Raw genomic sequence first — 144,179 nt, forward strand, 5'->3', positions numbered from 1 at the left:
ATCGCGGATTGTCGATCAGCCATATCCTCCTCCTTCAACTCTCACTTCCTAAAACTCAATGCAGACAAAACCGAACTCATCATCATTCCCCCATTTCGCATATCCCCCTACCTGATCTATCTATTATAGTAAACGGCATCACGCTCTCTCCTGCACCTGAAATCCGCTGCCTCGGTGTAACTCTCGACTCTGCCCTGTCCTTGAAACTGCACGTCCAAACTCTTGCCACCTCTGTCACCTCCAACTCAAAAATATTGCCAGAATTCATCCCTTCCTCAGCTCACAATCTACTTAAACTCTTGTGCATGCCCTCATCATCTCCCGCCTCGATTACTGCAACACCCTCCTCTGTGGCCTCCCCACTAACTCTCTTGCACCACTCCAGTCTGTCCTCAACTCTGCTGCCTGGCTAATCCACTTCTCTCCTCGCTACTCCCCTGTTTCTCCCCTCTGCAAATCGCTCCACTGACTCCCAATTCCCCAACGAATCCAGTTCAAACTACTAACACTGATCTACAAAGCCACTAATATCCCACTATCTTCCCCCACGTAATCTTCGATCCTCCCAAGACCTCGTACTCTCCTCCACACTTATTCGTTCCTCACACAACTGCCTCCAAGATTTTTCCCAAATATCCCCCATCCTCTGGAATTTCACGCCTCAACACGTCCGATTAGCCACCACCCTCACATCCTTCAGATGGATCCTGAAAACCCATCTCTTCAGGAAAGTCTACAGCCTGCAATAACCATTCTGCTGCCTCACCCACCACCCGAGCTGTCGCCTCACCAACCACCCGAGCTGCCACCTCACACCACTCGACCTGCCGCCTCACCACCACCCGAGCTGCCGCCTCACCATCACCAGAGCTGCCGCACCCCCGACCTTCTGTCTCTTCCCCATTATCCCGTAGAATGTAAGTCCACAAGGACAGGGTCCTCTCCCCTTTGTACCAGTCTGTCATTGTAAATTTGTTTACTGTAAACGATTTCTATAACCCTGTACGTAACCCCTTTTCTCATGTACAGCACCATGGAATTAATGGTGCTATACTGGAGGAGGCAGTCAGGCAGTTGTCTGATGTAAACACCTATGTCAGGTTAAAAAAGGATCCCACCTATAAATTTGGTGTTGAGCTTAGATCTTTGTTGAGGAAGTATGTAGATTTGAATGTCATTTCACAGAAAAAAGGGGAGAAGTTCCTGCTGGAGTTCCCCACCAGATCCCACTGGTACCACGTTCCTAAGATACACAAATCTCAGGTCTCCTGGACCTCCTGGACGACCCATCATGTCCGGGATAGGGTCGCTCACTGAGCCCCTATCTCGGTACATGGATTGGTTGTTACGTCTATTGTTGAGGGGAATGCCATCTTATTTGAAGGATACAAATGCATTTTTGGATAGTATACACAGTTTCACATGGCAACCTGGTTTTTCGTTAGTGTCAATTGATGTGGAAAATCTTTATACGAAAATTCCCCAGCCAATGGGGGTGGAGGTAATGGGAGAAGTTCTGAATACCACTGATAACAATAAGGATTTTGTCGATTTTGTTTGTGATAGTATGCATTTCATTCTTACACATAATGCGTTTATGTTTATGGATACATGGTATATGCAAAAGGTGGAGACCGCGATGGGGACTCCGGCAGCATGCACAATGGGATCAAACAGCAGTAAACCTCAAGCCTGGCCTGGTAGTGTGCACTAATCGGCAAAACCTTGTAGCAGCTGTGAGACTAGCCTGTTTGACGCATATCCCTTGCCAAGCGCATTTGCTGAGTTTGGTGGTGCAGAGCTGCCTTAAAAACTACCCACATGTCAGCTGCTGCTGGAAGTGTGTGTGCACTTTCAGCACTCTCACCCTGCTGCTTGCCTGTCTGCTCTGCAACATCACTTCTGCCTTCGCACTCACCACCTCATATGTGACGCACAATCAAGTATATGCTGGATAGACTGTGTGAGCAACAGTAGGCAATAGTGAATTTTCAGCTGCAGAGTCGCTCTGTAGAACACCACTTTACCACCAATGAGTGGGACTCCATGTGGGATGTGTGTGCCGTGTTGCGTTGCTTCAAATATTCTATTATACCACTTACATGCCTGCTGGAAAAAACAATTCAGGTAATGGTGGATGAGGTGGTAGCACAGGAGGAAGAGGAGCAGGGCCAATTCACACTGCAATCAGGCCTGTCGTCCACACATGGCTCGGAGGGTGGGTTACTGTACCAATACCGGCCAGGTACCCAACTTCACATCCAGGGGAGAGTTTGGGAGGATGAGGAGGAGAAGGAAAATGAACAATCATGTTTGCAGCAGAGTGCCACTCAAATCAGCTCAGGGGCATCATTGGAGAGTGCCTGGGGCATACAGAGAACCTTGACCATAGACCTACTACCAAGGACAGCGCTTTGTTGCCTCTGGGCAGCTTGTAATAATAACGTATTCAATTTTCACAAAGGAAAAAAAATCCCAAAATTATTTCAATACCACAGAATACATATAGTATTTTAAGCAGAAATAAGGATTTTAAAACTTAACATTTAATATATCATTAAAAAATAAAATTCAAAATACTACAAAAAAAGACACACAAATAAAGAACAAAACAGACTTGGCTAGCAACACAGGGTAAATTTTTGTTGCAGAAAAGAGTTGTATGAGGAAATATATATAAACCTAATTCTACTGTCACTCAACATAAACCCAATTGGGTTTAACAAGACCAACATTTATGAAAACCATGTATAGGCCAATAAAGCCAGACAAGTAATTGGAATGGTCTCACCCAAATGCAGGCAAAAGAATATCCACAGACATCTGTCCTCAGACTTCAAACAGGATGAGAGCATATGAAATGCCAGTCTTTATAGGATAGCAGAAGTTGTGACTAGGGTTGAGCGACTTTTACTTTTTTGGGGTCGAGTCGGGTTTTGCGAAACCCGACTTTGTCAAATGCCGAGTCGAGTGAAGTCGGCCGATTATCGCGAAAAGTCGGGGATCGACTGAAACATGAAACCCAATGCAAGTCAATGGGGAAGCATAGTCGGCAGTGAGTGGAGGCCAGGAAAACACCTACAGTGCCCATTTTAATGGCAAAAACATCCATTCTTGTTACTGAAGCTTGTCAATATTAATTTACTTTATAATAATAATTAGGCATTGGAAATTGGGGGTCATTTGGCTAAAGTTGTGGGGGGTAGGGCTGGTTAAAGTTTTTAGTGGGCCCAGGAAACATGGACTACATCACGGCGGTGGAGCAGGGAGAGGTAAGTATTTCAACGTTGCAAGTGCTGTGATCCTGAGCAAGCAGGGGGGGCCCACTCGTTCGCATTGGCACTGGCACAGGGCCCCTCACATTACGGCGATGTGTTTGCATGGCGGGGGCGCCTCCCACCGGCAGAGACACTTTTGCGTACTATGAGGGGCCCTGTGCCAGTGACGTCGCCAACGAGTATGCCCCCCCCACCTGATGAAGGAACCTGCTCTCTCACCTGCACTTCCTCTTTGTCCTCGTGTAAGGTGGTATAGTAAGTGGGAAGAGGAACCTGACTTTCAGCAGGGTCAGATTCTGGCTGTGTAGAGTGCAAGGGGAATGTAGTGGTCTGGGTCAATGTACCAGCGGACTCATCTAGCAGTGGCTGGGCAATGGGCAGGATGAGGAGGAAACACAGATCTAGGCCCAAATAATAAAGTGGTCTAAATGCAGTTCAAAATTGGTAACAGGACTAACCAGGCGGCATTGCTTTGTTCAGTGGAGGACAACTGTAATGAGAGGCTGACACAGTGAGTAGGGCCAAATAAGTAACTAGACTAAATGCAGTTCTAAATTGGTAACAGTAGGAAACAGGCGGCACTGCTTTGTTCAGTGGAGGAGAACACCAAGCAGCGGCAGACACCGTTACTAGGCCCCAACCAAACTAGTAGGCCAACTGAAGTGTTACAGTAACAACTACCTAATGAGAGCCTGAAGGTTGAAGCTCAAGAAAAACAAACAGGAGGAAACCCAGGAGCGGCAGACACCGTTAGAAGGCCCCAACCAAACTAGTAGGCCTGATGCAGTGTTATCTAAACAACTACTGAGAGCCTGAAGGTTGAAGCTCAGACAAGGAAACCTGGAGGAGAACACCAAGGAGCAGCAGACACCGTTACTAGGCCCCAACCAAAGTAGTAGGGCAACTGCAGTGTTACATTAAAAACTACTTAATGAGAGCCTGAAGGTTGAAGCTCAGACAAGGAAACCTGGAGGAGAACACCAAGGAGGAGGAGAACACCAAGGAGCGGCAGACACCGTTACTGGGCCCCAACCAAAGTAGTAGGGCAACTGCAGTGTTACATTAAAAACTACTTAATGAGAGCCTGAAGGTTGAAGCTCAGACAAGGAAACCTGGAGGAGAACACCAAGGAGGAGGAGAACACCAAGGAGCGGCAGACACCGTTACTAGGCCCCAACCAAAGTAGTAGGGCAACTGCAGTGTTACATTAAAAACTACTTAATGAGAGCCTGAAGGTTGAAGCTCAGACAAGGAAACCTGGAGGAGAACACCAAGGAGCAGCAGACACCGTTACTAGGCCCCAACCAAAGTAGTAGGGCAACTGCAGTGTTACATTAAAAACTACTTAATGAGAGCCTGAAGGTTGAAGCTCAGACAAGGAAACCTGGAGGAGAACACCAAGGAGGAGGAGAACACCAAGGAGCGGCAGACACCGTTACTAGGCCCCAACCAAAGTAGTAGGGCAACTGCAGTGTTACATTAAAAACTACTTAATGAGAGCCTGAAGGTTGAAGCTCAGACAAGGAAACCTGGAGGAGAACACCAAGGAGCAGGAGAACACCAAGGAGCGGCAGACACCGTTACTAGGCCCCAACCAAAGTAGTAGGGCAACTGCTGTCTTATATAAACAACTACCTAATGAGAGCCTGAAGGTTGAAGCTCAGACAAGGAAACCTGGAGGAGAACACCAAGGAGCGGCAGACACCGTTACTAGGCCCCAACCAAAGTAGTAGGGCAACAGCAGTGTTACATTAAAAACTACTTAATGAGAGCCTGAAGGTTGAAGCTCAGACAAGAAAACCTGGAGAACACCAAGGAGCAGCAGACACCATTACTAGGCCCCAACCAAAGTAGTAGGGCAACAGCAGTGTTACATTAAAAACTACTTAGTGAGAGCCTGAAGGTTGAAGATCAGACAAGGAAACCTGGAGGAGAGCACCAAGGAGCGGCAAACACTGTTACTAGGCCCCAACAAAAGTAGTAGGGCAACAGCAGTGTTACATTAAAAACTACTTAATGAGAGCCTGAAGGTAGAAGCTCAGACAAGGAAACCTGGAGGAGAACACCAAGGAGCGGCAGACACCGTTACTAGGCCCCAACCAAAGTAGTAGGGCAACAGCAGTGTTACATTAAAAACTACTTAATGAGAGCCTGAAGGTTGAAGCTCAGACAAGGAAACCTGGAGGAGAACACCAAGGAGGAGGAGAACACCAAGGAGCGGCAGACACCGTTACTAGGCCCCAACCAAAGTAGTAGGGCAACTGCAGTGTTAAATTAAAAACTACTTAATGAGAGCCTGAAGGTTGAAGCTCAGACAAGGAAACCTGGAGGAGAACACCAAGGAGGAGGAGAACACCAAGGAGCGGCAGACACCGTTACTAGGCCCCAACCAAAGTAGTAGGGCAACTGCAGTGTTAAATTAAAAACTACTTAATGAGAGCCTGAAGGTTGAAGCTCAGACAAGGAAACCTGGAGGAAAGCACCAAGGAGGAGGAGAACACCAAGGAGCGGCAGACACCGTTACTAGGCCCCAACCAAAGTAGTAGGGCAACTGCAGTGTTACATTAAAAACTACTTAATGAGAGCCTGAAGGTTGAAGCTCAGACAAGGAAACCTGGAGGAGAACACCAAGAAGGAGGAGAACACCAAGGAGCAGCAGACACCGTTACTAGGCCCCAACCAAAGTAGTAGGGCAACTGCAGTCTTACATTAAAAACTACTTAATGAGAGCCTGAAGGTTGAAGCTCAGACAAGGAAACCTGGAGGAGAACACCAAGGAGCGGCAGACACCATTACTAGGCCCCAACCAAAGTAGTAGGGCAACTGCAGTGTTACATTAAAAACTACTTAATGAGAGCCTGACGGTTGAAGCTCAGACAAGGAAACCTGGAGGCGAACACAAGGAGGAGGAGAACACCAAGGAGCGGCAGACACCGTTACTAGGCCCCAACCAAAGTAGTAGGGCAACTGCAGTGTTACATTAAAAACTACTTAATGAGAGCCTGAAGGTTGAAGCTCAGACAAGGAAACCTGGAGGAGAACACCAAGGAGGAGGAGAACACCAAGGAGCGGCAGACACTGTTACTAGGCCCCAACCAAAGCAGTAGGGCAACAGCAGTGTTACATTAAAAACTACTTAATGAGAGCCTGAAGGTTGAAGCTCAGACAAGGAAACCTGGAGGAGAACACCAAGGAGCGGCAGACACCGTTACTAGGCCCCAACCAAAGTAGTTGGGCAACTGCAATGTTACATTGAAAACTACTTAATGAGAGCCTGAAGGTTGAAGCTCAGCAAGGAAACCTGGAGGAGAACACCAAGGAGCGGCAGACACCGTTACTAGGCCCCAACCAAAGTAGTAGGGCAACTGCAGTGTTACATTAAAAACTACTTAATGAGAGCCTGAAGGTTGAAGCTCAGCTTTATCAGTGGAGGCGTGATTGAGTGGACAGACAAAGGTAGTATGTGGTAACTCAAAAAGTTGGCTCTATGCAGTTTTAAATTGGTTACAGGGGTACACAGGCAACATTGGTGTGGTCAGCGGAGGACAATTGGATGGAGGGACCGCAGACAGACTTCCTAGGCCTAAAATAATAAAATAGGCTCTATGCAGCTTCCATTATGTGGCAGGGGTACACAGGCAGCATTGGTGTGGTCAGCGGAGGACAATTGGAAGGAGGGACCGCAGACAGACTTCATAGGCCTAAAATAATAAAATAGGCTCTATGCAGCTTAAATTTGGCTACAGGGGTACACAGGCAGCATTGGTGTGGTCAGCGGAGGAAAATTGGAAGGAGGGACCGCAGACAGACTTCCTAGGCCTATAATAAAATATAATAAAATAGGCTCTATGCAGCTTAAATTTGGCTACAGGGGTACACAGGCAGCATTGGTGTGGTCAGCGGAGGAAAATTGGAAGGAGGGACCGCAGACAGACTTCCTAGGCCTATAATAAAATATAATTAAATAGGCTCTATGCAGCTTAAATTTGGCTACAGGGGTTCACAGGCAGCATTGGTGTGGTCAGCGGAGGACAATTGGAAGGAGGGACCGCAGACAGACTTCCTAGGCCTAAAATAATAAAATAGGCTCTATGCAGCTTCCATTATGTGGCAGGGGTACACAGGCAGCATTGGTGTGGTCAGCGGAGGACAATTGGAAGGAGGGACCGCAGACAGACTTCATAGGCCTAAAATAATAAAATAGGCTCTATGCAGCTTCCATTATAATAACAAAATTAGGCAACATCCTAGATACTGGGAGAGGTAAGATAGTGCTGGATAGTGCAAAACTACCCCTCACCATAAGAACCCAACTCCATATGAGCCATGGAAGAAAAAGGAGAGACTAAGGAGCATATGGGTAATAGATACTTTATTAAATACAAATACAAAACAATTTATCCATACAAAAATCCGTATAAAATACACAACCAGGATGGTTAAAAGGAGTGAGTGGGGATCACCAGGTGTGTACCACCTTATGGAGCCAGCATGCAAACCGTACAGGGTAAGAAGCCTATAGCTATAGTAGCACATAAGTCTGGGCCAAAAACTGGCATGAAGATAACGAGTAATGAAGGTAATTCTTACCGCTGCTGAGCCCCACAGTGGCACACACCCGGACAGATCCTAGGCACGGTCCCCGACGCGCGTTTCGCCCACGATATTAGGTAGCTTTATCAAGGGGAGATGCCCCTGAGCGTGTCCGCCATCATTTAAATGTGGCCAGCAGAGCCTAATGTGACCGGTCACGTGTGGCACAATGGCCAATGGAATCTGGAAATGTCGGCGCGTGCGCACGCCGCACGCCGAGCCCCCATACCGCAGAAGGCGTCATACATCGCGGGTGTGCCTGGGAGGGAACCCAGAGCGCACGCGCGAGGCACTGGAGACGCCACCACGGGAGAGAGCAGGGAGAGAGGCGGCGCACACGCACTCCAGCGTATAACACCTCAGATGGTAAGCTTATAGGGTAAAACCCCGTACAGGCTGAAAAAGAGCCGAAGAGTCTATGTGACAGGTAAATGTGGTACATGAAAAACAATTAATGGCATAAATAGAAAAAATTACGCATAATTGACCAATGTATATACCGCAAAGAGGAATAAATAACAACAATAAGAGACATCATAACTAAATAAAGCCAAAGCAATCTGGTCCATTTTGTTGTAAGGCGGTATAGCTGGCATTATGATGATTTCATTCAACTGCGGCCAAAGATGATATGAATCTAAGATGATGCAAGACACGCACAGACATCACTGGGTTAAAACTGCAAAAGATAATTATACAAATATAGAAGAGACACATTAATAAAATAAAAACCAAATAAAATCATAGTAGGATCCTACATGGATACCCACCCACAGAGGAAGATGGTAGAAAGGACACAAAATGGTGAAAACAGCAAGAGCATAATCAAACAATTTACACAATACCTCTTGGTATGTACTTGAGCAGGATATGTAACAAATATCACACAAATGTGGTACAAAGTACCACAAATCAGGGCCTTCACAAAAAAGAGGAAAAACTTAGGGACTCGTTAAGTCCTTTAGGTGTCATCGTATCCACTCGGACAATCCAGCTAGCCTCCCGCTGGGCAAGAACCCTCTTGTAGTTACCACCTCTCAATCCCAGATGGATATTCTCGATGCCTCTGACCTGAAGAGTCCTCGCATCACAATCGTGAAACTGTTTGAAATGTCGGGGAATAGTCTTCAGGTCAGAGGCATCCTTAACGGTTCTGGCCGCCTGTATGTCCCTGACGTGTTCGCGGACGCGTATTCGTAACTCCCTGGATGTCAGTCCGATATAAATCAGCGAACATCCACATGTGGCGTAATACACCACATTGGATGTACCGCACGAGATACGCTGCCGAATAGAAAACTCCTTACTGCCATCAGAAGATTTAAAGGTGGTGGCCCGAATGATGTTTTCACACGCCAGGCAATGGCCGCACTGGAAAGAGCCCAGACTCGGGCCCCTAGTACTGAAAGGGTTAGCATAAGGGGCAATGTAGTGGCTACGGACAAGAAGGTTACTTAGGTTTGGGGATCTCCTTGCAGTCATTAGAGGGAAGTCACCCAGTGCCTGTGCAAGGGAAGGTTCAGTCTTTAACACCGGCCAATGTTTTTTTAAAATCTCTCTCATATGAGACCATTCGTGGTTATAAGTTGATATAAACCTAACCTTATCATGATTTAACTCTCCTACACGTTTCTTGTTTTTGGCGTATAGTAGGTCTCTACGGGGTGTCCGCCTGGCCCTATCAAAGCCCCTCCTAATGCTTCTTCGACTATATCCTCGATCCCTGAACCGACCCTCCAAGTCAACCGCCTGTGCCAAAAACCTATCCTCTGTAGAGCAAATCCGCCTCATTCTAAGGAACTGTCCGACCGGGACAGCCCCAATGGTGGGGGGATTATGTGCGGAATCCGCACTTAATAGCGCATTGACAGATGTCGACTTCCTGAATACGTCAGTTTGGATATGACGAGTAGTGTCGATCTCCAACGTAATATCCAGGAAGTCGATGCGCTGTGAGTCAAAGCTATGCGTAAGCCTGATGTTAAAGGGATTAGCATCAAGCTCCCTCATGAAATCCTCGAGCTGCCGCGCCGTCCCCGCCCACAAAAAGAGGACATCATCAATATATCTGAGCCAGCACAGCACATGGGCAGCGGCCTGCAACCCCCCATCGCCAAAAATGTGCCTCTCCCATGAACCCAGGAAGAGATTGGCGTATGAAGGGGCACAGGCCGCGCCCATGGCCGTGCCACGCTTCTGCAGATAAAAGGCGTCCTTAAAGGTAAAAAAATTATGGGTCAGGGCAAAGCGCAGCAGCTCGAGGATTAATTCACACATGGGGCTGCCCAAGTCGGAGGCCCCCAAGAAGAGGCGGACTGCTGCTAAACCATGTTCATGGTCAATGCACGTATACAGCGTCTGTACATCGGCGGTGACCAAGAGGACGCCAGGCTCCACAAAGATGCCGTCAACCCGTGTAAGGACGTCCGTCGTGTCCCTAACATACGATGGCAATGTTTCTACGAAGGGTTTCAAAAAGAAATCTATGAATTTGCAAATTGGGTCACATAGACCCTCAATACCTGACACGATCGGACGCCCCGGTGGGTTGACGGGATCCTTGTGGACCTTCGGAAGCAGATAAAAGGTGGGTATCTTTGGACACCTCACTGTTAAGCCATCCAGCACCTTCCTGTCAATGATACCATCCTCAAAAGCCCTACCCAGAATAGTCTGGAGCTGAGAGGAGAAGGAGGACAAAGGGCTATGTGTCAATTTAACATATGTAGAGGCATCCCGCAGCTGGCGGAATGCCTCTTTCTCGTATTTATCGCATGGCCAGATGACTATGTTCCCCCCCTTGTCAGCTGGTTTAATAATAATGTCCTTGAAGGACTGTAGTTCTTTTATAGCGTCCCTCTGCTTAAGTGTAAGGTTATCAAATCTCCGTCTGGAGGATAATAGTTTAAAATCTTCAGTAACCAGACGGGTAAAAATATCTACAGCTGGACACAGTGACAACGGGGGGAACCTAGTCGATCTGGGCATGCATGTAGGTGGAAGCCTACCTTGAGGGTCACTTGACTGTTCCTCCAGAAGATCTTCCAAAGCCTGTAAGGCCTCCCTCTCCATCTCAGATGAAAGCCCCTGGTCAGAGTTATTCCTATAGTACAGTTTTTTAAATATCAGCTTCCGAGAAAACAGATGGAGGTCCTTCAGGGCTGCAAAAAAATCAAACGAGTTAGTTGGTGAGAAACTCAAACCCCTACTCAAGACCTCGACCTGAGCGACAGAAAGGGACCGAGTGGACAAATTAAGTACCTGAAGGCCCCCACTGTTATTTGTCCCCGGTTGTTTATTTGCCGCAGTCACGGCCTTCGACGCCTGTCTAGTCGTCATCTTTTTTGTGTATGACTGCGGCCCAGGTTGTTCTCCCCTTCCATCCATCCGTGGGGTATACCCATCCTCGGAGGGGGCATTGGATCGGTTAGATCTTGAGCGGGACCTAGAGCTTGAGATGTTTCTAAAGCGGGAGCGTGACCGGTCGCCTGTACCGCGCCATCTATAAACATTCGAAGTTTGTTTATCTTGTACATCCCTCTTGAATTTTTTTGATTTCTGGCCTTGAATCTCATTAACCCATTTCTGCATTTCAATATCTATGTCCTCATTTAGTTTTTTCAGTGCTTCTCCCAACATGTCTTTTTTAAGTTTTATTTGGATCTCCTCAATCTTGGTCTCAATTACATCGAGTTTAGAGGAGTCCAATCCTTTCAATAGTGTCATATACCCGATAGAGCATGTATTGGAGAGCTCTTCCCATCTATTTTTAAAAACCTCATCTGTAATCGGGAAAGATGGAAAAACCTGGACTCTGAGTCCACGGGGGATCAGCCCCCCCTCCAGATACTTCTCGAGAAAGGCATGGTTCCACCATACTCTAGTTCTCCTCTTTAGAAGGTCCTTAAAACCTTTTATGGTCTCTTGTAGATCACCACTGGCGCCCTCTGGTCCCCCATAAAAACCATCCTTGAACGTATCGTTTATTTGAGCACGCCATGTGGAGTCTCGTGCTCGGAAGTCCATAGTGGGCCTGCAAAAAACTGTGACAGACACAGAAATGATAATAATAACAAAATTAGGCAACATCCTAGATACTGGGAGAGGTAAGATAGTGCTGGATAGTGCAAAACTACCCCTCACCATAAGAACCCAACTCCATATGAGCCATGGAAGAAAAAGGAGAGACTAAGGAGCATATGGGTAATAGATACTTTATTAAATACAAATACAAAACAATTTATCCATACAAAAATCCGTATAAAATACACAACCAGGATGGTTAAAAGGAGTGAGTGGGGATCACCAGGTGTGTACCACCTTATGGAGCCAGCATGCAAACCGTACAGGGTAAGAAGCCTATAGCTATAGTAGCACATAAGTCTGGGCCAAAAACTGGCATGAAGATAACGAGTAATGAAGGTAATTCTTACCGCTGCTGAGCCCCACAGTGGCACACACCCGGACAGATCCTAGGCACGGTCCCCGACGCGCGTTTCGCCCACGATATTAGGTAGCTTTATCAAGGGGAGATGCCCCTGAGCGTGTCCGCCATCATTTAAATGTGGCCAGCAGAGCCTAATGTGACCGGTCACGTGTGGCACAATGGCCAATGGAATCTGGAAATGTCGGCGCGTGCGCACGCCGCACGCTGAGCCCCCATACCGCAGAAGGCGTCATACATCGCGGGTGTGCCTGGGAGGGAACCCAGAGCGCACGCGCGAGGCACTGGAGACGCCACCACGGGAGAGAGCAGGGAGAGAGGCGGCGCACGCGCACTCCAGCGTATAACACCTCAGATGGTAAGCTTATAGGGTAAAACCCCGTACAGGCTGAAAAAGAGCCGAAGAGTCTATGTGACAGGTAAATGTGGTACATGAAAAACAATTAATGGCATAAATAGAAAAAATTACGCATAATTGACCAATGTATATACCGCAAAGAGGAATAAATAACAACAATAAGAGACATCATAACTAAATAAAGCCAAAGCAATCTGGTCCATTTTGTTGTAAGGCGGTATAGCTGGCATTATGATGATTTCATTCAACTGCGGCCAAAGATGATATGAATCTAAGATGATGCAAGACACGCGCAGACATCACTGGGTTAAAACTGCAAAAGATAATTATACAAATATAGAAGAGACACATCTCGCAGCTTCCATTATGTGGCAGGGGTACACAGGAAGCATTGGTGTGGTCAGCAGAGGACAATTGGAAGGAGGGACCGCAGACAGACTTCCTAGGCCTAAAATAATAAAATAGGCTCTATGCAGCTTCCATTATGAGTCAGGGGTACACATGCAGCATTGGTGTGGTCAGCGGAGAACAATTGGAAGGAGGGACCGCAGACAGACTTCCTAGGCCTAAAATAATAAAATAGGCTCTATGCAGCTTAAATTTGGCTACAGGGGTACACAGGCAGCATTGGTGTGGTCAGCGGAGGACAATTGGAAGGAGGGACCGCAGACAGACTTCCTAGGCCTAAAATAATAAAATAGGCTCTATGCAGCTTCCATTACGTGGCAGGGGTACACAGGCAGCATTGGTGTGGTCAGCGGATGACAATTGGAAGGAGGGACCGCAGACAGACTTCCTAGGCCTAAAATAATAAAATAGGCTCTATGCAGCTTCCATTATGTGGCAGGGGTACACAGGCAGCATTGGTGTGGTCAGCGGAGGACAATTGGAAGGAGGGACCGCAGACAGACTTCATAGGCCTAAAATAATAAAATAGGCTCTATGCAGCTTCCATTATGTGGCAGGGGTACACAGGCAGCATTGGTGTGGTCAGCGGATGACAATTGGAAGGAGGGACCGCAGACAGACTTCCTAGGCCTAAAATAATAAAATAGGCTCTATGCAGCTTCCATTATGTGGCAGGGGTACACAGGCAGCATTGGTGTGGTCAGCGGAGGACAATTGGAAGGAGGGACCGCAGACAGACTTCCTAGGCCTAAAATAATAAAATAGGCTCTATGCAGCTTCCATTATGTGGCAGGGGTACACAGGCAGCATTGGTGTGGTCAGCGGAGGACAATTGGAAGGAGTGTCTGACACAGTAAGTACTCCCAAAAACTAAATTGATGTTAATGAATCCCAAAAAATAACAAAACCCCCCCCAAAAAAAAAGGTGGCATACTTAGGTACAGGGGTGTGCTCCTATGCTGACTTTCAGACATTGTAATTTTGCGCAAAGTATTTACTGGTGTAAATGTAGGACAGGGCCCCTGACTATTTTAACTAGCATCATACATGTCAACAAATTGTTATTGTCTGTGCCAGCCATTGAAGGATTTCAGTGCATAGACTAAACAGTGGTGGAGCAGCGACAGATAATTTTGCAAGTGGTAGAGCACTGTTTGACCTGGGGGAGGGGACACTCTCTTCTGGCCGGCGGTACAAGCCCAGGGCCCCTCATGTTACAACGGTGTGTCTGACGTTGGGTGCACGCCACCACCGCCAGAGACACTTCATTGTACTATGAGGGACCCAGTGCCAGTGCCGTCGACCAAAAGTGGGCACACCCACCTCTTCAGACAAACGGCACTCTGACGGGTGCTTGCGCCAAGTGGCGAGACCACGGCCCCGTGGGGGGAGTTAGGCCATTTTGGGAGGTGTAAACATGTCGTATGCAGGACAAACAGCAGCTGCAAATTAAGAGATTGGAACAGTCAGTAACACCAGTCCCAAAGCAAGACCTTTTTACAGGAAAGCTAGGTGTCAGCCGGGAAAGGTGGGGCAAAATAATTTGAAATCCATGAGTGATTCATTTTAATGAAGGTTAGATCATCAACATTTTGGGTAGCCAGAGGAGTCCTTTTTTTCGGTCAGTATTGAACCAGCAGCACAGAATACTCTTTCTGATAGCACACTAGCTGCTGGGCAAGCAAGCTCCTGCAATGCATATTCGGCCAATTCAGGCCAGGTGTCTATTTTGGATGCCCAGTAATCAAAGGATAATGACGGTTGAGGGAGAACATCGGTAATGGAGGAAAAATAGTTAGTAACCATACTGGACAAATGTTGTCTCCTGTCACTTTGAATTGATGCTGCTGTACCTGTTGTGTCTGCGGTCATTGCGAAATCACTCCACAACCTGGTCAGAAAACCCCTCTGTCCTACGCCACTTCTGATTTGTGCACCTCTAACACCTCTGCCCTGTTGCCCCCTGCAGCTCGTGTGAGAACCATCACCGGCGCTGTGTGCTGGGAATGCCTGAATCAAACGGTCTACAAGAGTAGCTTGTTTGGTTGCCAATATTTGTTCGAGGTTCTCATGTGGCATTATATTTTGCAATTTGCCTTTATAGCGAGGATCAAGGAGGCAGGCCAACCAGTAATCGTCATCAATCATCATTTTTATAATGCGTGGGTCCCTTTTGATGATACGCAAGGCATAATCCGCCATGTGGGCCAATGTTCCAGTTGTCAAGTCAGTGCATATGCTGGGTTGAGGAGCAGTTTCTGGCAAATCAACGTCACTTGTCTCCCTCAAAAAACCTGAACCCGGCCTTGCACCGCCAGCAGTTTCCATTGCCCCTTGAGAAGCTTCCTCATCCAAAAAATACTCATCCCCATCATCCTCCTCGTCCTCCTCCTCTTCGCCCGCCACCTCGTCCTGTAGACTTCCCTGAGCAGACAATGGCTGACTGTCATCAAGGCTTCCCTCGTCCTCGGTTGCAGACGCCTGCTTCTTTATGTGCGTCAAGCTTTGCATCAGCAGACGCATTAGGGGGATGCTCATGCTTATTACGGCGTTGTCTGCACTAACCAGCCATGTGCATTCCTCAAAACACTGAAGGACTTGACACAGGTCTTGGAGCTTCGACCACTGCACAGCTGACAACTCCATGTCTGCCATCCAACTGCCTGCCCATGTATGTGTATCCTCCCACAAATACATAACAGCATGCCTCTGTTCGCACAGTCTATGAAGCATGTGCAGTGTGGAGTTCGACCTTGTTGCAACGTCGATGATTAGGCGATGCTGGGGAAGGTTCAAAGACCGCTGATGGTTCTGCATACGGTTGGAGTGTACGGGCGAACGGCGGATGTGAGAGCAAAGTCTGCGCACTTTTAGCAGCAGGTCGGGTAACCCCGGATAACTTTTCAGGAAGCACTGCACCACCAGGTTTAAGGTGTGAGCCAGGCAAGGAATGTGTTTCAGTTGTGAAAGGGCTATGGCAGCCATAAAATTCCTTCCGTTATCACTCACTACCTTGCCTGCCTCAAGATGTACAGTGCCCAGCCATGACTGAGTTTCTTGCTGCAAGAACTCGGACAGAACTTCCGCGGTGTGTCTGTTGTCGCCCAAACACTTCAATGCCAATACAGCCTGCTGATGCTTGCCACTAGCTGTTCCATTATTGGACACCTCGTGTGCAACAGTGGCAGCTGCGGATGGAGTGGTCGTGCGACTGCAGTCTGTGGACGAGCTCTCGCTTCTGCTGGAGGACGAGGAGGAGGAGGGGTGACGAATGCCTACAGCCAACTGTTTCCTAGACCGTGGTCTAGGCAGAACTGTCCCAAGATTACTGTCCCCTGTGGACCCTGCATCCACCACATTAGCCCAGTGTGCCGTGATGGAGATGTAACGCCGCTGGCCATGCCTACTGGTCCATGCATCTGTTGTCAGGTGCACCTTTCTACTCACAGATTGCCTGAGCGCATGGACAATGCGGTCTTTTACATGCTGATGGAGGGCTGGGATGGCTTTTCTGGAAAAAAAGGGTCGACTGGGTAGCTCGTAGAGTGGTGCAGCGTAGCCCATCAGGGCTTTGAAAGCTTCGCTTTCAACTAAGCGGTAGGGCATCATCTCTAACGAGATTAGTCTAGCAATGTGGGCGTTCAAACCCTGTGTACGCGGATGCGAGGATGAGTACTTCCTTTTCCTAACGAGAGTCTCATGTAGGGTGAGCTGGACTGGAGAGCTGCATAGGGTGGAACTAGCGGGGGTGCCGGTGAACATGGGTGACTGAGAGAGGGTTGGTGATGGTATACTTGCTGTTGCCCTACATACAGTTTTTCCTACCACGAACCTGGTGATTCCCTGACTGCTTTGGCCTTGCGACGAAACCGCCACATTACCTGCAGGTGGTGTGGTAAACGGTGGGCTTACAGTGAGGGAAGGGATGTCGCGTTGCTGACTAGCTTCATTGTGAGAGGGTGCTACAACGTTAAGGGACGTTTGGTAGTTTGTCCAGGCTTGCAAGTGCATGGTGGTTAAATGTCTACGCATGCAACTTGTATTTAGATTTTTAACATTCTGACCTCTGCTGAAGGTCCTTGAGCATTTCTTACAGATGACTTTGCACTGATCATTGGGATCTTGGTTAAAAAAATTCCAGACTGCACTCTTCCTACTATCGGATATATTTTCAGGCATTGCACACTGAGCTACTTTAACTGGATGGCCACGCTGTCCTGCAACTGGTTTTGGTTTTGCCACACGATTTTGGCCAGATACGGGCCTGCCAGATGGAACCTGTTGCGATGTTGACGCCTGCTGCGGCTCCTGTTATGATCTGGTGAACTTGGAGCCGCATGAGAGACTTTCTCAGGAGTAGGTGGTATCTGTAGTGACCGCAAACCCTAAACTAACACCGCAACTAGAAGTAGCCGTGGGATGTACCTAACATGTCCTAGACATCTCGACACAGCAGGAGGACTAGATACCCCTATAGATGGAAATGGGAATTCTATCTTGCCTCAGAGCAGAACCCCAAAGGATAGGCAGCCCCCCACAAATATTGACTGTGAGTATAAGAGGAAAGACACACACAGGCAGAAAAACAGGATTTAGCAAAAGAGGCACTTCTAGCTAAATAGAAAAGGATAGGACAGAATTCTAAGCGGTCAGTATTAAAATCCTAAAAATATCCACAGCAGATAATACAAATATTCTACATCTAACTAAAGACATAGGAAGTATATCTGCATCTCCTGAGAATCCAGCATGACTGAAAAATCCAAACAAAGTGTAAGCTGGACAAAAACACAATAAATTGCACTGAATTGCAAAGCACACTGCATGTGTGCACAGAGACAAAAAACCAGACACTTATCTTAGCCGAATTGGCAGCAGGGCATGAGGAGCCAGAGAGAGATGCAATCCCTCCAAGTACAATGGACAACTGGCACAGACTCATGGATCCTGCACACCTAAATACCTAATAGAGCTGCAATCAGCAGAAACACCTGCCCGGATTACAACCCCAAGACAACTGCACTACCACCAACAACCACCGGAGGGAGCCCAAGAGCAGAATTCACAACAGGCTCCTCCTCCTCCGCTTCAGAGCTACTGCCGCCTGCACCCTGTTCCCCCAATGGCTGCCAATCGGGGTCAACAACTGGGTCATCTATGACCTCCTCTTCTATGTCCTGTGCACCTTCCTCTGGGTCACTGTGTAAGCCGGTGCTATAGCGTTGGTGACGGGGCTCCATAGTCTCATCGGGGTCAGATTCTGGATCAGTACACTGCGAGGGCAATGTTCTGATCTGATTCAAAGGAACAGCATAATAATCTGGCTGTGGCTGTGCATCTGTGCACTCCATGTCCGATTCATCTTGTAATGGGCATGGCCTGTTAACAATTTCCCTTTCTAACCCAGGCATGGTATGTGTAAAGAGCTCCATGGAGTAACCTGTTGTGTCGCCTGACGCATCCTTCACTGTTGTTCTGGGTGAAGGACACAAGAAAGCGATTGTTCCTGACCGGGAGCATCCACTGATGACGCACTGCTCTGACATTTGGCACTTTCCGAGGAGGAGGCGAAAGAGCTAGAGGCAGAGTCAGCAATGAAAGCCAATACTTGTTCCTGCTGCTCCGGCTTCAAAAGCGGTTTTCCTACTCCCAGAAAAGGGAGCCTTCGAGGACTTGTGTAGCCAGACGATGACGCTAGCTCAACAACTCGAGACTTAGGGGCTATATTGCTTTACCCATGACCACCTGATGCTCCACGACCACCACCAATAACATCATTACCAGCTGGCAATGAACGCCCACGGCCATTACCTCTTCCACCAGACTTCCTCATTCTTGGAAAATTGTAATCAAACTAACAACCGTTATGTGGTCCTGTAAAACCAGGTAGAAGGTGTACGTGAACTTGTTGTGAATTTAAATCTCCCTTTTTTATGTGTGGGAGAATGCAGGAAAAAATCAGGCCCACTGTATTACACTACACAGTTTGATTGGCAGAAAGAGGCTGGCAGATATGACACTAACAGGACTGACGCAGATGCACACACTGGCAATAGAAATGTCCCTCTTTATGTGTGGGAGAATGCAGGGAAAAATCAGGCCCACTGTATTACACTACACAGTTTGATTGGCAGAAAGAGGCTGGCAGATATGACACTAACAGGACTGACGCAGATGCACACACTGGCAATAGAAATGTCCCTCTTTATGTGTGGGAGAATGCAGGGAAAAATCAGGCCCACTGTATTACACTACACAGTTTGATTGGCAGAAAGAGGCTGGCAGATATGGCACTAACAGGACTGACGCAGATGCACACACTGGCAATAGAAATGTCCCTCTTTATGTGTGGGAGAATGCAGGGAAAAATCAGGCCCACTGTATTACACTACACTGTTTGAATGGCAGAAAGAAGCTGGCAGATATGGCACTAACAGGACTGACGCAGATGCACACACTGGCAATAGAAATGTCCCTCTTTATGTGTGGGAGAATGCAGGGAAAAATCAGGCCCACTGTATTACACTACACAGTTTGATTGGCAGAAAGAGGCTGGCAGATATGGCACTAACAGGACTGACGCAGATGCACACACTGGAAATAGAAATGTCCCTCTTTATGTATGGGAGAATGCAGGGAAAAATCAGGCCCACTGTATTACACTACACAGTTTGATTGGCAGAAAGAGGCTGGCAGATATGACACTAACAGGACTGATGCAGATGCACACACTGGCAATAGAAATGTCCCTCTTTATGTGTGGGAGAATGCAGGGAAAAATCAGGCCCACTGTATTACACTACACAGTTTGATTGGCAGAAAGAGGCTGGCAGATATGGCACTAACAGGACTGACGCAGATGTACACACTGGCAATAGAAATGTGCCTCTTTATGTGTGGGAGAATGCAGGGAAAAATCAGGCCCACTGTATTACACTACACAGTTTGATTGGCAGAAAGAGGCTGGCAGATATGACACTAACAGGACTGATGCAGATGCACACACTGGCAATAGAAATGTCCCTCTTTATGTGTGGGAGAATGCAGGGAAAAATCAGGCCCACTGTATTACACTACACAGTTTGATTGGCAGAAAGAGGCTGGCAGATATGGCACTAACAGGACTGACGCAGATGCACACACTGGCAATAGAAATGTGCCTCTTTATGTGTGGGAGAATGCAGGGAAAAATCAGGCCCACTGTATTACACTACACAGTTTGATTGGCAGAAAGAGGCTGGCAGATATGACACTAACAGGGCTGATGCAGATGCACACACTGGCAATAGAAATGTCCCTCTTTATGTGTGGGAGAATGCAGGGAAAAATCAGGCCCACTGTATTACACTACACAGTTTGATTGGCAGAAAGAGGCTGGCAGATATGGCACTAACAGGACTGACGCAGATGCACACACTGGCAATAGAAATGTGCCTCTTTATGTGTGGGAGAATGCAGGGAAAAATCAGGCCCACTGTATTACACTACACTGTTTGAATGGCAGAAAGAGGCTGGCAGATATGGCACTAACAGGACTGACGCAGATGCACACAATGGCAATAGAAATGTCCCTCTTTATGTATGGGAGAATGCAGGGAAAAATCAGGCCCACTGTATTACACTACACAGTTTGATTGGCAGAAAGAGGCTGGCAGATATGACACTAACAGGACTGACGCAGATGCACACACTGGCAATAGAAATGTCCCTCTTTATGTGTGGGAGAATGCAGGGAAAAATCAGGCCCACTGTATTACACTACACAGTTTGATTGGCAGAAAGAGGCGGGCAGATATGGCACTAACAGGACTGACGCAGATGCACACACTGGAAATAGAAATGTCCCTCTTTATGTGTGGGAGAATGCAGGGAAAAATCAGGCCCACTGTATTACACTACACAGTTTGATTGGCAGAAAGAGGCGGGCAGATATGGCACTAACAGGACTGACGCAGATGCACACACTGGAAATAGAAATGTCCCTCTTTATGTATGGGAGAATGCAGGGAAAAATCAGGCCCACTGTATTACACTACACAGTTTGATTGGCAGAAAGAGGTTGGCAGATATGACACTAACAGGACTGATGCAGATGCACACACTGGCAATAGAAATGTCCCTCTTTATGTGTGGGAGAATGCAGGGAAAAATCAGGCCCACTGTATTACACTACACAGTTTGATTGGCAGAAAGAGGCTGGCAGATATGGCACTAACAGGACTGACGCAGATGTACACACTGGCAATAGAAATGTGCCTCTTTATGTGTGGGAGAATGCAGGGAAAAATCAGGCCCACTGTATTACACTACACAGTTTGATTGGCAGAAAGAGGCTGGCAGATATGACACTAACAGGACTGATGCAGATGCACACACTGGCAATAGAAATGTCCCTCTTTATGTGTGGGAGAATGCAGGGAAAAATCAGGCCCACTGTATTACACTACACAGTTTGATTGGCAGAAAGAGGCTGGCAGATATGGCACTAACAGGACTGACGCAGATGCACACACTGGCAATAGAAATGTGCCTCTTTATGTGTGGGAGAATGCAGGGAAAAATCAGGCCCACTGTATTACACTACACTGTTTGATTAGCAGAAAGAGGCTGGCAGATATGGCACTAACAGGACTGACGCAGATGCCCTTATTGGCAATAGAAATGTCCCTCTTTGTGTGTGGGAGAATGCAGGGAAAAATCAGGCCCACTGTATTACACTACACTGTTTGATTGGCAGAAAGAGGCTGGCAGATATGACACTAACAGGACTGATGCAGATGCACACACTGGCAATAGAAATGTCCCTCTTTATGTGTGGGAGAATGCAGGGAAAAATCAGGCCCACTGTATAACACTACACAGTTTGATTGGCAGAAAGAGGCTGGCAGATATGGCACTAACAGGACTGACGCAGATGCACACAATGGCAATAGAAATGTCCCTCTTTATGTATGGGAGAATGCAGGGAAAAATCAGGCCCACTGTATTACACTACACAGTTTGATTGACAGAAAGAGGCTGGCAGATATGACACTAACAGGACTGACGCAGATGCACACACTGGCAATAGAAATGTCCCTCTTTATGTGTGGGAGAATGCAGGGAAAAATCAGGCCCACTGTATTACACTACACAGTTTGATTGGCAGAAAGAGGCTGGCAGATTTGGCACTAACAGGACTGACACAGATGCACACACTGGCAATAGAAATGTGCCTTTTTATGTGTGGGAGAATGCAGGGAAAAATCAGGCCCACTGTATTACACTACACTGAATGGCAGAAAGAGGATGGCAGATATGGCACTAACAGGACTGACGCAGATGCACACAATGGCAATAGAAATGTCCCTCTTTATGTGTGGGAGAATGCAGGGAAAAATCAGGCCCACTGTATTACACTACACAGTTTGATTGGCAGAAAGAGGCTGGCAGATATGGCACTAACAGGACTGACGCAGATGCACACAATGGCAATAGAAATGTCCCTCTTTATGTGTGGGAGAATGCTGGGAAAAATCAGGCCCACTGTATTACACTACACAGTTTGATTGGCAGAAAGAGGCTGGCAGATATGACACTAACAGGACTGACGCAGATGCACACACTGGCAATAGAAATGTCCCTCTTTTTTTGATATGGGAGACAAGGGATTTAATCAGGCCCACTATATCACGGTATAGTTCCTGTGGCACAAAATGACTGACAGATACCACAGACAGCACTTGCACAGATGCACAGATTTGGCAATATTATTCTCCCTTTATTTTAATTTTTTTTTTGGATATGGGAGACAAGTGATTTAATCAGGCCCACTGTTATACTGTAGGTTTTCTGTGGCAGAAAAAGAAAGACAGATGCCACACACAGGACTGGCACTGATGCAGATTTGCCAATCTTAATCTCCCACTTTTTTATTTTTTTCTGGGAGAATTGTGAAGAAATCAGGCCCACTGTTATACAGTAGGTTTTCGGTGGCAGACAAACAAAGACAGATGCCACACACAGGAATGGCACTGATGCAGATTTGCCAATCTTAATCTCCCACTTGTTTTATTTTTTCTGGGAGAATTGTGAAGAAATCAGGCCCACTGTTATACAGTAGGTTTTCTGTGGCAGAAAAAGAAAGACAGATGCCACACACAGGACTGGCACTGATGCAGATTTGCCAATCTTAATCTCCCACTTGTTTTTTGTTCTGTGAGAATTGTGAAGAAATCAGGCCCACTGTTATACAGTAGGTTTTCTGTGGTAGAAAAACAAAGACAGATGCCACACACAGGACTGGCACTGATGCAGATTTGCCAATCTTAATCTCCCACTTGTTTTATTTTTTTCTGGGAGAATTGTGAAGAAATCAGGCCCGCTGTTATACAGTAGGTTTTCTGTGGCAGAAAAAGAAAGACAGATGCCACACACAGGACTGGCACTGATGCAGATTTGCCAATCTTAATCTCCCACTTTTTTATTTTTTCTGGGAGAATTGTGAAGAAATCAGGCCCTCTGTTATACAGTAGGTTTTCTGTGGCAGAAAAACAAAGACAGATGCCACACACAGGACTGGCACTGATGCAGATTTGCCAATCTTAATCTCCCACTTGTTTTATTTTTTCTGGGAGAATTGTGAAGAAATCAGGCCCACTGTTATACAGTAGGTTTTCTGTGGCAGAAAAACAAAGACAGATGCCACACACAGGACTGGCACTGATGCAGATTTGCCAATTTTAATCTGCCCCCTTTTTTTTTTTTCAGGGAGACTAGTGAATAAATCTGGGCCACTGTATTAGAGTATATTTTCTGTGGCAGAAAGTGGCTTGAAGGGATATAACAAAAAAAAAAAAAAAAAAAGGGACTGTACTACAATTACTATCTCCCTACAGTAATCTCAGAAAAGTATGGCAGGCAGCAATAAAAAGGACTGCTGCACACAAAAGCCAAAAGTGTGGACAAACACACAAGATAGCTGTGCAGAAAGGAAGGAGCAACAGGATTTGTGCTTTGAAAAAAGCAGTTGGTTTGTACAGCGGCGTACACACAGCAACGCAGCTATCATGGAGCCTTATAACTAGTGTTGAGCGATACCGTCCGATACTTGAAAGTATCGGTATCGGATAGTATCGGCCAATACCCGAAAAGTATCGGATATCACCGATACCGATACCCGATACCAATACAAGTCAATGGGACACCAAGTATCGGAAGGTATCCTGTATGGTTCCCAGGGTCTGAAGGAGAGGAAACTCTCCTTCAGGCCCTGGGATCCATATTAATGTGTAAAATAAAGAATAAAAATAAAAAATATTGATATACTCACCTCTCCGACGCAGCCTGGATCTTAAAGATGTAACCGGCAGCTTCCGTTCCTAAGAATGAGCGCTTGAAAGACCTTAGATGACGTCACGGCTTGTGATTGGTCACGTGTCGGTCACATGACCGCTCACGCGACCAATCACAAGCCGCGACGTCATCTAAGGTCTTTCAAGCGCTCATTCTTAGGAACGGAAGCTGCCGGTTACATCGGTAAGGTCCAGGCTGCGTCGGAGAGGTGAGTATATCAATATTTTTTATTTTTATTCTTTATATTACACATTAATATCGATCCCGATACCGATTCCTGATATCACAAAAGTATCGGATCTCGGTATCGGAATTCCGATACCGCAAATATCGGCCAATACCCGATACTTGCGGTATCGGAATGCTCAACACTACTTATAACCTACAGAGCTGTTGCACAGAAATCTAGCCTCCACTGTCCCTGCAAAGAAAAGGTGGTGTTGGACAGTGGAAATGGCTACAGCACAAGCGGTTTTGGGGTTAATTTACCCTGCCTAACGCTATCCCTGCTTCTGACGAAGTGGCAGCATCCTCTCCCTATGCTCAGATCAGCAGCAGTAAGATGGCGGTCGGCGGGAACACCCCTTTATAGCCCCTGTGATGCCACAGAAAGCAAGCCAATCGCTGCCATGCCCTTCTCTAAGATGGTGGGGACCAGGACCTATGTCATCACGCTGCCCACACTCTGCATGCACCTTTATTGGCTGAGAAATGGCGCTTTAAGCATCATAGGAAACGCGACTTTGGCGCGAAGATCGTGTACCGCATGGCTGATCCCACGCTGGGATCGGATCGGGTTTCATGAAACCCGACTTTGCCAAAAGTCGGCGACTTTTGAAAATGACCGATCCGTTTCGCTCAACCCTAGTTGTGACAGTGCTGTCATAATAAAGTGACCACCTTCCGACACATTTCATCCTTTTGTGTGACTCATCAGGAGATACAGCCACAGTTGAGGACTCAATCGTATTGTGCGGTAATTAAAGACTCCTGTCGGGTAATTGCCTGCAGCCCAGTCATATTTAAATAGTTCAGAGATTCCCGGACAAACCCTTCACTTCCGTTCTCCTGACCAACATCACTTCCTCTCAGTGGAACGCATGGCTCCGGAATGAACTGCACATGTGATCGCATCAATGTAATTTCCAGCATCATTTTTTACTGCAGTTAAGGGCAGTCCAATCAGTTTGGGGGGTAAATAGCCTCACCCAAAATCTGGGTACCTACCTTGACAGAATGCGCAAGCATTTTGTTGTATCACAACTCTTATACTTGAGATTCAACCAACCTCTTAAGTAAAATCGAAGGACTGCTCTTGGAACAGGATGCTAACCTGGCTAGTATTGATGTGGAAGCATTGCATTCCTTCATGACACACTCCAAAGGCCTTGAAGTGGTTGAATACTTCTTAAAGGGGGCAGTAATACAGCCTGGTGCAGTGTGACTGTAATACAGCCTGGTGCAGTGCGACTATAATACAGGCTGGTGTAGCCTTCATAAGGGGCACTGCGATGATGTATGCTAATCTGCTCCTGGGCTGGTGGAAGGAAACAATGATTTTTGGTGAGGACCGTGTAATGATTAGTGAAAATATCATAATCTGGTTAAGATATATTGACGATGCATTTGTCATTTGGAGGGGCACAAATTAGAGTATTTCAAGGTTTGTTGAAGCTATTATTATCAATCTGGGACTAACTTTCACTTCTGAATCAAATAATACAAAACTTTCCTTTCTTGATGTGTAGATTGAAAAGACATCTGATGGTTTCTAGGGCGCCAGAACCTGCAGAAAGCCTACTGCAGCCAATTCCCTATTCAGATGGTAAAGCAGTCACCCTGTTCCCCCCCAAAAAAGGTGTCCCCAAGGGACAGTCTTTTAGTATGTGATAGCAGCAAAACATAAAAAAACAGATATAAATCTGGCATTGCTGTAATCGCATGAACCTGAAGAATAAAGTTGTCTAATCACATATACTACATGAGAAAAGGCACAAAAAATAAAAACAATTTTCACCTGCTGTTCAATTGTTCATTCTGTCTCCCAAATATTGTACTAAGGCTCAGCTTACACTTATCTTGCACTATACACTTAGCACTTACACTGGGGTTTCCTTCTAAAACTCTGAAATATGTGATTCAGACAGAAACCTCAGGCAGAAGGTTCCTTATAATGAGGTAGATGGAGGCACTGTGGACTCTGTCAGTCCTATGATTTGGCGGTGTCCTTTTTAAGCTTACATAAAAGCGACGTTGACCAGTTTTGTGCATCTCTCAAAAATGGACCCTGCTAAACAGAAATCAGGTAGAGTCCACAGTAACTCAGCTGCCTCATTATAGTGAATGGGTCCCTTGAGGCTTTCACCTGAATCACCTCATTTGGAGATTTAAATGGGAACCTCAATGTAAGTGCTCAGTCTAGAGCATAACATAAATATGACCCAAAATGTTATCTAAAATGTTCCTAATAAAAGCTTCAACTCAATCGACAAAAAGGCAAGTGTCCACTTAGGTCCAGCATCCATCAATGGAAATATAGGGTGCTTTCCACATTACTAGTAGCACAAACACTCTGGAAAAGCTCTATGGCTCATCTCCCCCCAAAAGAAATCCAATGAATTCTGTGCTCCCAAATCCAAGTGCCCCCTCCCTTCTGAATCCCACAGTGTACCTAAACTGCAGTTAGTATCCACTATTAGCATTTCTGTAGCGAAGAGAGTCCCCTTAATTGGCTTCTTTCACATTTCCGTCGGTCGTCCTGCGTCACAGTGCAGTGAACCGACGTATTGACGGATGTTGCAAAAATAGTTGAAAACGTGTGCAACGCATCCAGTGTTATGATGGATGCGTTGCATGAATCCAGGGCTGAATTTTCAGGTATAAATGTCTGGGGAGAGGAGAGAGAGCGTTTTCTCTCCACGATGGACTGCTATTTTCTGACGGATCCAGTGCACGACGGATGAAACGGATGGCCATCCGGCACAATCCGTCGCTAATACAAGTCTATGGGAAAATGCGGGATCCTGCAAATTTTTTTGCAGGATCCTGCATTTTCAAAAATCGACGGATTTCGACGTGAGACAAAAGACGGAAGTGTGAAAGAGGCCTTATTTGACGGGGTCCATGTCTCCAGACGCACAAGCAGGGCACAATGTATTAGTACTACAATGTAGGGGCACTACAATAACAGATTTGCAATTTTCACTCAGCATCATTCATTGTTGGTAGTTTCTGGAAAACACCCATGGAGTCAAAATCATCACTGCAAATATAGATAACACCCTTCTGATAATTTTCCAAAATGGATTCACTCGAGAGCAGATTCTGCTCTCCTGGCACTTAGAGGCTCTGTATGGAGTCAGCAAACTATTCTTTGGCATTTGCTCTCCAAGAGTCAAATAGTGCTCCTCCTGTTCCCAGTGACTCTGGCTAAGCAGTACTATACAGCCACATATGGGATATTGCCACATTCAGCAGAAATTGTGTGACAAATGTTGGTGCAATTTTTATCCTTGTTACCATGTAAAATCAGGGGCTAAAACAAAATTTTTGTGCTAAGCATTTTTTTCACATCTAAATGGTATAAAATTCTGTGACACACATGTGGTGTCAATATGATCATTGCACCCCTAGATGAATTTTATTGAGAGGTGTATTTAAAATGGGGTGGTGGGTTCTGCTGTTCCAGCCATTGTGACATGGCACCTCCAACCATTCCAACAAAATGTTCACTACAATACAGTTCTCTATCACTAATTATATTTGAATTATGCTTCAAAAATAGTTTTCAACCACATATGAGGTATTGGCGTACTCAAGAAAAATTGCATAACATTTTGTGGGTCCATTTTACCCTATTAAGAACAAGAAAAAAGGCTCTGTGCGGGCCTGCCGGGGATCTGTGCGGGCTGCCGGGGGTCTGTGCGTGCCTGCCGGGGGTCTGTGCGGGCTGCCGGGGGTCTGTGCGGGCCTGCCAGGGGTCTGTACGGGCCTGCCGGGGGTCTGTGCGGGCCTGCCGGGGGTCTGTGCGGGCCTGCCGAGGGTCTGTGCGGGCCTGCTGAGGGTCTGTGCGGGCTGCGCGGGGCTCTGTGCGGGCTGCCGGAGCACTGTGCGGGCTGCCGGGGCTCTGTGCATGTGTGCAGGCATCGTCCTATGGGACTGCAAGTCCCATCGGACGATGCCTGCTACAGTGACAGTGATTGACACATTAGCCAATGATGGGACAGTAGTAGTCCCATCATCCGCTAATGTGCTGAAAGTAAAAAAAACAACAAACAAAACATACATACTACATACATATTACATACAGTACATTCATACATTACGTACAATACATACATATAGACATACAGTACATTAAAGAGTACATACTCACCATTACTTGTCATTTTGATCCCCGAAGCCAGTGTCACCTGTAAAAAATATTAAAATAACAAACAACCAAGATACTCCCTGATCCGCAGAAATCCACAAGTGTCCCACGACGATCTCCCATGGAGAATGGCAGCATCAGCTGATGCGACCGCTCTCCAGGGGCTCCAGGAACACAATGACGGGAGGAAGGTATCCTTCCGCACTGTATTCCTCCACCGCTGTAAAAAAAAATAGTCCCTAGTCTCACTTTTGGCATTGCTGTGTGAGAAATTTTCCCACGCAGCAATAGCTATAAAGTGAGACTTTGAACTATAGCAACCTCAGTGATGCACTGCAGGAGCCATTGTCTCCTGTCAGTGTGTCACTGAGGGTCCTATAGAGCAGTGACATCACCCTATGTCACTGTTCTATAGGGGAGATCGTTGTGGGACACTCGTTATTAATTGGACTACAGCGGACAGGTAGTATACGGTTTATTATTTTATGTTTGTTGCAGGCACTGAAGTATGGTAAGTATGGTGAAATGAAGAATATTAAAATACTTTTTCCTAATGTGTGTGTTTTATTAACCCTTTATTACTATTGGATTAATAATGGATAGGCATCTTATTGTCGCCTCTCCGTTATTAACCCAGCTTAATGTCACCTTACAATAGCAAGGTGACATTAACCCCATATCCCACCGCTACACGGGAGTGGGAAGAGAGGGGCTAAGTGCCGGTATTGGCGCATCTTACAGATGCGTCATTTCTGGGACGGCTGCAGACTGGTATTTGTAGCCAGGGGGGCCAATATCCGTGGCCCCTCTCTAGGCTATGAATATCAGCCCGCAGCTGTCTCCATAGCCTTTCTGGCTATAAAATATAGGGGGACCCCACGTCATTTTTTTTTGCGTCCCCCTATTTTAATAGCCAGTAAAGGCTACACAGACAGCTGCGGGCTGATATTCATAGTAGGCTACAAATATTGGCCCCCGGCCGTCGGCTTTCCCCCTCTGGCGCAGAAAATTGCGCAGGAGCCCATGCCGTTTTTTTCCATTTTTTTTTAATTAAACGCTTATTAAGGCCTCTTTCACACTTGCGTCTGTACGGGTCCGTCGCTATGCGTCGGGCCGACGTACCGACACACGTTGAGAAATTTGTGCCCTGACGTGGGCAGTGGATGCAGTTTTTCAACGCATCCGCTGCCCATTCATTTGTGTGGCCATCCGTCACGATCCATCGCTAATGCAAGTCTATGGGTAAAAAACGCATCCTGCGAGCACATTTTCAGGATCCGTTTTTTTCCCAAAACTATGGATTACGACGGATTGCTAAAAACGCAAGTGTGAAAGTAGCCTTAGAATCATCGGCCTTTCTATTATATATCTATGGATATATCTATCTATAGATATATTTATAGATAGATACAGTGCCTACAAGTAGTATTCAACCCCCTGCAGATTTAGCAGGTTTACACATTTGGAATTAACTTGGCATTGTGACATTTGGACTGTAGATCAGCCTGGAAGTGTGAAATGCACTGCAGCAAAAAAGAATGTTATTCCTTTGTTTATTTTTTTTTTAAATTGTGAAAACTTTTTTCAGAGGGTCATTTATTATTCAACCCCTCAACCCCCCAGAATTCTGTTTGGTTCCCCTAAAGTATTAAGAAGTAGTTCAGGCACAAAGAACAATGAGCTTCACATGTTTGGATTAATTATCTCTTTTTCCAGCCTTTTCTGACTATTTAAGACCCTCCCCAAACTTGTGAACAGCACTCAAACATGGTCAACATGGGAAAGACAAAGGAGCATTCCAAGGCCATCAGAGACAAGATCGTGGAGGGTCACAAGGCTGGCAAGGGGTACAAAACCCTTTCCAAGGAGTTGGGCCTACCTGTCTCCACTGTTGGGAGCATCATCCGGAAGTGGAAGGCTTATGGAACTACTGTTAGCCTTCCACGGCCTGGACAGCCTTTGAAAGTTTCCTCCCGTGCCGAGGCCAGGCTTGTCCGAAGAGTCAAGGCTAACCCAAGGACAACAAGGAAGGAGCTCCGGGAAGATCTCATGGCAGTGGGGACATTGGTTTCAGTCAATACCATAAGTAACGTACTCCACCGCAATGGTCTCCGTTCCAGACGAGCCCGTAAGGTACCTTTACTTTCAAAGCGTCATGTCAAGGCTCGTCTACAGTTTGCTCATGATCACTTGGAGGACTCTGAGACTGACTGGTTCAAGGTTCTCTGGTCTGATGAGACCAAGATCGAGATCTTTGGTGCCAACCACACACGTGACGTCTGGAGACTGGATGGCACTGCATACGACCCCAAGAATACCATCCCTACAGTCAAGCATGGTTGTGGCAGCATCATGCTGTGGGGCTGTGTCTCAGCCAAGGGGCCTGGCCATCTGGTCCGCATCCATGGGAAGATGGATAGCACGGCCTACCTGGAGATTTTGGCCAAGAACCTCCGCTCCTCCATGAAGGATCTTAAGATGGGTCGTCATTTCATCTTCCAACAAGACAACGACCCAAAGCACACAGCCAAGAAAACCAAGGCCTGGTTCAAGAGGCAAAAAATCAAGGTGTTGCAGTGGCCTAGTCAGTCTCCTGACCTTAACCCAATTGAAAACTTGTGGAAGGAGCTCAAGATTAAAGTCCACATGAGACACCCAAAGAACCTAGGTAACTTGGAGAAGATCTGCATGGAGGAGTGGGCCAAGATAACTCCAGAGACCTGTGCCGGCCTGATCAGGTCTTAGGAAAGACGATTATTAGCTGTAATTGCAAACAAAGGTTATTCCACAAAATATTAAACCTAGGGGTTGAATAATAATTGACCCACACTTTTATGTTTAAAATTTATAAAAATTTAACTGAGCAACAAAACTTTTTGATTTGTAAGATTTATGCATCTGTTAATAAATCCTGCTCTTGTTTGAAGTTTGAAGGCTCTAACTTATTTGCATCTTATTAAACCTGCTAAATCTGCAGGGGGTTGAATACTACTTGTAGACACTGTATATCTATAGATACATAGATGTATCTATCCATATATCTGGCTGCTTTCACACATCAGGTTTTTGCCGTTAGGCACAATCTGGCGAGTTTTGAAAAAAACGGATCCGGCGGAAAAATACGGATCTGGCAAAAAAAAAAAAAAAAGGATCCCGCGGAAATAACGGATCCGGCGGGAAAAAAACGGATTCGGCGGAAAAAAACGGATCCGGTGGGAAAAAACGGATGACTTTTTTCAAAAGTCTTGATGGCAAAAACCTGATGTGTGAAAGCAGCCAGATATATGGATAGATACTTCTATGTATCTATAGATATATCTATCTATAAATATATCTATAGATAGACATATCCATAGATATATAATAGAAAGGCCGATGTTTCTAAGACTACTTTCACACTTATAATAATAATAATAATAATTTTTATTTATATAGCGCCAACATATTCCGCAGCGCTTTACAAATTATAGAGGGGACTTGTACAGACAATAGACATAACAGCATAACAGAAATCACAGTTCAAAACAGATACCAGGAGGAATGAGGGCCCTGCTCGCAAGCTTACAAACTATGAGGAAAAGGGGAGACACGAGAGGTGGATGGTAACAATTGCTTTAGTTATTTGGACCAGCCATAGTGTAAGGCTCGGGTGTTCATGTAAAGCTGCATGAACCAGTTAACTGCCTAAGTATGTAGCAGTACAGACGCCTAAGTATGTAGCAGTACAGACACAGAGTGCTATTAACAGCATAAAGTGTATGAGAACATGATGCGAGGAACCTGATTATGTTTTTTTTTTTTTTTTGAATTGGCCACACAGGGATAGTTAGGTTAATGCATTGAGGCGGTAGGCCAGTCTGAACAAATGAGTTTTTAGGGCACGCTTAAAACTGTGGGGATTGGGGATTAATCGTATTAACCTAGGTAGTGCATTCCAAAGAATTGGCGCAGCACGTGTAAAGTCTTGGAGACGGGAGTGGGAGGTTCTGATTATTGAGGATGCTAACCTGAGGTCATTAGTGGAGCGGATGGCACGGGTAGGGTGGTAGACTGAGACCAGAGAGGAGATGTAGGGTGGTGCTGAGCCATGGAGTGGATGAGGGTAGTAGTTTTGTACTGGATTCTGTAGTGGATGGGTAGCCAGTGTAATGACTGGCACAAGGTAGAGGCATCGGTGTAACGATTGGTGAGGAATATGATCCTGGCAGCAGCATTCAGGACAGATTGGAGCGGGGAGAGTTTGGTAAGAGGGAGGCCGATTAGTAGAGAGTTACAATAGTCCAGACGAGAATGAATAAGTGAGACAGTAAGAGTTTTTGCAGAGTCGAAAGTAAGAAAAGGGCGAATTCTAGAAATGTTTTTGAGATGCAGATAAGAAGAGCGAGCCAGTGATCGGATGTGGGGGGTGAATGAAAGCTCGGAATCAAGGATGACCCCAAGGCAGCGGGCATGTTGCTTTGGAGTAATGATGGAACCGCACACGGAGATGGCAATGTCAGGCAAAGGTAGGTTAGTAGAGGGAGAGAATACGAGGAGTTCAATTTTTGACAGGTTCAGTTTCAGATAGAGGCAGGACATGATGTTAGAGACAGCGGTAAGACAATCACTGGTGTTTTATAAAAAGTTCGGTGTGATAACAGGAGAAGAGGTGTATAATTGGGTGTCGTCAGCATAGAGATGGTACTGGAAACCAAATCTACTGATTGTATACTGCCCCTATTGGACAAACAAAGAGAAGAGGAGGGGGCCTAGGACTGATCCTTGAGGAACCCCAACAGTAAGGGGAAGGTGAGAGGAGGAGCAACCAGCAAAACATACAGTGAAGGATCGGTCAGAGAGATAGGAGGAGAACCAAGAGAGAACGGTGTCCTTGAGGCCGATGGAGCGGAGCATAGTGAGGAGGAGCTGATGATCCACAGTGTCGAATGCTGCGGAGAGATCCAAGAGAATTAGCATGGAGTAGTGACCATTAGATTTAGCTGTTAGTAGGTCATTAGAGACTTTAGTGAGGGCAGTTTCAGTAGAGTGTAAAGAGCGGAAGCCAGATTGAAGAGGGTTGAGAAGATAGTTATCTGAGAGATAGCGGGTAAGACGGGAGTGGACCAGGCGTTCGAGGAGTTTAGAGATGAAGGGAAGATTAGAGACAGGTCTATAATTAGCGGCACAATTTTGGTCGAGGGAGGGTTTTTTAAGTAATGGATGTATGATGGCATACTTAAATGAGGAGGGAAAAATACCGGAAGTGAGGGAAAGGTTGAGTATTTTTGTTAGGTGAGAGGTGACAGCCGGGGAAAGGGACTGGAGGAGATGTGACGGAATGGGGTCACTGGTGCAAGTGGTCGGGTGAGAAGATGCAAGGAGCCTGATTACTTCTTCTTCTGTAACTGGTTCAAAGTCAGAGAGTGAACTAGATGCAGTGGGGGAGGAAGGACAGTGCATGGTATGAAGAGATTGGGAGATGATTTCCTGTCGAATGTGGTCAATTCTTTCTTTGAAGTAATTGGCCAGATCGTCAGCGCAGAGATCTGTGGTTGGGGCCTGCTCTCTTGGGTTGAGTAGGGACTGGAAAGTGTCAAAGAGACGTTTAGGGTTATTTGACAGTGAGGTGATGAGGGTGTTGAAATAGGTTTGTTTGGAGAGGTGAAGTGCAGAGTTGTATGTTTTTAGCATGAACTTATAATGGAGGAAATCTTCGGGTAGATTAGATTTTCTCCACAGACGTTCGGCGCACCTGGAGCACCGCTGCAGGAAATGTGTTTGCTGCGTGTGCCACGGTTGTCGCCATCTGTGCCGAGTTGTTCTATGTATAGGAGGTGCAGCTTCATCCAGGGCACTTTGCAGGGTTTCATTGTAATGCTTCAGAGCAGAATCATGACATGAGATGGAGAAGATTGGGGCCAATGAGGACTGCAAGTTCTTCATAAGTTTCTGGGTGTTAATGGCCTGTATGTTTCTATAAGTGTGGAAAGTGGGGGTGACCTGAGCGGGATGGCAGTTCTTGATAGAGAATGAAAGAAGGTTGTGGTCAGAGAGCGGGAGAGGGGAGTTTGTGAAATCATCCACTGAGCAAAACCGGGAGAAGACCAAGTCAAGGGAGTTTCCATCTTCATGCATTGGAGAGTTACTATGCTGTGAGAGGCCGAAAGAGGAGGTTAGAGATAAAAGGTGAGAAGCAGATGGGGAGAGGGGAGAAGCAATGGGAATGTTAAAATCACCCATGATAAGGGTGGGGGTGTCACAGGAGAGAAAGTGTGGAAGCCAGGTGGCAAAATGATCCAGGAACTGATGAGAGGGGCCGGGAGGACGATACACCACCGCTACTCACATGGAGAAGGGGACGTAGAGTCTGACAGCATGGACCTCAAAGGAAGGGAAGACAAGTGAGGGTACTTGGGGGATAACTTGGAAGGTACATTTGGGTGAAAGGAGCAGACCATCGCCTCCACCTGCTCTGTTGTGTTTTTAGCAATCCACCGTTTTGGGAAAAAAACGGATCCTGCAAATGCAGGATGTGTTTTTTACCCATAGACTTGTATTAGCGATGGATCGCGATGGATGGCCACTCGTCGCGTCCGTCGTCCAACGGATCCGTCATGTTTTGGTGGACCGTCGGCACGAAAAAACGTTCAAGTGAAAGTTTTTTTGTTCGGCGAGTCCACCATTTTCTACCACGCATGCGCAGCCGAAACTCCGCCCCCTCCTCCCCGGACTTCAGAATGGGCAGCGGATGCGTTGAAAAACTGCATCCGCTACCCACGTCATGCACAAATTTCACAACATGCATCGGTACGTCGTGAAAGAGGCCTTAATGAGCGTTGATTTTTTTAAAAAAAGGAAAAAAATGGCGTGGGCTCCTGCGCAATTTTCTGTGCCAGAGGGGGAAAGCCGATGGCCGGGGGCCAATATTTGTAGCCTGCTATGAATATCAGCCCACAGCTGTCTGTGTAGCCTTTACTGGCTATTAAAATAGGGGGACTCCCCAAAAAATGACGTGGGGTCCACCTATATTTTATAGCCAGAAAGGCTACGCAGACAGCTGTGGGCTGATATTCGTAGCCTAGAGAGGAGCCATGGATATTGCCCCCCCCCCCGGCTACAAATACCATTTTGCCGCCGCCCCAAAAATGGCACATCTGTAAGATGTGCCAATTCCGGCACTTAGCCCCTCTCTTCCCACTCCCATGTAGCGGTGGGATATGGGGTAATAAGGGGTTAATATCACCTTGCTATTGTAAGGTGACATTAAGCCGGGTTAACAACGGAGAGGCGTCAATAAGACGCCTATCCATTATTAATCCAATGGTAATAAAGGGTTAATAAAACACACACGCATTAGGAAAAAAGTATTTTAATATTCTTCATTTAACCATACTTACCATACTTCAGCGCCTGAAAAAAACGTAAAATAATAAACCGTATATTACCTGTCCGCAGTAGTCCAATTAATAACGATTGTCCCACGACGATCTCCCCTATAGAACAGTGACATCTGGTGATGTCACTGCTCTATAGGACCTCCAGTGACACACTGACAGGAGACAATGTCTTCTGGAGTGCATCACTGAGGTTACTATAGTTCAAAGTCTCACTTTATGGCAATTGCTGCGTGGGAAAATTTCTCACACAGCAATGCCAAAAGTGAGACTAGGGACTATTTTTTTACAGCGGCGGAGGAATACAGTGCGGTAGGATACCTTCCTCCCATCATTGTGTGCTTGGAGCCCCTGGAGAGCGGTCGCATCAGCTGATGCTGCTGTTCTCCACGGGAGATCGTCGTGGGACACTCGTGGTTTTCTGCGGATCAGGGAGTATATTGGTTGTTTGCTATTTTAATATTTTTTACAGATGACACTGGCTTCGGGGATCAAAATGACAAGTAATGGTGAGTATGTAGTCTATGTTTAATGTACTGCATGTCTACATGTATGTATGGTATGTAATATGTATGTAGTATGTATGTATGTAGTATCTATGTATGTAGTATGTATGTAGTATGTATGTAGCATGTATGTAGTATGTATGTATGTAGTATGTATGTAGTATCTCTGTATGTAGCATGTATGTAGTATGTATGTATGTATGTAGTATGTATGTAGTATATAGTATGTATGTAGTATGTAAATAGTATGTAGTATGTATGTAGCATGTATGTAGTATGTATGTATGTATGTAGCATGTATGTAGTATGTATGTATGTATGTAGCATGTATGTAGTGTGTATGTATGTATGTAGCATGTATGTATGTATGTAGTATGTATGTAGTATGAATGTAGTATGTATGTAGTATTAATGTAGTATTTTTTTATTTTTTATTTTTTTCACACATTAGCCGGATGATGGGACTACTACTGTAGCAGGCATTGTCCGATGGGACTTGTAGTAGCGATACGCGTGGGACTCTCCCACACCCTTCCCCTCATATTCTGTCTCCCTGATATTTTGAAGTTTTCTGCATACCTGAGTTTCATCGGTGCACATTTTCAGGCTTTGCCTGGTTTCTAGTCTGACTGCTCTTTGCCAGGCTATACGTGGGGTAAGCTTGGGATTATTCGTGCCCTTTACAGGAACTATGATATGGCAATTGTTCAGCTGTTGCCCCACATCTAAACTCTTCCCTGTATCTATATTTATGCTTACTAGTGTTGAGCGATACCGTCCGATACTTGAAAGTATCGGTATCGGAAAGTATTGGCCGATACCGGCAAAGTATCGGATCTCGCCGATACCGATACCCGATACCAATACAAGTCAATGGGACTCAAGTATTGGAAGGTATCCTGATGGTTCCCAGGGTCTGAAGGAGAGGAAACTCTCCTTCAGGCCCTGGGATCCATATGAATGTGTAAAATAAAGAATTAAAATAAAAAATATTGATATACTCACCTCTCCGACGCAGCCTGGACCTTACCGCTGTGAACCGGCAGCCTTCTTTGCTTAAAATGAGCGCGTTCAGTACCTTCCATGACGTCACGGCTTCTGATTGGTCGCGTACCGCTCATGTGACCGCCACGCGACCAATCAGAAGCCGTGACGTCATCCCTCAGGTCCTAAATTCCTAGAAGGGAATTTAGGACCTGAGGGATGACGTCGCGGCTTGTGATTGGTCGCGTGGCGGTCACATGAGCGGCACGCGACCAATCAGAAGCCGTGACGTCATGGAAGGTGCTGAACGCGCTCATTTTAAGCAAAGCAGGCTGCCGGTTACTACCAGGGCGCGTCAGAGGGTGAGTATATCCCTATTTTTTATTTTAATTCTTTATTTTTTACATGGATATGGATCCCAGGGCCTGAAGGAGAGTTTCCTCTCCTTCAGACCCTGGGAACCATACACTGGGAACTTCCGATTCCGATTCCCGATACCACAAAAGTATCGGATCTCGGTATCGGAATTCCGATACCGCAAGTATCGGCCGATACCCGATACTTGCGGTATCGGAATGCTCAACACTAATGCTTACCTTTATTTCCATTCTCATGTGCACTATCAGGTTACATTATTTATACTCCAATGGGGGCCTAACTTATCTGCCTATTACCTTGCAATATATGCTGTCTTTGGCTTCGCTTCCTATGACAATTTTGGGGATGCGCATCTTTGTCCTATTGCTTTGATATTAGGATGATGACTTATAGATATACTTGTATGCCATAGATTTGGATAATATTGAATACCATTTATGCATGTTGGTGGCTTTGTTGTTATATGTGTCCTCTGTGACAATTATTCTTGCTATATATGATCTCATCTAGGCTTTCAGCATTGCATAGGGTACTGTATTTTGCTTGGCACCTCTATATGGGGAAGGGTGTTTTTTTACCATGTTTTTAATTGGTTTTAAATCTGTTTATGTGTATGGATTATTATAATAAAGGCTATATACTTTCTTTTTTGATATCTAATAGATGTGCGCAAATTTATTCATTGGCTTTTTTTCTTGTTCTTGTCATGCACTCTCCATGCATTTTGGAGCACCCTTAATTATATGACAATATTTATATATATATATTTTTTTTGTCATAATCGTGCACCTGAAATCTTACTATCTGTTCATTTTACCCTATTATCCCTTTTGAAACTTGAAAACTTGGAGCTAAAGAAACATTTTAGTGCAAAAAAAGGTAACTTTCCACTGACTTAGCTTAATACTATACAATTCTGTAAATCCACTGAGGGTTAAAAATGTTCACTATGACACTATATGAATTCTATAAGATGTGGTTTCCAAAATGCAGTCACTTGTTGGGGGTTTCTGCTCTTTTGGCATATCAGGGGCTCGGCTCTTCAAATGTGACATGGCATCTGCAATCTGTTGCAGCTAAAATTACGCTTCAGAATTCAATTGGGGCTCCTCCTGTTCCAAGCCCTGCCATGTGCCCACAGAAATTGCACAACAAATTGTATGGTCAATTTTCTACTGTTAGCCTTGTGAAAATGAAATATTTGGGGCTAAAGCAACATGTGTGTGGGAAAATTTTTTTTTTTTTCATTTTTACATCTCAATGTTAGAGTATTCTGTGAAGCATCTGTAGGTTCAAGATGCTCACCACACCTCTAGATAAATGCCTTGAGTAGTGTAGTTTCCAAATTTGAGTCACTTATGGGGGATTTCCAAATTTTAGAAACATCAGAGGATTTGCAAATGTGACATGAACAAATTAACCCCTTTACCCCCAAGGGTGGTTTGCACGTTAATGACCAGGCCAATTTTTACCATTCTGACCACTGTCCCTTTATGAGGTTATAACTCTGGAACGCTTCAACGGATCTTGGCGATTCTGACATTGTTTTCTCGTGACATATTGTACTTCATTTTAGTGGTAAAATTTATTCGATATAACTAGCGTTTTTTTTGTGAAAAAAATGGAAATTTGGCGAAAATTTAGAAAATTTCGCAATTTTCCAACTTTTAATTTTTATGCCCTTAAATCACAGATATGTCATGCAAAATACTTAATAAGTAACATTTCCCACATTTCTACTTTACATCAGCACAATTTTGGAACCAAATTTTTTTTTTGTTAGGGAGTTATAAGGGTTAAAAGTTGACCAGAAATTTCTCATTTTTACAACACCATTTTTTTTTAGGGACCACATCTCATTTGAAATCATTTTGAGGGGTCTATATGATAGAAAATAACCAAGTGTGACACCATTCTAAAAATTGCACCCCTCAAGGTGCTCAAAACCACATTCAAGAAGTTTATTAACCCTTCAGGTGTTTCACAGGAATTTTTGGAATGTTTAAATAAAAATGAACATTTAACTTTTTCACACAAAATTTATTTCAGCTCCAATTTGTTTCATTTTACCAAGGGTAACAGGAGAAAATAGACCCCAAAAGTTCTTGTACAATTTGTCCTGAGTATGCTGATACCCAATATGTGGGGGTAAACCACTGTTTGGGCGCATGGCAGAGCTCGGAAGGGAAGGTGTGCCATTTGACTTTTCAATGCAAAATTGACTGGAATTGAGATGGGACGCCATGTTGCGTTTGGAGAGCCCCTCATGTGCCTAAACATTGAAACCCCCCACAAGTGACACCATTTTGGAAAGTAGACCCCTTAAGGAACTTATCTAGATGTGTGGTGAGCACTTTGACCCAACAAGTGCTTCACAGAAGTTTATAATGCAGAGCCGTAAAAATAAAAAATCATATTTTTTCACAAAAATGATCTTTTCGCCCCCAATTTTTTATTTTCCCAAGGGTAAGAGAAGAAATTGGACACTAAAAGTTGTTGTGCAATTTGTCCTGAATACGATGATACCCCATATGTGGGGGTAAATGACTGTTTGGATGCATGACAGAGCTCGGAAGGGAAGGAGCGCCGTTTGACTTTTCAATGCAAAATTGACTGGAATTGAGATGGGACACCATGTCGCGATTTGAGAGCCCCTGATGTGCCTAAACATTAAAACCCCCCACAAGTGACACCATTTTGGAAAGTAGACCCCCTAAGGAACTTATCTAGATGTGATTTGAGAGCTTTGAACCCCCAAGTGTTTCACTACAGTTTATAATGCAGAGCCATGAAAATATATTTTTTTTTTCACAAAAATGATTTTTTAGCCCCCAGTTTTGTATTTTTACAAGGGTAACAGGATAAATTGGACCCTAAAAGTTGTTGTCCAATTTGTCCTGAGTACGCTGATACCCCATATGTGAGGGGAACCACCGTTTGGGCGCATGGCAGAGCTCGGAAGGGAAGGAGCGCCATTTGGAATGCAGACTTACACTGTGTTCCAAATTATTATGCAAATTGGATTTAAGTGTCTTAAATATTTAATTGTTTTGTTTTTCAAATAAACTCATGGATGGTATGGTGTCTCAGGGCTCAATGAATCACTGAAATCAATCTTAAACACATGTGATAATTAGTTTTCCAGGTGATTCTAAAAGGAAAACTACTCAAAAATGATGTTCCACATTATTATGCAGGTCACAGGTTTCAAGCAATATGGGAAATAAAAAGGATCTCTCTGCTGCTGAAAAGCGTTAAATAGTGCAATGCCTTGGACAAGGTATGAAAAAATTAGATATTTCACGAAAACTTAAGAGTTATCATCATACTCTGATGAGATTTGTGACTGAAACAGAGCACCGACAGAGTTCATGCAAATAAAGGCATAATGAGGAAGTTTTCTGGCAGACAAATTCATTGGATTAAGAGAGCAGCTGCCAAAATACCATTACAAAGCAGCAAACAGTTATTTGAAGCTGCTGGTGCGTCTGGAGTCCCTCGAACCTCAAGGTGTAGGATCCTTCAAAAGCTTGCTGTGGTGCATAAACCTACTATTCGGCCACCCTTAAACAGTGTTCACAAGCAGAAATGGTTGCAGTGGGCCCAGACATACATGAAGACTAATTTTCAAACAGTCTTGTTTACTGATGAGTGTCAAGCAACTCTGGACGGTCCAGATGGATGGAGTAGTGGATGGTTGGTGGATGGCCACCATGTCCCAACAAGGCTGCGACATCAGCAAGGAGGTGGAGGAGTCATGTTTTGGGCTGGAATCATGGGGAACCAGCTGGTAGGGCCCTTTAAGGTTCCTGAAGGTGTGAAAATGACCTCAGCAAAGTAAATAGTTTCTGACTGACAACTTTCTTCCATGGTCTAAAAAGCAGAAACGTGCCTTCAGGAACAAAATCATCTTCATGCATGACAATAAATACCTCTGAGTAATTGGCTGCTATGGGCATAAAAGGAGATAAACTCATGGTGTGGCCACCATCTTCCCCTGATCTCAACCCTATAGAGAACCTTTGGAGTATCATGAAACAAAAGATCTATGAGGGTGGGAGGCAGTTCACATCAAAACAGCAGCTCTGGGAGGCTATTCTGACTTCATGCAAAGAAATACAAGCAGAAACTCTCCATAAACTCACAAGTTCAATGGATGCAAGAATTGTGAAGGTGATATCAATGAAGGGCTCCTATGTTAACATGTAACTTGGCCTGTTAGGATGTTTTGGAGTTAAATAGGTTTTTTGTTCAGTGAATGTGACCTCCTAATGCTGCAAATTCCACAAATGAGCATTTTCAGTTCTTTAAAACATATCAAATGTTTAGAAATACTACTGTGCCTAATAATTTGGAACAGTGCATTTTGAGTTTTTATTCATTTTGGAGATTATACTGTTATCATTGGGAGGTTTCTTCAATAAAATTCGATGTATACTCTAACGGGTGATGACTTTTATTAGACAGACTGTCATTTGCACTGACCATTTAGGAAAATCCGAGAAAAATGTCATTTGCATAATAATTTGGAACATAGTGTAGATGGATTGGTCTGCAGGCGTCACGTTGCATTTGCAGAGCCCCTGATGTACCTAAACAGTACAAACCCCCCACAAGTGACCCCATATTGGAAACTAGACCTCCCAAGGAACTTATCTAGATGTGTTGTGAGAACTTTGAACCCCCAAGTGTTTCACTACAGTTTATAACGCAGAGCCGTGAAAATAAAATTTTTTTTTTTTTCACAAAAATAATTTTTTTAGCCCCCAGTTTTGTATTTTCACAAGGGTAACAGGATAAATTGGACCCCAAAAGTTGTTGTCCAATTTGTCCTGAGTATGCTGATACCCCATATGTGAGGGGGAACCACTGTTTGGGCGCATGGTAGAGCTCGGAAGGGAAGGAGTGCCATTTGGAATGCAGACTTAGATGGATTGGTCTGCAGGCGTCACGTTGCATTTGCAGAGCCCCTGATGTACCCAAACAGTACAAACCACCCACAAGTGACCCCATATTGGAAACTAGACCTCCCAAGGAACTTATCTAGATGTGTTGTGAGAACTTTGAACCCCCAAGTGTTTCACTACAGTTTACAACGCAGAGCCGTGAAAATAAAAAATCTTTTTTTTTCCCACAAAAATGATTTTTAGCCCCCCCAAAATTTTTATTTTCCCAAGGATAACAAGAGAACTTCGACCCCAAAGTTGTTGTCCAATTTGTCCAAAGTACGCTGATACCCCATATGTTGGGGTAAACCCCTATTTGGGCGCACGGGAGAGCTCGGAAGGGAAGGAGCACTGTTTTACTTTTTCAACGCAGAATTGGCTGGAATTGAGATCGGACGTCTTGTCGCGCCCCTGATGTGCCTGAACAGTGGAAACTCCCCAATTCTACCTGAAACCCTAATCCAAACACACCCCTAACCCTAATCCCAATGGTAACCCTAACCGCACCCCTAACCCTGACACACCCCTAACTTTAGCCCCAACCCTAACCCTAACTTTAGCCCCAACCCTAACTTTAGCCCCAACCCTAACCCTTACTTTAGCCCCAACCCTAGCCCTAACCCTAGCCCTAACCCTTACCCGAACCCTAATGGGAAAATGGAAATAAATAAATTTTTTTAATTTTTTTATTTTTCGCTAACTAAAGGGGTGATGAAGGGGGGTTTGATTTACTTTTAAAGCGGGTTTTTTAGCGGATTTTTATGACTGGCAGCCGTCACACACTGAAAGACGCTTTTTATTGCAAAAAAATTTTTTTGCATTACCACATTTTGAGAGCTATCATTTTTCCATATTTTGGTCCACAGAGTCATATGAGGTCTTGTTTTTTGCGGGACGAGTTGACGTTTTTATTGGTAACATTTTCGGACACGTGACAGTTTTTGATCACTTTTTATTCCGATTTTTGTGAGGCAGAATGACCAAAAAACCAGCTATTCATGAATTTCTTTTGGGGGAGGCGTTTATACCGTTCCACGTTTGGTAAAATTGATAAAGCAGTTTTATTCTTCGGGTCAGTACGATTACAGCGATACCTCATTTATATCTTTTTTTATGTTTTGGCGCTTTTATACAATAAAAACTATTTTATAGAAAAAATAGTTATTTTGGCATCGCTTTATTCTGAGGACTATAACTTTTTTATTTTTTCTTTGGTGATGCTGTATGGCGGCTCGTTTTTTGCGTGACAAGATGATGTTTTCAGCGGTACCATGTTTATTTATATCCGTCTTTTTTATCACGTGTTATTCCACTTCTTGTTCGGCGGTATGATAATAAAGCGTTGTTTTTTTGCCTTTTTTTTTCTTACGGTGTTCACTGAAGGGGTTAACTAGTGGGACAGTTTTATAGGATGGGTCGTTACGGACGCGGCGATACTAAATATGTGTAATTTTATTGTTTTTTGGGGGTTTTTTTAGATAAAGAAATGTATTTATGGGAATAATATATATATTTTTTTCTTTATTTAGGAATTTTTTTTTTTTTTTTTACACATGTGGTTTTTTTTTTTTTTTACTTTTTTACTTTGTCCCAGGGGGGGACATCAAGGATCTTACTTTCATCGGAGCAGGCTGCTCCGGACCCGGAAGTACTCCCTGCAGGACCCGGATGCAGCCCCGTGGCCATTTTGGATCCGGGGACTGCAGGGAGGAGACGCTTGGTACAAGGCGAGTACATCGCCTTGTACCGATCGTCTCAGGGAAGCAAGCAGGGAGCCCCCTCCCTGCGCGATAGTTCCCTGTACCGCCGGTACACCGCTATCATGTTTGATCGTGGTGTGCCGGGGGTTAATGTGCCGGGGACGGTCCGTGACCGCTCCTGGCACATAGTGCCAGATGTCAGCTGCGATCGGCCACGCTCCCCCCGAGAGCGCGGCCAATCCCATATGACGTACTATAACGTCGGTGGTCATACGGGCCCACCCCACCTCAACGGGATAGTACGTCAGATGTCAGAAAGGGGTTAAAATGTCCCTTTTTTCCTTCCATTTTGCTTTTACTCCTTTCTGAAATCGTGCGTAATCGTACGCCGATGTCGGAGACCCTCCTTTTGATGTAGGCTCCGGCGCAGAGCCCACATCTTTTCCAGCACATCGGCTGTTTTGAACAGCTGTCATGTGCCTCTAAGCGTATGTGTCCACGTTCAGGATTGCATCAGGATTTGGTCAGGATTTTTCATCAGTATTTGTAAGCCAAAACCAGGAGTGGGTGATAAATGCAAAAGTGGAGCATATGTTTCTATTATACTTTTCCTCTAATTGCTCCACTCCTGGTTTTGGCTTACAAATACTGATGAAAAATCCTGACCAAATCCTGATGCAATCCTGAACGTGGACACATACCCTAACAGCTATATCAGATATTGTGGTGTCCTGATGAAGAAGTCTTGTACTTTGAAACGCGTTGAATAAATCCACGATCTAATGGCTACATATTTGGACCTTGAATCATTCAGCAGCACAGTTTAAATCCACATTTTACCCCCTTTTTTTTACCTCTGTTGGTCACGTGTGGACTGGTGGATCTGCTACAGCAGGATATATCTATGAGCCTTTCCTTCAGCTGAAATTGGTGAGTAGAACCTGATCTATCTAATCAATTGTATCTCGGATAAGACCCTATTGCGCTCTTTTCTCCAGCAGCATATTTTTATTGAGACTATTGAAGCATGCGAAAAATAAAAAAAAAATTTAAATAAAAATTAAAAAAATATATAAAAGTTCAAATCATCCCTTTTGCCCCATTCAAAATAAAACAATTAAAAAAAAATCAAACATACACATATTTGGTATCACCGCATTCAGAATTGCCCAATCAATATAAAAAAGAATTAACCCGATCGCTAAACAGCGAGAAAAAAAGTAAAATCGATGTAATGCTAGTTGGGGTTGATCACAGCGATGAATTGTCAAAAATGATAGCTAACATCAAGAACTCGTGTTAGTAATGGAGAGGCATCTATCAGAACCCACCACTACTAACATAGTAATGAAAAAAAATTAAATAAAATAAATTTTATTTAAAAAAAAAAACACTCCCGACACTTTCTCTGGTTCACCAATTTATTTTGGGAAAAAAAACTGATATTCCCCGAATCCGATGTCTAAAGGCTATGGATCCTTGTTCAGAGAACGATGCTCCAAAGGCTGTAGACCCGGTGGCTGTGATGAGTGGTGACGTCAGTACACTGATCATCAGAGTGGCCATATCATGCTGCCCTCTGTATAGTGGCCCCATATTGCGCTCAATACAGTATGTGCCCCATATAGTACTCCATAGTAGAATAAACCCATATAGTGCCCCACAGTATAATGGCAACATATAGTGCACCACACTATAATGCACGGCACATAGTGCTTCACAGCATAATGGCCCCATATAGTGCACTACAGTACAATGGCCTCACATAGTGCTCCACAGTATAATGGCCCCATATAGTGCCCAACAATATAATGGCCCCATATTTTCCCCTACAGCATATTGGCTACATAAAGTGCCCCAGAGTATTTCTACTTATAGTGCCCCACAGTATAATGGCCCCCTATAGTGCCCCAGAGAATAATGACCCCATATAGTACCCCTACAATATAATTGCCTCACATAGTGCTCCACAGTTCAATGGCTCCACATGGTGCCCTAAAATAAAATGGTCCCTTACAGTGCCCTACAGTAAAATGGTCCCATATAATGCTCCACAGTATAATAGCCTCATAAAGTGCAGCACAGTATGTCCTCAGATAGTGCCCCACAGTATAATGTGCATCACAGTATAATGTGCCCCATATAGTGCATACTGATATGTGGTCCCCATCCATACAAAGCATAGAAAACAAATCGCTTGTACTTACCTTCCATGCGGCGTCCTATTGAGTATGTTCAGAGCACAGCCTATGGATGATCTCCATGTGTAGCCTGCAAAATACACGGCAGGTTTCACAAAGGTGGTCGCAATATCCTCCCACAGCTGTGACCTGGACAGCCCAGGGGGCATGCCCAGGTCATAGCTAGATGCAGGAGGAGCAGTCAATACAAGAAATGCAGTCGGATGGTGACTGCACTCTCATATACCCAGGGGCTGCCGTATTTGAGGTGTGCAAGTGTTGTGCTCAGACACTTACTCCCCCCCCCCAATGCAAATGGCAGCCTCTTGTGGCTGAAGTAAAAATTAATAAAAACTATTCAAGTTGTACATTTTTTTTCATTAAAAATAATTACTATCTAATCAATAATTAATACAAGATAAAAAGGATATATCAAGGATATAAAAATTGAAAGTATGAAAATTGCTATATTTTCAAAATGTTAGTCAAAATTCTGATATTTTCACAAATAAACAAAAAAATTCAACAGAAATTTACCGCTATCATAAAGTACAATGTGTCATGTAAAAACATCCTCAGAATCACTGGGATTCATTGAAGCGTTCCAGAGTTATTACCACATCAAGTGACACTAATCAGAATTGTAAAATTTGGCTTGGTTAGGAAGGTGAAAACAGGCTTTGGGGAGATTTTCTTTTCAATACATGGCATTCTCACAAGGGGTCTTGAGCAAGCAATCTTTTCATTGCATTGATAATACAGTGCAATACTTATATAGTATTTATATAGTCAATGTTTGACTGACAATTAGCTTATTAACACTGCGTTTGGTGGGATCTAATAAGGTGAAGTATACAGGAGACATGGAAGTCATTGTCAGTTGCAAAAGAAACCGACTGGCACTCTTTGATCACGCTGCAAGGGTGTCAATGGCCTGACAGAGGGAGCAATCTCCCTCTGTCAAAATCCTCATTTAGCACTGTCACTATTGAAGCGGTTATAGTAAATGGGAACTAAGCTGCAATACCCAAGAACGGTAACTACGATATGTGCAGAACTTAATATTCCAGATCTATACATTGTTTATTAAAGAAATAGACATCAATACTGTAGGAGATGGACAGCCCCTTTAACAGTTGTTGGTATGCCATGGTAAACAACACTGTATAAGAGCTGACAACTATTAAGTCCTGCGTAACCTACATGAGAAGATGCAGTAAGCATCCAATATACTGGGTGTAATGCAATGACAAATATGTGAAAAAAAAGTAGTGATTAAATTAAGTTATTCATTATTCCCTTTATTTACACTTGCTGATGAACATAAACACCATCTTGCAACAGAATTTAGTAAAGTGTCTATTGGAGTCGGATGTTTATACATTTTGGTCCTTTGATATTAATTTATGCGTGTAATCTTTTGAGGCTTTTAAAAAGAGCTAAATCTGATTGGGTAGGAAGATGTTCAAAATGTTTGTTGATCAAGCTCGTTAGTCCTTTTAACATGCTGCATACTAATTTCAAGTCAAACATTTGCAAAGAAATGTGCTTAATTTATAAGAATGCTGTTCACTTTATAAAAAATAAATAAATAAATAAATCAGAATTAGGGCGCGCTCCCACTTGCGATGTAATTGGACAAGTGCAATCCGATAAAAAAAATCGGATTGCACTTGGCCGAATGTTAACCTATGGGGCAGCTCACATCTGAGATTATTTTCTCTGGACGATTTGGTATGTGAACATATTCGCGGAATGCTGCAATTGCATGCAGCCATATAAAAGTCTATGGGTGCATGTGAAACATTGCACTGCACTCGGATATCACACGAGAGCCGTGTGATTCCCGCCGGCAATGGAGGAGATAAATTAATTTCTCCGTCTCCTCAACAGCTGTGCTCAGATTCTCTCATGTGAGAGGATCGGGGCACAAATCACTGACACTCGGCTCCTGCCCGCAGCAGAGCTGGAGCCGAGTGTAGTTAGCATATCGCATCCGATGTGATACGTTAGTACGTCTCCGGCCTTGGCCTTCATTACTGTTTATCCTGCTTTTGTTTTTCATAAAGTACCTATCAAAAGGTATTGAAGAGTCAACCAACATTGAAGAGACTTAGAGCTCTGTGATTACTGAAGAGGTGAAAGTGAACCTTTACCTAGCATGAAGTATGTGGTGATCTAACAGTATCGGAGCTACATTCACTACTGTATAAGTCTTAGCGGATGCATGTGTAGTTAACAAATACCTATACATGTCTAACATGATCTTCCTTGCGTCTGTCGGTGACAAACAGATAAAGTATGGCTTCTACACTGTACTAACAAGTATCTAATAGTGAGTTCGGATACAAAGTCTTGAAAATGTGCAGACTCACTAATTGCCTCCATAATTGCACACATGCCAACACTATTTGACATACCATTTTTTATTTCTGACTTGAGAGCATAAATCTTAGTAGGTCACTGGTTTGAGTTTTCTTTAGTCCATATCTATAAATACTTTCATGTCACCCAACCTCCCAGGGAAATCACAATTTTGAATAAATCACCTTATTCCTCTCTTCAGGTTAGTAAATCAGTTCTAACACAAACTTGCAGATATTTTATGCTTTTCAGAAAAAGTCAAGCAATTCTGAATGGATTGAGGCAGCGGCTTTTAATGTAAATTCAATAGAAAAAGTCTCAAACTGACAGCAATTTAAAAGTTGGAAAATAATAAAAGCACAATCAGGAAAATCCATGGAGCAACAAGAAATTCAACAGCTGAGCTTTCCAGATTAAGTTTTTTTTTTCTCCGCTTGCAGAATTAAGTCATTAGATCATATTAGCACTGTGCCTAGAAAATGGATTTGTATTTCAGTGGGTTGGAGGCGTATGGAAAAGTGTGCTGTATTCTAAGACTAGTGTGATATTACACATCTAGGCAGAAAAGCTATTGATGGATGAATTACTGGGTTACTTGGTTTGTCTTCTCCATGTGGCCTTTCTGATAGGGAGCATTATCTTATGTTTGCAGTTTAATATTGGATTAGAATATAATGCAGGAATTGTTGTAGACATGACATTTCTGAAGTATCTGACAACATTACCAGGGCATTATATCATCATCAATGCTTTTAACATCCTTTAGATTGTAAACTCGTATGAACCCTTCTTTCCATATGTTGCAGTCATGGCAGATTTGCACCCATATTTCACATTATTTTTAGGAGGCGCTGACTTTGTGCACGGTTTGTTGGTTGGTTACCCTGCATGTACACAGCTTTCCGGTACTATAAAGTGCTGTAGAATATGTTGTAGCAGAATAAGCAAAGATTGTTATAACAAAAGCTGAAGTTTAACTGATGGAAACACTGGAAATAATTTCCCAAATTGTAAACTATTCTCCAATATATTCTAATTATCTATACTTCAATGTTTTTTTTTCAAACAACAATCCAACATTACAGTCACTCTAATGTAGTCCAACTTGAATATCTAGATAACTTTTCTAAAAATTTTATTTATTATATATATCCAAATATTACCATACACTTTAGAGAAAAGTTGGCTGAATCCACTGGTTTTGGCTGACCATCTAATATGTATAGGAACCTGTCGATTTTTCCCTAATAGATGAACTGGTGGGGGAGAAAGATTGGGCAATTGGAATTTCAAGACCTGATTCTTTTCTTCTCCCATGAGATAAGCTGCCGCCTGTAGTATCTAGCGGTGCCTTCCTCTCCTCTCCCCATTGAAAATGCATACTCGGCCAAACCAGTTGGGCATATGTATTGGAGAGTTGGGCGATATAGCTGCCAGCTTTACAAGTGTCTGTCGGACAGTTATGGCTGACTCTGGAAGAGATCATGGGGTGAATCTTTCATCACTCACATAATAGGCCAGTCAACAATGTCCCATGCAGGACCTAAAGTTAAAAATATCTTTCAGCCAAATGCTTGTTCAACTGATAGCCATTTCTCTAAATTTCTTCATAAATATAGTCTCAGCTAATGTGAGCGTGCAGAGAAAAAGGATGTGGTCAAGTATCCATGAAGAAGAAAGCATAGAAGATGTTAAAACCCAACAAGCCTGATCCTTTTTTTGCCCAGACATTTGTAATAAAGGGAGAGTAATAAAACGCCCATACATAAATTCGAACAATGCTCCCTAAATCGTTGCACATAGTTGACAGTTGTCATGTGTATACCTACCATAAGACTGCTAGATACACTATGATAGCATTCCCATCGACATCCACGCATATAGCAGAAAGAGACTTAAAAAAAAGTTTGCTGTGATTTGTCATACCTCAGTCTGAATACTACAAATACAGATATAATGTAACAATGAAACATTTTAAAAACAGATACGCCTTTTGAAACAGTAAAAGGTGTCATAAAAGTGAACTTATACATTTCATATAAAATTCCAGTGTACAACATTGATTTTTCAGCAGGCTCAATTTAATCTCAAACTGATAAAAGTGAAGTTGCTTGGCGTACTGTATGTGAAACTCGCACAGCCATCAAACGAGCCATTGTTCTCTCTCTTTCATATACTTTTCTGACCACTTTCGAGTGAGCTCCAGGTAAATGTTAGGCTTATGAGGCAAATAGTCTTCATACTTCATCTCAGCATTTTTCTTAGGCACAGCAGCTTCAATCTGAGTTCCTTCATGCCACTCATTGAACGATGTGATGGAGATAATGCTGGGACGCACCAACAATGCAGCATTTAGTGCAGTCTCATAATACTTTCCATTTATTCTATTCCTGGTATTTTTGAAGTTCCAAGGACGTATGCTAGTGTCTATGTACCCTGGCCCAACGCTTGGTATGAATATCAAATTGTTGGAATCGCAAAAATCTTTCAAACTTTGCCAGTGTTGATGTGAGGAACCGTATGTGAAACCATTTGCGGCAAAATAAGTGTACATTCCATCAAAACCACTTTTTTGAATATCAAACTTTTGTTTTTCTTCTACAAGCAAGGCCACAAATATCCCATCATACTTGGTATTTCGAAGGCTGTGGGAGCCAGAAGATGTTAAGAGTTTAGCCCATGAATCAGATGATGTTAAATAGGAATCATAAATGTAAAACATTGGTAGACTTCTTCCAGTTCTCGTCTTGTATTTGTAAAATGCAGGGTGCTCTCCATATCTACAATACAGACAAATAACAAAAACGTATGATGTAAATGTAAAGGCAAGTCATATTGTTTTCATTCTACTTTGCATTCATTTCTGGGAAGCACAAGAAAAGTTAAAAAAAAAATTGAGAGTTTTTAACCCCTTAATCCCATATGACGTACTATCCCGACGAGGTGGGGTGGGCCTTAATTCCCACCGACGGGATAGTACGTCATAGCCGATCGCGGCCGGGTGTCAGCTGCCTATCGCCGTCACGGACCGCCCCCGGCACATTAACCCCCGGCACACCACGATCAAACATGATTGCGGTGTACCGGCGGTACAGGGAAGCATCGCGCAGGGAGGGGGCTCCCTGCGTGCTTCCCTGAGACGATCGGTACAAGGCGATGTACTCACCTTGTACCGAGCGTCTTCTCCATGCAGGCCCCGGATCCAAAATGGCCGCGGGGCTGCATCCGGGTCCTGCAGGGAGTACTTCCGGGTCGGAGCAGGCTGCAGAGCAGCCTGCTCCGATGAAAGTATGATCACCGATCTGATAGAGTGCTATGCAAACTATCAGATCGGCTATCTGTGATGTCCCCCCCTGGGACAAAGTAAAAAAAAAAATTTTCACATGTGTAAAAAAAAAAATAAAAAAAAAATTCCTAAATAAAGAAGAAAAAAATAAATAATATTCCCATAAATACATTTCTTTATCTAAAAAAAAACAACAAAACAATAAAAGTACACATATTTAGTATCGCCGCTTCCGTAACGACCCAACCTATAAAACTGTCCCACTAGTTAACCCCTTCAGTGAACACCGTAAGAAAAAAAAAAAAAAACTAGCCAAAAAAACAACGCTTTCTTATCATACCGCCGAACAAAAAGTGGAATAACACGCGATCAAAAAGACGGATATAAATAACCATGGTACCGCTGAAAACGGCATCTTGTCCCGCAAAAAACGAGCCGCCATAAAGCATCATAACCAAAAAGATAAAAAAGTTATAGTCCTCAGAATAAAGCGATGCCAAAATAATTATTTTTTCTATAAAATAGCTTTTATCGTATAAAAGCGCCAAAACATAAAAAATTGATATAAATGAGATATCGCTGTAATCGTACTGACCCGATGAATAAAACTGCTTTATCAATTTTACCAAACATGGAACGGTATAAATGCCTCCCCCAAAAGAAATTCATGAATAGCTGGTTTTTGGTCATTCTGCCTCACAAAAATCGGAATAAAAAGCGATCAAAAACTGTCACATGTCCGAAAATGTTACCAATAAAAACGTCAACTCGTCCCGCAAAAAACAAGACCTCACATGACTCTGTGGACCAAAATACGGAAAAATTAGAGGTCTCAAAATGTGGAGACGCAAAAACTTTTTTGCTATAAAAAGCGTCTTTTAGTGTGTGACAGCTGCCAATCATAAAAATCCGATATAAAAAACGCTATAAAAGTAAATCAAACCCCCTTCATCACCCGCTTAGTTAGGGAAAAATAATAAAATTAAAAAAATGTATTTATTTCCATTTTCCCATTAGGGCTAGGGTTAGGGCTAGGGTTAGGGCTAGGGTTATGGCTAGGGTTATGGCTAGGGTTAGGGTTGGAGCTAGGGTTGGAGCTAAAGTTAGGGTTGGGGCTAAAGTTAGGGTTAGGGTTGGGGCTAAAGTTAGGGTTAGGATTACATTTACGGTTGGGAGTAGGGTTGGGATTAGAATTAGGGGTATGTCAGGGTTAGGGGTGTGGTTAGGGTTACAGATGGGATTAGGGTTAGGGGTGTGTTTGGATTAGAGTTTCAGGTAGAATTGGGGAGTTTCCACTGTTCAGGCACATCAGGGGCTCTCCAAACGCGACATGGCGTCCGATCTCAATTCCAGACAATTCTGCGTTGAAAAAGTAAAACAGTGCTCCTTCCCTTCCGAGCTTTCCTGTGCGCCCAAACAGGGGTTTACCCCAACATATGGGGCATCAGCGTACTCAGGACAAATTGGACAACAAAATTTGCGGTCCAAGTTCCCTTGTTATCCTTGGGAAAATAAAAATTTGGGGGGCTAAAAATCAATTTTGTGAAAAAAAAAAGAATTTTTATTTTCACGGCTCTGCGTTACAAACTGTAGTGAAACACTTTGGGGTTCAAAGTTCTCACAACACATCTAGATAAGTTCCTTGGGAGGTCTAGTTTCCAATATGTGGTCACTTGTGGGGGGTTTGTACTGCTTGGGTACATCAGGGGCTCTGCAAATGCAACGTGATGCCTGCAGACCAATCAATCTAAGTCTGCATTCCAAATGGCGCTCCTTCCCTTCCGAGCTCTGCCATGCGCCCAAACAGTGGTTCCCCCCCACATATGGGGTATCAGCGTACTCAGGACAAATTGGACAACAACTTTTGGGGTCCAATTTATCCTGTTACCCTTGTGAAAATACAAAACTGGGGGCTAAAAAAATCATTTTTCTGAAAAAAAAAAAAAAGAGAATTTTTATTTTCACGGCTCTGCGTTATAAACTGTAGTGAAACACTTGGGGGTTCAAAGCTCTCAAAACCCATCTAGATAAGTTCCTTAAGGGGTCTACTTTCCAAAATGGTGTCACTTGTGGGGGTTTTTAATGTTTAGGCACATCAGGGGCTCTCCAAACGCGACATGGCGTCCCATATAAATTCCAGTCAGTTTTGCATTGAAAAGTCAAATGGCGCTCCTTCACTTCCGAGCTCTGGCATGCACCCAAACAATGGTTTACTCCCACATATGGGGTATCAGCGTACTCAGGACAAATTGCACAACAATTTTTGGGGTCCAATTTCTTCTCTTACCCTTGGGAAAATAAAAAATTGGGGGTGAAAAGATCATTTTTGTGAAAAAATATGATTTTTTATTTTTACGGCTCTGCATTATAAACTTCTGTGAAGCACTTGGTGGGTTAAAGTGCTCACCACACATCTAGATAAGTTCCTTAGGGGGTCCACTTTCCAAAATGGTCTCACTTGTGGGGGGTTTCATTGTTTAGGCACATCAGGGGCTCTCCAAACGCAACATGGCGTCCCATATAAATTCCAGTCAATTTTGCATTGAAAAGTCAAATGGCGCTCCTTCCCTTCCGAGCTCTGCCATGCACCCAAACAATGGTTTACCCCCACATATGGGGTATCGGCATACTCAGGACAAATTGTACAACAACTTTTGTGGTCCATTTTCTCCTGTTACCCTTGGTAAAATAAAACAAATTGGAGCTGAAATACATTTTGTGTGAAAAAAAGTTAAATGTTCATTTTTATTTAAACATTCCAAAAATTCCTGTGAAACACCTGAAGGGTTAATAAACTTCTTGAAAGTGGTTTTGAGCACCTTGAGGGGTGCAGTTTTTAGAATGGTGTCACACTTGGGTATTTTCTATCATATAGACCCCTCAAAATGACTTCAAATGAGATGTGGTCCCTAAAAAAAATGGTGTTGTAAAAATGAGAAATTTCTGGTCAACTTTTAACCCTTATAACTCCCTAACAAAAAAAAATTTTGGTTCCAAAATTGTGCTGATGTAAAGTAGACATGTGGGAAATGTTATTTATTAAGTATTTTGCGTGACATATCTCTGTAATTTAAGGCCATAAAAATTCAAAGTTGGAAAATTGTGAAATTTTCTAAATTTTCGCCAAATATCCATTTTTTTCACAAATAAACTCAAGTTATATCGAATAAATTTTACCAATAACATGAAGTAGAATATCTCACGAGAAAACAATGTCAGAATCGCCAAGATCCGTTGAAGCGTTCCAGAGTTATAACCTCATAAAGAGACAGTGGTCAGAATTGTAAAAATTGGCCCGGTCATTAACGTGCAAACCACCCTCGGGGCTTAAGGGGTTAAAGTGGGCTCTTATTTGGGGGGTTTTCTAACATAAGGGCCCCACAAAGTCACTTCAAAACTAAAAAAAACAAGTTTCGTAAATTTCCTTGAAAAAAATAAAAAGGGAAAAAAATTACTGCTAAACTTTAAAGCTATGACCCTAACAAAAAAGACAATTCAAAAATAAAGTAGACGTAAAGAACATATGGTTAATGTTTCCTTAGTAACTATAGTGTGTGGTATGACTGTTTTATGGGAATAAAAATGTAAAGGTTGAAAATATTTCTAATTATTTAATATTTTTATTAATGAATGCAAGTTTTATTGACTTAAATGTACCCGTATTTTTCGGACTATAAGACGCACTGGACTATAAGGCGCACCCAGGTTTTAGAGGTGGAAAATAGGGAAAAAAATATTTGAAGCAAAAAAATGTGGTAAAATATTTAATAACATACTATTATATGTGGTGTTATTATATATAATAGTATGTTATTATGTTGGAAGCTGCGGGACCAGTGTGGTGTCTGTGAAGTACTATATGAAGACGCTGGAGGGTGAGTATAAGAATGGGGGCACAGGGCTTATATTGAAAGCACCACTCCAGCACTGAAAAATAACACTGGAGTGCTGCTTTAAAATCCCATGGGAGAACTATGACTCCCAGCATGTCCTGCAGATCCTATGACATGCTGGGAGTTATAGTTCACTAAAGGAGGGGCAGAGTGCTTTATTGTGTTTTGGAAAGACTAACCTCTTAATTGTGGCAGCCAGCCACTGTGGTGAGGTAAAAGCATCCCATGACTGCACCCACAGAGCCCTCCCTCTTGTTGCCTTTCCACAACACAGGTAATGGAAGCTTGCAGATTCTAGTGTTGGAGTCTGAAGGACCTGTGATGGTGTCAAGAAGAGGGAGGGCTCTGTGCCGCCATGTGATGCTCCAGCCTGCCCACTTCTGACATCATCACAGGTCCTCCTTGTGCACACTGCACAGCACTCAGCTCCAGCCCAGGAAGGTACCAGCGATCTCCTCTCCCCTGGCCCCTGCTGCTGCCTCCTCCTCCCCCGGACACACGGATCTCCCCAGCTGCTGCAGCAATCAGCGCTGAGGAAACCATGTGTGTCCCTGCTTAAGTGCAGTATTCATTTGCTGCTCCCGGCTCACCGCTCAGCTGATAGGTGGGCGGGGAGTAGCTAATGAATATTCACTGCACTTAATCATCGGGACCACATGGTTTCCCCAGCACTGATTCCCGGCAGTAGGGACATTTTTCTGCCTCCTGAAGTGGGATAACAGTGCGAGAACACTCGCTCCTGCCCCCCTCCCCACATGCTACATCCCTACCATAAGACATCAAAGAATAAAAGTTGCAGCACTCACCCGTCAGTCTTCAATTCTTTATTTGCAAGAACAATCCAACATAGGAAGTGGCACAGAGACGGCTAGGGCTAATGAGGGGAGCAGGGATGTGCAGAGACGAGACAGACGACGGCCGTTTCGCGCGATTGCGCTTCTACGGGTCCATCTTCATGATAAAGAATTGAAGACTGACGGGTGAGTGCTGCAACTTTTATTCTTTGATGTTTACCTTCTGGGATTATTGCAAGTGCATGCATAGCACCACCCAGGTCCTTTTAGTGTGGCGATACTCCCTTCAAGCTGAAAGGATCCCCCTATGTGAATAATGAAAGAAAGCTATATTATTCTTCAGTGCCAGTGTATTTTCTCTTTATAGACTCCTACCATAAGACACACTCACACTTTTCTCCCAAATTTGGAGGAAAAAAAGTGCGTCTTATGGTCAGAAAAATACGGTACTACCATCATAAAGTACAATATGCCATGAAAAAACAAACTCAGAATCACTGGGATATGTAGAATCGTTTCAATGTTGTTACCTCAAAAAGTGACACATCAGATTCTAAAAATTTGGTTTGGTCATGAAGGTGAAAAATGGATTTGATGGGAAAGGGTTTAGCCTTACAGAACAGTACTTTAAAGGGAACATGTCACCAGGTATTTGCTACTTCGTCTAAGAGCAACATGATGTAAGGGCCGAGACCCTGATTCCAGCAATGTATCACTTACTGGCATATGTGTTGTAGTTTTGATAAAAATCACTTATATTTGCTGCGGATCTACCAGTTCTATGAATACTGAGCTCTATAACCCCACCCTAACCACTGATTGGCAGCTTTCTGTGTACACTGTGCATAGGCAGAAGGCTGCTGATCAGTGGTGGGGGTGTGATTGGACTATATGGCAGCAAATTTACTAGTCCTTGATAATTTCCTTCAGATAAGAGAGTAATTTCATCAAAACTACAGTAAATGACGCATCACAAATTTCTGTCTCTACACTATGCTGCACTTAGATTACATAGCATAACTTACTGACAGATTCCCTTTAATATACACAGCAAAGGCATAAAAAAACAATCACTGATGTTATTAGACTTTTCTGTCATCAGCTAGCTGGAAGTTCTGTCGGGCTTAAGGAACTCATTTTGTTGCTGCATAAACTTATGAAATCTGTCAGCTTTGCTTAAACTCCTTGCTTAAACAATTCATCCACATCACTGCTCATCTTCTCGCTAGTCTCACACCTCACTACCTTCAATAAACACTTTATGTCACAGCTATCATTATCACATCACAAATTTAAATAATTTGGCTCCCATAATCCTTTTCCTACACTTTATAAACTTACACTTGAGACTAAAATATATTTCTATTGCATTTGTTCCACTAAAGCCCTTTAGTTTCAATATGGAGTATTAAAAATGTGTAAATACTGATGAAATGGGCAATACGGTGGCTCAGTGGTTAGCCCTGTTGTTTTGCAGCGCTGAGGTCCTGGGCACAAATGTCACCAAGGACAATATCTGCAAGTAGTTTGTGTGTTCTCCCTGTGTTTGCGTGGGTTTCCTCCGGGTTCTCCGGTTTCCTCCCACACACTGACATAATGATGGGGAATGTAGATTATAAGCTCCAATGGGGACAGTGATGATGATGACTGTAAAGTATTGTTGAATTAATCGCCCCATATAAGTAATATGAATAAATAGAATTGTAACCACAAGGAAGGAAAGACCTAAATAAAAATATACAAAGAAGGAAATATGCAAGAAGAAAGAAAGAAAAGTGATAGTACAGTTATAAATACCAATAATATAAATCTTTATTAAGAAACATGATTAAAAGCAGGGAATAGGGAAAAAATATCCAACATGGGAAAATACAGATAATGGGTGTGGGTGAGCCCAAAAGGGGGAAGAGTGTAAAAATTACCCCCAAATGTTAGATTCTGTAAAAAAAAGTGCATAGGTAAAAAATGTATGTCAAGATAACCAAATAATCAAATACATGCAAATAAATGCAGGGTAGAAATAACAAGGTAGGTGTAAGAACTTCATAAAGGGAATGCATAAATAAATAAAGAATAGTAGATACCATAATTATAATGGTGCCAACATTTATACAAATTGTCCCATTAGAAATGTAAACACGTAATATACAAGGGTATGCAAATAACAGGACCAATAGTCAAACGAATATAAACATACAGGCTCAACCAACCAAGCTGATGAAAGCTTCTTAGACTATGCTCAGAACACGGTCTAAGAAGCTTCTGTACAAGTATATGAATTGCAGTGCTGGTGAACTGCAATGCATCATACCGGAGATCAAAGTGAAAAAAAGTAACTAAAAGGGACTAAGTAAGAAAAAAATTGTAAATAGATTACAAAAAAATAATTACAAAATAATAAGAATTAAACAATATATTTACACTAATAAATACACACTTATGTAAAAATATTTTAAAAAATTCACACACATTGCCTTGCGAAAGTATTCGGCCCTCTGGAACTTTTCAACCTTTTCCCACATATGCTTCAAAGATAAAAAGATACCAACTGTAAATTTTTGGTGAAGAATCAACAACAAGTGGAACACAATTGTGAAGTTGAATGAAATGTATTGGTTATTTTAAATTTTTGTGGAAATTCAAAAACTGAAAAGTGGGGCGTGCAATATTATTCGGCCCCTTTACTTTCAGTGCAGCAAACTCACTCCAGAAGTTCATTGTGGATCTCTGAATGATCCAATGTTGTCCTAAATGCTTAATGATGATAAATATAATCCACCTGTGTGTAATCAAGTCTCCGTATAAATGCACCTGCTCTGTGATAGTCTCAGGGTTCTGTTTGAAGCACAGAGAGCATCATGAAGACCAAGGAACACAAGAGGCAGGTCCGTGATACTGTTGTGGAGAAGTTTAAAGCCAGATTTGGATACAAAATGATTTCCAAAAGTTTAAACATCCCAAGGAGCACTGTGCAAGCGATCATATTGAAATGGAAGGAGTGTCATACCACTGCAAATCTACCAAGTCCAGGCCGTCCCTCTAAACTTTCATCTCAAACAAGGAGAAGACTGATCAGAGATGCAGCCAAGAGCCCATGATCACTCTGGATGAACTGCAGAGATCTACAGCTGAGGTGGGACAGTCTGTCCATAGGACAACAATCAGTTGTACACTGCACAAATCTGGCCTTTATAAAAAAGAGTGGCAAGAAGAAAGCCATTTCTCAAAGATATCCATAAAAAGTGTTGTTTAAAGTTTGCAAAAAGCCACCTGGGAGACACACCAAACATGTGGAAGAAGGTGCACTGGTCAGATGAAACCAAAATCGAACTTTTTGGCAATAATGCCAAAGGATATATTTGGCGTAAAGGCAACACAGCTCATCACCCTGAACACACCATCCCCACTGTCAAACATGGTGGTGGCAGCATCATGGTTTGGGCCTGCTTTTCTTCAGCAGGGACAGGGAAGATGGTTAAAATTGATGGGAAATGGGTGGAGCCAAATTCAGGACCATTCTTGAAGAAAACCTGATGGAGTCTGCATAAGACCTGAGACTGGGATGGAGATTTGTCTTCCAACAAGACAATGATCCTAAACATAAAGCAAAATCTACAATGGAATGGTTCACAAATAAACGTATCCATGTGTTAGAATGGCAAAGTCAAAGTCCAGACCTCAATTCAGTTGAGAATCTGTGGAAAGAGCTGAAAACTGCTGTTCACAAACGATCTCCATCAAACCTCACTGAGCTCGAGCTGTTTGCCAAGGAAGAATGGTCAATAACCAATAAAACTTAACCTTTAGTTAATATAGATAAAATTCCAACACCAATCACGACCTAAAAACATGTATGGCTGCAAACAAAGATACTGGGTGCTCTATCTCCCTAGAGGGCTTAACTATCTAGTCCCTACCTCACAGCAGAGGTTGGCACCCTAATAATCCTTCGCAATGGCGCCCCTGCTCAACGTAGGCTGCCCTATCTGTCCCTAGTAGGCCCTATCGTGCAGAAGATAGTAACAACAACATACAGCAGTCCATACACTACAGACAGCACAACAAATGAAACTGAGCAAAAAAAGGGTGTAGTATGGTGTACCTATGAATAGTACAATCAATAGGTCAAATGCCACTTTTTTATATATGTACACCATACAAAAAACAGGGACCTGTGCTGATCGTGTCCAAATTTCAACACTCCAAAAAAATTGCACATTAAATCCGGCCCGTTCTGCAGCTGAATAACTTATACCCCTGCACTGTACCTAGAAATGAACAGCCTATCTGCGGGGGTTGGCGCCCTAAATACCTGCGCAGATGGCGCCCCCGCTCCAGTCGACTGTCCCTAAACCAACCTCTACCATATACCAAGGTACAAAGCTAAATGATCAGCTCAATAGTACAACAAAGTAAAGTGCAGAAATACAGCAGGATAAAGTGCAGAAAATAGTGCTATATAAATACACAAAAATGCCCAGTAACAATTCTCATATGTAGATAATTCACATTAACAAGCATGTTCAGCCCATAAGTATGTTTAGCTCGACGCGTTTCCCCCATATAGGTTCATCAGGAGACATACTCATGTTATATTATGGTCAAAAAACTTATCTGTATGCTATCAGGGGATGATCTGTTAGAGCAATCCTCCCTCAGGTGCAGTGGGGAACAATGTCCATCCAAAGTCTGCGGGACTGTATCAGCCTTGTAGTAAGTGCGCTTACCATACTCTTTATATCTCCATGTGGCCATTGACCCACGCTGTCTATCTTTTCCAATGTAGTTGCCCCATGGATTGTGTGGGAAAAACTAAACGAGAGTTGCGTAGAAGAATGGGGGAACACATTGGGGATATTCTTAATGAAAGAGACACCCCAATCTCGAACCATGTAAGGAGGGTGCATGGGGGGGATTTGAGTTGTTGTAGTTTCTCTGTGATTGAGGTTATTAAACCATCAGTGAGAGGAGGTGACTGGGATAGGTGTATTCTTCAGAAGGAAGCAAAATGGATTTATAGAATGAAGAGTAGTAAACCAAGGGGTCTTAATGACCAGTTGCAGTTTGGTTGTTTTGTTTAATAGCCTTTTTCTCTACATAAAAATTCTGGATAGAACTAAAAAAAAACGTTGACCCATTGGTCCAAAATAGGAGGTGGTCATAATTTAATTAATTTATTATATCTTATTAAATAATTCTTAGTTATCAACACGACTTACTTTAGGATGTGATAACATATATTGTAGTAAGTGGCTAATTATTTTTAGTGAGGTAAAATACATACATAAAATTTGTATATATATCGATCCATAGTTCACATAAAATGTGCCTTAATGTTATCATTTATATATATTTTTTATAAGTATGAACGTATAAATCGCTAAGGTTTGGAGCGCATTTGCGTTCTTCTTCTGAATCTCACGCAGGCGCATAGATCAACAGATGGTGAATCTCACGCATGCGCATAGTATAATGTTCCACGTAGGCGCATAGTACAACAGATAATCTTAAGTGCGCACGCGCTGAGTAATTTCTACTGCGCATGCGATAATTGGAACGCATATGCGTTCCACTCGAGTGATTGGTGCACATTCGCTTACCCGGAAGTTCTTCTGAATAGCGTGGGTCAATGGCCACATGGAGATATAAAGAGTATGGTAAGCGCACTTACTACAAGGCTGATACAGTCCCGCAGACTTTGGATGGACATTGTTCCCCACTGCACCTGAGGGAGGATTGCTCTAACAGATCATCCCCTGATAGCATACAGATAAGTTTTTTGACCATAATATAACATGAGTATGTCTCCTGATGAACCTATATGGGGGAAACGCGTCGAGCTAAACATACTTATGGGCTGAACATGCTTGTTAATGTGAATTATCTACATATGAGAATTGTTACTGGGCATTTTTGTGTATTTATATAGCACTATTTTCTGCACTTTATCCTGCTGTATTTCTGCACTTTACTTTGTTGTACTATTGAGCTGATCATTTAGCTTTGTACCTTGGTATATGGTAGAGGTTGGTTTAGGGACAGTCGACTGGAGCGGGGGCGCCATCTGCGCAGGTATTTAGGGCTCCAACCCCCGCAGATAGGCTGTTCATTTCTAGGTACAGTGCAGGGGTATAGGTTATTCAGCTGCAGAACGGGCCGGATTTAATGTGCAATTTTTTTGAAGTGTTGAAATTTGGACACGATCAGCACAGGTCCCTGTTTTTTGTATGGTGTACATATATAAAAAAGTGGCATTTGACCTATTGATTGTACTATTCATAGGTACACCATACTACACCCTTTTTTTGCTCAGTTTCATTTGTTGTGCTGTCTGTAGTGTATGGACTGCTGTATGTTGTTGTTACTATCTTCTGCACGATAGGGCCTACTAGGGACAGATAGGGCAGCCTACGTTGAGCAGGGGCGCCATTGCGAAGGATTATTAGGGTGCCAACCTCTGCTGTGAGGTAGGGACTAGATAGTTAAGCCCTCTAGGGAGATAGAGCACCCAGTATCTTTGTTTGCAGCCATACATGTTTTTAGGTCGTGATTGGTGTTGGAATTTTATCTATATTAATTAAAGGTTAAGTTTTATTGGCTATTGATTATCTGAAAATATAGTGTCTCTTTTCGGTGAATAATTTAATGTAAGACGCTGGTATCTGATTTTTTCGGTGATATATTTTTTTCAAGGAAGAATGGGCAAGAATTTCAGTCTCTCGAAGTACAAAACTGATAGAGACATACCCCAAGCGATTTACAGCTGTAATCGCAGCAAAAGGTGGTGCAACAAAGTATTAAGTTAAAGGGGCCGAATAATATTGCACGCCCCACTTTTCAGTTTTTTAATTTCCACAAAAATGTTAAAAAAGCAATAAATTTCGTTCAGCTTCACAATTGTCTTCTGCTTGTTGTTGATAATTCACCAAAAATGTATTTACATTTGGTATCTTTATGTCTGAAGCATGATTTGTGGGAAAAGGATGAAAAGTTCCAGGGGGCCGAATACTTTTGCAAGGCACTGTATTTGATATTGCTGAGTCCGGAATGATCCGGTCCATAAAACTGCCACACTAGTTAACCCCTTCAGTGAGCGCCATGAAAAAAAAGAAGCAATCATAGCTATAAAATCTGAAATATAATATGGCGCTCCTTCCCTTCTGAGCTTCGCACTGTGCCTGAAAAGTATTTCCTGATTACATGTAGGGTATTGGTGCAATCAAGAGAAATTGCAAAACAAGCTGTGAGGTCATGGCTACTATTATTGTTTTTAACTCTCCTTCTTCCAATAATCAGCTGACATCAATCCCAAACCTACTACCCCACTTGCCACCGCACCAGAGCAAGTGGGAAGAGCAGGGCAAAACGCCAGAATTGGTGCATCTAATAGATGCACCTTTTCTGGGGCAGATGCAGGCTGCTATTTTTAGGCTGTGGAGAGTCAACAGCCATGGCCTCTTCCCAGTCTGAAAATACCAGCCTCGAGTCTGCTTTAGCTTGGCTGGTTGCCAAAAATAGGGCGGGGGAATCCCAGGCTTTTTTTTAAATTATTTATTTAAATAATTTAAAAAATACGGTGTGGGGACCCCTCTATCTTTGATTACTAGCCAATATAAAGATGACAGATGGCGATTGCAGCCAACAGCTGTCAACTTTACCTATCCTGATTATCAAAAATAGAGGGGAACCCACTCCATTTTTTTTTTAATTGTTTATTGCACAAGCTGAAGAATACTCATCAATGTATGCTTGCTTTCGCTGCTATCAGTGAGAGCAGGTAAATACCTACTTATACTTATACCTACTTATAGTATTGAACTGCATGGTACGTAAATCCTAATAGCTAGTAAGTACCAAACACACGTTGTATTTGGCAATTTGTTTTAATTCTGTTTTTAACCGTTACATTTCTTTCCTAGTGTCGATTTGTGTCTTACCCCGATTGTTGTGATGCTATATAAGCTGCCCACCCGATGGTGTATCCTGTCATGGCTGGTGGAAGAATATCAGGTTTACTACCATGGATTCCAGCTCCTCCTCGGTTGAAATTGAATAACTTATGGACTGCCTCTCTGATATTGAGATATAGCAAGATTATGAGTGCGGACTGTCGATATTATGTTTCCATGTTTCAGTCCTTATATGTTTTTTGGCGTCTGTTATGTATAATATTGTATCCCTATATTAACAGACAGTGAGGATATCTGTTTGTTAGTTTCCACTGTATATCTTGTTATTTCTTATGATTTTGGGAATGGTTGTTATGTATTTATGGGATATTGAGGGTTATTATTAACAATTTGTATAGGTGGGATTCCGTTACGCGGCCCATATGGAGTGTGTGGCTGTGAGTGATGCTGCCATGGCTGGTGCACTATGCGATGCCCCTTATTCCTTGGTATTCTATGGGAGATAGTAGCAGATTTGTGTTTGTGATTGCCTCTGGTAGGATTTAGGATCATTGCGGCTGTGGACATCACTCACTAGCTTAGATTTGGTAGCTATGCATCATGAATGGTTAACAGGTTACATTTTTTCACCAGTATACTCACTTGTTTCATTGGTAGTGCTTGCCAGCCACACTGCGCGTGCGCGCTTTCCGATCTCGGATGGGTGTTGGGGATCACGTGGGGCCCCCGTGGTTTCCTCCCCTCACCGTGGTATCGGTGCGCGCTAAGCGTTGTTGTTGGCATGGCAGCGCTCCTTCACTTCCGGGTCATGTGTATCTGATACTTCCGGGGTTATTTCTTCTTTTTAAGACACGCGTCTGCAGGTATTCAGTGCCCCCTGACGAAGGTTGTTTACCGAAACGCGCGTTGGGGCGGAGGCGTGTGCCAGGAGTGTCTCCCTTGATTGCGGTGGGTAATTATTTGTTATATGCTCTGCTCTATTTACCAACTGTGTGGCGCTGTTGCTTTTTGAATTTGAGCATTAGCTCTTATATGATTATGTATGGCCGCAGCACTCACTATGTTTATTTGAGCATGTCAGAATTTCAGTGTGTGCCCGGCACTGAGCGTGTGTAATGTTGAGGGGCACACATTCTATCCAGCCCACCACTGCATTTAGTATTTGACCACCTGTCACATCCCTCCTGCCATTGCCTATGCAGCATTGTTTTAGACTTGTTTTTGTATGTTCACCTCTTCATGCCTGGTGCAATGTTTTAAATAATAAAGTATTGGATGTTTTCTACTATTAGACTCAATATCATCCTTTTTTCGATATATCCAGTGAGAGCAGGTGTAGGATGATGTGAGTAGTACTATCATTAGCCGACGCCTGAGCGGTAACCTTTTTACCGCTGGTCAGAGCTGCTGACTCACATGCTGTCATCTGACAGCATGGGAACAATGCTCTGACAGGCAGCAACGTAATTACCGCGATCGGAGCTGCCAGTGTTTCTCACGCTGTCACACAGATGGTAGAGTGGAAAACAGATGATGTTTGGGCTGCCGAACCTGAGCAGTAACACAGACTTTCTGGAGAAACTCATATTCAGGGTCCGTGCACGGACACTAGGTGTTTGGTACGGACCCCATACTTTACTGTTCGGGTTCACCCATCACTAGTAATAAGCGTCTCCGTGTCTCTCGTCACAAATCTTATGTCACGCTCCAGAGAACGGAGTAAGATTTGTGGGTAAACTATACCACAACTTATCATACCGTATATACTCGAGTATAAGCCGACCCCCCTAATTTTGCCACAAAAAACTGGGAAAACGTATTGACTCGAGTATAAGCCTAGGGTGGAAAATGCAGCAGCTACCGGTGAATTTCAAAATTAAAAATAGATACTCCATACCGTTCATTATGGCCCCATAGATGCTCCACATAAAGCTGTGCCACATATAATGCTCTGCACCGTTCATTATGGCCCCATAGATGCTCCACATAAAGCTGTGCCACATATAATGCTCTGCACCGTTCATTATGGCCCCATAGATGCTCCACATAAAGCTGTGCCATATATAATGCTCTGCACCGTTCATTATGGCCCCATAGATGCTCCACATAAAGCTGTGCCATATATACAATGCTCTGCACCGTTGCCCCATAGATACTCCACATAAAGCTGTGCCATATATACAATGCTCTGCACCGTTGCCCCATAGATAGCTGTGCCATATATATAATGCTCTGCACCGTTGCCCCATAGATAGCTGTGCCATATAGTGCTCTGCACCGTTGCCCCATAGCTGTGCCATATAGTGCTCTGCACCGTTGCCCCATAGCTGTGCCATATAGCGCTCTGCACCGTTGCCCCATAGCTGTGCCATATATATAGTGCTCTGCACCGTTGCCCCATAGCTGTGCCATATATATAATGCTCTGCACCGTTGCCCCATAGCTGTGCCATATATATAATGCTCTGCACCGTTGCCCCATAGCTATGCCATATATATAATGCTCTGCACCGTTGCCCCATAGCTATGCCATATATATAATGCTCTGCACCTTTCCCCCATAGCTGTGCCATATAGTGCTCTGCACCGTTGTCCCATAGCTGTGCCATATAGTGCTCTGCACCGTTGCCCCATAGATGCTCCACATAAATCTGTGCCATTGCTGCTGCTGCAATAAAAAAAAACCAACACATACTCACCTCTCTTGCTTGCAGCTCCTCACGTCCCGTCCCGGCGTCTCTCTGCACTGACTGATCAGGCAGAGGGCGGCGCGCACACGATATGCGTCATCGCGCCCTCTGACCTGCACAGTCAGTGCGGAGAGACGCCGGGAAGATGGTGCGACGCCCGGCGTGTGGAACGAGGACAGGTGAATATGACATACTTACCTGCTCCCGGCGTCCCGCTCCTTACACCGGACAGCTGGTCTTCGGTGCCGCAGCCTCTTCCTCTATCAGCGGTCACCGGCACCGCTTCATTAGAGAAATGAATAGGCGGCTCCGCCCCTATGGGAGGTGGAGCAGCCTATTCATTTCTCTAATGAGCGGTCCCACGTGACCGCTCAGGGGAAGAGGCTGCGGCACCCGGAGACCGTGGGACGGGCAGGGGGAGCGACAGGAACGCCGGAACTAGGTGAGTATATGACAGTCCTCACCCGCCGACCCCACCACCGATCATGACTCGAGTATAAGCCGAGAGGGGCACTTTCAGCCCAAAAATTTGGGCTGGAAATCTCGGCTTATACTCGAGTATATATGGTAAATTAGATGACCAGGCATTGCCATGCCTTGTCCTATCCCAGCTCATTTTAACAGACTTTCCAAAAGAGGTGTGAAAACCTTAAAGGGGTTGTCCACTACTTTCAATTAACCCCCCAATGTATCCCCCCGGGGCCCCTGATGAATTGTGCAAATACCTTTTGTTGCCGCTTTTGCCTGTGAGCGGCGCTGTAGCGGCGGCGGAGTCCGGGTCGCGTGACCCCCAGGCTGCAGCCGCCGCTTATTTCCGACGTCACGTCAATTTCCAGGCTCTGGAAATTGACGTGACGTCAGCAGCAGGCGTGTCCCAGCCGCACAGTCAGAGCAGTCACTCATCAAGAGTGACTGGGCTGTGGGCGGGGCTGGTGGCTGCCTGCGGGGCTGTGCTGGGGGCGGGCGGGGCTAGGCAGGGATGATGAAGGTGCGGGCGCTGGGGTCTGTATGTTCGTGCCGGCGCCGGTGCTCTGCGTGCCAGCACCGGTATGCGGGTACAGCGCCGGGGCTCTGCGCCGGCATGTGGGGGTGGGTGCCGGTGCCCTGCGTGCCAACGCCGGTATGTGGGTACAGCGCCGGGGCTCTGCGCCGGTATGTGGGGGTGGGGGCCGGCGCCGGTGCTCTGCGTGCCAGCGCCGGTATGTAGGTACGGCGCCGGGGCTCTGCGTCAGTATGTGCTGGGTCTGCTGCGGGGGGTGGGGTGGTCTTTGGTGTGTGTGTGTGTGTGTGTGTGTCTCTGTGTGCAGGCATTGTCCGATGGGACTACAAGTCCCATCGGGCTCTGCCTGCTACAGTGACAGTCAGTGACACATTAGCCAATGATGGGACAGTAGTAGTCCCATCATCCGGCTAATGTGTTGAATGTAAAAAAAAAAAAACCACACACATATACAGTACATACACACATACAGAACATGCGCCGCCATGCAACATGCACCATGCGACGACATGATGCATGCGACGGCATGCGCCATGCGACGACATGATGCATGCGACGGCATGCGCCATGCGACGACATGCGCCATGCGACTGCATGCGCCATGCGACGGCATGCGCCATGCGACGACATGCGCCATGCGACTGCATGCGCCATGCGACGACATGCGCCATGCGACTGCATGCGCCAAGCAACGGCATACGACGACATGCGCCATGTGACGACATGCGCCATGCGACATGCGACGACATGCGCCACACGACGGCATGCGCCATGCGACGACATGCGCATACATACATACAGACATACAGTACATACATACAGACATACAGTACATATAACATAGATTACATACTCACCATCACTTGTCACTTTGATCCCCGAAGCCAGTGTCATAAAAAATATTAAAATAATAAACAACCAATATACTCCCTGATCCGCAGAAATCCAATTAAAACGAGTGTCCCACGACGATCTCCCGTGGAGAACAGGAGCATCTGCTGATGCAACCACTCTCCAGGGGCTCCAGGAAGACAATGAGGGGAGGAAGGTATCCTTCCACAATGTATTCCCCACAATGTATTCCTACGTCCCTGTGAGAAAATAGTCCCTAGTCTCACTTTATGGCATGCTGTATGAGAAAGTTCCGACGCAGCTTTTTGCCATAAAGTGAGACCAGTGAACTATAGTAACCTCAGTGATGCACTGCAGGAGCCATTGTCCTTAAATACGTGGCACTTACATATGTGGCACTTATATACGTGGCACTTACATACGTGGCACGTGGCACTTACATACGTGGCACTTACATACGTGGCACTTACATACGTGGCACTTACATACGTGGCACTTACATACGTGACACTTAAATATCGTGGCACTATGTCATAAAATGTTCATTACACGGTTAGGGGTGAGGTTATAGGGGTAGGGTTAGGGTTTGGATCCCTTTATCACCCTGATGGTGGTGGGTGGTTTTTCAGTGTTTTTTCTGTTTTTTTTCTATAAAAACACATGCGTTTTTAACGCAAACAAACGCACGCGTTCAAAAACGCATGCGTTGCCGAAAACGCGTCAAAACGCATGTGAAAAAACGCATGCGTTTTTAATGTTAAGTATAGGAAAAAAACGCATGCGTTTTTTAGCGCTAAAACGCAGCGTCCAAAAACGCAAGTGTGAAACCAGCCTCAGTGCCGGAATTGGCGCATCTAAGGCTACATTCACATTTGCGTTGTGCGCCGCAGCGTCGGAGACGCAACGCACAACGCAAACAAAAACGCAACAAAACGCACGCCAAAACGACGCATGCGTCCTTTTTGGCCGAAAGTTGGACGCAAAAAAAAATGCAACTTGCTGCGTCCTCTGCGCCCAACGCTTGCGGCCAAAAAAACCCATGCGTCGCAAAACGCAGCACAATGCATGTCCATGCGCCCCCATGTTAAATATAGGGGCGCATGACGCATGCGGCGACGCTGCGGCGCCGAACGCTAATGTGAACGTAGACTTACAGATGCGCCATTTCTGGGGTGGCTGCGGACTGGTATTTGTAGCCGGGGGGGGGGGGACCAATATCCATGGCCCCTCTCTAGGCTATTAATATCAGCCCGCAGCTGTCTGCGTAGCCTTTCTGGCTATAAAATATAGGGGGACCCCACGTCATTTTTTTGGGGGGGTCCCTCTATTTTAATAGCCAGTAAAGGCTACGCAGACAGCTGCGGGCTGATATTCATAGCAGGCTACAAATATTGGCCTCGGCCGTCGGCTTTCCCCCTCTGGCACAGAAAATTGCGCGGGAGCCCACGCCATTTTTTTCAGTTTTTTATTAAATTAAACGCTCATTAAGCCCTGTTTCACACTTGCGTCGGCACGGGTCCATCGCTATGCGTTGGGCCGACGTACCGACGCACGTTGTGAAATTTGTGCACGTCGTGGGCAGCGGATGCAGTTTTTCAACGCATCCGCTGCCCATTCTGAAGTCCGGGGAGGAGGGGGCGGAGTTTTGGCCGCGCATGCGCGGTAGAAAATGGCAGACGTGACGGATGTGCCAACGGTCTGCCAAAACACGACGCATCCGTTGCACGATGGACGCGACGTGTGGCCATCCGTCGCGATCCTTCACTAATACACGTCTATGGGTAAAAAACGCATCCTGCGAGCACATTTGCAGGATCCGTTTTTTTCCCAAAAAGACGGATTGCGAAAAACGCAAGTGTGAAAGTAGCCTTATAGAAACATCGGCCTTTCTATTATATATCTATGGATATATCTATCTATAGATATATTTATCTATAGATATATCTATAGATACATAGATGTATCTATCCATATATTTGGCTGCTTTCACACATCAGGTTTTTGCCGTGAGGCACAATCCGGCGAGTTTTGAAAAAAACGGATCAATTTTTTTCCGACGGATCCGTCTTTTTCTCATAGAGTTTCATCCGTTTTTCGCCGGATCCGTCAAAAAAGCTGTTTCCGCCGGATGGAAAACACATACAGAGGAACGTTTTTTCTGTCCGGCGAAAAAACGCACAGCGACGGATCCGGCAAAAAAAGTATGAAACTGTGCTGTGAAATAATGAATCCGACCTTGGAATCCGTTTTTTCATGCATGTTTCCATTCAAATCATGCACATTTTCCGTTTATTTACTTATTTCCAAAAACGGCATTAAAACCGCGCATAAACTGCACCCAAAAAAGCATAAAAACTGCACCAAAAACTGCATCAAAACTGCACCAAAAACTGCATCAAAACCTGGTGCAGTTTTGGTGCGGTTTTGATACAGTTTTTGGTGCGGTTTTGATGCAGTTCTTGGTGCGGTTTCGGTGCGGCTTTTTCCGCAGCATGTGCACAAGTCTGCGGCTCCCATAGACTTACATTGGTTGTGCACTACACTGCGGATTTGATGCAATTCAGTGCAGCAAAAAACGCTGCGGATCTGCAATCAGATCCGCAACGTGTGCACACAGCCTTAGCATTTAGTGAACCTAGCCAAAAAGCCAAGCAAAAAACAAGTGTGGGATTGCACTTTTTTTGCCATTTCATTGCACTTTGAATTTTTTTTCACATTTCCTGCTACACGACATGGTAAAACCAATGGTGTCGTTCAAAAGTAGAACTTGTTCTGCAAAAGATAAGCCCTCACATGGCCATATTGACGGAAAAATTATGGCTCTAGAAAGAAGGGGAGCGATAAACGAAAACAAAAAAGCTCCAGGGGGTGAAGGGGTTTAGAAACATGGATATGGACATATCTATGGAAATAGACATAGATATATCTGTATGTATCTATCTATCTATCTATCTATCTATCTATCTATCTATCTACCTATCTATCTATCTATCCCTCTATCTGTGTGTAATGGAGTGTGGGTTGGACAAATGTAAAAGAGGAGGTCGGACAGAAATGACATCACAAATCTTTTTGAAGCTAGAGGAGGGAGAGGAGGGAGGGGTTGGGGTGTGTTTTGGAGTGGGTGTGCTAGGTTCAGGCTTAGTAGCAGTGCAATGCATCATGGAACTTGTAGTATTAGAGCACAATGACTCAGGAGAAAGGAAGTTGTCGATTAACCCCATGAGAGCTGAATCCAGCACTAAAGTGGGCTGCTACAGCATGATAAAAGGTAATATTGCTAAAATAAACACAGTAGATGTTTTCAGTGGCCCATAATAGCAAGATTTATGAAAAAAAAAAAAAAAGGTTATAGTAGTGGACAACTTCTTTAACAGTTGCAAAATGTTTGGGCAACCTCAAAGTGTGCAAAATATTTTCAACCCTTCAAAGTGTTTAACGCCAGATTTTGGCATAAACATTTTAGCGAATAGGAGCCTATATTTCGAAAATGAATAATTTGCATAGAATGCATTGTAGTTTGTGGTCTTTTTGCATTACTGTCAGTACAACATACTCTTGGGAAGTTGTGTTTAAGGGTATGTGTAAACGGTGTGTAAAAGGCAGCGCTTTGGACGCAGCAATGTCCGCTGCGTTTAAAGCGCTGCTGGCTTTTGAATGCAGATGATTCCGCATGTGTTTATTGAACCATGCGGAATCATCGAGTCCAATACATTGTACAGGTGAAATGTATCTTGCGAGTCTCCACAAGATAAATTGACATGCTGCGGTCTGGAAGGACAGGCCGCATGTCTGTCTCTGCAGGTAAGTCGTAGGCATCGGTGCACGCATAGTGAACATGTGATTTCTAGAAATACCATCCACTATGCTGTAACATCTGGCAGCTGCAGGTTGGATGCTATGGATGTTACTCACCGTTTGAACATACTCGAATATTCTTGAAAAAGCAATGTACAAAATGTTTCAAAAGAAAAAGTGTAAAGATGAAAAAAAAAAAAAATCTAACAGGTGCTAAAGTGACTGCGAAATAAATATAAAACAACTAAAAACAAATGTTAGGAGCTTAATCCCAAATAAAAAAAAATAACTTACTTGTCAACAATATATTTTACATCGTCGTGTAAACTGCGGTCATCTCGATTGATGTAGGGTTCAATGTGAAATGTAATCTAAAACGTAAACACAAGTAACCGTAAAAGAAGAGGAAAAAAAAATCAAATCTGGAAGCAGAGTTATCACTTCACGGCCAGTCGAGTCTGAAAATACATCTAATTATAGTAATCAATACAATGCATACATTAGCTGTCCTATAAAATTCAATCACACACTCTGAAAAGGAATGAATAAAACATCAGTATTTACGGTAGTAAGAAGAAAATACAATATAGGTGTAAATACGGAAAATGTGCATTCATTCATTGGAGTAATTTGGTATGCGGTTTGGCTCGTGACCGAACCTCACATAGCGCTATTAAAATTTACTCCCTCCTCCCTCAGGGAAATATCCCCCACAGACAGAATAACAGAACCTCCAATTTTTTTCCACTTACCTTCAGACTGTATTTATGAGCAATATCTAAAATATTTGGTACTAAATCCTCAGCTGGGATACCATTGTCATCACTCATTTCTGCTGGATACCACGATAAGGATATCACTCCTGGGAAAAAAGCAAAAAAGCACCATGTACAGTGTATCGATTACATTGTATGCAAAAGGAGCCTGCATAAAATACTATTATTGCTGCTATTAATATTAACAGAACAGCATGTATTGGACCCTCTCCTGCATTAAAAGCAGCATGTTTTACTTTGAAATGCTGCAGCGCTTCAGACACAGATATACCGTAATTAAAAGCGAGGCTGGGGACAAGGTGACTGAATTCAATAGGCATGCCTCCTGCACTCTTCTCCCTGCCAGATCAAGTCTCTCCCTATGTGGTGACCTCCAGTCTAGCAGGCAGATGTTCTACACTATCATATTACTTCGCTTTTAAGGCTGCAAGAAATTCAACCTTCCCACTTGAAAGTGAGTGAGCCATTCATTGACACCACACAACTGTTCAGAGCTATGCCGCTTCACGTGCACTGAGACCTGTTGATCAGTACTGGTGCCAGGAGTCTGACGCACAATGATCTGATGTTAATGACTTATCCAATTAATAGGACAACATCATTAAAGGGAATATGTCAGAAGGTTTTTTTCTATGTTATCTGAGAAGAGCATGATGTAGGGAAGAGACACCAATTCCAGAGATGTGCCACTTACTAGGCTGTTTCAATAAAATCAGTATTTAAAAGCAAGAGAGCACTAGAGGATTAGGTGTCTTGTGCCTCCAGGCCTAACCACATCCCCACCACTGAGTAGCAGCTTCTGTCAATATACAGTGTACACAAAAAGTGGTATAAGTGGGGATATACAGTGCTCAGCATTCGGAGCTTTGCTAAATCTGCAGCAGAGAAAACTGTTGCCCTAACTGCTACACCAAGTAAACTAAGTGATACATCGCTGGAATCAGGGGCTGTGCACCAACATCCTGGTGCGATCACATTACAAAGCAAAAACCTGCTAGAACAATCCCTTTAATGTCCTGAAAAAATATTTTTAAAGGCAACTGCATGTAGACAAAGGAACATTTATCTTTCAAGCATGCTTCAGAGGTCATTTGTTATATGTAATTAACACTAATTTTTCCCAATATCAGTCATTTTCATTTACTTAATGGGATGGTGCCGCATTTTATTTTTTGTATTAAAAATGATTGTTTATATAAACAAATTATTTTTAATACAAATTTACATTTTTTAACTTTATTTTTTTTAAAAAAAAATTTTCAGCCACTGGGCGCCGCCATTTTGCTTTGCAAGAGTGTAAGTGTAGCTGCACGACACTTACACTCTGCAAATACGGCTGCCCTGGGCATAGACATCTGCAGTCGGCATCCGACCCTATACTTTGCATGAGCTGCTCCCTGCTGTGATCTGGCCATGCCCCTTGAGCCGTCCACATCACAGCAGAGGCGGGAGATCGGCGCCATCTTTCTGGAGCTCACAGTGCATCTGTGAGCTCCAGTTTCCCAGTAAAATCGCAGGAGCCCTGCAGCTATAGGAGGAGGCCAAGGACGGGCACAGGAAAGAGAAAGCAGCGCCAGCAGCAGTGAAGTGATATCGGCGGGGGAGAGGTAATCTAACCCTATCTTTTGTGATGCTGACTCTGAGCAGTGTATCTCCTCCCATGTGTGTTACTGTCCTGAGACGTGTATCTAATCCTCTCCTGTGTGATGCTGTCTGCTGAACCATGTATCTAATTCTACCCTGTGTGATACTGTGCTGAGACGTGTATCTAATCCTCTCCTGTGGGATACTGTGTGCTGAGCTGTGTATCTAATCCTCTCCTGTGGGATACTGTGTGCTGAGACGTGTATCTAATCCTCTCCTGTGTGATGCTGTCTGCTGAGCCATGTATCTAATCCTCTCCTGTGTGATACTGTGCTGAGCCGTGTATCTAATCCTATCCTGTGCGATACTGACTGCTGAGCCATGTATCTAATCCTCTCCTGTGGGATACTGTGTGCTGAGCCGTGTATCTAATCCTACCCTGTGTGATACTGACTGAGCTGTGTATCTAATCCTCTCCTGTGTGATACTGTTCGCTGAGCCATGTATCTAATCCTACCCTGTGTGATACTGTGCTGAGATGTGTATCTAATCCTCTTCTGTGTGATGCTGTCTGCTGAGCCGTGTATCTAATCCTATCCTGTGTGATACTGTGCTGAGACGTGTATCTAATCCTCTCCTGTGTGATACTGTGCTGAGCCGTGTATCTAATCCTATTCTATGTGATACTGACTGAGCAGTGTATCTAATCCTCCTATATGTGATACTGACTGCTGGGCCGTGTATCTAATCCTCTCCTATACACTCCTCTCCCCCGTTATGTGTGATCTATATGGTGGTATTATGTGAGAACACTGGCGGTATTATGTGAGATCTATATGGCGTCGTTATGTGAGAAGTACTGTATATGGCGGTATTATGTGTGAAGTATATGGCGGTAGAATGTGTGATCTATATGGCGTATTATGTGAGATCTATATGGCGTTGTTATTTGCGATCTATATGATGGTATTATGTGTGATCTATATGTCGGTATTATGCAAGAACTATAGGACAGTATTATGTGTGATCTATATGGCGGTATTATGTGAGAACACTATGGCAGTATTATTTTCAGAAAGGGGACCCAATCTAGGGTTGTTCTGGCTGAGCACCTGCACACGGGTCTGGGGTAATAGAGGGGGCAGCATGACCTCCATTTAGGTGCAGTCAGGGGAAGGCTGGTGAGGCAGCTGAAGAGAGGGGTCTCATTTTTATCGTTACTATATGGCTACATTTCCTTCCCAGCGTCACCCCGGACTGCGCCTGTCACCTCGCTTTCACACATCGCCAGGACAGGATGGAGAAGACAAGATCTGAGGAGGGGAATGGGGTCTTTGCATGCAAAGTCTGGATCAGAACAGGCCATCAATCCGCAGAAATGTTTCCTGGATTTCTGTGGAGCAGATGGTCCATCCATGTGTATAAAAGACAGCGCTCTATGTACAATCCCTGGCTGCTCCGCGCACCAAACAGGGTGCCCCCCATAGACCAGCACACTGCTCTCCTGAAATACTCTGTGCTGCTGTCATCCTGCTCCCTCCACCATATATCTCCCAGAATCCTTGCTGCCTGCCATCCTCGGTGACTGTCTACTTGTCAGTATAACTCTGCAGTCACCAACAAAATGGCTGCTCACTGTGTTCCTGAATATCATCCTCTCTTATCCCCTAGCAAACACCCAGGAGGGGAAGGAGAGGAGTGACATCACACCCATGTCAGCAGACTCCGCCCATAATTACTGCAGTGCTGTAATGTGAGATAGTTGTACACTGGTTTTTGTCAAATTTAATTAGCTGCTCCCCTTAGTGTTTAGAAGTGGAAATGCCAAACCTTTTAAAATTATTTTTTATATTTTACTAAATTATAAACAAATTATATTTTTTTTTAAAATGTAAACATTAATTCTTTAAATTTTTTCAATCACTGGAAAAAAAATTTTTTGATGGCACCATCCCTTTAATGTACCCTGGCAGTGCTCGTCAATAGTGGTGAATATCAGAAAGTAGTGAAACTAAATCTGAAACACGGAGAGCTATGGACAGACAGCAAATCTTGTATTTCATCCAAGTATTCTCTCAGATCATCCCTCATGGACCATTGAACTCTTTTAATTTTAACAATGCATCACAATTGCAGTTACAGGGGCGCTTTATAACTTCATACTGTTGTAATGGAAGTTCTTATACTGTTCAATCGCCCTGAAAATTTCTCATACTGTTCCAATGATAGGAAGCATCAGCGACTGAGGACTGCAATGCAGAAGGATAATACAGCGTGTGAAATGAGTATAATGTCACCCATTCACTTGCAGGCCCTTTATGATGGAAAGTGAAATGAGTTTTATGGGCTTTCATATTCTGATTCTTTACTGTTCATTTAGGATGTACAGAAATGTTTAGGAAAACTACTGCAAGTACAGTGAGTCAGTCAGACCAAATAATCACATCATTTCTCAATATTGTAGTCAATGCTTGGCAAAGAACGCTGGCAGTTTGGCTGTCCCCTATAGGTACATTATGTCTCATTGAAACTTACATTTTACCCTCTATAATCGGTCATCCGATAAGCAGCTGATGAAAAATGTGCAATGAGTAATAACGACATCATACAAGATGATGGATCAATGGATCCATGGATCAAAGTCAGATTCAAACTGATACTATGCTGGATTTTGAAATATAATGTTTTTTCCCCCATTTTATCTAAATCACTGCATTAAGGTACTTTGCTTTTTAACCACAGTATTGACAGGCTGTGGTCTGTGGTGCATGTTAAAGGAAGTCTGTCAGAAGTTCTGACCTTGCAAAATTACTGACAGCTCTATAAAGGAGATCTTTAGGTAGAATTTTAGCAGCAGTAGGAATGAGAAATGTAGTTTTATTCTGGTGCACTGCTGCGGCCAGTGCCTGTCTGATTCCAAATGCTTAAAAGGTAATGTAAGGTGGTGCATTATGTCTTTGCATTTTTCTTGCCCGTCCCGCTACCGTATGTTATAATGTATATTTTTGGATAATATTATGTTTCACCTTTGACTACTGCTATTGGGTATGTTTCATAATGTACATATTTATTACTGCTGCTTTGCATAAGAAGGTGTTCATTGTTCATCATAGGGAAAGTGTAGTACCCGGACTGGCCCACTAGATGGGGATATAGTGATGCTCAGAGTGTAAATAGTTAATGTAGGAGCGGCTAGCTGTGGTTAAGCCAAGGAGCATCAGGAATTTTAGTCAGTTGAGCCAGGGAGCCCTGACAGGGCAGTCAGCCCTGTAACATTTTAAGACAGGAGCCCAGTCATTCAGGGCATGAGGGCCACAGATGGCAGCACAGATTACAGCAGCGCAGATGGTAGCGAGACAGCTAACAGCAGTACAGCAACACAGGTTGCTAATCATGTGGCAGCTTGCTATGTGGACAGATGCCCTTTTATCTGGGGCGAAGCGGACAGGGGAGTATCTGAGTGTGATGAAGCTAGACAGAGAGGATGCTGTGATGCCGAACGAGATGACCCAGGTACATGCTAAAGGACGACAGGGAGAGCTCAGGGAAAGTGAAGTAGAAAACTATGTGGAACCCGAAGTGTATGCTGTAATTATTGTGTAAGGACTGAGAACAGATAATAGTAAAGTTACCTGTTTAAAGTTTGAGCTGGACTGTGTCTCTGTTTCTGAACAAGTGTCTAGAGGTTGGCGCCGTTGGAGCCGTTTACCTCAGCCACGACTACGGCCCTGGTTGACCCTCACAGTTACTCTCATAAAAAGGTAACATTTTAAAGTGTTTAAAAAAACAACTTTGCAATGGACTTGTTATTAAAAACATTCTTGATTCTTATGGACAGAGTGATTTTTAATTTTATTGTTTACAGCTTGTTGCCTAGGTTACTTGCCACCGATAGACTGATGATAGATCTGGCTGGTCTCCTATGCAAGGAGTGCAATGCTTACGAGCTCTTTTCTATAGTCTGAAAGCGCTGCTGTGAAGCCGTCAGCATCGCTGTATCCTGCTGCTTTCAACATATATGCACTCCACTTATAGCATCAGAAAGTGCACAGTTCTGGCCAGTAGCACAGCAATGCCACTGGCCAGAACTATCAATCATGCAGGAGCACGCTGCTCCAACAGTAAGCAGGAAGCCAGATGGAAGGGAAGTAGAGATTTCTTGCTAAATAAGTTGTGAAAACCCTTTTAAGAGCCATTTACTATCCCTTTACTCTTAAATGATGGCTGTAGCATCCAACCATGAGCCCACCACTGTGGTCACTCAAGGGGTTGGTAATCACTTACTGCAGAAAGCTATGAGCAGTGAAGCATTAGTGATCATCAAGAAAAGACCTGCAATAATCGCACAAGCCAAATTAAAACTATCCTATAGATACAGGTCTAATATCTAGCACGGTCATGAGTTCTATACAGGGTCAAACTGCTGACAGGCTCCCTTTATCCTGTACCTTATAAGTTAAAGTCTTTAGTGCAGGAACCTGTGCTGTGGGAAAAATAATTACCGTATACACTAGAGAATAAGCCGAGCTTCTCAACACATTTTTTGTGCTGAAAAAGCTCCCCTTGGCTCATACTCTTGAGTGAGGTGTCCAGAAGATGGAGGGGAGGCGGCAGCAGCGGAGCACGGAGCAGCGGGTCACAGGAGGCAGAAGCCAGCTGCTGCAGCTAAAGCCTTTGGCTGCTGCTGAAGAGAAATGAATATTCACTGCGCTGGCAGAGAATATTCACTAATCTGTAATAGCGGGCACAAGAGTCGCAGCCACCGGATTCCTGCAGTGTCCGAGCGATGACGCGTGCCAGCTACTTAAGAGAAATGAATATTCACATCTCTCCACTCCCATGAGAGTGGAGAGAAGTGAATATTTATTTCTCTTAAGTAGCGGGCACAAGTGACAGCACAGCAGCTGCGACTGACACTGCTCGCTACTTAATAGCAATGAATACTCACTGCCCTCCATACACATAGTCCCGGTGTGGAGATCCGTGAGTATTCCGGCAGCTGTCATCTGCTTGTAAGGAGCACATGACATCCCTGCCATGCACTACTTACAAGCATAAATCAGCTGCTTGCACAGGAACAGGAGGATGGTTTATTTTAACTTTTTTTGATGGGGGCCTACAAGGATAGGGATAAGAAGCCATGCATACCAGGATGGGGATGAAGAGCCATGCATACGAGGATAGAGATGAGGGGGGCCATGCATACCAGGATAGGGGTGACGGGGCCATGCATACAAGGATAGGGATGACGGGGCCATGAATATAAGGATAGAGATGAGGGGGCCATGCATACCAGGACTGGGATGAGGGGGCCATGCATACCAGGATTGGGATGAGGGGGCCATGCATACCAGGATTGGGATGAGGGGGCCATGCATACCAGGATGGAGATGAGGGGGTCATGCATACCAGGATGGGGATGAGGAGGCCATACATACCAGGATGGGAATGAGGGGGACCATGCCTACAAGGATAGGGATGAGGAGCCATGCATACAAGTATAGGGATGAGGAGCCATTCAGACCAAAATAGGGATGAGCAGCTATGCAGACCAGGATAGGGATGAGGAGGCCATGCATACAAGGATAAGCAGCCATGCAGACCAGGAAAGGGATGAGGATGCCCTGAATGCCAGGTTAGGGATGAGGAGCCATGCAGATCAGGATGGAGATGAGGGGACCATGCATACAAGGATGGGGAAGGGAAGCCATGCATACGAGGATGGGGAAGGGGAGCCATGCATACAAAGATGGGGATAAGGAACCATGCATACCAGGATAGGGATGAGGGGACAATGCATACCTGGCTTATACTGGAGTCAATACGTTTTCCCAGTTTTTTGTGGTAAAATTAGGTGCCTCGGCTTATACTCAAAAATATATGGTATATTGCAAAGTTTTGTACGAAAGAAAATATTCTGTACAACTTCAGGCATGCATCAAGCAAAATAAACTTGCAGTATACCAGATTGTAAATGGTACAAAAAGGGGTTCACAAATACTTACCGTACATATCACATTCACTGACTATATTCAGGCTGAGAAACTAAAAACATCACAAAAAAAATTCAGCTACCTATTCATTTTATGTTACAAGTTCTCAAACTCTTCATTAAAATGTTGAACTAACAAAAAAACCTTGACAATGCAAGAACATTAACATTATACAGTATACCAGAAATTATAAAGTTCACCTATAGCAGCTGATCGGAGTTGCTGCATGTGGGCTTCAAGAACAGAAGGGTCCCTGGAACTGTACAAGCCAATTTCTGGATAGAAATTAGATCCAATGTCCTCAGGAGGTTTGTGTTTTCCAGTTGGATAATTATTAGCGATCTTGGCATCCCAGTGTTTCAGCTGGTCATGGTTCCAGTGAATATATTTTCCATCATATTGAGGATTTCCATACCATGTGTAATAAAAAACATGAATATCATAATTAGGAGCTGGCAACTCCATGATCAGGTCATCAGGTTTTGGTGAAAGGATTCTATCATCATGCTCTTTGGCGTGTTGTTGGTTATTCATTTTAGTGGCTGAATTTTTTTCGAAAACTGTGACTTTCTGAAGTTCTGGTAAAAGGCCGAGTCCGAAAGGATTTCCAAAAACAGCAGTTTCAGGCCTCAGCGACTTCAAGCCCATCATAATAGAACACACGATAAAAATAAAAACTGCTAAGGTGATACATGTTCTTCTACGTAATCTTGTCATGATGACACAGCTCCATTAATTCTCTGCTGTAATAGACACCAAAATAAGACTTACATTCCATGTTTAACAACAGTCTAACCTAACAACTCTTCACAAATATTTAAAAAGTAACTGTTTTAATTTTTGTTTAACCCCTTCATGACCCAGCCTATTTTGGCCTTAATGACCTTGCCGTTTTTTGCAATTCTGACCAGTGTCCCTTTATGAGGTAATAACTCAGGAACGCTTCAACGGATCCTAGCGATTCTGAGATTGTTTTTTCGTGACATATTGGGCTTCATGTTAGTGGTAAATTTAGGTCGATAATTTCTGAGTTTATTTGTGAAAAAAACGGAAATTTGGCAAAAAATTTGAAAATTTCGCAATTTTCACATTTTGAATTTTTATTCTGTTAAACCAGAGAGTTATGTGACACAAAATAGTTAATAAATAACGTTTCCCACATGTCTACTTTACATCAGCACAATTTTGGAAACAATTTTTTTTTTTGCTAGGAAGTTATAAGGGTTAAAATTTGACCAGTGATTTCTCATTTTTACAACAAAATTTACAAAACCATTTTTTTTAGGGACCACCTCACATTTGAAGTCATTTTGAGGGTTCTATATGGCTGAAAATACCCAAAAGTGACACCATTCTAAAAACTGCACCCCTCAAGGTGCTCAAAACCACATTCAAGAAGTTTATTAACCCTTCAGGTGTTTCACAGCAGCAGAAGCAACATGGAAGTAAAAAATGAACATTTAACTTTTTAGTCACAAAAATGATCTTTTAGCAACAATTTTTTTATTTTCCCAAGGGTAAAAGGAGAAACTGGAACAGGAACGTTGTTGTCCAATTTGTCCTGAGTACGCTGATACCTCATATGTGGGGGTAAACCACTGTTTGGGCGCACGGCAGGGCTCGGAAGGGAAGGAGCGCCATTTGACTTTTTGAATGAAAAATTGGCTCCAATCTTTAGCGGACACCATGTCGCGTTTGGAGAGCCCCCGTGTGCCTAAACATTGGAGCTCCCCAACAAGTGACCACATTTTGGAAACTAGACCCCCCAAGGAACTTATCTAGATGCATAGTGAGCACTTTAAACCCCCAGGTGCTTCACAAATTGATCCGCAAAAATGAAAAAGTACTTTTTTTTCACACAAAATTTCTTTTAGCCTCAATTCTTTCATTTTCACATGGGCAACAGGATAAAATGGATCCTAAAATTTGTTGGGCAATTTCTCCTGAGTATGCCGATACCTCATATGTGGGGGTAAACCACTGTTTGGGTGCACGGCAAGGCTCGGAAGGGGAGGCGTGCCATTTGACTTTTTGAATGGAAAATTAGCTCCAATCGTTAGCGGACACCATGTCGCGTTTGGAGAGCCCCTGTGTGCCTAAACATTGGAGCTCCCCTACAAGTGACCCCATTTTGGAAACTAGACCCCCCAAGGAACTTATCTAGATGCATAGTGAGCACTTATAACCCCCAGGTGCTTCACAGAAGTTTATAACGCAGAGCCGTGAAAATAAAAAAATAATTTTTCTTTCCTCAAAAATGATTTTTAGCCCAGAATTTTTTATTTTCCCAAGGGTAATAGGAGAAATTGGACCCCAAATGTTGTTGTCCAGTTTGTCCTGAGTACGATGATACCCCATATGTGGGGGTAAACCACTGTTTAGGCGCACGGCAGGGCTCGGAAGGGAAGGCACGCCATTTGGCGGACACCATGTCGCGTTTGGAGAGCCCCTGTGTGCCTAAACAGTAGGAACTCCCCACAAGTGACTCCATTTTGGAAACTAGACCCCCAAGGGAACTTATCTAGATGTGTGGTGAGCACTTTGAACCCCCAAGTGCTTCACAGAAGTTTATAACGCAGAGCCGTGAAAATAATAAATGTGTTTCCTTTCCTCAAAAATATTTTTTTAGCCCAGAATTTTTTATTTTTGCAAGAGTAACAGGAGAAATTGGACCCCAAAAGTTGTTGTCCAGTTTCTCCTGAGTACGCTGATACCCCATATGTGGGGGTAAACCACTGTTTTGGCACACGTCGGGGTTCGGAAGGGAAGTAGTGACGTTTTGAAATGCAGACTTTGATGGAATGCTCTGCGGGCATCAGGTTGCGTTTGCAGAGCCCCTGATGTGCCTAAACAGTAGGAACTCCCCACAAGTGACTCCATTTTGGAAACTAGACCCCCAAGGGAACTTATCTAGATGTGTGGTGAGCACTTTGAACCCCCAAGTGCTTCACAGAAGTTTATAACGCAGAGCCGTGAAAATAATAAATGTGTTTCCTTTCCTCAAAAATATTTTTTTAGCCCAGAATTTTTTATTTTTGCAAGAGTAACAGGAGAAATTGGACCCCAAAAGTTGTTGTCCAGTTTCTCCTGAGTACGCTGATACCCCATATGTGGGGGTAAACCACTGTTTGGGCACATGCCGGGGCTCGGAAGGGAAGTAGTGACGTTTTGGAATGCAGACTTTGATGGAATGGTCTGCGGGCATCATGTTACGTTTGCAGAGCCCCTGATATGCCTAAACAGTAGAAACCCCCCACAAGTGACCCCATTTTGGAATCTAGACCCCCCAGGGAACTTATCTAGATGTGTGGTGAGCACGTTCAACCCCCAAGTGCTTCACAGAAGTTTACAACGCAGAGCCGTGAAAATAAAAAATCATTTTTCTTTCCTCAAAAAAGATGTTTTAGCAAGCAATTTTTTATTTTCACAAGGGTAACAGGAGAATTTGGACCCCAATATTTGTTGCCCAGTTTGTTGTGAGTACGCTGATACCCCATATGTGGGGGTAAACCACTGTTTGGGCGCACGTCAGGGCTCGGAAGGGAAGTATTGACATTTGAAATGCAGACTTTGATGGAATGGTCTGCGGGCGTCCCATTGCATTCGCAGAGCCCCTGATGTGCCTAAACAGTAGAAACACCCCACAAGTGACCCCATTTTGGAAACTAGACCCCCGAAGGAACTTATCTAGATGTGTGGTGAGCACTTTCAACCCCCAAGTGCTTCACAGAAGTTTATAACGCAGAGCCGTGAAAATAAAAAATAATTGTTCTTTCCTCAAAAATTATGTTTTAGCAAGTAATTTTTTATTTTTGCAAGGGTAACAGGAGAAATTGGACCCCAACAGTTGTTGCCCAGTTTGTCCTGAGTACGCTGGTACCCCAAATGTGGGGGTAAACCACTGTTTGGGCGCACGTCGGGGCTTGGAAGGGCGGGAGCACCATTTGACTTTTTGAACGCAAGATTGGCTGGAATCAATGGTGGCGCCATGTTGCGTTTGGAGACCCCTGATGTGCCTAAACAGTGGAAACCCCTCAATTCTAACTTCAACACTAACCCCAACACACGATCTGCTGCGGATCCGCTGTGTATCCGCTGCCGATCCGCGGCCGATCCGCTGCGGATCCGCTGTGTATCCGCTGCGGATCCGCGGCCGATCCGCTGCGGATCCGCGGCCAAATCCGCACTGTGTGCACATGCCATAACCCTAACCCTAACCCTACCCCTAGTTCTAGTTCTAACCCTAGTTCTAACCCTAACCCTAGTGGAAAAAAAATATATATATATTTTCTTTATTTTATTATTGTCCCTACCTATGGGGGTGATAAAGGGGGGGGGTTTATTTATTATTTTTTTATTTTGATCGCTGTGATAGAACCTACCACAGCGATCAAAATGTACTTTGCCGGCCGGCAGATGCGGCGGGCGCACTGCGCATGCGCCCGCCATTTTGGAAGATGGCGGCGCCCAGGGAGAAGACGGACCGACTTCGGGAGGCTCGGTAAGTATGAGGGGGTGGTGGATCGGAGCACAGGGGGGGGGGAATCGGAGGACTGGGGGAGCGGACAGGAGCACGGGGGAGCGGACAGGAGCACGGGGGAGCGGACAGGGGGACGGAGGGGGGTACCGGAGAGAACGGAGGACTGGGGAGGAGATCGGGGGCGGTGGGGGGGGGGCAGAACATGATTTCCAGCCATGGCAGATGCTATTGCAGCATCGGCCATGGCTGGATTGCAATATTTCACCATTTTCATAGGTGAAATATTGCAAATTGCTCTGATTGGCTGTTGCACTTTCAACAGCCAATCAGAGCGATCGTAGCCACGTGGGGGCAAAGCCACCCCCCCTGGGCTGAAGTACAACTCCCCCTCTCCCTGCAGATCGGGTAAAATAGGAGTTAACCCTTTCACCCGATCTGCAGGGATGCGATCATTCCATGACGCCACATAGGCGTCATGGGTCGGATTGGCACCGACTTTCATGACGCCTATGTGGCGTCAAAGGTCGGGAAGGGGTTAATAAATTAATGGCATGTAGGGAAATAAGTCACTCTGTAATATCTTAAAAGATAAATCTTATTCTTTATCCTCTTGCATTGATCTTCCACTCTTAATTCACAGGTAAAAATCTATCTTCAGTACATACATATTTTCACATTACTGAGATAGGAGATGATTGTTGTTCCTAAAATGACAGTTGCACTTTAAAGTGTAAGGGCCCATTCTGACGCAAGTTATTTTTAATACTAATTCTGTACATATTTTTCACAGATAGAACTTGTACCTATTATAGTCTATCGGGCTCTTCACGTGTCAGTGACTTTTCTGACTTTGATATGCGTCTCAGATCAATCTCGCTAATGCAAGTCTATGGGTCCTTGAAATAACTAAATAGCAATCAGACGTCATCAGTGTGATGTTTATTTGTCTGATCCAGCCAGCTTGTATCATAGTAAAATAAACCTGCCACTCAAATGGATGCTTTGAAGATCATTTTAATGCAGTCCACAATACAAAACAAAAGACATGTCGGTCCATAAGACCTTCCTCAGTGTACTATGATAAAAAGAAAATACAAAAATAACAAAAGTATATACATCCAAAAACATGAAAATCAAATCATGATGGGTCATTAGGGAGAGGAATGCAGAATAGTAAATCACATTAAAGCCCTTAGGTTATAAAAATAGATGACCAATGTCATATATGACAAGTCACTTCATATTATCAAAGGGGAAAGGTTGAGGTAAGGGAAATAAGGAGAGGAAATAAGGAGAGGAACGATGTACGTTTCAATGGAATCTGTGGGGTAAAGCCGTATTGAAATACAATCAGAATTGTTGCAGGTACTAGTATAGATTAGAAACAGAGAGGGTTTGAGTGCCTGCGCTTAGTAACCCGATATTTACCCTGGTTACCACTGTAAAACATCACTGGCATCGTTGCTTTTGGTGTCAAACACAACGATACACGGCGATCTGACGACCAAATAAAGTTCTGAACTTTAACCAACGACCAGCGATATCACAGCAGGATCCTGATCGCTGCTGCCTGTCAAACTCAACGATATCGCTATCCAGGACGCTGCAACGTCACGGATCGCTAGCGATATCGTTTAGTGTGAAGGTACCTATAGTGCCTACCCATGGAGGAGAAAGTGGAAGTCCCAGTGTCAATGCAGTATCCACCGCTAATGTGTTGAGGACGCTATTTTAAGGACCAGGAGCAGGGCTACACAAGCAGTGTGACCAATAGTATTACTGATATCATCCTGAGGCCGGATGTGACCTTACCAATGTTTTCTCTAGTCACCTTCCACGACAGCCACTTCAGAGGTTGTCTTCCCCGCCCTAATAGGGGACAGGAACACAAAGAGGTTAAATACCCCTCCCCTTCCTGCAACCACCAGTGTTTTCCTGTCCCCTATGGGGCATGAAGAGGATCTGAAGGGGCTGCCATGGCCGGCGATCGGAGCTCCACACATACCTAAATAAGCCGGGCAGCTGAGGTCAGGCTCTGCTCCTCTAAACGCTGCTCCCGTCTCCTCCCTTCGGCGGGACTCGGGACCTTCACCGCTCCTCCTGCGCCTCTATTGGGGGTAAAGCGGGGCGGTGATGTGCATGTGGGGGCCTCCTGTAGCCCCCCGGCTTCCTCCTCCTCCTGCTGCGTCCCGGGCGGTCCGCGCTGGGGCTCTCTGGGTGGTGCGCGTCTCAGCATGGCGCATCGCTCCTCGCGCGCGTCACTTCCGGTTCATCCCTGTGCGTTCCACGATGGAGCGCACGCCGTTCGGACCTAACGCTCGGGGCAGTATTTTGGGGCGTTTTCGGAGGATCTCCCAATTGGGCCACGAGGAGCACAAGAACACGCTGACCCACGATCCTATAAAGATCCGGGCGGGGGACCACCAGGTAAGGCCTGTCTGACGTGACAGACGGACATGGACAGTGACAAATCCCCTTGCTCTACATCTTCAGAACCCAGCGTACCCCCTCCTACTGTAAGTAGCAGGGTAGCCCTTGCTATCCATGATACGTATACATTTTCTAGCGGCTTAAAGACCTTTTTTTCTCTTTTAGGGAGAAAAGGTCTCTGATCCTAAAAAGGCCAGCCGCAAATGCAAAGTTTGTGCAACCAGACTCCCATCTACTTATGGGAAAAAGCTCTGCCAGTCCTGTACAGATGAGGTTCTATGCGCTGAGTAGCCCTCTCTCCTGGATAGCATTAAAATCCTCATCAAGCAGGAGGTCCAGTCTTCCATGGCCAGCCTCTCCCAGACTCCGGTTCCTCTTCCACCTCCTCCCAAAAAGAGGAAGAAGGCCCCAGTAGAGTCTGACTCTGACTCAGGAGAAATTCAATCCTCGGGTTTGGAGGACATTTGGGAGAATGAGGGTTCCACTTCCACCCCCACTCCTAAATCAGAAAGGAAAAAGTATTACTTCAATTCTGAGGATATGGGTGATCTGATTAGTATAGTAAGAGGCACCATGGGGGTGGAGGATGAAGAAATTAAGCTTACTGTACAGGACGAAATGTTCGAAGGGTTAAAGCCCAAAGATCAAAAGGGGTTTCCTGTACATAAGAATATTCAGGATTTAATCCTTTACGAATGGGGTCTCCCTGAGAAAGGTCTTAACATACCCTCAGAGCTAAAAAAACGTTTCCCCTTGGACGGAGATAACTCCTTATGGGAAACCCCAAAAGTTGATGTGGAGGTGTCCAGGGTAATTAAAAAAACGGCCCTTCCATTTGAGGACTCTTCGCAACTCAAAGATCCAATGGATCGGAAGATAGAGAGTTTGGTAAGAAAGTCCTGGGACACCTCCACATATCTGTTAAAAACCAACATGGCCTCCAAGTGCGTAGCTAGATCTTTGTTTGTTTGGTTACGCAAGCTCGAGGATCATTTGGCACAGGGCACCCCAAGAGAGGAGATTCTAGACTCCCTCCCCCTGCTGCAAAAAGCAACAGGATTCCTAGCTGATGCTTCAGATGAGTCCGTCCGCATGGCCGCAAAAGGTGCTGTCCTCTCAAACTCTTCTAGGAGAGCACTTTGGTTAAAATCCTGGGGTGGTGACTTCATATCTAAGTCTAAGATATGCAGCATTCCCTTCCAGGGCCATCATGTTTTTGGTCCTAACCTGGATGATATCCTGGATTAAAAGAAATCGCTCCCTGAACAGAGGAATCCCAGGAAATGCTTCCCCCCCCCCCCCCCCCGTGACACATCCTCCCAAAAGGATTATAGGTGAAAGGCCAAAACAGAGAGATGCAGTTACACCAAGGGAGGCAAGGGCAGGAACATCCTTGTTCCCCAGACTCAACAGACCCCAGATAAGCAATTACACTGCTCCTGTCGGGGGTCGTCTCTCACTCTTCTTCACCCAGTGGCAGTCCATCTCCACAAATCAATGGGTCCTCCGTACTATACGAGAGGGACTAAAAAATAGAATTCGAGAGACCTCCCCCACAATATTTAAAAATAACCTCCCTACAAACTCCATATCTTCAAAACTCCCTACTAAGAGATCTACAAAACCTGCTCCAGTCAAATGTGATCTCTCAGGTACCAAAGCTGTTTTTCTGGTAACAAAACCGTCGGGGAAAAACAGGATTATTATAAACCTAAAACCGTTGAACGAATCTGTCCGCTACAGAAGATTCAAGATGGAATCAATCAAATCATTGATTCCCCTCATAGGACAGAATTGGGTTATGGCAACGGTGGGGGGATGCGTACTACCATGTACCAATTCACCCAGAACACAGGAAATTCCTCAGATTCGCAGTCTCACAGGGGCAGCAAATCAAACACTTCAAGTTCAACGTCCTACCCTTCGGCATCTCTTCAGCTCTGCAGGTTTTTACAAAAATCATGGAAGAAGCCATGGTCTTCATACATCGCCAGGGAATATGTACCGTATTTTTCTGACCATAAGACGCACTTTTTTCCCTCCAAATTTGGGAGGAAAGTGTGGGTGCGTCTTATGGTAGGGATGTAGCATGTGGGGAGGGGGGCAGCAGCGAGTGGGATCGCAATGATATCCCACTTCAGGTGGCAGAAAAATGTCCCCACTGCCGGGAATCAGCTGCTGGGGAAACCATGTGGTCCCGATGATTAAGTGCAGTGAATATTCATTAGCCACTCCCCGCCCAGCTATCAGCTGAGCGGTGAGCCGGGAGCAGCAAATGAATACTGCACTTAAGCAGCGACACACATGGATTCCTCAGCGCTGATTCCTGCAGCAGCTGGGGAGATCCATGTGTCCGGGGGAGGAGGAGGCAGCAGCAGGGGGAGGAGGAGAGGAGATCACTGGTACCTTCCTGGGCTGGAGCTGAGTGCTGTGCAGTGTGCAGGAGGACCTGTGATGATGTCAGAAGTGGGCGGGCTGGAGCATCACATGGCAGCACAGAGCTCTCCCTCTTCTTGACATCATCACAGGTCCTTCAGACTCCAACACTAGAATCTGCTGGCTTCCATTACCTGTGCTGTGGAGAGGCAACAAGAGGGAGAGCTCTGTGTGTGCAGCCATGGGATGCTTTTACCTCACTACAGGCTGGCTGCCACAATTAAGAGGTTAGTCTTTCCAAAACACAATAAAGCACTCTGCCCCTCCTTTAGTGAACTATAACTCCCAGCATGTCATAGGATCTGCAGGACATGCTGGGAGTTATAGTTCTCCCATGGGATTTTAAAGCAGCACTCCAGTGGTGCTTTCAGTATAAGCCCTGTGCCCCCATTCTTATACTCACCCTCCAGCATCTTCATATAGTACTTCACAGACACCACACTGGTCCCGCAGCTTCCAACATAATAACATACTATTATATATAATAACACCACATATAGTATGTTATTAAATATTTTACCACATTTTTTTGCTTCAAATATATTTTTTCCCTATTTTCCACCTCTAAAACCTGGGTGCGCCTTATAGTCCGGTGCATCTTATAGTCCGAAAAATACGGTATATGTAATAATTATAGGGGATAACTCAGGAGACTCTTTGCGTGGAACAAGATAACTACAGGACACAGTTTTATAAGTGGTAAAGTCTATATTATCACATGGTGATTCAAACAGGTGCAGAGAGAAAACTCAAGTCCACAACACTTGGTGTAAATATTAAACGCAGCTTAGCAGTCTATAGGAAACTTCAGAGGAAAATGCAATAAAGCAGAAAGTCTATTAAGCACAGTTATTCTTGAGGATACTTGACACGAATAAATCCTTGTCTTAGTACAAACACAGATAGATAAGCTTATAAGGCAGTTCAAATCATATTTTAGCTCAACCAGGGAGGCCTGGTTAAAAGTCTCAGGTTTTTGCAGAGCAGAAACAGCTTATATGTCCAGCAAATGCAGATGGAAGTAAACAGGAGCAGCAGATGAAGGAGGATTACTGGAAACTGGTGTATGCAGCAGGAACTCAGAGCAGAGTAGCAGGATCACCACACAGGTTCACAGGAGCAGGTATATAGCCAGGGAGTAATCAGAGGTCAGGAGCTGGATGCAAGGCAGAATACTCTAGCACAGACTGAAGGCTGGGGTGGCGTTTTATAGCAGGAAGACACAGTGCACATGAGACCAAAGACGCCATCTTGGAAAAGGGCAGTAATGCACAAAAGGTAAAAAATGTTCAGAGTCCTGACAGTATAGTCCCATACTTAGACGACTTCCTCATCACGGCACCATCTACTCCCTGTCTGGAGGCGGATGTGACAAAGACCCTGGAAATATTAAGATCCCTGGGCTGGATCCCGAATCTGGAGAAATCAGAAATTTGTCCCTCCACGAGGAGAAAATTTCTGGGGGTTATTCTGGACTCAAAAGAAAGAACATCATTTCTACCCAGAGATCGTCAGATCGACCTTGTCCAGAAAATAACCAAATTCAGGAACCAGCGAGCACCAACCCTCAGGGAGTCTATGTCGGCTCTAGGTTCCCTAGCCGCATGCATCCAAGCGGTTTCCTGGGCCCAGGCTCACACACGAACTCTACAGACCTACATGCTCCTACATTCCTGGAAGCGACAGGTCCCCTTGACCCAGAAGATCTTTCTCCCCGGCCACGTAAAAACGGCCCTAAACTGGTGATTGGATTACAAAAATCTTCAAAAGGGGGTGAGCTGGGACCAGCTTCCCCTGAAGACACTCCGCTCAGATGCCAGCAAACAGGGCTGGGGCGCAGTGGTGGACAGTTACCACTTCCAGGGACGATGGCCATCAAACATCAGCAGCAGTTCCTCAAACCTGCGGGAACTGAAAGCCGTGGAACAAGCTTTAAAAGCGTCATCTATGTTAATCCAAAATCACCACGTTCAAATTTATTCGGACAACATGACCACAGTGGCCTACCTACGACACCAGGGAGGAACGAGGTATGCCGGTCTAAAAGAGATAGCTGCAAGAATCTTTTCCTGGGCGGAGAAGAATCTTCTGTCAGTCTCGGCAGTACATCTCAGAGGAGTAGACAATACTCAGACGGACTATCTCAGCCGGAAAGACATACATCCAGGGGAGTGGTGCCTAGACCAAGCCGTGTTTCTGTCCCTAACCTCAAGGTGGGGAACCCCACAAGTGGACCTGTTTGCCAATGGACAAAATACAAAGACGAAGACATTCTTCTCCCTTTATCACGCGGACGGAGCGCAAGGCATAGATGCATTTTCACAGCAGTGGAGGTTTAACCTCGCATATGCCTTTCCAACTATTCCCATGTTGGCGAAGACACTTCAGAGGACCGAGTTACCACAATCCTAATCGCACAACTATGGTCAAGCAGGAGCTGGTATGGTGCCCTACTGGATATGGCCCTAGAAGGTCCCTGGCTCCTACCTCAGAAAGTCGACCTTCTTTACCAGGGTCCCCTATTACATCCAGATCTTCACAAACTGAGCCTGGCGGCATGGTTACTGAGGCCAAAATCTTAAAAGCCAGAGGTATCTTGGATAAAGTAATCCAGACTCTCCAATAAAGCAGAAAGCCAGTGACCAATGCCATCTACGCCAGTCCCCTTCCATCCTAATATTGCACGGGTCTTAGATTTCTTACAGAAGGGATTAGAGATGGGCCTTACTCCTAGCATGCTCAAGGTGCAAGTGTCAGCCCTTAGTAGCTTTTTTGATAGGGACTTAGCCGGCCACCGCTGGATTAAACGTTTTATGGTTTCAGCATCCAGGATGCGTCCCAGACTCCGTAGCAAAGTCCCACCCTGGGATCTCAATATTGTACTCAAGGGTCTAACTCAAAATTCATTTGAATCCCTGGATTCAATGACTATAAAAAACCTAACCCTTAAGACAGTCTTTTTAGTCGCAATAACTACGGCTAGACGTATAGGGGAATTGCAGGCTCTGTCGATACAGGAACCTTATCTCACACTCACTACGGATAGCATTATACTGAAACTCGATCAGTCTTTTCTTCCTAAAGTGGTCTCCGAGTATTTTTTAGTGCTCGGAGATTTAGTTTTCATCGCCTCAGCTGAATGATTTACAGGTATTAGCCAGGCTAAGTGCATGTGGGGGTTGCCTGGTTGCTAGAGAATCCCCACATGTAATCAAGTAGGCTAGTAGCTGTAAATCATCCAGCTGCGGCGAAGAAAACGAAATCTCCGAGCACTAAAAAATACTCAGAGGACAGAATGAGTATATTCGCTCATCACTAGTATTAATATCCTAAAGAACTCTTGTGACTGTGCTTTACTACTCCCTAGAAAACTAAAATGACATAAATATATATATATATATATATATATATACACTCACCGGCCACTTTATTAGGTACACCATGCTAGTAACGGGTTGGACCCCCTTTTGCCTTCAGAACTGCCTCAATTCTTCGTGGCATAGATTCAACAAGGTGCTGGAAGCATTCCTCAGAGATTTTGGTCCATATTGACATGATGGCATCACACAGTTGCTGCAGATTTGTCAGCTGCACATCCCAAAGATGCTCCATACAAGGCAGGATGGATCCATGCTTTCATGTTGTTTACGCCAAATTCTGACCCTACCATCCGAATGTCGCAGCAGAAATCGAGACTCATCAGACCAAGCAACGTTTTTCCAATCTTCTACTGTCCAATTTCGATGAGCTTGTACAAATTGTAGCCTCAGTTTCCTGTTCTTAGCTGAAAGGAGTGGTACCCGGTGTGGTCTTCTGCTGCTGTAGCCCATCTGCCTCAAAGTTCGACGCACTGTGCGTTCAGAGATGCTCTTAGGCCTACCTTGGTTGTAACGGGTGGCGATTTGAGTCACTGTTGCCTTTCTATCAGCTCGAACCAGTCTGCCCATTCTCCTCTGACCTCTGGCATCAACAAGGCATTTCCGCCCACAGAACTGCCGCTCACTGGATTTTTTTTCTTTTTCGGACCATTCTCTGTAAACCCTAGAGATGGTTGTGCGTGAAAATCCCAGTAGATCAGCAGTTTCTGAAATACTCAGACCAGCCCTTCTGGCACCAACAACCATGCCACATTCAAAGGCACTCAAATCACCTTTCTTCCCCATACTGATGCTCAGTTTGAACTGCAGGAGATTGTCTTGACCATGTCTACATGCCTAAATGCACTGAGTTGCCGCCATGTGATTGGCTGATTAGAAATTAAGTGTTAACAAGAAGTTGGACAGGTGTACCTAATAAAGTGGCCGGTGAGTGTATATATATATATATATATGTATATATATATATATGTATATATATATATGTATATATATACACACACAGTGTGTCCGTAAAGTCATGATGCTCTTTTGACCAGTCACTGGAAAGATCGATAGTAATGTGAAATCTGCTCCAAATGAAAGAAAAACTCTCCCAGTTTCATACCTATTCAGTGCAGTTCGATGTGGGCTCAATTTGTTGCCCTACACACATCCAAATGTTAGTGAAATTCTTAACACACGGGTAAGGACGTCTGGTATAACAGAGTAAATAACGTCTGTGATTCTCTGTATTAAGTGATTAATGTTGTTGATATGTTTAATGTACACATGTTGCTTCACGTAACCCCAAAAGTAAAAGTCTAAGGGCATCAGACCCGGGGATGGTGGTGGCCATGGCTTGACAGAACCCCTGCCTATCCACCGCCGGGGGAATGTTCTATACAGAAACTCACAAACAATGGTGGCATAGTGTGGAGGAGCGCCGTCTTGTTGAAAGATGACACCTTCTGGAAATTGTGGCACTACATATAATTCCAACAAGTCAAGATACGTGTTTGCCGTCAAAGACCGCTCCGCAAAAGAAAATGGGCCTATCATGGGGTTTCTCCACCAAACTGCCAGTTTCCTTCAACTGCTTATCCCTATTCCTATGTGGTGCCGTTTCGTTATAAACATGCCAATATTCATGTAGCACTTTGGTCACGGATTCGAAATTAGAGAGCCACAGAACACACTGAACTTTCCTCTGTACCATCCACATCTCGACTGGCAAGGAAAACCACACAAGTGGCATAAGCTTGTGGTTGCATGATGTCACAGACCTGGCAGTGTATTAATCAGCGTTCAGTTTATCAGGGGTTAATCTGACTCGGGGTTCAGCAACAGCTTAAATGAGTTTGAGTTTGTTATCTCTCCTCATGACCAGGTCTGATATGATTGGGCCAGAGAAAGGGCGCCAAATGTAAACTATAAATATATATGCACACACACACACACACACACACACAGTACAGACCAAAAGTTTTGACACACCTTCTCATTTAAAGATTTTTCTGTATTTTCATGACTATGAAAATTGTACAGTCACACTGAAGGCATCAAAACTATGAATTAACACATGTGGAATTATATACTTAACAAAAAAGTGTGAAACAACTGAAATTATCTCATATTCTAGGTTCTTCAAAGTAGCCACCTTTTGCTTTGATGACTGCTTTGCACACTCACTCTTGGCATTCTCTTGATGAGCTTCAAGAAGTAGTCAGCGGGAATGGTTTTCACTTCACAGGTGTGCCCTGTCAGGTTTAATAAGTGGGATTTCTTCCCTTATAAATGGGGTTGGGACCATCAGTTGTGCTGTGCAGAAGTCTAGTGGATACACAGCTGATAGTCCTACTGAATAGACTGTTAGAATTTGTATTATAGCAAGAAAACCGGTTTTTACTTAACGGTAATAGGATTTTGCAGAGTCCACGACAGCACCCCACGAGAGAGGGGATCCGCCCACCTTCCGGACAGGAACCTACAGGTTAAAAAGGGGCGGTCCCCCTCGCCCTCCAGTTTGTGTTCCAGAGTACAAGGGATACCGCCAATGAATCAGTACATGACATCCATATCTTAAACAATACAAAATACCATCACCTCTAAGAGTGAACTCTAAAAAGCACACCTTCCAACAGAGTGCAGGAATCAATACGGGGGGGAATCTACGGGTGCTGTCGTGGACTCTGTAAAATCCTATTACCGGTAAGTAAAAACCGGTTTTCCTATCGCCACGACAGCACCCCACGAGAGACTTTCAAAGACTAATTAACTGGGAGGGACCACAGCACTAAGTACTGAACGCCCAAAGTGTAGGCTGGATTTAGCAGATAGATCAAGGCGATAGTGCTTATAAAAGGTGGAAGGTGATGACCAAGTTGCCGCCTTACATATTGTATCAATGGGCACACCTGCTCTCTCCGCCCAGGATGATGCCATAGCCCGAGTGGAGTGTGCCTTGATACCTTCTGGTGGTGTCTCCCCTTTGGCAGAATAAGCAAGACATATCGCATCTCTGATCCATCTAGCAATAGAACCCTTCGTCACACTAGAACCTTTCTTCCGATTCTGAAAAGAGACAAACAAAGCCCTACTCTGCCTCCAGCTTTGTGTCCTATTTAAATACTCTAATACTGCTCTTTTAACATCTAGAGTATGACATCTCTCCTCCTGTTCTAAAGCTGGGTTCTCATAAAAGGATGGTAGATATATCTCTTGACTCCTATAAAACCTAGATGCTACCTTTGGTAAGTATGCAGGATCTGGCTTCAAGACTATCTTGTCCTGGAGTATCATGAGATAGGGAGGGTCAATCGACAATGCTTGCATATCGCTAACCCTCCTAGCGGATGTTAAAGCTAACAATAGAGCTGTCTTCAGGGTTAGAATTTTAATCGGAATAGAGTCTAATGGTTCAAAGGGGGGTTGTGTTAACGCCTCGAGCACTAAATTTAGATCCCAAGGGGGGACCCTTGCTATATGCACTGGGTAACAACGCTGACATGCTTTAATAAATCTAGCAACCCATTTATTCCCAGCTACATCACTGTTATACAAGGCTCCTAGGGCTGAAACTTGAACCCTAAGCGTATTCACCGCCAAACCCAATTTCCGGCCCTTCTGTAAGAACACCAGAATTGAAGGAATTAGAACCTGGTTCGTCAGGGGTTGCTAATGGAATGTAAGGAATTTTTTCCAAGTTTTAGAATAAATTTTTGTGGTGACCTCTTTTTTCCGGCTTTTTAACAAGGTGGATATTAAGGCCTTACAAAAACCCCTTTGCTTCAGTAACTCCCTCTCAAGTTCCACGCCATCAGATGAAGACTCTCCAATCTGGGATGATGAAATGGACCTTGAGAAAGGAGCCCCGGAACCACTGGCAACACCCAAGGATCGGTCACTGACATTGCCCTGAGCAGAGAGAACCACGGTCTTCTGGGCCAGAAGGGGGCAATTAGAATTATTCTCGCCCTCTCTTCCCTGATCTCCCTTAGAACAGAGGAATCAAGCACATCGGGGGAAACGCATAAGCTAGCGGGAAGTTCCACCAGACCTGAAAGGAATCCACTATGTCTGGATGGTCTGCTATCTGGAGTGATGCAAACTCTCTGACCTGCCTGTTTTCCCTTGTAGCAAACAGATCTATGACCGGTAGTCCCCAAAGTCTGACTATCTGTTTGAATATCCATCGGTGTAATGACCATTCCCCTTGCTGAAGGGAATGTCGACTGAGATAGTCTGCCTCCACTGTCATATTGTTGGTCTGCACTCTTACATGTGAACCCCTCAGGGATGGTAGTAAGTGAAGAAGCGCATATTTGACTGCTGACAGCGCCTTTAAATTGGAAGAGCCTTGGGATTCCAGATCCGACCACCTTCCTTGAGCCAGAACCTTCCCCATGTGGGCTCCCCAACCAAACGGGCTGGCATCGGTCGTGACTACTCTGTCTGCTGTGGTGCTCCATTGAACCCCTCTTGACAGATGGCACATGTCTAGCCACCATTTTAGATCGCAAAGAGTGGCCAGCGATATCCTGATTTTGCCATTTAGATAACCCTGAAGCCTTCCTTCTGCTTCGAGGATCTCGGACTGCAGTACCCGAGTATGAGCTTGAGCCCATTTCACAGCTGGTATACATGAAATCAATGACCCTAACAGGGACATCGCATCTCTTAAAGTCAGATTTGGATTCTTCCTTACTCTCGTGACTTTGCTGACAATCCTCTGTTTCTTGTCCTCTGGTAGAAATGATGTCTGATCTTCTGAGTTTAGAAGGATACCCAGGAACACTTGACACATGGAAGGTTGTAGTCTTGATTTTTTTATGCTGATTAACCAACCGAGATCCTGCAGAGATGATATCATGGCATTTACACGGGCCTTGCATTGAGAAATCGAATTCCCGACTACCAAAAAATCATCCAAGTAAGGTACCACAAGGGTATCCCTTTCTCTGACATGGGCCATTACTTCTGAAATAATTTTTGTGAATATCCTAGGTGCCATAGAGAGGCCAAAGGGCATTGCAACAAATTGAAAATGCCTAACCTGATTTTTTATTTGCACTGCCATTCTGAGGAACTGCTGGTGATCTCTGTAAACCGGTAGATGGTAGTATGCATCTTTTAGATCCAGTACCTACATGTAACACCTGGGAAATAAAAGTTTAGTTGTTGACTTAATAGATTCCATCTTAAAAGCGTGATATTGTAGAAATTTATTTAATTTGCGTAAATTTATGATAGTTCTAAAGGACCCATCAGGTTTTGAAATAAAAAATAGTGGAGAATAAAATCCTTTCTTCTCCTGATGTTTTGGAACTTCAACAATAACACGCTTCTTGATTAACTGTTGAATCTCTATCTCTAAGGCCTGTTGTTGCTCTGAAGAATTTAGAGAAGTCAACATAAAATGGTCTGGAGGTATCTTCTTAAACTCCAACTTCAATCCCGACGCAACTACCCCCAGGATCCAGCTACTGGAAGTTATCTTAGTTCACTGACTGAGGAAGTATTTTAGCCTCCCCCCTACTGGAAGATGTATTTTATCTGTAGTTACGTCTGCGTCTCGAAGAGGATGAAGAGCTCCCGTAGTATCCACCTTTTTTCTTTTGCTCCGTCGGTTCCCAATCGTGGCTATAGGTTTGCTGGTCAGACTGAAATCTTCGAAAAGGCATTCGTCTTCTGAAGGCGTTTCTAAAAGTAGGATTAAACACCTTAGGAAATCCTTTTTTCCTATCCTCAGCTTTTGCAAGGATATCATCCAGCACTGGGCCAAATAGGTACTCACCCCTGCATGGAATGGTGCACAACTTGGCTCTTGCCTGAGCATCCCCTTTCCAGGTCTTGAGCCAAAGTGCGCGACGGGCAGCATTTGAAAGACCAGCTGATCTTGCTGCCAATTTCAAGGAATCCACTGACGCATCTGCCAGATATGCTACTCCCTCACGGATCTGGGATAGGGAGTCCAACATCTTTTCTCTGGGAACCTTTGGTTTAAGCTGGTCCTCCAACTGACTTACCCAGACCATTATAGACCTGGCAGTACAAGTACTGGCGATTGTCAGTTTAAAGGCTCCTGAAGTCGACTCCCACACCTTCTTCAGGAACATATCCGCCTTTCTGTCTGATGGGTCCTTAAGACCTACATCTTCAAGAGACAAGGAAGCGGACTTCGAAGTAGAAGCCACCGCCGCATCCACTTTAGGGACCTTCATCCATTGGGACAGAAGCTCATCATCAAAGGGGTATCTACTTTTTCCTGATGATGGCAGAAACCCCTTATCTTGCTTGTCCCACTCTCTTCTAACCAGATCCTTGATTGCATCAACTACTGGGAAGGTTCTGCGATTCTTCTGACATAGCCCAGCAAACATGATCTCCTGGGTGGACCTAGGTTCTTTATTGTCTGCGATACCCATTGTAGATCGCACCATCTTAACTAACGTGTCCTTACCGTCCATAGCAAAGCACGGTCTTCCCTCCTCATCTGCGGAGGATGACAAGGAAGCATCTGAACATTCACGCTCCTGTAGAGAGGGGCTAGAATCAGACACCATCTCCATACTGGCTTTTCCTTGCCGTCTAGTTTTTAAGTAACATCTAATTTCTTCCCTAATAACCTCCCTCAGACTTGATGTACGGAGGGGAGCTTCCTCTTCTAATGTATGGCTAATACAGGCCTGACACAACCTTTTAGTACAGCTGTCTGGCAATGGCTCTGTACATAATGCACACTGCTTGTGTTTTGTTTTTGAGACTTTTTTAACCTAAAACAAAGCACAGAAAAACGGGATTGTCAGCTACCAAGGAGTACAGATACACTCACCCCTGGCTGATGAAAGAGTACCGATTCCTGAGGAGGTGAGGTGCCATGAGACGCTGGAGTGCTTGAGGCCTGCTGCTGCATGAGCGGCTCCCACCGCTTTTCCTTTGTTCAGGCACCTGGAGGTGCTCGGTATCTCCTGGACAGGACATCCTGTGCACATCGCTCTATGCTGCGGCTGTTTCTTAAATGCCACGCTTCTCCTCCCGGCCTCCTCCGGAAGTAGTAAAACTACTTCCAGGTCACCAGTTACTGCCTGCATCTGCGCAGACGTGCTAAACTGACGCTACCCAGGGTGGCTTTCCCCGATACCTGGGATTCCGTCGCTCCGATCAGACGAGGGGGGGGTCTGCGTGCAGTACACCCCCTACGATGCTTCCAGGGTCCCCGATTCTGCCGTTCCCCCAGACACCGCACAGAAGCTTGGTGGACCTGGGTAAGTGACCTGTAGGCTCCCGCCATCGGGACAGGAACCCAAACTGGAGGGCGAGGGGGACCGCCCCTTTTTAACCTGTAGGTTCCTGTCCAGAAGGTGGGCGGATCCCCTCTTTGTCGGGTGCTGTCGTGGCGATAGGACAAAAGCATCTAAGTGAAGAAAAACAAGTGGCCATCATTACTTTAAGAAATGAAGGTCAGTCAGTCTGAAAAATTGGGAAAACTTTGAAAGTGTCCCCAAGTGCAGTGGCAAAAACCATCAAGCGCTAAAAAGAAACTGGCTCACATGAGGACCGCCCCAGGAAACGAAGACCAAGTGTTACCTCTGCTTCTGAGGATAAGTTTATCTGAGTCACCAGCCTCGGAAATTGCAGGTTAACAGCAGCTCAGATTAGAGACCAGGTCAATGCCACACCGAGTTCTAGCAGCAGACACATCTCTACAATAACTGTTAGGGCTTGTTTCCACTTGCGAGAAACACGTCCGTGTCTCGCATGTGGAAACCAAGCTCTGGCGCCGGCACATTGGAGCGGAGCGTGCAGCTCCATGTGTTCCTATGCGGCCGCACGCTCCTCTCTAGAGTGCCGGCGCCAGAGCTTGGTTTCCACATGCGAGACACAGACGTGTTTCTCGCAAGTGGAAACAAGCCCTTAAGAGGAGACTTTGTGCAGCAGGCCTTCATGGTAAAATAGCTGCTAGGAAACCACTGCTGAGGACAGGCAACAAGCAGAAGAGACTTGTTTGGGCTAAAGAACACAAGGAATGGACATTAGACCAGTGGAAATCTGTGCTTTCGTCTGAGTCCAAATTTGAGATCTTTGGTTCCAACCACCGTGTCTTTGTGTGACGCAGAAAAGGTGAACGGATGGACTCTACATGCCTGGTTCCCACTGTGAAGCAAGGAGGAGGAGGTGTGATGGTGTGGGGGTGCTTTGCTGGTGACACTGTTGGGGACTTATTCAAAATTGAAGGCATACTGAACCAGCATGGCTACCACAGCATCTTGCAGCGGCATGCTATTCCATCCGGTTTGCATTTAGTTGGACCATCATTTATTTTTCAACAGGACAATGACCCCAAACACACCTCCAGGCTGCGTAAGGGCTATTTAACCAAGAAGGAGAGTGATGGGGTGCTACGCCAGATGACCTGGCCTCCACAGTCACCAGACCTGAACCCAATCGAGATGGTTTGGGGTGAGCTGGACCGCAGAGTGAAGGCAAAAGGACGAACAAGTGCTAAGAATCTCTGGGAACTCCTTCAAGATTGTTGGAAGACCATTTCCAGTGACTACCTCTTGAAGTTCATCAAGAGAATGCCAAGAGTGTGCAAAGCAGTCATCAAAGCAAAAGGTGGCTACGTTGAAGAACCTAGAATATAAGACATATTTTCAGTTGTTTCACACTTTTTTGTTAAGTATATAATTCCACGTGTTAATTCATAGTTTTGATGCCTTCAGTGTGAATGTACAATTTTCATAGTCATGAAAATACAGAAAAATCTTTAAATGAGAAGGTGTGTCCAAACTTTTGGTCTGTACTGTATATACACATATATACACACATATGTATATAAAAATCTCTGCTATTCTATATTTTTGCTGTATTATCCAATTTCTTAGTATGTTACCCGACTTACCTCAGTTATCTATTTTGTGAATACTCTTAGGCCGAGTACCCACGATCCGGAAGTAGCAGAGCTTTGAATACAGCACATGTTCGCTGTGGCCAAAGCGCTGCCATCTATTGAACGCAGGTGATTCTGCATGTGTTCAGTGAACCGTGCGGATTTACCACATCCAATACATTTTATTGATGTAACTTCTCTTGCAGAGACTAGCGTCTTCGCTAGAGAAGTTGACATGTCGCGGTCTGGAGAGACACGCCGCATGTCAGTGTCCGCGGGTGATTCGCAGGCATCTGTGAACACATAGTGGACATGTGACTTCTTGAAATCCTATCCAATATGCTGCAATATCTGTCTGCTTTGGGTTTGACACTGCAGAAAAATGCAAGGACAAACCCGCAGCAGTTCCTGATCATGGGCACGTACCCTTAGGATTTTGTATGGTATCCCTTATCCTGATGCTAACTTTTACAGAGCTCTTCCCTTGTTTTTGTAGTTATCTATTGTCCCAAGGAAATAACTGCGATATGTTATAAAATGTAACTCTTCAAAAATGTATGTTTTTGATTTGTACACTGACTGACGATAGGTGAATTACCTGAAAAGTTGCAATACTTCACTTTTAACTTTTTTTTTTTTATGAGGGTAGAAAATTAAAAGCAACCAAAAAAAACATTTCATTTTACGCCTATTTTTCGTGTGCCATTTCCTTACACAATATTCATTTTCTGATGAAGGAGTGATTTGGCCTGCTCCATTTGAATAAGCACTCAGTCTATTCCTTGCAACATAAACTGGAAGTTGGTCAAACCACCTTTTGTCTATAGCCATCAGTGTGTTGCTTTTTCATGGACAATTTTTCATATGAAAATGGTGAGAAATCTCTTTTTTTTATCCGATAAAAACTGCTGAAACTAGGACTCATTTTCTTATGCCAGAAAAACACTGGAGTATAAAAAAGCCGGGAAAGTTCACACAGGGCGTTTTTGCTGCTTTTTTTTTCTGCAGCAAAACCTGATCTTCTTGGCAGGAAAGAAGCTGCATCAAAAAAGCAGGTTTAGGTGCGTTTTTGTTGCGTATTTGGTGTGTTTTTTTTCTCTTTGTCCATGCTAATGTCCTTGTATTTTCAGCAGCAAAAACGCAGCAAATAATGATACCTGCGTTTTTGCTGCATTTTTTTCAACATTCATTCAAGTCAATGGGTGAAAAGACGCAGCAAAAACGCTGAAAGAAGTGACATGCTCTATGTCCAAACAACGCAGAAAAGCACAAAATACTGATCATACAAAAAACCAACGTGTGTGCATGAGATTTCTTAAACATCATAGGCTTTGCTGGTACCGTAAAAAGCAGCTGAAAATTAGCATAAAAAAGCAGTAAAAACGCCCTGTGTGAACTTACCCTTATTGTTTCAGATGAATTTGCAGCAGAATGTCTATGTCTGCCTCTATCTCCTCCCTCCTCCTCCAACCATCACCATAGTATATCAAGAGCAGCAATTGTCATCTCTTATCACCGTAATAGGAAAAATCTGTATTTTCTGGAGAAATATTTTGCGTATGAATGAAGAATTTTGAGAACGAATGATCAGTCAATGTGGATAAAAGCGGATTTCAATAATAAGATTTTTTATTAAAGTTGATTTTATGTATACTACCGTATATAATCGTGTATAAGCCAAGTTTTTTAGCACTTTTTTTGTGCTGAAAATTCCCCCTCGGCTTATACATGAGTCATTGTCCCAGAAAGACGGCGGGGGAGCGGCAGAGCAGCGGGTCACAGAAGCAGGAGCCAGCGACTGTGGCTAAAGCCTGTGCCCGTTGCTAAAGAGAAATGAATATTCACTGTGTTGGCAGTGAATATTAATTTCTCTTACAGCATGCACAGTTACAGCCGCAACCATCAGCTTCCAACAAACATCCTACTTACCTTCCCTGTGAACCCTCGCTGTATTTCGTTCCGTGGCAACAGCTCTTCTGGCCGAATGATCACATGGCTTCCACTCATTAAGGTAATGAATATTCACCTCTCTTCACTCCAATAGGCGTCGAGTGAATATTCATTACCTTAATGAGCCGTGAAACGTGATTGCTCGGCGGGAAGAGCTGCAGCGAGGGAGAGCAGGGAAGATAAGTAGGATTTTTTTATGTGCATAGAAGCACAGGGATGGGGAGCCATGCATACAAGCATAGGGGATAAGGAGCCATGCATACAAGGACAGGGAGCCATGCATACAAGGATAGGACAGGGAGCCATGTATACAAGGACCGGGACGGGGAGCCATGCATACAAGGACCGGGACGGGGAGCCATGCATACTAGGACAGGGATGAGGGGACAATGCATACCCGGATTATACTCGAGTCAATGAGTTTTTTCCCAGTTTTTCGTGGCAAAATTAGGTGCCTCGGCTTATACTTGGGTCGGCTTATACTCGAGTATATACAATATTTATTTATACCCGTTCCACCACCAAGTCTATTTTCGCCTTCCTGACCATGCCAAATTTTACAATTGGGACAAGTGTCAGTTTAAGTGGTAATAACTTTGGAACGCTACAACAGATTCCACTGATTCTGAGTTTTCTCTTGACATATTGTACTTCATGAAAAAGTGGTAACATTTGTTCGATATGACTTACATTTACCGTATATACTCGAGTATAAGCCGAGATTTTCAGCCCAAATTTTTGGGCTGAAAGTGCCCCTCTCGGCTTATACTCGAGTCATGATCGGTGGTGGGGTCGGTGGGTGAGGACTGTCATATACTCACCTAGTTCCGGGGCTCCTGTCGCTCCCCCTGCCCGTCCCACGGTCTCCGGGTGCCGCAGCCTCTTCCCCTGAGCGGTCACGTGGGACCGCTCATTAGAGAAATGAATAGGCTGCTCCACCTCCCATAGGGGCGGAGCCGCCTATTCATTTCTCTAATGAAGCGGTGCCGGTGACCGCTGACAGAGGAAGAGGCTGCGGCACCGAAGACCAGCTGTCCGGGGGAAGGAGCGGGACGCCGGGAGCAGGTAAGTATGTCATATTTACCTTCCCTCGTTCCACACGCCGGGCGCCGCGCCATCTTCCCGGCGTCTCTCCGCACTGACTGTGCAGGTCAGAGGGCGCGATGACGCATATAGTGTGCGCGCCGCCCTCTGCCTGATCAGTCAGTGCAGAGAGACGCCGGGACGGGAAGCTGAGGAGCTGCGGCAAGAGAGGTGAGTATGTGTTTTTATTTTTTATTGCAGCAGCAGCAATGGCACAGCTTTATGTGGAGTATCTATGGGGCAACGGTGCAGAGCACTATATGGCACAGCTATGGGGCAACGGTGCAGAGCACTATATATATGGCACAGCTATGGGGCAACGGTGCAGAGCATTATATATATGGCACAGCTATGGGGCAATGGTGCAGAGCATTATATACATGGCACAGCTATGGGGCAACGGTGCAGAGCATTATATATATGGCACAGCTATGGGGCAATGGTGCAGAGCATTATATATATGGCACAGCTATGGGGCAACGGTGCAGAGCATTATATATATGGCACAGCTATGGGGCAACGGTGCAGAGCATTATATATATGGCACAGCTATCTATGGGGCAACGGTGCAGAGCATTGTATATATGGCACAGCTTTATGTGGAGCATCTATGGGGCCATAATGAACGGTGCAGAACATTATATGTGGCACAGCTTTATGTGGAGCATCTATGGGGCCATAATGAACGGTATGGAGCATCTATTTTTAATTTTGAAATTCACCGGTAGCTGCTGCATTTTCCACCCTAGGCTTATACTCGAGTCAATAAGTTTTCCCAGTTTTTTGTGGCAAAATTAGGGGGGTCGGCTTATACTCGGGTCGGCTTATACTCGAGTATATACGGTATTGGGCGAGAATTTGGAAAATTTTGCAATTTTCAAACTTTTAATTTTTATGCCCTTACATCAGAGATATATGTCACACAACACAATTAATAAATAACAATTGCCACATGCCTACTTTACATCAGCACAATTTTTGAAGCAATTTTCTTTTGTTAAGAAGTTATAAGGGTTAAAAGTTGACCAGCAATTTCTTATTTTCCCGATAAAATTTAGAAAACATTTTTTTAAGGACCACATCACATTTGAAGTGACTTTGATATGACAGAAAATATGCAAAAGTGACACAATTCTAAAAACTGCACCCCTCAAGGTGCTCAAAACTACATTCAAGAAGTTTATTAACCCTTCAAGTTCTTCACAGGAATTAAATGGAAAGTGGAAGAAAAAAAAATAACTTTTTTTTTTTTCCAAAATAACAGGAAAAAATGGACCCCAAAATTTGTTGTGTAATTTCTCCTGAGGACACAGATAGCCCACAGTAAAATCCGCAATGTGTGCACATAGCCTTACTGTGAACTCTGTTTAGTGTTGTCCTTCTTTTCAGACTTGTACAAAACGGTGGCAGACAGCGCTTTAATGCACACCTAAAAAGACTTAACACCGCCAGATCAGACAGCGTCCACAGTGCCGCTATCTGCCTTATTATAGAGAATCTTCCGCTGCCGGTTCTGTCTGAATGACGTATTACAGATGTATACACAGTGTAGTGTGGCTAATGGTTGCATAGTTGATGGGAGGTATGGGTCACAGAGATACTGTAGCTGCGCTCTGTGATGTAACCTGGAGTATTTTCTCTAGTGCATTAAACACAAAGTGGCTCGTTTGTTGCACCTGGGACGAGTTGCAGGTAGCTATGAGAGATGGGTGGGTCTGGCTCCCCACATCACTCACCTCTGGGTGTGGTTACAGCCTAGAAAATGGAGGCTGTTGTTTGGCACATGGTCTGTGTTGGGAGGGAGAAGGCCTCCTGTGTGTGTGGCTCCAGACTGAGAACGAGCACTAGACATTACTCCAGCTTGTGTGTTCACAGGCCTGGTGCAGCAGAGCCCTGCTATGGACATTTGTACTTTGTTTTGCCTGATCTAAAAGCTATTTACTTTCTGTTTTTGCTTCTGGGTTCATGAAGCAATAACCCCACATGACCTTTTAAAGGAACAAGCCTCCTGTTTTCCTCCCGCCGCACCCAAGTGTGTACAACCCCTACAACAGAAACCCTGGTGTAAGAGCTCAGCGCAGAGCACAAAATAAATGTGAGCTGAGTCTTACTGTGATCTTTGAGAGGCAGAATGACCAAATCAACAGCAGGTGAAGAACTGGTTTCATTTATTTTTTACGTTGTTCCTTGTGCAGTATAAGCGATTGCATGACTTTATATTGGCTTTATACCTGATGCATATCACGCTTTTATGTTTGGTTGCTGTCACACACTAAAAAAGCCGCTTTTATTGCAACAACAATTCTTTGCACCACCATATTTTGATAGCTATAATTTCTCTACATTTCAGCTAACAAAGATATTATTTAGCATCTCCTACTAGTTAAAGATGACCTTTCACAACTTTTGACCCTATAAACTGTACATTCCTGCACATAATAGAAGGAATGTAGATAATAACAATTGTGGACACAAAGGATGCCGAAAGTGTTACATTTCTTATCATTCAACCTGGCGTTTCATTTCTTCCAGCCCTGTGTGCATGTACTTTCATCCCACTATGATGCTGTCCAATTATATAAAGGCAGCGTCATAGGGATGAAAAATAACACACCCACAGTTCTAACAGCAATGAATTAACATTGAGCACATCAGACCTGGAGCAGTGGTGACAATGCCTCTCCAACTGCATTAAAAGTAATACTCATACAGACGTCCGTGGATCTCGGTCCGATCAAGGACCACAGTGCACAAACTTGCCACATATCTCCCGACCTGAGTACGACACCTCATCATAGTCATGCTCTGCCCGGGAGATCTGTGGTCAGTCTGTGCACTGTGGTATGTGATCGGACCAAGATCCACGGACAGCTGTCTGAGCCCTTACCTGTAAGTCTGCCTTGTTTTAGCTGCTTTTGCGATGCTCCTCACCATGATGCAGCTATCTGCTTCCTCTCCAGTGCCTAGCCCTCTCCCATCTAGGACACTACATCACAGATGAGATGGTGGGGCCTGCTCCTGGCTTCTAACTCAAGCCACCCCCCTGATAGCAGTTTCTTCTATGCAGTCACATACCAGGAGGAGTGTCTTGCTGTACTTATACTGAAAATCACAACCCCTGAGGGAGCCTGACATCCTGTGTGAATGACAGTGGGATTTCTCAGGGAGCATGGCATGCATTAGTAGCCGAACAAGCCATGTCCCTGAAATATTACTGTGTTTTAAATCCTGAAGCAAAGTATGCCCTCACATCTTAACATACCTGAAAGGGACTGTCAGCAGGCTTTTGTTATGTAATCTGAAGACAGCATGAGGTAGGGGTTAAAACACACAATTCAGCAATGCTTCTCTTATCAAGCTCTGTACTGTTGTTTTCTTACAATGATAGCTTCTGGCGCTAAAATAATTATTGCTGGACTGAAGCGGGGCATGCCTCCTCGTCCGACACGCCCTCTACTGTGATAGGCAGCTCATTGTCTATAGACATAGTTTATGGAGAACCTCGGGTAGGCGGGGTTAGCTTCCTCAGCTCTGCTGCATTGCTAAATCTAAAATCTCTGATTGTGTGAGAACTGCCGCATTCAGTAATCTTATTCATACATCATTGGATTCAGGGTCTCTTTGCCTACATAATGATGCTCTCAGATGAGGTAGCAAAAACCTGCTGACAAATTCCCTTGAGGGAAGGGGGAGCACTTGGAGGAGGCAGACAGCCAGCCGCGCATGAGTAAGGAGAGTCATCATGGGTACAGATGAAGATGGCAGACCTACTACGGTAAGTACTACTGCTAGTTCATTTAGAGAAGTGTTGTCAGACGTGAGACAGATGAAGTCTCATGTGACCACACTAGCAGTTTGGGCAATGTTGGCCAGAACTATGGGTGTTTTTTTTTTTTTTTTTTTATCCCTGCCTTTTGATTGGACAGATCAATAGTCATATGAAATAACACACCTATAGAACAAAATTAAACACCCTGTTGAATAAGAAATGTAACAGTAATTGTGGCCACTCGTATATCCACAACAGAGTAGAGCAGGAAAAAAGTCATTTTTATCTACATTCCTGCCACTATGTGCATTGTGCTGGGATGTAGAGTATATAAGGTCAAGAGTTGTTAATGGGCTGACTGTACAGATGATGGCACATAAGATATGTCCATTGTCTCTTTTCTCTTCGACCCACTCAGAACACCCAGCAAGCAGCTGAACTGGCTACTACAGCAGGAGATTCATCCTCGGGTATCAAATATGTAAAACTGTTTGGGCACACAGCAGAGCTTGGAAGTGAAGGAGCGCCGTTTGACTTTTTCAATGCAGAATTGGCTGGAATTGAGATTGGATGCCATGTCACGTTTGCAGAGCCCCTGATGTACCTAAACAGTAGAAACCCCCCACAAGTGACCCCATTTTGGAAACTAGACCCCCCATGGAACTTATCTAGATGTGTGGTGAGAACTTTGAATGCCCAAGTGCTTCATAGAAGTTTATAATGCAGAGTCGTGAAAATAAAAAATATTTTTTTCCACAAAAAAGATTTTTTAGCCCCCAAGTTTTTATTTTCACAAGGGTAACAGGAGAAATTGGACCGCAAAAGTTGTTGTCCAATTTATCCCGAGTACGCTGATGCCCCTTATGTGGGGGTAAACCACTGTTTGGGCGCACGGCAGAGCTCAGAAGGGAGGGAGCACCATTTGACTTTTTGAGCGCAAAATTGGCTGTCGTGTTTGGAGACCCCTGATGTACCTAAACAGTGGAAACCCCCCAATTCTAAATCCAACCCTAACCCCAACACACCCCTAACCCTAATCCCAACCCGATCCATAATCCTAATCACAACCCTAACGATAATCACAACCCTAACCCTAAAACAACCCTAATCTCAACCCTAACCATAACCCTAATCAAAACCCTAAATCCAACACACCCCTAATCCTAATCTCAACCCTAACCTCAAACCTAACCCTAATCCCAATACACCCCTAACCCTAATCCCAACCCTAACCTTAACCCTAATCCCAAACCTAACCCTAATCCCAAACGTAACCCTAATGCCAACCCTAACCCTAATACCAACCCTAATCCAAACCCTAACCCTAATCCCAACTCTAACCCTAACTTTAGCCGCAACCCTAGCCCTAACTTTAGCCCCAACCCTAGCCCTAATTTTAGCCCCAACCCTATCTTTAGCCCTAACCCTAAATTTAGCCCCAACCCTAACCCTAAGGCTACTTTCACACGTGTGTCGTGTGGCATCTGTAGCAATCCGTCATTTTGGACAAAAAACGGATCCTGCAAATGTGCCCGCAGGATGCCTTTTTTGCCCATAGACTTGTATTGCCGACGGATGGCCACACGTCGCGTCCGTCGTGCACTGGATCCGTTGTGTTTTGGCAGACCGTCGTCACAAAAAAAACGTTCAATGTAACCTTTTTTTTGTACGTCGCGTCCGCCATTTCCGCGCATGCGTGGCTGTAACTCTGCCCCCTCCTCCCCAGGACATAGACTGGGCAGCGGATGCGTTGAAAAACTGAATCCGCTGCCCACGTTGTGCACAATTTTCACAACGTGCGTCGGTACGTCGGGCCGACGCATTGCGACGGCCCCGTACCGATGCAAGTGTGAAAGAAGCCTAACCCTAGCCCTAAATTTAGCCCCAACCCTAACCCTAAATTTAGCCCCAACCCTAATTTTAGCCCCAACTCCTCTCTCCTGCCGGCCGGCAGATGGCGGCAGATGGCGGGCGCACTGCGCATGCGCCCACCATTTTCTTTCCCGATGAAGAAGCCGGGGACGCAGGAGGACCCAGGGACACCGGTAAGTATGATAGGGTCTCCGAATCCCCCTATTTCTCTGTCTTCTGATGTGCGATCACATCAGAGAACAGAGAATGACAGATCACTTTTTTTTTTTTTTTTGCGACCGCCGGTAAACAGTTAATTACCGGCGATCGCAAAACAGGGGTCGGTAAAAACCGACCCCGATCATGTTCTTTGGGGTGTCGGCTACCCCCGGCAGCCGAGACCCCAAAGATCCTCCGGGTGCTGGCCGGCGGGCGCACTGCGCATGCGCCCGACATTTTTTTGCCGGAAAAAGATGGCGGCGCCTATCGGGAGCCACGAGGAGCACCGGGGGAGACAGGTGAGTATCGGGGGGCTATCGGGGACCCCATTTCTCTGTCCTCTGATGTGCGATCACATCGGAGGACAGAGAAATTAAAAGGGAAATCGCGTTTTGTTTTTTTTTTTGCGATGGCCAGTAAACGGTTAATTACCGTCGGTAAAAAAACCCCGAATCATGTTCTCTGGGGTCTCAGCTACCTCCGGCAACAGAGACCCCAGAGAAAATCTGACTCTGGGGGGCGCTATTCACTTTCTCCACAGCGCCGTTAAAGTGCTGTGGTTTAAGTACCCTTAACTGCTGCCGTGAAAAGGTGTATCAGCGTTCGTTAAGGGGTTAAATCACCCCCTTTCGCCCCATCCAAAATAAAACAATAAAAAAAAAAAAAAACCTACACGTATTTGGTATCGCCGGGTTCAGAATCGCCAGATCAATAAAAAAAAAAGCATTAACCTGATCGCTAAACAGCGTAGTGAGAAGAAAAATTAGAAACGTCAGAATTACGCTTTTTTCGTTGCCGCGACATTGCATTAAAATGCAATAATAGGCGATCAAAAGAATGTATATGCACAAAGGTGGTATCATTAAAAACCTCAGCTCGGCACGCAAAAAATAAGCCCTCACCCGACCCCAGATCACGAAGAATGGAGACGCTATAAGTATCGGAAAATGGCGCAATTTTTTTTTTTTTTTAGCAAAGTTTTTTTTTTTTTTCCACCACTTAGATAAAAAATAACCTAGACATGTTAGGTGTCTATGAACTCATAATGACCTGGAGAATCATAATGGCAGGTCATTATGACAATCATAATGGCAGGCGCTGGGCCTCTCTGGCCTTTCCCGGCGCCTGCGCACTGCAGTACTTTGCTCTGCCCTCAACACGGCAAAGTATGCCTGCGCCGGAGCCACAGCAGGAAGACAAGAAGAGGATGTCATCATATGAAGATAGGAAGCGGTGGACCTGGACCGCAGCAGGACCGCCTCTGGGTGAGTATAATCTAAACTTTTTCTTACCTTTCAGGTAACATCTGGGGCTTATCTACAGCATTACAGAATGCTGTAGATAAGCCCTTGATGCAGGTGGCCTTATCTCATATATGATTTTTGGGGTGACAGATTTCCTTTAAGTTCTGTATGTTGATCTTTCGTTGCCTGATCTTGGACCTCATTCTGACCATTCATCTGTTTAACCCCTTCTGCTCTGATCCGCTATCTTCCTGGTATTCTGACCTCGGAACTTTACCTGACTACTCTTGTCTCTTTCCTATGTACCCTCCGGTCTTCTGACCTTGGACTCCTTGACTATCTCCTGACCCATGGCTTGGCCGTGAGAAGTGTCTAGCGTCACACAAATGCTATGCAGTCAAGAGCAATGCATTTCAAACGCTCTCTGGTGTTCTTTTTCAAAGGTATTTATTGAGAGTGAAAGCCAGGGAGTGTTTGAAAAGCCTATCTATTAACTGCATAGCATTTTATCACATTATGGATCCATACATTTAAATTTTAATGATGTATTTGAATACATTTTGAAACTTTAAGAAGTTGGAAAATCTCCCTTTTTTTTTTTTTCTTGGATTGCTCACGTGAAGTAACAGGTTTTTCCCTGCTTCTGCACACCGAGAGCCATCCAGGCCAATTACCACTCTAATAACAATGACACTTATGTAATAATTGTGTACTTGACCTCTATCCTGAAGTGCAATGACATAGTCTTTCTTTGTTTCTTCCTCCCTTCTTCAAAGAGCTACATTTTTTTTTTCTTTACCTTTTTGTTGTAAGAGGGTTATTTGTGGGAGAAGTTGTACTATGGAAATGGGGTAAATGGTGAAAATAAAACCCAATTCGTCCATTGTTTTAGCTTTCTGGCATTCATTGCATTGTGAAAATGAAATGAACTCTCCAGTTTAATAAGATTACGGGGATACCAAATCTGTACAGTGTGTATTATGTATCATTTGGGGGTTCACCACTTTATTTATTTTTTTATTTATTTTTTTAAAGATGATATCGAGGGAAAGAAAAAGACAGATCTGTTTTGATTTTCTTTATTTTTTTATCCCTCCCAGTGCGACTTGAACTTGCAGCGGTATATAAGTATATGGGCTCATACCCATATGCGAGGAAAATAAAGGTTCGATTTCTGGAACGAAAAAATGAATGAGTGTCATGCGAGTACAATGCGATATTCACACCTAGCATCCGATTTACATCTGAGTGCATTGCGATTGCAATGCGATTTTAACATGAGATTTTACCTACAGCAGTTCTGTTATTTACACATCGTTTTCAAAGGAAATATTTGTCAAAATATATACCGTATATACTCGAGTATAAGCCGAGACCCCTAATTTTGCCTAAAAAAACTGGGAAAACTTAATGACTCGAGTATAAGCCTAGGGTGGAAAATGCAGCAGCTACCGGTAAATTTCAAAAGTAAAAATAGATACCAATAAAAGTAAAATTAATTGAGACATCAGTAGGTTAAGCGTTTTTGAATATCCATATTGAATCAGGAGCCCCATATAATGCTCCATACAGTTTATGATGGGCTCTATAAGATGCTCCATATTAAAATATGCCCCATATAATGCTGCACAAATGTGGATTATGGCCCCATAAGATGCTCCATACAGATATTTGCCCCATATAATGCTGCACATGGCCCCATACAGATGCCCCATACAGATATTTGCCCCCATATCATGCTGCACATGGCCACATAAGATGCCCCATACAGATATTTGCCCCCATATCATGCTGCACATGGCCACATAAGATGCCCCATACAGATATTTGCCCCCATATCATGCTGCACATGGCCCCATAAGATGCCCCATACAGATATTTGCCCCCATATCATGCTGCACATGGCCCCATAAGATGCCCCATACAGATATTTGCCCCCATATCATGCTGCACATGGCCCCATAAGATGCCCCATACAGATATTTGCCCCCATATCATGCTGCACATGGCCCCATAAGATGCCCCATACAGATATTTGCCCCCATATCATGCTGCACATGGCCCCATAAGATGCCCCATATCATGCTGCACATGGCCCCATAAGATGCCCCATACAGATATTTGCCCCCATATCATGCTGCACATGGCCACATAAGATGCCCCATACAGATATTTGCCCCCATATCATGCTGCACATGGCCCCATAAGATGCTCCATACAGATATTTGCCCCATATGCTGTTGCTGCGATTAAAAAAATAAAAATTTACATACTCACCTCTCCGGACCCCAGCACTTGCTATAGTCACTTGCTCCCCGTTCCACCGCTGACCGCCGCTGTGTCTTCCCATCCTCTGCACTGACGTTCGGGAAGAGGGCAGCGCGCACTAATCGCGTCACCGCGCTCTCTGACCTGAGCGTCACTGCGGAAGAGACAGCGGCGCCGACAGTGGAACGAGGAGCAGGTGAATATCGCACACTGCCCCCCGTCATACTTACCTGCTCCTGGCGCCGTCGCTGCACGTCTGTTCCCCGGCGCCGCATTTTCTTCCTGTAGTGAGCGGTCACCGTTACCGCTCATTACAGTAATGAATATGCGGCACCACCCCATGGGAGGTGGAGCTGCATATTCATTACTGTACCATGTGACCACTCACTACAGGAAGAAACTGCAGCGCCGCGAAGCAGGGACATGCAGGGATCGCGCCAGGAGCAGGTGAGTATTATTAGACAGCCCCCGCTCCCCCTCCCCTGCCGACCCCTTTGTATGACTCGAGTATAAGCCGAGAGGGGGACTTTCAGCCCAAAAAAGTGGGCTGAAAATCTCGGCTTATACTCGAGCATATACGGTATATACTACCTGAAGAGCCCGGCGTTGCCCAGGCATAGTAACTGTTATTTATAGCACCTCACTTCTCTCATTTTCCGATCACGCCTCTCATTTTCCCCCTCACTCCTCTCATTTTCTCCCCTCACTTCTCTCATTTCCCCCCAACACTGTCATTTTGACCTCACACCTTTTTCCAATCACTCCACTATTTTCCCCTCACTCCTCTCCTTTTGCACTCACACTTCTTCATTTTCACCTCACACCTCTTATTTTCCCCTCAGTATATACCTGTATGTCATCTGCTCCTGTATATAGTATATACCTGTATGTCATCTCCTCCAGTATATAGTATATACCTGTATGTCATTTCCCCTGTATATAGTATATAACTGTATGTCATCTCCTCCCGTATAGAGTATATACCTGTAAGTCATCTCCTCCTGTATATAGTATATACCTGTATGTCATCCCCCTGTATATAGTATATACCTGTATGTCATCCCCTTGTATATAGTATATACCTGTATGTCACCTCCTGTATATAGTATATACCTGTATGTCACCTCCTGTATATAGTATATACCTGTATGTCACCTCCTGTATATAGTATATACCTGTATGTCACCTCCTGTATATAGTATATACCTGTATGCCATCTATCCTGTATATAGTATATACCTGTGTGTCATCTTCCCTGTATATAGTATATAGCTGTATGTCATCTCCTCCTGTATATATAATATATAGCTGTATGTCATCTCCTCCTGTATATAGTATATACCTGTATGTCATATCCACCTGTATATAGTATATACGTGTATATCATCTCCCCTGTATATAGTATATACCTGTATGCCATCTCCTCCTGGCTGTCAATTTGCCTCCAACACTTTTCCTTTCACTTTTTCCCCATTATGTAGATAGGGGCAAAATTGTTTGGTGAATTGGAACGTGCGGGGTTAAAATTTTGCATCACAACATAGCCTATGACGCTCTCGGGGTCCAAACGTGTGACTGTACAAAATTTTGTGGATGTAGCTGCGACGGTGCAGATGCCAATCCCGGACATACACACACACACACACACACACACACACACACACACACACACACACACACACCTTTATATATCAGCGACGGGCACAGTCTGCCGCGAATTCGCCTCAACCAATCAGCGACGGGCACAGTATCGACGTAGATGTCATAATGGTTGCCATGGCGACGATGATGTCATAAAGGTTGCCTCGACCAATCAGCGACGGGCACAGTCTGCCGCGAATTCTGGAATCATCATTGTCCATATACTACGGGGACATGCATATTCTAGAATACCCGATGCATTGGAATCGGGCCACAATCTAGTATATATATATATATATTATATAAAGCTGAATGTGTGTATGTGTGTATGTATGTATGTATGTATGTATGTATGTATGTATGTATGTATGTATGTATGTATGTATGTCCGGGATTGGCATCTGAACCGTCGCAGCTACAGCCACAAAATTTTGCACAGTCACACGTCTGGACCCCGAGAGCGTCATAGGCTATGTTGTGAGGTGAAATTTTAACCCCGCGCTTTCCAATTCACCAAACAATTTTGCCCCTATCTACATAATGGGGAAAAAGTGAAAGGTAAAGTGTTGGAGGCGTCGCAGCTACAGGCACAAAATTTTGCACAGTCACACGTCTGGACCCCGAGAGCGTCAAAGCTATGTTGTGAGGTGAAATTTTAACCCCGCGCTTTCCAATTCACCAAACAATTTTGCCCCTATCTACATAATGGGGAAAAAATGAAAGGAAAAGTGTTGGAGGCAAATTAACAGCTGCCAGATGTGAACAAGGGGGACTTAAAGAATGACAGCGATGGCGCCAAAGAGTATATACTGTACAGTTGCTAAGGTGGGGCCCCGACATGGGATAATGACCACACCACCACGGGGATATGAACACACACACAAAATGCGCCACACACTACCACGTGCTCGAACACATATACCACCCTCAGCGCACATTTCACCACACATACACCAACCTTGCCACATAAAAGTAGAAACACAAAACTCGCCGCGCAAAACTCGCCATATGCAAAACTAGGCTCACGCAAAACTCGCCACACGTGCAAAACTCACCTCATGGAAAACTCACCTCATGCAAAACTTGCACACACAGAAAAATTGCCACATGTACAAAAGTTGCACCACATGCAAAAGTTGCCTCACACAAAACTTGCACATACTCAAAACGCACCACACAAAACTCGCCACGCGCAAAACTCGCCATGCGCAAAACTTGCTACACACAACTTGCTACACTAACCTGTCACATGCAACTCGACACACAAAATGTTGCTACACGCATGTCGCCACACAAAACTCATCTCACAAAAGTCGCTACATGCATGTCGCCACACGCAACTCAACACACACAACTTGACACATGAAACTCGCCCTAAAACACACACAAGTCTGGTATTGTCCTTCAAAAATAAAAATCTGATTAATAAGCAGACAAACTACAAGAGCAACAAATGTACCATATAGGAAATACGGCAGCTGTCAGTCACATGACCTGTCTATTATGTGTATGTGTGAGCTAATATATACTGCTAGGGGGGAGGGCTTCCTGTTGGCTGGGGATTTACCAGGCTGCCAATAGCAACCAATCACAGCTCAGCTTCTATTTTGCTACAGTTAATTAACCTGAGCTCTGATTGGTTAATATAGGCAACAAAGACATTCTCAGTATAACAAAGCTAATATATGTTGTGAAATGCTTCTATTTGCTTAGTTTTTGCCTTTTAATAATTACATTTCTATCTATTTGTTTTGTGGTTTTTGTGTGCAGAATAAATTTCTGTTAACACATTCTATTTTGCTAACAGCAGTCATTAACCTGGGCGAAGCCGGGTAGTACAGCTAGTATATATATATATTTTTAGAGAAGCTGGCAACTCCTGTGCGCGTACAGTAAAATCACACTGACAGGTTAGAATAGATATATACACGTAGAATAGAATTTCAACCAGGACGGTGCCAAGATCTGTGCTGAACTCTGGAGCCTGGGAAAATGCCAGTTCCAGAAAACGCACTGTACTAATTGTATTTGTCACTGACCTCTATATATCTACCTATTCTATATGTATTTACTGTATGTAATCCATCTCTTCTATCCTGTCAGCTCCTGCAGTGATTTTACAGAAGCCGACAGATTAATTACCGACTTCTATCTTTCAGTTCAATATATATGTTACTGACGTGTGTGTGTATATGTATATTCTATGTGTATATCTCTATTCTATTCTAACCTGTCAGTGTGATTTTACTGTACACCACACATGAATTACCGGCTTTTCAAAGGACATCGGTGCGTAAAAAAGGACACCACTCGCATGGTGCAAGTGCTGTGTGTTTTTTCTCACATCCATTGACTTGCATTGGCCAGTCTCGTCTGAGATACGCAGTTAATCGCAGCATGTTGCAATTTTTTTTTCTCAGTCCGATTTCAGCTGAGAAAAAAAAAATCGCAGATGAGATGTCACCCATTGAATAACATTGGTCCGAGTGCAATCCGATTTTTATTTATTTTTTTTTTCTCATCGGACTGCACTCGTCCGTTTCTCTTGCAAGTGAGTATGAGCCCTATAGGTATGTCACTGCTTAGGTCCTTGAACCTGCTGGCCAATACAGTAGCATGTGGCTGTATAATGGGGCGAGAGAAATTGGGAGCTACATAGTGTCACTACACACGTCATCGTACCAGTTATTACAGGAAGGCCAGCGTGCGTCTCAGGCTGAGGGCTGTATACACTGTATTCTGAGGGAAGCTGGCACCATACATTCACAGCTGGTCACGGTCGCCACTTTTTGTTGCAATTACTTGTAAAACATCTACTATGAGTGCACACCACAAGCTGACCATTTGTATGCCACCATGCCAGGGGTGACGGTGAGCAGGCACTGTCATGTCCAGCCCTGGAAGCGCAGGACTTCATGAAGCAGGTCATTAACCTTCTGCAGACTTTAACCCTGCACCAGGCTGGGCAGGCAGCATGTATCTCTTCCATGGCACTGACAAGACTGAGGAAGCAAACATCTGGCGCTGTAACCCAGCCACAATGAAGCGAACACGACAGCCAGCTGGTGCATTCACTCCAGACAGCAGGCAGTGCCCATAGAGCGCGCCAGGCACAGGGCTGCTGGTGGGTACATTACCTCCCTGGTGCACGGTCTCTGCACGGGGCGCAGCTGCTGCAGCACACATCGCACCGACACTTCCTGGATCAGTGTGACGCAGGGGCTGCTGGGAGGAGCCTGTCACTGCCTGGAGGGAGGGAGGGAGACAGCACCGAGGCCGCCCAGCATACACTGTGCTGGCATCTCCAGTGCTCAGCTCTCCGACGCACGCAGTGTATGCTGGCATCTCCAGTGCTCAGCTCTCCGACGCACGCAGTGTATGCTGGCATCTCCAGTGCTCAGCTCTCCGACGCACGCAGTGTATGCTGGCATCTCCAGTGCTCAGCTCTCCGACGCACGCAGCGTATGCTGGCATCTCCAGTGCTCAGCTCTCCGACGCACGCAGTGTATGCTGGCATCTCCAGTGCTCAGCTCTCCGACGCACACAGCGTATGCTGGCATCTCCAGTGCTCAGCTCTCCGACGCACGCAGTGTATGCTGGCATCTCCAGTGCTCAGCTCTCCGACGCACCCAGTGTATGCTGGCATCTCCAGTGCTCAGCTCTCCGACGCACGCAGTGTATGCTGGCATCTCCAGTGCTCAGCTCTCCGACGCACGCAGTGTATGCTGGCATCTCCAGTGCTCAGCTCTCCGACGCACGCAGTGTATGCCGGGCATCTCCAGTGCTCAGCTCTCCGACGCACACAGCGTATGCTGGCATCTCCAGTGCTCAGCTCTCCGACGCACGCAGTGTATGCTGGCATCTCCAGTGCTCAGCTCTCCGACGCACACAGCGTATGCTGGCATCTCCAGTGCTCAGCTCTCCGACGCACGCAGTGTATGCTGGCATCTCCAGTGCTCAGCTCTCCGACGCACGCAGTGTATGCTGGCATCTCCAGTGCTCAGCTCTCCGACGCACGCAGTGTATGCTGGCATCTCCAGTGCTCAGCTCTCCGACGCACGCAGTGTATGCTGGCATCTCCAGTGCTCAGCTCTCCGACGCACCCAGTGTATGCTGGCATCTCCAGTGCTCAGCTCTCCGACGCACGCAGTGTATGCTGGCATCTCCAGTGCTCAGCTCTCCGACGCACCCAGTGTATGCTGGCATCTCCAGTGCTCAGCTCTCCGACACACGCAGTGTATGCTGGCATCTCCAGTGCTCAGCTCTCCGACGCACCCAGTGTATGCTGGCATCTCCAGTGCTCAGCTCTCCGACGCACGCAGTGTATGCTGGCATCTCCAGTGCTCAGCTCTCTGACGCACGCAGTGTATGCTGGCATCTCCAGTGCTCAGCTCTCCGACGCACGCAGTGTATGCTGGCATCTCCAGTGCTCAGCTCTCCGACGCACGCAGTGTATGCTGGCATCTCCAGTGCTCAGCTCTCCGACGCACGCAGTGTATGCTGGCATCTCCAGTGCTCAGCTCTCTGACGCACGCAGTGTATGCTGGCATCTCCAGTGCTCAGCTCTCCGACGCACACAGTGTATGCTGGCATCTCCAGTGCTCAGCTCTCCGACGCACGCAGTGTATGCTGGCATCTCCAGTGCTCAGCTCTCCGACGCACGCAGTGTATGCTGGCATCTCCAGTGCTCAGCTCTCCGATGCACGCAGTGTATGCTGGCATCTCCAGTGCTCAGCTCTCCGACACACGCAGTGTATGCTGGCATCTCCAGTGCTCAGCTCTCCGACGCACGCAGTGTATGCTGGCATCTCCAGTGCTCAGCTCTCCGATGCACGCAGTGTATGCTGGCATCTCCAGTGCTCAGCTCTCTGATGCATGCAGTGTATGCCGGGCATCTCCAGTGCTCAGCTCTCCGACGCACGCAGTGTAGCTGGCATCTCCAGTGCTCAGCTCTCCGACACACGCAGTGTATGCTGGCATCTCCAGTGCTCAGCTCTCCGACGCACGCAGTGTATGCTGGCATCTCCAGTGCTCAGCTCTCCGACGCACACAGTGTATGCTGGCATCTCCAGTTCTCAGCTCTCCGATGCACGCAGTGTATGCCGGGCATCTCCAGTGCTCAGCTCTCCGACGCACGCAGTGTATGCTGGCATCTCCAGTGCTCAGCTCTCCGACGCATGCAGTGTATGCTGGCATCTCCAGTGCTCAGCTCTCCGACGCACGCAGTGTATGCTGGCATCTCCAGTGCTCAGCTCTCTGATGCACACAGTGTATGCTGGCATCTCCAGTGTTCAGCTCTCCGACGCACGCAGTGTATGCTGGCATCTCCAGTGCTCAGCTCTCCGACGCACCCAGTGTATGCTGGCATCTCCAGTGCTCAGCTCTCCGACACACGCAGTGTATGCTGGCATCTCCAGTGCTCAGCTCTCCGACGCACGCAGTGTATGCTGGCATCTCCAGTGCTCAGCTCTCTGATGCACACAGTGTATGCTGGCATCTCCAGTGTTCAGCTCTCCGACGCACGCAGTGTATGCTGGCATCTCCAGTGCTCAGCTCTCCGACGCACCCAGTGTATGCTGGCATCTCCAGTGCTCAGCTCTCCGACACACGCAGTGTATGCTGGCATCTCCAGTGCTCAGCTCTCCGACGCACGCAGTGTATGCTGGCATCTCCAGTGCTCAGCTCTCCGACGCACGCAGAGTATTCTGGGCATCTCCAGTGCTCAGCTCTCCGACGTACGCAGTGTATGCCGGGCATCTCTAGTGCTCAGCTCTCCGACGCACACAGTGTATGCTGGCATCTCCAGTGCTCAGCTCTCCGACGCACAGCATACACTGTGTGCATCGGAGAGCTGAGCACTGGAGATGCCAGCATACAATGTGTGCATCGGAGAGCTGAGCACTGGAGATGCCAGCATACACTGTGAATCGGAGAGCTGAGCACTGAGGCTGCTCTTCAAGATTGAGAGATAAGATAGCTAGAAGTAAGATTGACAGACATTAGTTATTTTTTTATATTAGAGATATACATATATGATAAAGATAGACATGAGAGAGATGTTAGACAAAAATAAGATATATATTAAATATATAGAGCTCAATAAACTAGATACATAGAGTGATAGATAAGATGGAGAAATAAGATGGATAACAGATATATAGATAACTACTTTCATCTCATCAACTATAGAATTTAGCAGAATAGCACAACATAATAAAGGAATAAGATGCCTATACAGTAATTGATAAACTGTAGAGCAATAATTAGATCTAAGGCTGGATAGATACTAATGAGCAAGACGATCCTCACTACCCTGGTGTGGTGTCCACTGTTACATGTGATTGTGTGGCAACTTTACCCGTACATTGTAAACTTCCTCCGATGGCAGAATACCAAGTGACTCTTGTGATTAGACCCCAGGCATCATGACGTGTCACATTGCAGGGCCCTAATACTGTAGTTGGCAGAGACACCCAGGATGTCAATATTCGAGTGAATGGTTCTGATCCTGATGATGACTGCAGAGGGTGAAGTCGCCCTGGGCCTGGCGCTCTGAGAAGCCCACTCGGAACTGTACTACTTTTAACGTTATTGGCGTATGCAGCATTCCAACACAGTTAAATTCTATGACAGAGCAGGGAGACAATCTCCCACTGCCGCAACCCTCCCTGCACCGAGTCTCCCCAGCCGTCCAAGAAGCTGATACACTTCAAAGTAATGGTGAAAGAGGGAGTGTCAGCTGACTCTTCCTCCACCATCATTCTCCCTCGTCATCTGACCTGTCAGTGTAGCGAGTGTGATGATGTCGCTGCATGGCACCTGCTACGCTGAGATGTACGCTAGCTGCAGACCAGAGCAGCGGGGAAATGAGAAGTGAGTCTTGTTGTTTTTTTTGTTTTTTTTAAATCCGTGAGAAAATTGTGGTGGCCACAATACTGTGTGGGAGAGCTTTATATTGTATGAAGGACTGTGGGGTGTGCATTATATTATATGGAGGACTATCCTATATGGAGGACTATGGGGAGTGCATTATACTATATGAAGGGTTACATGGGACTATGGGGCCCATTATACTAATGGAGGGCCCTGTGGGGGGGCATTATAGTATTTGCAGGGTAATGTGGGAGCCATTATAATACTTGGAAGGCTATGTGAAAGTCTTTATACTTTATGGAGGGCAATGTGGGGCCATTATACTGTTTTCAAGCAGTTATGTGTGGGGTCTATCACACAGTGTGGAGAGGTATGGGGCTATTATGTTGTACGTAGGCCCATTGTACTGCCTAAAGGGCTGTATGGGGATCATAATGTGTTGGGGGTTACCGTCTTTGCCTGGTGAGTTGAGGTGGTGTATGATAGGGTCTTCATACTGTGTGTGTGGCACTTTTGTTGTCATCATACTTTATAGGCACAATGAAAGGGGAATCTATGGCATGATTAGCAGGAAAATTATTTAGTAAAGGCTGCGACCCCACCATATTTTTTTTTGTTGGGGGGGCCCTATTAGAACTTTTGCTATGGGTTTCTATGTATGTCCTCTGACATCAAGCCCAGACACCCCCATTACTAACCCCATAGTCAAAATGAATAAAGACACACAGGGAAACGTCTTTTAATTGTACAAATCACTACCCAACAATTACCCTCTTTTACCAATTTATTAACCTAAAAATAAAAAGTATAATGCAAAATAACATTCCAAAGAGCGTTGTGAACAGTAGCACAACTACCAGAGGAAGAGGAGCCACTTGGAGCTATCACTACCCTCAACCACATGCCAATAAAGTTAAGCCTTGCTGTAGAGCACAGAGACATGACTTCCCTGCACTACTGCTCTTCTTTCTGTAGACAGTATAGGTAGATCAGTGATGAAATCTTCTGACAAAAGAGTCCAAGATCTACAGGGAATTGCCAAAGGTTTAAGAGCCCCCAGACAGAAGAGTATGTGGTGACTTAGGGTACTTTCACACTTCCGTCTTTTGTTCACCGTCGCAATGGTCAAAAAACAGATCCTGCAAATGTGCTTGCAGGATGAGTTTTTTGCCCATAGACTTGTATACGCGACGGATGGTCACACATCGCATCCATCGTGCGACGGATGCATCGTGTTTTGGCGGACGCGATGCACAAAAAAAAGTAACTTTTTTTTGTGCGATGTGTCCACCATTTCCGACCGCGCATGCGCGGCCGGAACTCCACCCCCTCCTCCCCGCTCATCACAATGGGCAGCGGATGCTTTGTAAAAAAATTTAGCACCACGTCAGTCGGGCCAACGGTTTGCGACGGCCCCGTACCGACGGATGTGTGAAAGTACCCTTAGAATATTCACAAGTACTGCAGGCAGCTGCATACTGCTGAACATCTTGGTGCACCCCAAACCACCAAAAACGATGAGTAAGAAGATCTGTGGTGGCTTTACTACAGGATGCCGATCCAAGACTGAATCATGATGTTCACTTAAAATTTTACAGAGGAGGTTCACAGTAACAATTTACCTAAAGAACATGCAGCAGGGGGTCCCCCTGAGCCTCTACGGCCTCCCTCTCCAGATGAAAACATATGCAGGAGTTGCAATAACTACTTTTCTGTACTATAGGAAATGGCTCACAATTACCTGCTCCCCCAGGAAAAAAATGAGAAGGCATCAACCTTAATAATCTTATCCCCCTGTAGCGATAGGCAGACTCATGGATGTTCAGGTCTGTCAGGTTGAGCCGAACATTAAAAAAAGAGTTTGGTTTGGGTACCCGAACCTGGATCCCATTTAAATAGATGGGAGACAATCACATCCCGCGTTTTCCACACAGTCATGGGTGTGACGGCATAGGAAACATCAGCTGTGATTGGCAGTAAGTTCATAAGAGTGCTGTAGTTCCAAAACTGTCTCACAGATGACAGCATGTGAGCCAGCAGCTGTGACCAGTGATAAAAAGGTTTCTGCCGGCAACAGGCATCGCATGATGAGAATACTACTTTCGTCATCGTACACCTAGTCTCGCTGATAGCAGTGAGAGCAGCCGGCATCTGTGCAATAAACAATGTAAAAAATGTGGGGTTCTCTCTATTTTTGATAACCAACCCAGATAAAGCTGATAGCTGCAGGCTGCAGTTCTAAGTTGTCAGCATTACCTTGGCTGGTTATAAAAATAAAGGGATCCCCACACTGTTTATAAAATTTATTTAAATAATTGTAAAAATGGCGCAGGTTCACCCCATTTTTGACAAATAGCTAAGCTACAGCAGACAGCTGGGGTCTGGTATTCTCAAACTTGGAAGTAGCCATGGATATTGGCCCTCACCAGCCTAAAAATAGCAGCCTGCAGCCACCCTAGGAAACTGCATCTATTAGATTCCCCAATTCTGGTGCTTTACCCGGCTATTCCCACTTGCCGTAGTGCCGTGGCTAGTGGGGTAATAGTATTGGGGTTGAGGTCAGTTTTGTAATGTCAGCTGACATCAAGCCCAGGGGTTAGTAATGGACAGGAGTCTATAAGATGCCCTCATTACTAACCCAATAGTAAAATGTAAGAAAAAGAGAGGCAGAGTAAAGTCTTTTATTTGAAATAAAATAAAAAAGGGGTTTAGTATCGGGAAGTCCCAAAAGCTTGCTTTGTAACATTTATTTTATTTTTTGTAGCCATTAAAAGGTATCATAACTACAAGATTATATTTTTTTCACATGGAGAGCATTATTACATGAAATGAACACAGACTTTGTGTGTTTTTTATTTGAAATAAAAACTCCCTCTTTTACCCATTTATTCAGCAATAATGTAAATAAAAAAGCAAAGTTATAGTCACCTTTCCTCCAGTAATCCATTATTGGCCATGACCCACGACGATCGGATGGTTTGGAGAGCAGTCACATCAATAATGTGACTACTGTCCACACCAGCCGGAACACACTGAGCAGTGTGACAGTGTAAAAGGACCGGGTTTTCCTCCACAAATTACTAAACTTATAGTTTCAAAAGGGGGAACTCTCCCTGCACCTCTAAGGAGGTTCGATATCAACTATTAACACAAAAATTGACTACTAATAATTAATATCCACTTAATACACCTCAACGTTCTTTTCCTTATGCTATATACTAACTGAGACAAAACCGTATCTCAATAAAGGGTATTTATTACACACACACAAGTCTGCAGTCTACAACATACATATATATTTATACCCAAGCTGGCGACTATAAATATATATATATATATATATATATATATATATATATATATATATATATATATATCTATTATGTATATACTCACAATATACGGATGTACAACTCTAATACAGTGATCTCACTACAGTATACAATAATATAACAGTATCACACAGTAAAAACCCACCCTGAATTACCTGTCTAAATTACCCAAATCACATATACAATATATCAGCCCTCCCACCTATGGCTAGCTAACCCTAAGGAATAGTACTGGGCCTATTAAGAAAAAGGGATACAGAGTATACTTAAGCCATGTGGGTCCATCATCATTCCAGGCAATGCAGGCACAGCAAAAGAGCCAGAGCACATGTGTCTTGTGCCTTTAATGTGACCAGCTAAAAGAGGTGTGTCCAGCCCCAGGTGTGTGAGATGAGGTCAAGAGTCTATTGTCCGCTAAGATACACCCCCTCAGTCCTAAATTAAACTTGTTTTTCCAGCTCATGGCAGCTTTGTTTTACAGCAGGCTGGGGGGGGGGGGCTTTGCTCCATGTGGTATACATGTGGGGGATATTCCCAAATCATGCACTAAACACATCTCTATGTAAAGATATACATTTTGGAGCACTTCCCCTTTTACATTCCCCCTGTTGTCGAGAACACGACAATGAAATTTGAGGGCCTTTTTGTTCTGGGATCTATTTGCTTACTCAACCCCATTTATAATTAGTGACAGTTTAGGATGGAATGAAGCATAATACTGCACTTAGGTACCTAGACATCATCCACACGGCCTTCAGCTCTCACCTGCCGTTCACCGTAATCCACATCTCTATCCACAGAGTACACCTTTTTCTTTCTTGGAGTCTTATTGCAGTCTTCAGTCTCTGTTCTGGTCTTTAATTATCAATCTTCAGGTATCGGCCCATCCCAAAGCCATCTTTCTTCAGTTGTGACTGGTCAGACTCTGGAACGGCTTCACCTTCACAGTCCATAGTCAGTCAACATCATCCTGTGTGCACCCGTCACCTTGCCAGACTTCATGTTACTCTCCTATAGCTTGATTCAGCAGGAATTTGAGTATGTCTGGCATGATGAGACTGCTGGATGTCACAGGTTGTTGTTTTTTTTTTTTTCTGGGCCTCGTGGACTCAGGCACTGGAAACGACTTGACTCTAGCACTGGAAACAACTGGACTCAGGCACTGGAAACGACTTTCACCAGACACGACTTCCATCAGGCACTTCTGTAATCTTGATTGAAGATCATTGATGAGGTTCCTCCATAGATAGATACGCAGATCTTTACTAGGCAGGTCAGAATTTCTGGAGTAGGGAGTGATGTCACAGTACCTAAGTAGACTGCGGAAAGAACACCTAAGTCTAACCGACATTCAATCCATCCCTTACGAACTTCACCATTGCTAGGGTTAAAGTGGCAAATAACTTAGAAGCTGTGGAGACCTGTCCCTAGAGAACCTCACTCTTTTTCCCCATTCACACAAAAACACATATATTACAATTCCATAATGCATATAGAGACTTAAGCTAAAATAGCATGGCTGCTACTGATCCATAATGCACATGAAGATCATTGATCCACGTACAGTTGGAGTTATCTACTGGCTGTAAATGCATGAACACCTTCACATGAACACACTTACTGAGTATGCAATGTATAGGTGGTCTAGTCCTGGACTTACACCTAAAGTGTCTATATGCAGACATATGGTATTACAATGAATATAACATCATTATTATATATATATATATATATATATATATATATATATATATATATATATTGGATTCGGGGTAAATGACTGGATTGTTCTTATGTCCTTAACCCCCTTCACCGGCTGAGTTAAGTGCATGGACAGATAACAGACAGTGACCTAGAAGGCCTTCAAAACCTATTTGAGGGGATGTGAAATCTACCATCTCCTACATTAAAAACAAGAGGCTGCTTTTGTGGCTGACCTCTCTGATCCCAATAAACATAGCAGGCTTCAGACTGATAGACAGCATCGATGTGATAGACACAATCAAGTGAGCAAACTGAGAAAGCTCTTTGAGAACTTGACTTTGAACCAGGTTCAGAAGATGAAAAGCAGTCTTGCATTGATATCTGAAAGTTAAAGTCCTGATTAATGGTTTTATGTCCATGATAATTCCTTTGGGAAAAGGGACCAGACATGGGTGCTAGGGCTGTTTAGTCGGAGTCATGGAGTTGGACTCGGAGCCCATTTTGGTGGAGTCGAAGTCATGGAAATTGAGGAGTCGGAGGTTTAGCTTACTGATTCCACAGCCCTGGGTGGGCTGTGGAGTCGGAGTCATGGAGTCGGAACCCATTTTGGTGGAGTCTGTGTCATGGAAACTGAGGAGTCGGAGGTTTGATTTACAGACTCCACAGCCCTGATGGATGCCCTCCGTCCCCTCTATTGTTTGTCAATGCCATGGAACCAATAACTGTCAAAATTCATCAGACTGCAGGGTATCAAGGGATTAAAGTGGGTTCTAGACGATGATTGATTTAATCCTGCTTATGGCCAGTCCAAGACTTATGCTGCCTTTGGTAATGAATCTGATTGATTAAATTGGCTGGTTTTTGCTTTAAAAAATAAACTGGTAGAAATCTACTTCATTACCTCTAATCACTATGAGATGGAAACTCAGAAATTAATTCTGCAGGCTACGAATAGTACCCACAGGGTTGATCTCATTATAACCAATAAATAGGCCTAGATTGCTGACACTTCCAAAATTAGTAATCCTACAAAAAAACAGAAGCGTATGCCATTTTTCAAAAGACTAATCATATTTTATTAAACATATAATACAATACACATTAAAAAAATAAATAAATAAAAAAAAAAAATAAATATATATATATATATATATATATATATATATATATATATATATAGCGATACATGCACAAAAATAACTGCAAACAGAGTATAGCTATCTAATCAAAAATAATAAATATATGAGTTATAGATAAATCCCAAGATCAATAGATAAGGTGCATATTACACATAGATCATTTATGATCAGGTTATTCCAAGGAGAGTAAATGGGTAATGGTAATTTAATTAAAAAAAATTAAATCTATTAGAAAAACCTGAGCATGTCATAAGCCAATCTATTTCAAAATTATGATGTTCACATATTAACACTAAGCTACTATATACGTACAATGGTATATGGTGCAAACAAAATGCCCAAGTTTCTAGAATGAGCTAAATATTACACTGAAGGAGAGTAAACTTGCAAAGTGCACATGTAAGATATTAAACATTTATTATTTCATAGCCCATTAACCCCTTCACCCCCAAGGGTGGTTTGCACGTTAATGACCAGGCCAATTTTTACAATTCTGACCACTGTCCCTTTATGAGGTTATAACGCTTCCACGGATTCTGGTAATTCTGACATTGTTTTCTCGTGACATATTGTACTTCATGATAGTGGTAAAATTTCTTTGATATTACCTGCATTTATTTGTGAAAAAAACAGAAATTTGGCAAAAATTTTGAAAATTTTGCAATTTTCCAACTTTGAATTTTTATGCAATTGAATCACAGTGATATGTCACACAAAATACTTAATAAGTAACATTTCCCACATGTCTACTTTACATCAGCACAATTTTGGAACCAAAATTTTTTTTTGTTAGGGAGTTATAAGGGTTAAAAGTTGACCAGCAATTTCTAATTTTTAAAACACCATTTTTTTTTAGGGACCACATCTCATTTGAAGCCATTTTGAGGGGTCTATATGATAGAAAATACCCAAGTGTGACATCATTCTAAAAATTGCACCCCTCAAGGTGCTCAAAACCACATTCAAGAAGTTTATTAACCCTTCAGGTGTTTCACAGGAATTTTTGGAAAGTTTAAATAAAAATTAACATTTAACTTTTTTTCACACAAAATTTATTTCAGCTCCAATTTGTTTTATTTTACCAAGGGTAACAGGAGAAAATGGACCCCAAAAGATGTTGTACAATTTGTCCTGAGTACGCCGATACCCCATATGTGGGGGTAAACCACTGTTTGGGCGCAAGACAGAGCTCGGAAGCGAAGGAGCGCCATTTGACTTTTCAATGCAAAATTGACTGGAATTGAGATGGGACGCCATGTTGCGTTTGGAGAGCCCCTGATGTGCCTAAACATTGAAACCCCCCACAAGTGACACCATTTTGGAAAGTAGACCCCAAAAGGAACTTATCTAGAGGTGTGGTGAGCACTTTGACCCACCAAGTGCTTCACAGAAGTTTATAATGCAGAGCGGTAAAAATAAAAAATCATATTTTTTCACAAAAATGATCTTTTCGCCCCCAATTTTTTATTTTCCCAAGGGTAAGAGAAGAAATTGGACCTCAAAAATTGTTATGCAATTTGTCCTGAGTACGACGATACCCCATATGTGGGGGTAAACCACTGTTTGGGCCATGGCGGAGCTCGGAAGGAAAGGAGCACCATTTGACTTTTCAATGCAAAATTGACTGGAATTAAGATGGGACGCCATGTTGCGTTTGGAGAGCCCCTGATGTGCCTAAACATTGAAACCCCCCACAAGTGACACCATTTTGGAAAGTAGACACCCCAAGGAACTTATCTAGATGTGTTTTGAGAGCTTTGAACCCCCAAGTGTTTCACTACAGTTTATAACGCAGAGCCGTGAAAATAAAAAATCCTTTTTTTTACCCACAAAAATGATTTTTAGCCCCCCAAATTTTTATTTTCCCAAGGATAACAAGAGAACTTGGACCCCAAAAGTTGTTGTCCAATTTGTCCCGAGTACGCTGATACCCCATATGTTGGGGTAAACCCCTGTTTGGGCGCACGGGAGAGCTCGGAAGTGAAGGAGCACTGTTTTACTTTTTCAATGCTGAATTGGCTGGAATTGAGATCGGATGCCATGTCTAGTGTTGAGCGATACCGTCCGATACTTGAAAGTATCGGTATCGGAAAGTATCGGCCAATACCGGCAAAGTATCGGATCCAATCCGATACCGATACCCGATACCAATACAAGTCAATGGGACTCAAGTATCGGACGGTATTCCTGATGGTTCTCAGGGTCTGAAGGAGAGGAAACTCTCCTTCAGGCCCTGGGATCCATATTAATGTGTAAAAGAAAGAATTAAAATAAAAAATATTGCTATACTCACCTCTCCGACGCAGCCTGCACCTTACCGAGGGAAGCGGCAGCGTACTTTGTTTAAAATTCGCGCTTTTCTTTCCTTACGTGAAGTCCCGGCTTTGTGATTGGTTGCGTCGCAGTCACATGGGCGACGCAATCAATCACAGTAAGCCGTGACGTAATTTCAGGTCCATTTTAAAATGCGCGCGTGTCCAGCCTCCCGTGACGTCACGGCTTGTGATTGGTTGCGTCGCCCATGTGACTGCGACGCAACCAATCACAAAGCCGGGACATAATTTTAAAATCCTTAAGGACCTGAAATTACGTCACGGCTTGCTGTGATTGGTTGCGTCGCCCATGTGACTGCGACGCAACCAATCACAAAGCCGGGACTTCACGTAAGGAAAGAAAAGCGCAAATTTTAAACAAAGAACGCTGCCGCTTCCCTCGGTAAGATGCAGGCTGCGTCGGAGAGGTGAGTATAGCAATATTTTTTATTTTAATTCTCTCTTTTACACATTTTTACATTAATGTTGTTTCGATACCGATACCCGATACCACAAAAGTATCGGATCTCGGTATCGGAATTCCGATACAGCAAATATCGGCCGATACCCGATACTTGTGGTATCGGAATGCTCAACACTAGCCATGTCGCGTTTGGAGAGCCCCTGATGTGCCTGAACAGTGGAAACTCCCCAATTCTACCTGAAACCCTAATCCAAACACTGTAACCCTAACCACACCCCTAACCCTGACACACCCCTAATTCTAATCCCAACCCTAATCCCAACCGTAAATGTAATCCAAACCCTAACCCTAACTTTAGCCCCAACCCTAACCCTAACTTTAGCCCAAAACCTATCCCTAACTTTAGCCCCAACCCTAACTTTAGCTCCAACCCTAGCCCCAACCCTAACCCTAGCCCTAACCCTAGCCCTAAGCCTAGCCCTAACCCTAGTCCTAACCCTAACCCCAACCCTAACCCCAAACCTAACCCTAGCCCTAACCCTAGCCCTAACCCTAACACTAACCCTAGCCCTAATAGGAAAATGGAAATAAATACATTTTTTTAATTTTATTATTTTTCCCTAACTAAGGGGGTGATGAAGGGGGGTTTGATTTACTTTTATAGCGTTTTTTATATCGGATTTTTATGATTGGCAGCCGTCACACACTAAAAGACGCTTTTTATAGCAAAAAAGTTTTTGCGTCTCCACATTTTGAGACCTATAATTTTTCCATATTTTGGTCTACAGAGTCATGTGAGGTCCTGTTTTTTGCGGGATGAATTGACGTTTTTATTGGTAACATTTTCGGACATGTGACAGTTTATCATCACTTTTTATTCCGATTTTTGTGAGGCAGAATGACCAAAACCCAGCTATTCATGAATTTCTTTTGGGGAAGGCGTTTATACCGTTCAACGTTTGGTAAAATTGATAAAGCAGTTTTATTCGTTGGGTCAGTATGATTACAGCAATATCTCATTTATATCTTTTTTTATGTATTGGCGCTTTTATACGATAAAAGCTATTTTATAGAAAAAATAATAATTTTGGCATCGCTTTATTCTGAGAACTATAACTTTTTTATTTTTTTGCTGATGATGCTGTATCATGGCTTGTTTTTTGCGGGACAAGATGACGTTTTCAGTGGTACCATGGCTATTTATATCCATCTTTTTGATCGCGTGTTATTCCACTTTTTGTTCGGCGGTATGATAATAAAGCGTTGTTTTTTGGCTCTTTTTTTTTTTTTTTCTTACGGTGTTTACTGATCGGGTTAACTACTGGGACAGTTTTATAGGTTGGGTCGTTACGGACGCGGCGATACTAAATATGTGTACTTTTATTGTTTTGTTTTTTTTGTAGATAAAGAAATGTATTTATGGGGAATAATATATATTTTTTTTTCCTTCTTTATTTAGGAATTTATTTTTTTTTTTACACATGTGGAAATTTTTTTTTTTACTTTTTTACTTTGTCCCGGGGGGGACATCACAGATCGCCGATCTTACAGTTTGCATAGCACTCTGTGAGATCGGCGATCTCACTCATCGCTGCAGGTTTACAGAGCTGCAGCTGCAGCCTGCTCCTGACCCGGAAGTACTCCCTGCAGGACCCGGATGCAGCCCCGCGGCCATTTTGGATCCGGGGCCTGCAAGGAGAAGACGCTCGGTACAAGGTGAGTACATTCCCTTGTACCGATCGTCTCAGGGAAGCCCGCAGGGAGCCCCCTCCCTGCGCGATGCTTCCCTGTACCGCCGGTACACTGCGATCATGTTTGATCGCAGTGTGCCAGGGGTTAATGTGCCGGGACGGTCCGTGACCGCTCCTGGCACGTAGTGCCGGATGTCAGCTGCGATAGGCAGCTGACACCCGGCCGCGATCGGCCGCACTCCCCCCGTGACCGCGGCCGATTGCTATGACGTACTATCCCGTCGGTGGGAATTAAGGCCCACCCCACCTCGACGGTATAGTACGTCATATGGGATTAAGGGGTTAAGAACCGTTTCTCTCACGTCCAGGTTATGGTAGAAACTCTCTTTCTGATTTTTAGGCCATTGAAAAAAAAAAAGAGGGAAGTATGACCTCCTGATTCATATTAGAATCCGAGACCGCTTTCGGGAGAAAGGCTGGGTCAAGTTTCAAAACCAACCTGTCTTTAAAAACCTGCAAATGAGGATCCTGCATAGAAAGAGCCTGGAGCTCTTCTAGTCTCTTCGCTGACGTGATGGCCACGAGAAATGCAGTTTTATTAGGGACAGATTACTAATATCTAGCTCGCGTTCTAAAATCATACGGGTGTTTGCACAGTTGGTTAAGGACTAAATTTAGGTCCCATGGTGGGACAGTTTTCCTTATCAATGGTTTTATGCTCGCAACTGCTCTGGAAAACCGACTTATCCAGGGATGAGATGATAAGGTAGAGTCATAGAAGACACTAAGGGCCGCCACCTGTACCCTTAAGGTACTGGGTCTAAGACCAGCTCTAAGACCTGATTGCAAGAAGTCAAGGATCTTGGGAATATTAGGGTGATCAGTATCGACTGTCGCCTCCCCACAATAGCTACAGAATTTTTTCCAAATTTTTTTTATAAATTGCAGAAGTTACTGGCTTCCTGCTTGCTTGTAGAGTAAAAATAACTTTGTTCAACAGACCCTTTGATTTTAGGACCTGGCGTTCAGGATCCAGGCTAATAACCGGAGGGATTCTGGTGTAGAATAGGTCCCTGACGGAGAAGGTCTCTTCTTCGGGGGAGAAAGAAGGGTTCTTCTTCTGACATTTTCTTTAGTAAGGGGAACCAACTTCTCCGTGGCCAGAAAGGCACTACAAGAATGACTCTGACCCGGTCTTCGTAAATTTTCCTGAGAACTCTTGGTATTAACGCAAGCAGATGGAACGCATATAATAGGCCTCTGCTCCATGACTATGAAAGGGCATCGATCCCGGCTGGGCCCTCTAGAGGGTTCAGAGAGTAGAAAGTTCTGTCCTTTGCATTGTCTGACTGCGAAAAAGTCTACGTCTGGTTTTCCCCCAACATTTGCATAATTTCCTGAACACTTCGTCGTTCAATTCCCATTCCGTTGACATCACTCTTTGCCTGCTTAGGAAGTCCGCAACCTGGTTTCTGGTGCCCTCCAGGTGCACCGCCGAGATTGAGAGCATTCTCTTCTCTGCCCATGTGAAGATCCGCTCTGCCAGCTGCTGTAGTGTCAAGTGCCTCGGACCACCTTGATGATGAAGGAAGGCTACTGCTGTTGTGTTGACTGACAGTATTTTCACGTACATGTTTTTTTTACCAAGGACTGGGCGGAGGATAGGACTTTCCAGACTGCGAGTAGCTCTCTGTAGTTCGAGGATTCCCTGCTGTCCTTCAGACTCCATTGTTCCTGGTAATACGTTTCCTGGATATGTCCTCCCAGCCTTGGTGACTTGCGTCTGTGGTGACTGTGACTTCGGGAGAATGAATCCAAGGAACTCCTTTCCAAGGTTCCTGGGAATTGTCCACCAATACAAGGAGGTCTTGACTAGAGGGGATATGCGTATTTCCTTGTCCAATGAACTCTGCCTTCTGTCCCAAAATGTGAGGATCGCCTGTTGAAGTCGTCGAGAGTGAAACTGGCTCCAGTTCACACAGGGTATGCAGGCCGTCATCAGCCCCAGGATCTTCATGGCATCTCTGATGGAGACCCGGTCCTTTGTGAAATGACGGATTCGGTTTACTATTGCGGACAATTTCTCTTCTGGTAGGAAGGATGTTCTTATACTTGAGTCCAACATGACTCCAAGAAATTTTATTCTCTGTTTGGGTACTAGATCGGGTTTTAACCAATTTACAATCCACCCCAAATTCTGTAGTGTGGAGATCAAAGACTGACAGTCGGTCCTGAGCTTGCCTACAGTATCGGCTACCACCAAAAAGTTGTCCAGGTAAGGGACAACTGTGATGTCCTGATTTCTCAGGTAGGCTACCACCTCTACCATAAGTTTTGTGAAAACCCTAAGGGCTGAGGCTAGGCCAAACGGTAGGCAACGAAATTGATCGTGGAAAATGCTGCCTTCTTTTTCCACTGCAAACCTGAGGTATTTTTGATGGCCTGGGTAAATCGGGACGTGATAATATGCACTTTTTAGGTCCAAAGTAAACATTTCCACCCCTTTTCCTAAGAGGGGAATCATGGACTTTATAGATTCCATTTTGAACCTCTTGTATCTTACCCATATGTTTAGATGTCTGAGGTTTATAATCGTTCTTGATTCTCCAGAAGGTTTTATTATAGAAAAAAGGCGTGAATAGAAACCCTGTCCTAACTCCAGGGGAGGTACCGGAATAATTGCCTGTGTTTTCAGGTGGTCCTGAATGTCTACCCACATGGGAGAGGTTGAAACTAGATGGGAGCTGGATATCAGGAATTTTTGTGGGGCTAAAGAGGAGAACTCTATTTTGTATCCCTGGGAGATCAGCTGCAGAACCCAAGGGCTTGTAGTTACTCTTTCTCAACCCTTCAGGAACCTGGTCAGGCGCCCCCCTACTCTGGTGGCATCATTTCCTGTGATACCCTGAACTTGAACCTGAGACGGTGGTATCTTTATCCCTGGCTCTAGTATCTCCCCCTTTGGGATAGCTCCACCTTCCTTGTTTCCCTTTCCCCCTGTAGTCTGTTCTCTGACCAAAACGGGGTCTACGAAATGGCTGAAATTTTTTGAGTTTTTCTTCCGGAAACCCTTTTTTCCTCATCTGAGGCCTTCTCTAAAATATCATCGAGAACCGGCCCAAACACTCTTCCCCCTGAGAATGGAATAGCACAAAGTTTATTTTTAGAATGCATATTCCCTGACCAGTTTTTAAGCCAGATGGCTCTTCTGGCTGCGTTTGACAAAGATTGACTCCTAGCAGTGAATCTCACCTATTCTGCAGAAGCATCTGCTAGGAAATCGGTTGCCAGTTTTAGAAGGGGTATGGATTTCAGTATAGTCTCTCTAAGGGTTTTGGCTGACAATTGATCCGCCAGATCGTCTATCCATAAATGCATAGATCGTGCCACTGACGTTGCTGCTATATTTGCACGTATAACAGCTGCCGAACTTTCCCAGGTTCTTTTCAAGAGCTCATCTGCCTTTCGATCCATAGGCTCCTTCAGGTTAGAGGAGTCTTCAAAGGGAATGGCAGTTCTCTTGGAGACTCTGGCCAAAGGAATGTCTATTTTAGGAATGTATTCCCAGTCCTTGACCTCCTCCAGGTCAAATGGAAGACAAAGTCTAAAGTCTTTAGGAATAGTTAGGCGTTTTTCCGCCTCCTCCCATTCTTCCAAAATCATAGATCGAATATGGGGGTTCACCGGAAAGACTTTTGAGGACGTAAGCCCCCGAACATCTCATCCTGTACTGAGCAAGTTGTTGGGGGTTCCTCAATCTGCATAGTGCGTCTTACTGCTTCTAGCAGCTCGTCTGTGTCTATAGAAGAGAATAAGTATCTCTTCCCTCTCTCTGGAGGATCTCTATACTCATCGTCCTCCAGATCAGACTCGGACAAGGCCCCCTCAGAAGAAGAGACCGAATCCCTCATTCTTTTCCTAGACTGGACGGACTGCGTGGGTTGAGGAACAACAAGACCAGAAATGAACGCTTGCACCTCCTCACTGATCATAGCCCTCATGTTTGTCATAAGGGAGGCTTGTTCTTCTCCCACAATGCATCTGGTGCATGCTTCACAGAGGGGGCTTTTGCCACAAATCCTTTAATTTTATGGTGCACATGGGACACTTCCTATGTTTCCCAGACTTTTTAACTTCTTTTTTGTCTGTAGCGGTAGACGCGCCCTATAAAACAGAAGTGTCACTGTTTTAGGCGGCTGCACCCTGATGGGGATTAGGAGATAACCCATTCTTCTGGGTAGTCACATGCCCCTGGCTTTCCTCCAGCCTAGCGGTGTCCTCCATGACAGGTTCGACAGAAGACGCCATTCTGTGTTGGAGCGCTGCTGCCACGCTCACCGAACTGCCCCGGAAACATTCCTCCATCCAGTACTGAGGAGGAGGAGATGCTGTCCCGCCCACTGACCGCAACCCGGAAGTGTTATCACCGGGCTGCAGCGTGTGGCGTCCAGCGATGCCCTGCAATGAGTTCCGGCCGCATGATGAAACATTATGCCCACAGAGGCGGCCCAGGATGCGGGAACACCCGGTGCGGCGTCATCGGTCGATAACCCCCACCAGGAGGAAGCGACCTGTACCCCAGGAGCAGCGCTACACTGGGTAAGCTGAGGGACCCTCTGTCGAGTTTCAGCCGAGGTGGGAAGAGAAAAAAGGGCCGAGCCCCCACATCCACACCCTCCGTGCAGAGCCAGTCGACGTACTCTCGCCGTTCCTATCCACAGCGGGACAGGAAAAACACTGATGGGTTGTAGGGGATGGTCCTTTTATACTCTCGTGGTTTCCTGTTCTACTGTGGATAAGAAGGACATCCTCCATGGTGCTGTCAGGATGGATTCCTGGAAATACAAATACCAGTAGGTCTAATTACCGTTTTCAACTAGAAGGTGAAAATATGACACCTAGCAGGTCTTGTAAAATGGGTAAATCTACCACTGCAGATTGCCATAGGTTTGGCAAGAGGAATCAGGTATTATACACCTGATGTGGTATAGCCCTCCTATTGCAGACTTTTAGAAAAAGGTCATAGCTACACTGATCAAGGTCCTACAATCCCCTGTAGTATGTACCACTTTTTCCTAAGGTGTTTTATTAGGAAACCCTGATGAGGAAATCCAGCTTCACTACCTTTGCAATCTTATCAGGGAAACATTGTTTTTGGCTCACAAGAATATCACCATGAGATGCATGGATAGAAATCCCCCGCGGATTTCACACTGGGTCAATATGGTAAATACAGCATCCTATGAGAGCATGGTATATAAAAATAGACATTGTCCTCGACTCACAGTCCGCAGATAATGAGCAATATTCCTTCATGAATAAGGTATGTAATATTTGATGCCCGACATGGGTGTCTTATGCTTTTAGTTAAAATATTGGACCAATGGTGTATTAAGAGTAGGGTTAAGATTGCCAGACAGTATTAGTGAGCAATGAGAATTGCTGTTTGTTGTTTTGTTCTATGAAGTAACTTTAAAAATAAAAAGCGACAAACCTCCCAAATTTATAAACTACCACTAGCCTCCTCTTTAACCCTTTAGCGACTGCTGATACACATTAAAATGGTGGCCACTAAGGGTACTTATTCCCTCATCACCGTTTTAAAACGGTGATCAGGAATAAGGCCCCAGAGTCAGAAAATCTCTGGGGCCTCGGCTACTGTGGGTAGCTTAGATCCTAGAGAGCATGATCAGGACCGGATTTTCCAGTGATCACCGCTATTCACAAAAAAATGTGCCCAATGTTTCAATGATTTCTCTCTCTTCTGACATGATATACATGGCAGAGGAGAGAGAAATGATGCCCCCCCCCGAAACCTCCACCATCACCGGGCCCTCCTGATCCCTTCCCCAGCCCAACATCCTCTTTGTGGGAAAAAAATGGCGGCCCCATGCATTGTGTGCTCGCCGAGATCTGCTGGTCGTCAATAGGAAATTTTTCCTATTGGTTCCTGTAGCTTTTAATACTGTGATAGACCTTGATCAAAATGATTAAAAAAAAAATAGTAAAACAAATCCCCTTATGTCGCCCCTTTACAAAAATCCCCCTTTGATAAAAAATTTATAAAATAAATTTTGTATTTATTTTTTTTCATTCTTTGCAGTTGGTGTTACGGTTGGAGTTAGAATTGGGGTTTTTTCAAAAGTAAGAAAAATATGAAGACGTGAAGGCTAGTGTTGATCACAAGTGCTTGCTACTTGAGTTTGCATCAGGTGCTCAGATATGCAAAGAGTATCACGGATCCCATGTTTTTTTTTTTTTTTTTTGTTTCTAACAGCCACGAAATGTGGGCAGGGACTCAAGCATGTCACTCAATCACCCGCGATATTCAGTGCATACCTGATGCACCTGATGCAAACTGGAGTAACGAGCACTCAACACTAATGACGACATATTCAATATACAGTGCCTACAAGTAGTATTCAACCCCCTGCAGATTTAGCAGGTTTACACATTTGGAATTAACTTGGCATTGTGACATTTGGACTGTAGATCAGCCTGGAAGTGTAAAATGCACTGCAGCAAAAAAGAATGTTATTTCTTTGTTTATTTTTTTTTTAAATTGTGAAAAGTCTTTTCAGAGGGTCATTTATTATTCAACCCCTCAACCCACCAGAATTCTGTTTGGTTCCCCTAAAGTATTAAGAAGTAGTTCAGGCACAAAGAACAATGAGCTTCACATGGTTGGATTAATTATCTGTTTTTCCAGCCTTTTCTGACTATTTAAGACCCTCCCCAAACTTGTGAACAGCACTCATACATGGTCAACATGGGAAAAACAAAGGAGCATTCCAAGGCCATCAGAGACAAGATCGTGGAGGATCACAAGGCTGGCAAGGGGTAGAAAACCCTTTCCAAGGAGTTGGGCCTACCTGTCTCCACTGTTGGGAGCATCATCCGGAAGTGGAAGGCTTATGGAACTACTGTTAGCCTTCCACAGCCTGGACAGCCTTTGAAAGTTTCCTCCCGTGCCGAGGCCAGGCTTGTCCGAAGAGTCAAGGCTAACCCAAGGACAACAAGGAAGGAGCTCTGGGAAGATCTCATGGCAGTGGGGACTGTTGTGAATTTGCTTTTTGCTCCCTCTAGTGGTTACTAGTTTTTTGACTCTGGTTTTTTCTGTCATTCCTTTTATCCGCACCTGGGTCGTTAGTTAGGGGTGTTGCTATATAAGCTCCCTGGACCTTCAGTTCAATGCCTGGCAACGTAGTTATCAGAGCTAGTCTGCTGTGCTCTTGTCTACTGATCCTGGTTCCAGTTATATCAGCTAAGTCTGCCTTTTGCTTTTTGCTATTTGTTTTGGTTTTGTATTTTTGTCCAGCTTGTCCCAAATCTGTATCCTGACCTTTGCTGGAAGCTCTAGGGGGCTGGTGTTCTCCCCCCGGACCGTTAGACGGTTCGGGGGTTCTTGAATTTCCAGTGTGGATTTTGATAGGGTTTTTGTTGACCATATAAGTTACCTTTCTTTATTCTGCTATCAGTAAGCGGGCCTCTCTGTGCTAAACCTGGTTCATTTCTGTGTTTGTCATTTCCTCTTACCTCACCGTTATTATTTGTGGGGGGCTTCTATCCAGCTTTGGGGTCCCCTTCTCTGGAGGCAAGAAAGGTCTTTTGTTTTCCTCTACTAGGGGTAGCTAGATTCTCCGGCTGGAGCGTGTCATCTAGAATCAACGTAGGAATGATCCCCGGCTACTTCTAGTGTTGGCGTTAGGAGTAGATATATGGTCAAACCAGTTACCACTGCCCTATGAGCTGGATTTTTGTATTCTGCAGACTTCCACGTACCTCTGAGACCCTCGCCATTGGGGTCATAACAGTTTGCCAGGCCAGTATTAAATGTTTAATGCATTGCAGAAGAGGGATTATAAGAAAGAAGATTCTGAGTTTTTTTTTTTTTCTTCTTCCCCTTTACCTCAGAGTGGCTATGCTTGCTGCAGACATGAATGTCCAGACCTTGATTACAAGTGTGGACCAGCTGGCTACTCGTGTGCAGGGCATACAAGACTATGTTATCAGAAATCCTAGGTCAGAACCTAAAATACCGATTCCTGAACTGTTTTCCGGAGACAGGTTTAAGTTTAGGAATTTCGTGAATAATTGTAAATTGTTTTTGTCCCTGAGACCCTGTTCATCAGGAGATTCTGCTCAGCAAGTAAAGATTGTTATTTCGTTCTTACGGGGCGACCCTCAGGATTGGGCTTTTTCGCTGGCGCCAGGAGATCCGGCATTGGCTGATATTGATGCGTTTTTTCTGGCGCTCGGTTTACTTTATGAGGAACCCAATCTTGAGATTCAGGCAGAAAAGGCCTTGCTGGCTATGTCTCAGGGGCAGGACGAGGCTGAGGTGTATTGCCAAAAATTTCGGAAATGGTCCGTGCTGACACATTGGAACGAGTGTGCACTGGCCGCTAATTTTAGAAATGGCCTTTCTGAAGCCATTAAGAATGTTATGGTGGGTTTTCCCATTCCCACAGGTCTGAATGATACTATGGCACTGGCTATTCAAATTGACCGGCGGTTGCGGGAGCGCAAAACCGCAAATTCCCTCATGGTGTTGTCTGAACAGACACCTAATTCGGTGCAATGTGATAGAAAAACCGCAAATTCCCTCATGGTGTTGTCTGAACAGACACCTGATTTAATGCAATGTGATAGAATCCTGACTAGAAATGAGCGGAAAATTCATAGACGCCGGAATGGCTTGTGCTACTATTGTGGTGATTCTACACATGTTATCTCAGCATGCTCTAAACGTATAGCTAAGGTTGTTAGTCCTGTCACCGTTGGTAATTTGCAACCTAAGTTTATTCTGTCTGTAACTTTGATTTGCTCACTGTCGTCTTATCCTGTCATGGCGTTTGTAGATTCAGGTGCTGCCCTGAGTCTTATGGATCTGTCATTTGCTAAGCACTGTGGTTTTACTCTTGAACCATTAGAAAATCCTATTCCTCTTAGGGGTATTGATGCTACGCCATTGGCAGCAAATAAACCGCAGTATTGGACACAGGTTACCATGTGCATGACTCCTGAACACCGCGAGGTGATACGTTTCCTGGTTTTACATAAAATGCATGATTTGGTTGTTTTAGGGCTGCCATGGTTACAGACCCATAATCCAGTCCTGGACTGGAAGGCTATGTCAGTCTCAAGTTGGGGCTGTCGTGGTATTCATGGGGATTCCCTGCCTGTGTCTATTGCTTCTTCTACGCCTTCGGAAGTTCCGGAGTATTTGTCTGATTATCAGGATGTCTTCAGTGAGTCTGAGTCCAGTGCACTGCCTCCTCATAGGGACTGTGA

At 44.5% G+C, this 144,179-nt stretch overlaps 1 protein-coding gene across 2 annotated transcripts; it reads right to left on the reverse strand.

Annotated features, from left to right (window-relative positions):
• Positions 1–49,495: 49,495 nt before the first annotated feature.
• Positions 49,496–120,719, reverse strand: MANEA (mannosidase endo-alpha). Of its 2 annotated transcripts, none has more exons than XM_077289710.1 (5): positions 120,548–120,719; positions 81,994–82,536; positions 74,193–74,302; positions 73,735–73,811; positions 49,496–51,998 (listed from the first exon to the last, which is right to left on the reverse strand). In XM_077289710.1, exons 2-5 carry the CDS (start codon positions 82,508–82,510, stop codon positions 51,362–51,364), a joined length of 1,341 nt encoding a protein of 446 aa, XP_077145825.1. In that variant the 5' UTR covers positions 82,511–82,536; positions 120,548–120,719; the 3' UTR covers positions 49,496–51,361. The 2 variants fall into 2 exon arrangements, with proteins under 2 accessions (XP_077145825.1, XP_077145824.1); XM_077289709.1 differs by having other exon boundaries at positions 81,994–82,533; positions 120,548–120,670.
• Between the last annotated feature and the right edge of the window lie 23,460 nt (positions 120,720–144,179).

This window comes from Ranitomeya variabilis, chromosome 2 (assembly GCF_051348905.1).
Source record: "Ranitomeya variabilis isolate aRanVar5 chromosome 2, aRanVar5.hap1, whole genome shotgun sequence".
Classification (NCBI taxonomy): Eukaryota; Metazoa; Chordata; class Amphibia; order Anura; family Dendrobatidae; genus Ranitomeya; species Ranitomeya variabilis.

Excerpts from the sequence above, each read along its gene's own strand:
- MANEA (XM_077289710.1), bottom strand. The coding sequence starts at position 82,510 with ATGACAAGATTACGTAGAAGAACATGTATCACCTTAGCAGTTTTTATT. Across the intron at positions 73,812-74,192 it reads CTCATAAATACAGTCTGAAG|ATTACATTTCACATTGAACC; the intron begins GTAAGTGGAAAA and ends TTTACGTTTTAG. Across the intron at positions 51,999-73,734 it reads GTAAAATATATTGTTGACAA|ATATGGAGAGCACCCTGCAT; the intron begins GTAAGTTATTTT and ends TCTGTATTGTAG.